A 144179-nucleotide genomic window follows, 5' to 3' on the forward strand; every position below is an offset into this window, starting at 1 on the left:
ATTTTTTATTCAAGTAATGATCTTCAACCCTATCCTTGTAATGATAAATTAATGATTCACTCCAGTAAATATGTATAGTAAATACGTATATACTGGTTATTCAAAGTAATAAGGTACAAGATCACATACTTAAAAGTGTGTTTCTTTAGTGTTCCTTCATGTATTCAAGCTAAAAATCGACAACATAATTTTTAATTTGGTGGTCCATACATGGTGTTGGATATGAATGAATTTTTTATGCCAAAATTTTTAGAAATTCGTGATGAGCTACCTGAAAAGTATACTTTAATGAATTAATAAGATTTAAAAGTATAACACAGTGTAACAGATTAACTAAAATATTATTTTACCAGATTCAGATTTAAAATAAGTCATGTAAGGAGATATTTTTCGTCGACCTAATTTTCGTATCCTCTGTGATAGTATTGGTGTTTCTTCTACAACTTTATTTTTAGGCAGAGCTATGACCTGTCTTTTAGTATTCAATCTTGGGAGCGTTTCATTAGGAATTAAATACTGAGAATTCGTTACATCCTAATTAGACTTGAATTGCTCAACTTCAACTGATTTGGATATGTAAATAGAAGGAACAACTATGACCTAATTGTAATACCCTAAATCTAGTACCCAAAACATTACGCGGTGCTCATGACTCTGAAGGGCCACAAGCTAACCCATGACTAATATCTGTACCTGTATACTGCATACATACTATATAATGCAGAAACATGAACTGAAAGGTCATAAGGTTCAAAAATGTTACATAAGATCTGATAAATCATAACATATGGATGGGGTATGAAATACCCAAAACAAAACTGAAATAAGCTATCTGAAAATACCGTAGTCTGAAAATCCTCTAAACATGACTGTCTGAATAAGGATTTGATGGGACATGTCCCCAACTAACTCCAACTAATAAACTAATTAACAAGCTAATAAAATAATGATCGTGTCCTCGAAAGATATAAACTCACTTCTAACTCTGACTGCTGAGACTGAAATCTACTGATGCTCTGAAACTCGTATCTCTAAAACTATGGTATAGGACACCATAGCAGAAATGCATCAGTACTTTAAAAGTACTGGTATGCATGTAAATTAAGCTGAATGCATGGGGTTCATATACATGAACAAATATAATAACAGACTGACTATCATGAGTGTGAGAGTACATGCATGAGACATAAAAACTGACACTGCTACTATGATAACATGATTACTGAATCTGAATACTGATAACATGACATACTGATAACTGATATAATTGATAACATGAGTGACTGTATCTGACAGTCCTAAATCTGAAGGAACTAGCTGAGTTCCATACTGTATCTGAATTGACTGTATCTGAAAGTCCTAAAATCTAAAAAACTATCTGAGTTCTTGACTGATACTGATACTAAAACTGTAGGAAGTAGTTATCTAACCGACATGCCCCAAATAACGCATTACAGCTGAATTAGGGTCCAATTTGTGCCCTGATTAGAAGGGTATCAATACTGCACCACTGGTAAGGACAACATGTGAGTGACCCTAATATAACAGGTAACTCTAATGAGAACGGTGAAAACCCTCATATAGCAGGTTAAGACACCTTATCTACCCTCATATAGCAGGCTATGATGTCTCAACCTATGCTGGCTACATAGTTCTGGAATGCAAGGATTGTTTCTAAGAATCACACCCTCATTTAACAGGTGAGTTCCTACGCTTGGGTTCGCTCAGTGCTAATTTTTACTCCTATCTGAATAGACACTGAACATGATTTTCTGAAATTGAACATGGACTGAGTTACTGACTTCCGTTGACTGATGAAATACTACTGATATCTGATAACTGACTGAGTTCATGAGATCATAGATATTTCCTAAGTCATAAGACTGTATGAAGTCTAAGGATCATATCTTGACTGAGAGTATACTGAAAACATGACATAGCTCTAGGCACACAGCTAATATTTCGGGTACAAGTACCCCCAGGACTCGATAGAAGAAAACTGACAAAGCATGACTTGGTTGAATACATAATAATCACCATAATACATTTACTGAAGCATTTCATCAAACATGTGATAGGCATAAGCTTATACATACATGGGGATTTCATGACAACATTCTAGTTAGGCACTTTTCCTTCATTTAGGGATTAAATCAAACATATTGTAGGCATAGTACGTGTAAACATCATTATATAACAATTAAACATCATGGTCACATTCTAATTTCATCATCCAAGGGTTTAGTCATAGGTTTGCATGAATCTACATCTATAATAATTAAACCCACATAGAAATTACAACCCAACATGGAGTAAAATTCAATTTCTCATTTATCAACGTGAACAAGAACAATCCAATCATGAAATCATAAAGAAAATCCATAACTTGAAGATGAAAAAGGGATTCTTGGACTTCATGGACAAAAAGAGTCCATGAATGAATACTATGCATACCTGGGTTAAGATTCTTGATGTTCTTGAACTTGAAAAATTGGAAATCCCTTAGTTCTTGAAGAAGATTAAATTTTTGTTCTTGGAGATTAATGTTAGAGAGAAACCCTAATATTGGTTGTGAAGTAATAATGAACCAAAATAGCTGAAATCGGATATAATTAGGTATATATATAAGTAGGTGGTAAATGACCAAAATACTCTTTTAAAAATGGCTTTAATTTGCTGAATCGGTACCTACGATGGATCGTGCAACGGTCCATCGCTAGAGCGATGGTCCATTATTTCGACCGTCATTCATGCACCAGGGAAGAGGCTTACTTCCTAAGTAGCAACGGCCTAGGCGACGGTCCGTCGCAAGTTCGACGATCCGTCGCAAGTTCGACGATCCATCAACCTGCCCATCGCACCTTATCCAGAAGGTGGCCTCACTGTTTTCCTTATGATGGTCATGGGCAACGGTCCGTTGCTAGTCCGAAGGTCCGTCGGCCTCACCATCGCACCTGAGCAGATTTTACTACCTTCTGTATTTTGGCCATAACTTTCTCCTCCGATGTCGGATTTTGATGAAATTAGTATCGTTGGAAAGCTAATTCAAAATCCCACATGAAAAAAAAGTGAAAATCTTAAAAATACCAAATGTAAAAAAGTGGATTCATATTTCAAAGAAAGCTTCTAACATTCTTGATATGATTTCAAGCTAGGAAAAGTACGGGGGATTACAATATCTACCCCTTGAGAACATTCGTCCTCGAATGAGACTGAGTGAGGGGAAAGAATAAACAACGTACATAATGAACATGAATATTGAAACATGATCTCATGACTGACATAACTGATGGCTGAACATATCATACTGAACATGTATATCTGATGCATGTGTAACTAATTCATGAATGCATGACTGGGTGTTCTGATGAACTAAGTTTCTCATAATGAGAATAAATGTTTGATGCATCATTATATAACTGAGCTGATACATGAATACATGACTAAATATGCAATGGTATTTAATACCAAGTTTGTGACGAACACTGAACATGAACCTGGGTAAGCTTAAGGAGAACTATTACCTTGAGCTTGATCTGAGTCAGTAGAGAAGAGGTGAGGATACTTGGTACGCATGTCTGCTGCTGTTTCCTAAGTATCTCCCTTGACGGACTGATTTCACCAAAGAACCTTAACTAGAGGGACTTCTTTATTCCTCAATCTACGAGTCTGATAGTCTAGGATTTTAACTAGAATCTCTTCATAAGGGAGGCTGTTCTGAACATCGATGCTCTGAATAGGGCTTACAACTGCTGGGTCACCTATACATTTCTTGAGCAAAGAGACATGGAAGACTGGATGAACTGAGGCTATATCTGAAGGCAAATCGAACTTATAAGCTACCTTACCAAAGCGACTGAGAATCTTGAAGGAACCGACATATCGGGGACTAAGCTTTCCCTTCTTGTTGAACCTCTCCACTCCATTCATGGGAGAGATATTTAGATATACATAGTCACCAATATTGAAATCGATTTCTTTTCTATGAACATCTACATAAGACTTCTGTCGGCTCTGAGTAGCCCGAAGCCTTTCTCTGATCAACTGGACTTTTTCTAAGGCGTCGAATACCAAGTTAGGCCCTACAACTGAGGCCTCACTAACTTCAAACCAACCAATTGGAGATCTATATCTCCTACCATAGAGACCTTCGAATGAAGCCATATGAATACTGAAATGATAGCTATTATTGTATGCAAATTCAATCAAAGGGAAGTGGTCATCCCAACTACCCTTGACATCAATTGCACACGCCCTTAAAATATCCTTTAAAGTCTGAATGGTTCTTTCTGCTTGACCATCTGTCTGAGGATAAAAGGCTATACTAAGATGAACTTGGGTACCAAGACCTTTTTGGAATGCTTTCTAGAAATACGAGGTAAACTGGGTACCTCTATATGAGATAATAGATAGCAAAATACCGTGTAATCTGACCGACTTCCTGATGTAAAGTTTGGCGTAATCCTTGGATAAATATGAGGTATGGACTCAAAGAAAATGGTCTGATTTGGTCATTCTGTCTATGATGACCTAAACTGAATCATGCTGATGACGAGTTTGAGGCAAACCCGTCACAAAGTCCATGTTCACTTCTTCCCACTTCCAAGTATGAATAATGAACTCCTACATAGGACTACTAGGCTTTTGATGCTCTATTTTAACCTGCTGACATATAGAGTACTTAACCATAAATTCTGCAATGTTTCTCTTTATCCCACTCCACTAATAGACTTCCTGCAAGTTGCGATACATCTTTGTAGCCCTTGGATGAATAGAGTAGCGTGCACTATGCACTTCTGCAAGAATTCGCTGCCTTAAGTCATCTACAGCTGGAACACATAGATGACCCTGACAACACAGAACACCATCTCTTCCTTAGGATAAAACCTCTACTTTCTAATCCTGAACTAACTCTTTTAACGTGACAAGGCTGGGATCTCTATATTGCTTTTCCTTCACCTCAGAAAGTAGAGATGATTCTGAACTACTCTGAACCCATATATCACCCTTCTTTGTATCGACTAAGTGAACACCTAGTCTTGCAAGCTGATGGACTTCATAGGCTAGCTCCTTCTTACTATCCTCGACATGAGCAACACTACCTATAGACAGTCTAGTGATGCATCGACCACTACATTGTCCTTGCCCGAATGATAAAGAATGCTTATATCATAATCTTTCAAGAGCTCTAACCACTTTCTATGATGAAGATTTAGGTATTTCTAAGAAAAGACATACTGAAGGCTCTTATAATTTGTGAACATATCTACATGAACATCGTATATATAATGCCTCAAAATCTTCAAGGCAAATACTATGGCGGCTAACTAAAGATCACGGGTAGGATAATTCTTCTCATGGGGCTTAAGCTGTATGGAGGCGTAGGCTATGACCTTACCATGCTACATGAGGAAAAAACCTAAACCCACTCTGGATGCATCACAATACACTACAAATCCATCTGAACCATTTGGTAATGCTAGAACTGGAGCTGAGGTGAGTCGAGTCTTCAACTCCTGAAAACTCTTCTCGCAAGGATATGACCACTGGAACTTGACTTTCTTAAGAGTCAATCTGGACATAGGGGATAAAATAGAAGAAAATCCCTCAACAAACCACCTATAATAGCTAGCCAAACCCATGAAACTCCTAATATCAGAGGGAGAGATAGGGCGAGGCCAGTTCCTTACTGCTTTGATCTTTTGAGGATCTACTTTAATGCCATCACCATAAATGATATGACCAAGGAATGCTACTGACCTTAGCCAAAACTCGCACTTACTGAATTTGGTGAATAACTGATGATCTCTGAGATTCTGAAGTACTGTTCTGAGATGGTCTGCATAATCTCGCTCACTGCGGGAATTAACTAGAATATCATCTATGAAGACTATAACGAACATGTCCAAGTACTTCTTGAACACACGGTTCATCAAGTCCATGAATGTGGCTGGGTTATTAGTAAGACCAAATGACATAACTAAGAATTCGAAGTGACCAAACCGAGTACGAAAAGGTGTTTTCTAAATGTCACATTCTCTGAGTCTGAGCTGATAATAGCCGGATCTGAGGTCTATCTAAGAGAAATAGCTAGCACCCTAAAGTTGGTCAAATAAGTCATCGATTCTGGGAAGAGGATACTTATTCTTGACTGTTACTTTATTAAGTTGACAGTAATCAATGCACATTCTGAGAGAACCTCTTTCTTGCGCACGAATAAGACTGGTGCGCCCCACATGGAAGCGCTGGGTCTAATAAATCCCTTATCTAAGAGATCCTTCAACTGCTCTTTTAGTTTCTTGAGTTCTGCTGGTACCATTCTATATGGCAGAATAGAGATAGGCTGAGTATCCGGAAAAAGATCAATACCGAAGTCTATTTTCCTTTCGAGAGGAATTCCTGGAAGATCTTTGAGAAAAACATCTGAATATTTATTTACAACTGGAACTAATTCAAGACTAGGAGTCTCTAAACTAGAATCCTTAACATAAACAAAATGATAGGCACATCCTCTAGATATTATTTTTCGTGCCCGAAGGTTGGAAACAAGATGACCCCTAAAAGCGGATACACTACCCTTCCACTCAAGGACGGGTTCATTTGGAAACTAAAACTGGACTATTCTATTTCTACAGTCAACAATGGCATAGAAGGAATGAAGCCAATCCTTGCTGAGAATGACATCAAAATTAGCCATCTCTAATTCGACTAAGTCTGTTGAGGTGACTTTCTGAAATATCATAACCGGGTAGTTCCTGTATACCCGCCGGGCTATGATGGTTTTACCCACTGGGGTAGAGACTGAAAAGGGCTCTGCTATAATTTCAGGACTGACTCCAAAATGGACTGCTATATAAAGAGTGACAAAAGACAAAGAAGCTCCTAGATCTAGCAAAGCGTAAACATGCACATGAAATATCTGTAATGTACTAGTAACTACATCAGGAGAATTCTTTTGATCTTATTAGGACTGAAGAGCATATATATGATTTGGGCGTTGCCCACTAGTAGTACTGGAGGTGGCGCCCTGCTGATTTGGGTGACCGAACTGAGCTGATGAGCAATTCTGTTGACCCTGAGGACCTGGATGAGGACAGTCTCTGACTCTGTGGCCTGGATTGCCACATCCAAAATAAATACAACTGCCAACTTAACAAATACCCTGATGGTGCTTGCCACAAGTCTGGCAAAGAGAAAAGTATGTGTCAGTACTTTGAATATACTGGTATGCTAAGTGAGGTAGGCTATAATGCATGGGTTCTTAGGCATGAACAATACAGACTGAATGACATGAATATAACTAAATGAGAGTACATGCATGGATACATAAATTATAACCGAGATCATGATAACACTGATTACTGAGCCTGAATGCTAATTTACTGATATCTGAATATACTGATACTGAATAACTGATAATGGAATGAATGTACCTAACAGTCTTAATTCTGTGGAACTATACTGAATTTCATACTGAACTGAGTGACTGTATCTAACAGTCCTGAATCTGTAGAATTAAACTGAGTTCTATTTTGAAACTGGAGTTAAAATTGAGACTGTGGGAAGTAATCATCTAACCAATATACCCCTCTCTGAACTGATTAAAGTCCAACCTATAACCTCAACTGGAAGGGTGTCAGAACTATACCACGGGTAAACACAAGCTGTATTACGCTTATTTGGAAGGTGCTCTGAACGAGAATGGTGGTACCCTCAACTGGAAGGTAGATCACCTCATCAACCCTCAACTGGAAGGTTGATGTTTCAACCTACGCTGGCTAGGTAGTTCTAGAACACAAGGACTGCTTCTAAGGATCACACCCTCTACTGGCAGGTGAGTCCCCATCCTTAGGTTCACTCGGTGCTAAATCATACTCTCAACTGAATAGACCCTGGACTGATTTCTAAACTGTTCTAAGCTTGACTGAACTGCTACTGATCATACTGTTTAACTGAACTGAACAGAGTTTACTGAGTTTCGTGGACTGACGGAATACTACTAAATTTTGTTAACTGACTGAGTACTACTGAGTTTTCCAGAGTTCTATAAGTGACTAAATTATACTTATCACGATATAGCTGAATACTATTTTATAACTGACACTGGCTCTAGGCATACAACTAAATTTTTTGGTATTAAATACCCCCAGGGATCAATAGCATGAAAATCAAATCACTGCATGACTTTAGTGGCAGAATGTTAATAGCTTACTAACAATACATTCACTTAGGCATTTCTGTCAAACACTTAATATACATTAGGCATATGCAAGATCAAATTCACATAATAGCATGTTATGCTCGGGCTTGTCAATTCACGTAGGCATTTTGACAAACACTTGATAAGCATGGGCATTTCACCTATCCATACACATGTAGTACTATTATGAATTATACATTCAACTTGAAACTTAAGATTTTAACATGAAGTTCACAAAGTTCAACTCACAATTAACTAGTTTGCATGAAACTTATGACAAATAATGGAGTTAGATCGCCATTAATATCATAATCATGAATACATTCAAGATCCAACAAGAAATCCATGAAATTAATTAACTTAAATTTTAAAAGAGTTTCTTGGACTCCAAGTGTGGAAGGAACCCTTGGATAAACACTTCACATACCTTAGTTTCTGAATTCTGAAAGATTGGTGGTGGTTTCTTGAGTTCTTGATTTGAAATTGATCCCCCTGGGGTTTCTGTTCTTTAGAAATTTTAGAATAATGAATGAATTTAGCCTCTAAAGGGGCTTAATCTCCTGTTTTAGGGGCTAAAGGATGTGGGAAAAGACCCAAATACCCCTAAGAACATGGCTTTTTAATAACTTAAAAATGAACTATCAACGCACAGACTGACACATCACGTCATTGGCATCAACACGATGGACAACGCACCGCATTTAGTCTTCATTGGTTCACTGGAATTTGGCATTAGAGCTAAGGAAAAATATTGATCATCGCGATAGCCGCCGCGCCGTGCTGAGATTATGTCCATGCACTATTTTGGATTGCCAAACATGGTTCAAACGAGGTCCAAAAAATTTGAAACTTATTCGGGAACACCTAGTGACATTCCTGATCATGAATAGATCTAAAGATCGATACTTTAAGGTCATAAGAGTGGTGAAATAGAGTTGCCAACTTACGAAGGCCAAAATAACACTAAGTCTGAATACTTAGCTAGAATTTTCTAAGTCTGAGACCCCTTAGCAAGCTTGAATGGCTGAGTTGAGCTTAGAATTTTGTGGGGTCTTAAAATATATCTTCCTTGGGAACATTCATCCTTGAATGAGACTGATTAAACTAAGAATACTGATAGACTGGATTTAGACACTGGACATGCACAACTGAAGCATGATTTTATGACTGAAATTATTGATATACTGAATTATCATACTGAACATGCATATCTGATGCATGAGTGTATAGTTGAACATGATTCATGAATGCATGATTTAGATTACTAATAAGTTGAGTTTAAATACTGAACATGTTTGTATGATGCATGAGTACATGGCTGAACTAATTCGTGAATACATGACTAAGTATGCGACGTTAATTGATACCATGTTGGTAGTTATATCTGAACATGAGATTGAGTAAATTCAAAGAAAAATTGTTACCTTAGGCTGACTCTGAGTTTGTAGAGAAAAGGTGAGGATATATGGTCTGTATATCTACTTCTGCTTCCCAAGTAGCTCCCTCAAAGGACTGATTTTGCCAAAGAACTTTGACTAGAGAGACTTCTTTGTTCCTCAGTCTGTGAATCTGATAATCAAAAATTTTGATGGGAGTCTCTTTATAAGAGAGGCTGTTCTGAATATCTATGCCCTCTGTAGGGAATATGATTGCTGGTTCACCTATGCATTTCTTAAGAAAGGGTACATGGAACACTGGATGCACTGAAGCTACGTTTGAAGGCAACTCAAGCTCGTTAGCTACCTTTCCAAAACGGCTAAGAATTTGGTAAGGATGACATATTGGGGACTGAGTTTCCCCTTCTTGCCAAACCTCTTTACTCTTTTCATAGGAGAGATTGTCAAATACACAAAATCACCAATCTCGAACTCGAGATCCTTTTTGCGTACTTCTGCGTATGATTTTTGTCGGCTCTGAGCTATCTTAAGCCTTTCCCTGATCAACTGAACTTTCTCTAAGGTATCATATGCCAAGTCAGGCCCTACCACTACGGCCTCACCCACTTCAAACCAAGTAATGGGAGATCTACACCTTTTCCCATAAAGTGCCTGAAATGGAACTATATGAATGCTAGAATGATAGCTGTTGTTATATGCTAATTCAATCAAAGATAAGTGGTCATCCCAACTACCTTTAAAGTCTATCACACGCGCTCGTAACATATCTTCTAAAGTCTGATTGGTCCTTTCTTCTTGACCATCTGTGTGAGGATAAAAGGCTGTACTAAGGTGAAATCGGGTACCAAGTCCCTTTTGGAATGCCTTTCAGAAATGAGAGGTAAATTGGGTACCGTTATCTGAGATAATGGAAAGCGGAACAACATGCAATCTGACCAACTCCTGATATTGAGTTTGGCATAATCCTCGATTAAACAAGAGGTATGGACTGGTAGAAAATGAGCTGATTTGGTTATCCTATCTATAATTACCCAAACTGAATCATGCTGGCGACGAGTACAAGGCAAACTCGTCGCAAAGTCTATGTTCACTTCTTCCCATTTCCAGGTGGGGATACTGAACTCCTGCATGGACCCACTTTACTTTTTATGCTCGATCTTAACCTACTGACATATTGAGCACTTAGCCACAAACTCTGCAATATCTCTCTTTATCCCATTCCATTAACAGATCTCCCGCAAATCGTGGTACATCTTAGTGGCCCCTAGATGAATAGAGTAGCGTACACCTTGTGTTTCTGCAAGAATTCACTGTCTCAAATCATCTACACCTGTCATACATAGCCGACCCTGACAGCGCAACACGCTATCTCCCCCTTGGGAGAAGACCTCTACTTTCTGATCTCTGACTGATTCCTTTAACTTAGATAGACTGGGATCCCTATCCTACTTTTTCTTTATCTCAGAAACTAGGGATGATTCTGAACTACTCTATACCAATACACTCCCTTCTGATGAATTGACTAAGCAAACACTTAGTCGGGTAAGCTGATGAACTTCCTGAGCTAACTTCTTCTTACCATCCTCCGTATGATTAACACTACCCATAGACATCTTACTGAGAGCATCAGCCAAAATATTGGCTTTACTAGGATGATACAGGACACTCATGTTATAGTCTTTCAATAACTCCAACCACCTTCTCTGACGGACGTTTAAATATTTCTGAGAGAACACATACTGTAGGCTCTTATGGTCAGTGAACACATCAATGTGCAACCCATACAAATAGTGCCTCCAAATCTTTAATGCAATAACTACTGCTGCTAAATCAAGATCATGAGTAGGATAGTTCTTTTCATGGGGCTTAAGCTGTTTAGACGTGTAGGCTATGAGCTTACCTTTCTGCATTAAAACACACCCCAAAGCGACTCTGGAGGCATCACAATATACCACAAACCCATCTGAACCATCCAGAAACTAAAGCTGTAGTGAGTCGAGTCTTCAACTCCTAAAAACTCTTCTCACAAAAATCTGACCTTTGGAATTTGACTTTCTTCTGAGTCAATCTGGACATAGGGGATGCAGTAGATGAAAATCCCTCAACAAACCATCGGTAATAGCCAGCTAAGCCTAAGAAACTCCTGATATCTGATGGAGAGATAGTTCTAGGACAGTTTATCACTGCTTTATTCTTTTGGGCATCAACTCTAATGCCATCACCAGAAATGATATGGACAAGGAAAGCTAATGACCTTAGCCAAAATTTGCACTTGCTGAATTTGGATAATAGCCGATGATTTTTGAGAGTCTGCAATACTATTCTGAGATGGTTTGTACGATCATGATCACTGCGGGAGTAGACAAAAATGTCATCTATGAAGACTATTATGAATATATCCAAGTATTGCTTTAACACATGGTTCATCAAGTCCATGAGGGCTGCAGGGGCATTGGTAAGACCAAAGGACATGACTAAGAATTCAAAGTGACCATACCTAGTTCTGAAAGTTGTCTTTGTGATATCACATTCTCTGACTCTGAGCTGATGATAACCTGATTTGAGGTCTATCTTAGAAAAGTAACTAGCACCCTAAAGTTGGTCAAACAAGTCATCGATTCTAGGAAGTGGACACTTGTTCTTGATCGTGACTTTATTTAGCTGATGGTAGTCAATATGCATTTTGAGAGAACCGTATTTCTTACACATGAATAAAACTGGTGCACCCCACGGGGACACACTGGGTTTGATAAATCCCTTATCTAGGAGATATTTTAGCTATTCTTTTAATTCTCTAAGTTTTGCTGGAGCCATTCTGTATGGCAAAATAGATATGAGCTGAGTATCTGGAAGAAAGTCTATTCCGAAGTTATTTTTCTTTTTGGGAGAAGCTCTGGGAAGATCTACAGGAAACACATTTGGGAATTCACATGCTATTGACACTGATTCCAAAGTAGGGGTTTCTGAACTAGAGTCTTAGACTTGAATGAGATGGTAGACATATCCCTTAGATATCATTTTTCTCGCTCGAAGGTAAGAAATAAGCTGACTCCTAAGTGCTGAAGTACTACCGCTCCACTCAAGGTCGGGTTAATTCAAAAACTGAAACTGGACAGTTCTTTTTCTCTAGTCGACTGAGGCATAGTAGGAATGAAGCCAATCCATGTCAAGAATGACATCAAAATTAGTCATCTCTAATTAAACTAAGTTTGTTGAAGTGACTTTTTGAGATATCATAATCAGACAATTCTTGTATACCCGTTGGGCTATGATAGATTTATCCACTGGGGTAGAGATTGAGAAAGGCTTTGCTATAATTTTGGGACTGACTCCGAAATCAATAGCATATATGGGGTAACAAAGGAAAATAAAGCTCTTGGATCTAGCAAAGCATAAATATGTAAATGGAAAACTTGTAACGTATCAGTGACCATATTAGAAGAACTTTCCTAATCCTGTTGGGACTGAAGAGCATAGAGTCTATTTAGGTGCTACCCATTGGTGGCATTGGAAGCGACACCCTACTGATTTGGGCGACGTGACTGTTCTGGTGGACGGTTATATCGACCCTGAGAACTTGATTGGGGGTAATCTCTGACTCTGTGGCCTGGTTTGCCATACCTAAAACACACATCGCTACCCGCTCTATAGATACACTGGTTATTTCTGCCATATTTCTAACAAAGGGGATTGGTTTGGGCACTACTGACACTACCCTGGGGTTTAGGGCCTGGTGCCTTATCTCTGCTGCCGTCTCTAAATTTTGGCACTGGAGCACTAGCTGAGGACGAAGTTGGAACAGAGTATTTTAGGTAAAACTAAGAATGATTCCCACCCCTTGACTTAGGCTGAGCAAAGTTGAAACTACCCATTCTCGCTCTTTTATTCTCCCTCTCTTTCTCCCTATTCATAGCCTCCTCTATCTGCTGAGCATAGACCGTGAGCCTGGATATGTCCATCTCCTTAATCAACATTGTAGACCTACACTCCTTGACCATACTATTAGATATGCCAGACACATACTTACTCATCTTAGATCTGCTATCTGCTACCACATGAGGAGAGTATCTGGCTAATTGAGTAAACTTGAGAGAATACTCTTTCACTGTCATGTTGCCCTACTTTAGATTTATAAACTCCAAAACCTTAGCTTCCTTCAACTCCAATGGGAAAAACCTATCCAGAAAAGCAGTGGCAAACTCTTCCCATTCTATGGGCCCTACATCTGTGGCCTTTTTTACTTTTCACTGTTTGAACCATGAGTGGGACACATCCTGCAACTGATATGCGGCCAACTCAGCACTCTCAATAGTATTCACTCCCATAATATCTATAATTTTCTTCACCTGATAAAGAAAATACTGAGGGTCCTCATCTGACTTAGACCCAGTAAAATATGAAGGGTTCATTCAGGTGAAATCCCGAATCCTGGCTGTAGCAGAATTAGTCACTAGGTTGAACGGAACAGCAGCTGGACGTTCATTCTGGGCTGCCACAAAATGATCTAGGATGGTGAAAGCTGCTCGAAAATTAACGTGGGAGACATGTTCGTCCATAGGATCTGGCTGGATGGGCTGGGGTTTTGACTGGTCTCCCATTTCTCTTCCCTTTGTCCTCTTTGGAGGCATATTGTATAAATAGAAGAGAAAATTGGATTAGAAAAGGAGTTTAACTAGAGCTTATGCTCAGTCGCACAACATGAATACTGAAAGAAGGGAAACTTTTCCTAAAATACCTCGCAACCTCCTGTCCATAAGTGTGGTGCGCTACACACCCATGCACAAGACTCTACTAGATGCGACTTTCAGACATCCTAGGACTCTTTTGAACCTTAGGCTTTGATACCAAGTTTGTAACGCCCTAAGTCTGTACCTCGGATGCTACATGGTGCTTATATTCTCGAAGGACCACAAGCAAACCCATGACTGGTACTTGCTGCAATAACTAAATACTAATACTATAATTATGCGAAAATTAGGTAGAAATATGCCATAATTTTTAATACTACAATAAAACTGAATACGGTATAACAATACCAAAACTGAAAACATCTGTTTGAAAATACTCTAGTCTAAAAAGCCTCTAAACTATCTGAAATACGGAGTTGATGGGAAAAGTCCCCAATGAACTCTGACTACTAAAATAAACTGAAATGCTAAAATAATAATCATGTCCTCGAACTATGAGTACTTACCACTAACTTTGACTACTGAAGTTCTGAACTACTAAGGGTGCTTGAAAGCCCGTGCGTATGAAGCTATGATATAAAAAATCATAGTGTAAGAGAAAAGTATGCATCAATACTTTGAATATAATAGTATGCTAAGTGAGGTAGACTGAAATACATGGGTTCATAGGCATGAACAATACTGACTGAATGACATGAATATAACTGAATGAGAGTACATGCATGGATACGTGAACTATAACTGAGATCGTGATAGCACTGAATACTGAGTTTGAATACTAATCAATTGATATCTAAGTATACTAATACTGAATTACTGATAACTAAATGACTATATCTGATAGTCTTAATTTTGTAGAACTATACTAAGTTTTATACTGAACTAAGTGACTGCACAGTCCAAAATCTGTAGAACTGAATTGAGTTTTATTCTGAGACTGGAACTAAAATTGATACTGTAGGAAGTAATCATCTAACCGACATGTCTATCTCTGAACTGATTAGGGTCTAAACTGTAACCCTAGCTGAAAGGGTGTCAGTATTGTGCCACGGGTAAAGACAAACTGAGTCACCCTCATCTGGCAGGTGCTCTGAACGAGATTGGTGGTACCCTCAACTGGCAGGTAGATCATCTCATCAACCCTTAACTGGCAGGTTGATGTCTCAACCTATACTGACTATGTAGTTATGGAACATAAGGACTGCTTTTATGGATCACACCCTTTACTGGAAGGTGAGTCCCCATCCTCAGGTTTACTCAGTACTGAATCCTACTCCCAACTAAATAGACTCTGAATTGATTTCTAAACTGTTCTAAGATGGACTGAACTATTACCGATCATACTGTTTAATTGAACTGAACTGAGTTCACTAAGTTCCTTAGACTGACAAAATACTACTGAATTCTATTAACTGACTGAGTACTACTGAGTTTTCCTGAGTTTTGTAATTGACTGAATTCTACTGATCGTAACATGGCTGAATACTATTCTATAACTAACACTGGCTCTAGCCATACAACTAAATTGTCAGGTATTAATTACCCCTAGGAATCAATAGCATGAAAAGCAAATTACTGCATGACTTTAGTGGCAGAATGGTACTAGCTTACTAACAATTCATTCACTTAGGCTTTTCTATCAAAGACTTGATATACATTGGGCATGTACAAGATTAAATTCACATAATAGCATGTTATTCTTGGGCTAGTCAATTCACATAGGCATTTTGACAAACACTTGAGAAGCATGGGTATTTTACCTATCCATACACATGTAGTACTATCATGAATTATACATTCAACTTGCGACTAAGAGTTTAACATGAAGTTCATAAATTTCAACTCATAATTAACTAGTTTACATGAAACTTGGGACAAAGCATGGAGTTAGATCACCATTAACATCGTAATCATGAATACATTCAAGATCCACTAAGAAATCCATGAAATCAATTAACTTAAATTTTAAAAGGGTTTTTTGGACTCCAAGAGTGGAGGAACCCTTGGATGAACACTTCACATACCTTAGTGCTTGAATTCTGAAAGATTGGTGGTGGTTTATTGAGTTCTTAATTTGAAATTGATCCCCCTAAGGTTTCTGTTTTTGAGAAATTTGAGAATAATGAATGAATTTAGCCTCTAAAGGGGCTTAATCTCATGTTTTGGGGGCTGAAGGATGTGGCAAAATACCCAAATACTCCTAAGGACGTGGATTTTTAATGACTGAAAACTGAACTATCAATGCACAGACTTACGCACTGCGTCGTTGGCATCGATGCATCGATTCACTTGAATTTGCCACTAGAGCCAAGGAAAAATATTGATCAACATGATAGCCACTGCGCCATGCTGAGATCGCGTCAATGCACTATTTTGGATTCCAAAACATGGTTCAAATAAGGTCCAAAAAATCCAAAACTTATCTAGGAACACCTACTAATATTCTTGATCATGAATCAATCTAAAGATCGATACTTTAAGGTCATAAGAGTTGTGAAATAGAGTTGCCAATTTACGAAGGCGAAAATAACACTAAGTCTGAATACTTCACTAGAATTTTCTAAGTCTGGGACACCTTAACAAGCTGAAAAGACTAAGTTGAGCTTAGAATTTTGACATCAACAATCTGAAGATTGTGTTGTACATCTATATGAGAAAGACCCCCTTTTATACATTCAATCTTAAAGATACATCCACCTAAGCAAACATGAAAATGATGATTTAAAATAAGTTAAAAAATATAGATTAATATAAAATTTATTCATTTAAAGTACATATACTTTGACCGGGACAAATGACAAATCTTTTATTTCAACATCCTCATGAGTCTTTCGTGTGTTTTAAGTCATCAATTAATTTTTCAAACTGAATCCCAGCATTTTGAACATTGATATCTGTTTCTATATTCGAAACCTATATATAACAATTCAATAAATTAACTACCACATAATGCATGAGAAAATAAAAATATGAATTTAGTGCACAAAAAGTCAATAAACTGCTAAATGTGTATGCTTATTAACCATGCTTCATTATGCATATATAATGACTAATATATTGTGCATACTGATATGAATTAAGGATGTCTTAGTGTGCATTTCTAGTTAAGCATGTTTGATGTTGTATGTAGTCGTATGAATACATATTTAATATACATACAGTGATAACAGTTTTACGTATACATAATTTTAACAACATTATATATAGTTATACTTATGTATGTGCATGATTATATATGATTATGCATATATATTCATATGCTCATTCATTTTTGAGAAACAACTATTGAATATGATTATTTCATTTTTCAGAAAGAACTGTTAATATGATTATTAAAGCAACAATTTCACTTTTTATATTATAGCGAAATGGTCTTGTGGACCCTTGTACTTGTTTTTATTTGTAAAGTGGACACTTCTGTTTAGACCTTTGTCATTTGAACCCTTTAACCCATATAAATTTAATATTTTAAACCCTTCTGACCATGTGTGTGACTCACTCTCCTTTAAAAAATTTCATGTCATTTCCACATCATATAAATCAATGACATGTCATAATATTTTTGTTAATTAATTTTTAAAATTGTTAATTAATAATATTAATTAAAAAATAAAATAATATATTAAAAATTAATCTTAAAATAAAATTTATCTCCACCATTATTTTAAAATTAAAAATAATAATTTATATCATATTTATAAAACTTAATCAATTTATAATATAAATCAAAATTTATATATCATAAAATTATGATTCAAAATCATAAAATCTCGTAATGTATATTACAAAATCAAAAACTTCAACAACGAAGATGAGATTTAACTCAATATTTGCTACGCATCATAAATTAAAAACTTCAACAACAAAAAAATTTATCTCTACCATTATTTAAATTTTTTTTATCTCTACCATTAGATAAAAAACAAAATAATAAATTAAAAATTTATGTTTTAAAATAAAATTCATTAAGAATTAATATCATATTTTCTTTTGTGTGTGTATGTGGAGAGTGAGTGGGAGAGAGGGTTCTGTATGTGTAGGGGAAAAGGGACGTTGGCTGGTGTGCTGGTGGTTATACTGCATTAAGGAGGGTGGAAGACGGGGTGGGAAAAGAGAAAATGGTGGTGGGTAAGGAGAGACGGTGGACAGGCTGGGGGGATGGGGAAAGGGTGGTAGATGGGGAAACAGTGGCGAATAGGGTGGAGGGATGGATAAAGGATGGTGGACGGAGTGGGAGGATGGGGAAAGAGTGGTGGACGGGATGGGATAAGGGGTATAGGGTTGTGAATAGAGTGGGGAACGGTGGTGGATGGAGTGGGGGTATAGGAAGGGGGTGGTGGACGGGGGAGGGGGTAAGGGACGGAGAGGGTGCTGGACAGGTTGTGGGGGAGGGGTAGAGTGGGCGGGGAGGGTGCTGAATAGGGTTGGGGGGTAGGGGGATCTTAGTTTTTTTAAATTTACTATTTTTTAATTTTTTAAATATTATAAATGTTTCTTTAGTCACTCGCCCAAAATAACGTGTGTAATCATGCATTTTCTACCTTAGCACTTTAATGTCACATATGCATCAAAATGATTTAGAATATTGGGTTTTATTGAGTTGAGAGGTTCTGATGGAAAAAGTCTAAGTAGAAGTGTCTACTTTAAAAATAGGAACAAGTACAAGGGTCCACGAGACCATTTTACCTTATATCATTACTAATTGATAGTACATCTTTCTTTGCACTACATCACACGATATTGAACTTTTTGACAAAAATTGAACCTATATTGAAACAAATTTTATGCAGTTTATGAATTAAAAATAGCATAAAATCAATTCAATTGCTTAAAAAAATAAAGTTAGAGAATTGTGATTTGTATAAACACCAATAAATCATATGTCAAGATGGTAAGATAGTAGCAAAGGATTAATCTGTAGTTTAGCAAAAAATAACTTATCAAGGTGTTTCTCAAGTTGAAAATTCACGCTCATATTATGCACACACATAAAAAGAACATTTATACATATTGCAGTAACCTTGACATCCATATCACTCTAGTAACTGATGACGTCCAAGAAACACTTCCTTTTAGATGATGATACTGTCGCTGTCAAGATATAGTAACCAAACTAAGGTTGGGGTCAAATCCCAAGGAAACACTTGGCTTTGCAGATCTCAGCAGTTGTAGTCAATGGGCAAAACAGGAAAAGTAAATAGGGGGAGTTTATTTGTAGTAATCTTGAGCAAAAAACAATATTAAATTGGTTAAAATCAGTCGTAAGTGAACACTAGGATTTTGTTCCCCGATGAATTACCAACTCTGTAGGCTTATTATGCATTATTGAACCAATATAATACCTTGCATGTAGAATCGATAAGTTATGTACCTCCTACAGTCTTTTGGACGAGTAAGAGGATTTCACCGTTTATATTTTGAGTGTCAGGGTATCACATTACTAACCCTTATCTTAATCCTACTTAACTATTACCATTTGAGTCTCAAGTTATTAGATGAAACCTAACCATCTTATGTAGATAGAGCCTAGAAGCGTGGATCGACAGTTAAACTCCAAATTACTGTTGTCAGTATCTTTTTCTAGTCACTACTCCTCTTTTGGAGTAAGTAGCAATATCAAGCAGGGATCCTAATGTGTGAACCTATTAAAAAATCAATCATAATGAAGATAAATAAATGCATGCCATTGGATGTGGTTCAGATCAACAATCGCACTTTCCCTACGTCATCAATTCACCAAGGTTTCCTCAACCCTAACTTTGGGTTTTAGCCGCTCATGATTATGAAGAAATCAATAAAATTCATAGTAGAAAGAATAGGTGAAATCACAATGATAAGATGAATAAAAACCCATAATCGTTAACTGAATAATCAATCAAGGTCAATATAAGTAAATATCAAGATCAAAGTTGGATCTTGAAATCAAAATATATTTCTAAGTATCAAAAGTGCGTAAATCCTACTAAAAACTACATAAGGGGTACTTATAGTACATGAGAAAACTCCAAAAGCAAATCCCGAATGAAATAGGAGAAAACTAGGCCGGTGGCTACCTGCTCTCTATACCTACAATCTGGCAGGGCGCAGGTACTACCTACGGTCTCGAACAGGACACAGGTGCAGATTGCAGGTACCAGATGGACAATTTTTTTTCAAGTCAATTCTTGGAATTTTGGGTTTCTGGTACCTTCTTTGTCTACATGCGGTCCATAGGTCTACATGCGGTTCATAGGTTTACTTATAAGTGCTGGGAGTCAGTTTTTGTAGATCTTCTTCGACTTTTGAACATGCATTGATCACGATCAAGCCAAAAAACATACCAAACATCCATAATCGCTCCAAAAGTCGCCAAAAACACTTCTTTTCACCTTTTCATGAACTTATCATCCAAAACATGGTTTCCTGCAAAACATACCTAAAACAGATCATATCTAACAAAAAGACCTCAAAACTTGCGTATTTTTCTTGTTTAAGCATCGAAAGTGCTATATTTCTATAGGCCATCAACACCCTCAACTTAGAATGTTTGCATGTACTCAGGCAAAAAAAAAAACACAACAAAATAAAAACGATAGTTAACTAGAAGAATCAAAGCTATTCAAAGAAGTCAGTCTTCACATTAAGTTTAAATCACAACATCCCTTCCTATCTTAATTTTCAAAACCAACTGTGTATGAACATGAAGCACAATAGTGTGACATAATGGGATCAAGGTATGACAACTACATTAGAAATAAAAAACCATTCATAAGTACAAATTACATTACCAGAACAAGCAAATAGCTAGCAATATGACTCAAGTGCCCTCACAACAAAGATGTCCCACTCAATAATATGAACTATTGCATGTTAATGTAGGGACAGTCAAGAGACACCCATACTTAACAAAGAAGTTCCAATCAATGCATGTCAAATACCATAGGATTGCCCTTATTTTCTTTACCTTAGCATTCAGATAGTCAAGTTAGGATCACTATAGGACTTTTCTCGACTTGTAATGTAAGCTTGGGGGATGGCATGGTACATATAGACATTTAAAGTGACTAGGACTCCTTGTCACTACTCTATTCTTGTGGTCTCACTTATTATCCAGTTTCCTTTTTATTCCACCCTTATTTCTCCCTTTTATTCTTTTATGCACATTTAGGTTGGGTGTGGTCTTTTATTCTTTCTTTTTTGCTTTTTCACAAAATTTTCTTTTCTTTTATCTCTCTCTTTTTCTTCCACACCCATCCCTACTAACTTTTTCTTACTTTGCCCTTCTTCATACCTATTTTACACTATGTACCCCTATGTTAGCCACCCTCAACTTAGGCATTTTACCTGTGTTAAGCTGTACAATGTCTAAGGAGGACCTAGACCAAAATAGGTAAATTGTAATACAAATAGGAAGGTTAATAGTAAAAACAAGAAAAAATAGGCTACAAGGCTCAAAGATGGGGTTAAGGGATATCATTCTCACATAGAAGTTCATTTCGGGTAAAAGTGACTAAAATAAAAAATGGCCTATGATCCTCTCCTAACCAATTATATTTCAACCTAGGCAAGACTAACCAGGAAAGTTCTAAATTTGACACACAAAGGAAACTAGGTAGTATCTCACATACGCATAACATAGAGTCAATATTACCAACTACTACCTATCCAGTTTATACAATTGTCATCAATTGTCCCTAATACTAATGACATAATAAAATCCACAAAGTTCACACATATATAATCAACACAGTTCAAAAACACAAATTTTGGAGGGGTATAAAAAATAAAAAAAAAATGACTACTGTCCTAAATACTCAAATATCTCCTAATAACATAAAACAACACAATATAAAGGAAAAATACAACACAATACATAATTATCCTAGACATACCGATTCTACAACTATACTACGGCTGACAGGAAAAGAGGTGCGACAACGAAAAACCTACGGTGGCATGGTATGCCCAACCCCAACTAAAAAACTGTGCACTATCGTCAATGTACTAAAATAAAGAAAAACCATAGGAAAGTGAGAACAGACTTAGGACGCACTAGGTGACCGAATCAGGAGCATCCCCAGATAGGGGCATATAAGCTGGCGAAGGTGGTGGTAGTGGTGTACTACTAGTGGATGCAACCTCTACTATAGATGCACGCCTCTGCCTATCAACGAATTCAGTATCTAAAGAATCATGCTTGGCCTTTTTAATGGCCTCCTTTTCTGTTATATTAGAATCCTACAAATCGTCTAAGTGACCTCTCTTGGTCCTAACTTCTTGGACCTCTTCATCATCCTTCGCAAAAAAATAAAAGTATCTCGGCATACGAGGATGTGATATCTGGACAATAGAGGGTATAATTGAGGGAGTATCTGCTAGTGTCTCTCTATAAGAGAGCATACCTCTTCCCATAGGATATCAAAATCCTTCCTTAGATGAACTAGATCTGGGGCACCTGTCTCTGTATATTAGGATGTAACCTATCTCTCCAGTTTATTGATCTATTTTTGAAAATAAAAATGCAGCCTAACAGTATGGCTCTCTGAGCAGCCTCCCATCTGGCCTCAACCTACTTCAATATAGTCCTAACCCCTGATCTTATCTGCCCGAAGAGGATAGTCATCTCGGCCTTGACAACCTTCAACTGAGCAGCTGTGGCCCTCTGCCAGTCCACTAAGCTATGCAAAAACTCACTAGATGCAGTAATCATACCTGTCATAGGAGTTGTAGTGGATGGGCGAGTAGGCTCTATAGATGCACGAATCGGCTCTAAGGTCAAATTCGGGGCTGAAGAAGAAGTAGAATGTGTCCCCTTGCCCCATGTACTTGAATCAGAAGAATATTTTTGTTACCCTATCTCTATTTCAATACCAATACTGTATCATCTATGGGCGAGCAGGCTCTATAGATGCACCAATCGGCACTGAGGTTAAAGTCAGGTTTAAAGAAAAAGTAGCCTCTGTCCCCTTGCCTTGTGTACTTGAATTAGTAGAATATTTCTGTTCCCCTATCTCCATGTCAATACTAATACCCGCATCATCTGTATGTGCCTCATCAATCTCTGTGGAAACTGCTTGCCCTTCAGACTGGGCATGTAGTACTGTTGTCCGCCGTCTCGATATCCTAGAAGTACTTGAAGGTGCTAAACCTTCATGGTCCTTATCTGTGCCGTATCGGTCACTGGTACTCTTTCATTAATACCTGGTAACTCAGACACTCCAGCCTCATCACATAGCCTCTAGTTCATGCAAAAAAATGGCAAATTAGTCAGCTCACTAAAGGCTCTATCATGCAACTTATATCTAAGAATAGTAGCAAAATCAACATCATAATCAACCATCAAATAGACAACCAATTTTAATCCCTCCCACGTTAATGTGTTATCCGAAGTAGTAGGTATCAGTCGGTATCTAATCAGCAACCACTAAAACTTGGCCTTAATTGTCAAGAGGCCCTTCTTGATCACAGATTTCCCCACAATCCATAGAGTCACATCACCTAGTGGTGAAATATAGCTGTGTATACACCTATCCATCTTAAACCTCTCTAGATGGTGCTCAAATATGACCCTATGAAAAGTGTCTGTCGATATGTCAACTTCGACCCCTCTAACTAGTGTGTCATCAAGTTGTGCCTGCCTAGAAAATCTGATCAGGCCTGAATGATAGTGCATAGGAAGGACCTAGTCATGACCTAAACTAGGGCCTGGCTGTGACGGTTATCTCAAGTCCCATATGAACTGGAGATCACCTCCTTCACCTACCTTAACCAACATATCAACCACAAGTGTCGGATGAATTCCAAATATATCACAAGATATGCAAAATAAGACTAACAATAACTCATGAAATGACTAAATCATTCACCACCATAGCACACCTAAGTCCACAGTAATCCACAAAGCCTCTACAATCCAAAGTTAATAAAATGTCGGGACATGCCCCTAACAATAGCCAAAATTCAAGTCTAACAAAGTCTATGACATAGAATAAAGACCATAAACTGAATGCCTTCTGAAGTATGGAAGCTTACCACTTCAATATCAACTCACGAACCACTCGAACCCCTGGTCGCTACGTAGGAAAAGAAGAAGAAGCTTTGGTCCCTGTATCGCATGGGGATACAATGTACATAGATGGTTAGCAGTTGGAACGCTAGTATGTAACTTAGGGATAAAGAATAAAATAATGCCGTCATTCAAAACAAAGTCAAATCATCATATGCGATCACATGTAAATACATATATATATTGCGCCGAGAAAGAAAACAAGGCTTAGCATGAACTTTGAAAACATTAACCTAGCTGTGTAGCATAACTATCATAAAATAAGCACCCATAGGCTATATAGGTCCAGCACTCCCCTAGTTGGAAGGGCTCCAGTGCGTGTAGCCGCACGAACTAGAGAATATCCATATCCGTATATGCCATTATAGGGGACACGAATCTCCTGGCATAATCAATTTGACTTATGCACCGATGTATACACTATGAGGGACACGAACCTCTCATTCATATATTCATCTAGGGGACTCGAACCTCTCGATCATATAGACACCCACACCAGCTAGCGTGGTTTCCAGTATTAGTCCTTCAGACTCCACTTTCATGGCCCGACTACACATCCTTCTTTAAATCTCTAATAAAACATCATTTACACATACAAACAACCATTAGTTTGATTACTTACCAAAGGTATCCCATTGGTATCGTCATACCAATCCCACTTGCAAGCGTACAACATGCCATAACTATTACCATTCGACTTTGGGACTCGAGCCCATTGTCTATACAAAGACATTAATTCAATTTAACATTTAGGGACTCAAACCTATTTAGCCATTCAAACAACCAAAGTTATGATTCAAAGCAATTTATGGCCCACAAGGTTATCATGAAACCATTTACCGACCATTTACATTATTAGGCCAATTCTTTAGTTCAAATCACAATCAATTTAATTTGTGGTCATCAAGACCTTTACAAACCATTAACCTTCATTAACATTCTTATGCCAAGCATTAGTTCAAAACATAACTCATCATGTGACAAAATTCTTCTCATAGACATTTTCACAAATAGGTTGAGGGCACACTGTTATGAAACCGTTATTCAAGTCAAAAACCATCTTGTTAGGGTTAACAATGACCTATTTATTAAACCACAATTTCCATGCTCTCACATGTGAAAAACCATCATAAAAAATATGTATAAACAAAAGTGAAATCATGAGAGAGCAATACTCAACAATATGCATTCAAACCTTCAACCATGGATTTCAAAACCACCATTTATGATTCAAGAACAATGTTTAAAGCATATGATTTTTACAAACTAATAATGAACGAAGATTCACCTTCCTGAGTTATAAAGATTCACAGAGAGATTTTGATCCTTAAGCCTCTAGATGACCACCTTGAGGAAACCCTAGCCCAATCTCCTTGAGAGGTTTCTTGAGAGTTTTTGAGAGTGTTTTGATCTTCTAAAGAAAAGAAAAAGGGACCAAATAGTGTTATAAAATGTGGGGTCTTAAGGGTTTGGGGTGGGAAATATCTAAAATATCCTCAGCTTAAAAGCTGTAAAAGACTCACAAGAGGGTACGATTGGACCCCTCCACTCGTACCCACATCATACGAGTGGTACCTTCTACTCGTACCTTGATCAGAATGTTACAAACCATATTCTGTCCAACATATGACTCCATACCCTACATCATTCCCTACCATATGACTAGTACCCTTCAAGTTATACCCTTAGCCAAATGCCAAGTCTAGACATTGAATAATATATGGTTTAGCACTAAACTTCTCGTATTATGTACATACAACTCGTATGATGCCTTCTCATACCAAGAATAGAACTTGTCCTATGTGACACTAACCAATATATGACTAGGTACCTAGACCCGTAACCACACCATACGAGTAGTATGGTGAATCTTATGCTGCACCGAAGGTTTAAGTCTCAGGAAATTTTGCAAGGTCTAAAGTTTGGGGTATTTTAAAATATGGTTGCTCTGTAGGATGCATCAAACTCTTGTACCATAGTCGGGCTATAGTAATTGAATGGTCTAGTCATCCACTCTAGCTGATATCTTTCAAATGCTGCCTGTAGCTGTGGTACTCTCTCTAGCCTCGATAAGTCGATCCAATGCTTCTCACAAATACATCTCATAGGCTTGCTTAAATCCCAAAAATGATTTTTAATATCATAAATCTCCTGCATCCTTTCCACATACCACCTCAGATATTCCTCCTCGATAAATGCATCTGAGGCAGGTACAGGAGCGGGACTCTGCTGTACTGAAGCATCATAGAAAGCCTATTTGATACCTTCATCAGACTGTGGTACCTCTATTTGATGTATGTGATTAGCAATATCCTTCTCAGACTGGGGCACCATAGATAACTACTCCCTGCTCAACCTCATTAGATGAATCTTGGGATCCTTCCTCAGACTGAGGGTCCTGAGCAACAACTTGTGGAGTAGTCTTGGACTCTGTCTCCTCCTCCTTCTCCTCCTCATCAGGTGGAGGAGTGTGTGGGGGTGATATCTGTGCAGACTTCATCCTCGATTGGGATATATCTTATTGAGAAGCCTGGCGAGTCTATTCTTTCCTGACTCTGTGTGTTACCCCAGTAGTAGTATTTGTACGTTGCTGCGTTGAATTCTCCTCCACTGATGTGCTAGGATTGGAAGACTTTGCCCATCTCATCTAAGTACCGACCTTCATCTTGTTTACTACTTTAGGTGCCATATGTACCTGAAAAATCAGATGTTAATTTCCATCAAAAGCGAGGGATAGCAAAAGTCGAAGAAAAAGTCAAAATTCAAAAATTTCAAAATTTTCCTCAATTTTCACATCTCTATAACCTATTTGAAATCTTAAAAACTCCAATGTATACATACTAAATAAGAATCATGAATTTCAAATCAAACAAACATGCTCAACCCATGGCATTACTTGATTTATTCACGTTCAACTTCCGGTTAGGGCCTAAACTTAGAATTTTAGTTCAAAACAAGGCCCTACATTATGATTTTAGGCTCCTTCAAGGCTCCAACATACAAGCATGATATTTTCTATATATTTTGAAGTAGAATAAACATATCAACTTGTTTAAACAATAGATAAACCAATATATAACCATTAGGATCCAAGAAAGTTACCTTTTATATGATGATCCAGAAGAGAATAATGAAGAACTCAAGTAAAAACAAGGTTGAAACTTGTTTTTTAGTATGCTGGGACAAGTTGGTATCTCAAATATGTGACAATTAAGCCTTTACTTAATTATGGGGTTGGTTTGTGTTTTGAGTGGAAAGTTTGAATTCAAAGAGAAAAGTGAAGTTTTAAGGATTAGAATGAGTTAGAATGAAAGTAATAATGTTTTTATATAGGTCATATTTAAATGTCGGTTGACCTAAAATTTCAAATAAAAAGCGGGCCCAAAATTTGACCTACCCGTGGTGCGTACTTGTGCCGTGTAACCGCGGTCGGGCCTTGGGCGTAAGTATCCGGCCAATAATTTTGGCCCACTTTTATGTAACCCAAACTCGATGTTTTGATACTTTTCCAGATACTTATGATCCCGCAACCTAAGGTTTAGGTCCCAAATATAAAATTAAATGCTAGAGTCCATAACTTACCATTTTTTATCCTTAAAATTTCAACTTTTTGACTTATTGCTTAACTTACCGTGTGGAACTTGTGACCATGATGGGCTGATCACATAGTCTCTTTACCTGGAAATTGGTGAATATTGTAATTTTTATCGTATTTCGGGTAAGGTCCAAATGCTAAAAACCTACAAAAAGAAAAAAACAATAAAAATGTGAACACTAAAATATAATGAGTTGCCTCCCACTCAGTGCTTGATTCAACATTGTGGAACTACGTGGCTATGTTGATTACTCAGACTTCACTAACAAGCCCATGGGTCTCCTTCCATGAAATACTTAATTTAATGTTGCGGCTGACAACTGAGAATTCATCAAGATACCTATAGGAATATCATCTAGGGTCATCAATACAATAAATCACCAACACTACCCTCATGTCGGTTGACTGATTCATTGACTTTCAGATGTTAAATGTCGTCTCCTTACTGTTGACTCTGAATTTTAGCTCACCCTCTTGTATGTTAATCATAGCTATGCCTGTGGCCATAAATGGTCTCCCAGTATAATGGGTATCTCAGTGTCAACCTCATAGTCCAAGATGATAAAGTCAACTAGAAAAATAAAGTTATCCACCCTCACGATCACATCAAAGAATATTCCCACAGGCTTTTTCACTGTGCGATCAACCATGAATTGTCATATCAAAGTTGATTTTAGGAGGTTTAAGCCTAATTGCTTGAATAAGGCTAGCAACATCGAATTAATTCTAGCCCTTAAAACACACAAGGCTCGTACAAATTGGGGTGACCTAATGGTGCACAATATAGTGAATGCATCGAGATCACCCTTTTTCTACGCCAAGGACCTAGTCATGATTACACTGCTGTGGTGCACACCTTCAACATCCTTAAAAGTTGATCCTTTCTTCTTTGGAACTAACTGTTTCATAAACCTGGTGTATCCAGGCATTTTCTCTAACACTTCAAGAAGAGGTATGTTCAACCTCAGTTCTCTCAGCATCTTAATAAACCATTTGAACTTACCTTCCTATTTTATTTGCCTTAATTTTTAAGGAAAAGGTGGGTATGGTCTTAAAATCTGTCTAACTTCTGGTACAATAACCGTGCCCTTACCTTTATCTTTAGCAACTATACCTTTATCACGTGTTACCTTCTCAGACTCAGCAGCATGCATTTCCTCATCAACAACTTAAGTAGCAGGTAGTAGGGTATCCATAGTAGTGATACCACTCCTAGAAATAAGAGCAAGTACATGACTGTCGTTTCTCATATTTTGCACCATATTGCTCGAAGGGGTACCTGGATGCCTCTGGTTCAGAGTGGCTGATATCTGCCCAAACTGGTGCTCCAACTGCTTGATAGAAGTGGCATATCACTCGACCTTCTGGGTAAACCTTGAAATTTCAGCCTTAATCTCCTTAAGGCCGGTTTCCTAATTCTCTTGAACCTTCACCAGCTTAGCCAACATCTCTTTAATTTGGATTCTACATCACGTCTACTAGGTGGAATGTACCTATCTCCATTCTTTCTATAGTCATTCTTTTTCCTCTAGTCACCATCTTATCTCTTTTCTATGGTATTTGTATCTGTCATAATAGTTTCAACCTTGGTTCATTTTCCCTTGGTTTTGGAAACCCACCATTTGACAATTAAGATATTTAACTTCCTTTTTCAATTCTGACTTGATCACTTTAGAAAATGACCCTTGTGCTGCTACTACTTCTTTTTCTTAAAATTAACCACTATAAACTGGTTTTTTAGAACCCCTAAATAAATCCTTAGTTATATAATTTCTTGCACTACTGTATCGTCAGCTACTCTCTGGTTACAGGAGGCTCAAATAGTATAAGTACCAGATCCTCTCTCAGCCTATCGAGTTTGCCACCCTCAGTTAGTGAGAGAGATTTGATCTAACATCTTTGAAGTTACCTCCCAACCTAACCTCATAAAAGATCCTCCGGAGATAGTGTCTGCCATGGTTTTAGAACTGATGGTCAAGGATCTGTAGAATATCTCTGATAAGCTCATCCATGACAACTGATGGTTTGGCACCATGATCATCTTCTTCTTAAACCTAAACCAAGCCTCATACATAGACTCTAACTGTAGCTGCTAAAGTTATAGATATCGTCCTTGAGCTATAACATCATTGATGGAGGAAAAAACCTATTTAAGAATTGCCTGCGCAACTCGTTCTGAGTTATGATAGAACCTCTTAGAAATTCCCCTAACTATAAAGATGCTTCTTCTGTAAGTGAGAATTCTTCATAATTCACCCATGGTTTTGTAAATGAACTGCAGATCCTGAGGAAATTAGAAAGGTGCAATTTTGCATTATCTGTAGGCATACCTGCAAACATATTCTTCAAATTTAAAAGTTAGATCATTGCACTCGTAATATCAAACTTTATGCCTGGGGACAAAACAGGAGTAACTATGGATCCAGTCTCTATAGGATCAACATATTCCAAGTCTTCTTCATCATCTATATATGGATGCACATACGTATATGTTGGGATAACTAGAACACGACCAAATCTAGCTGTGTTCTGATTTTCACCGAGTACTACTCGGTGGTTTGCTGTTTGTATCTTCTCAGTAAGATCTGCCTCCCTAACTACACACTGAGCTTTTTTATCTTTCCTCTCCTCTTTCTCTACTTAAGCCATAGGTTGACCGATATGTTAATCAAATAAATCCTGTACTCCTTCGGGAGAAGGTAAGGTAGATCATCATGAACCCCTTCAGGGTTAACATCTCTTTTCTGCTCAGATATCCTACCAGGTGTTTGTAGGATCCTCTTTGGATTCAGATTTACTGGGAGAAAGGGGTCTTCTCTACTCCGTATTCTAGGCATACACCGGCACATTCCCAACTAAGAAAAAGAACAAAAAGAAAGCCCCAAAACTACAACAACTTCAAATTAGCAATAAACACCATGTTCCCAGGCAACGATGCTAATTTCTTGATGATGTTCAAGTAACACCTCCTTTTAGATAATGATATGGTTGTTGTCAAGATATAGTAACCCAAATAAGGTTGGGGTCTAATCCCATAGGAATAATTGTTTTTGTAGATCTCAGCAGTTGTAGTCAATAGGCAAAATAGGAAAAGTAAATAAGGGAAGTTTTTTTGTAGTAATCTTGAGCAAATAAAAGTATTAACTTGGTTGAAATCAGTCGTAAGTGAACACTAGGATTGTTTTCACCGTGGCTTCTCAACTCTATTGACTTATCATGTGTTGTTGAACTAATCCAAGACCTTGCATGCAGAATCGATAAGTTATGTACCTTCTACAGTATTTTGGACGAGTAAGAGGATTTCACCTTTTAACTTTTGAGTCTCAGGGTGTCTCATTACTATCCCTTATCTTGATCCCATTTAACTATTAACTTTTGAGTTTTAAGTTATTAGATGAAACCTAACCATCTTATGTAGATAGAACCTAGAAGCGTTGATCGACAGTTAAACTCTAAATTACTATTGTCTTTATCTTTTCCTAGTCACTACTTCTCTTTTGGAGTATGTAGCAATATCTAGGAGGGATCCTAATATGTGAACCTATTAAGAAATCAATCATAGCGAAGATAAAGCAATGCATGCCATTGGTATTAATTCAGATCAACAATCGTACTTCCCCTACGTTGTCAATTTGCCAGGACTTCCATAACCCTAGCTATGGGTTTTAGCCACTCATGATTGTGAAGAAATCAATAACATTCATAGTAGAAAGCATAGATGAAATCACAATGATAAGATGAATAAAAACCCATAACCGTAAACTGAATAATCAATCAAGAAAATACAAGTAAATTCCAAGATCAAAGATGAATCTTGAAATCAAAATATGTTTCTCAGTATCAAAAGTGCATAACTCCTACTAAAAAGTACATAAGGGGTATTTATTGTACATAAGGAAACCCTAAAAATAAAGCCCAAATGAAATAGTAGAACATTGAGATGGTGGCCACCGGCTCTCTGTATTTGAGGTCCAGTAGGGCACAAGTACTACCTACAATTTGGCACAGGGCACAAGTGCAGACCGCAGTTACCAGATAGACAATTTTCCTACAAGTCGGCTCTCGAGATTTTGGGATTTTGATACTCGCTTTGTCTACATGCGGTCCGTAGGTCTACATACGGTCCGTAGTTTAACTTAGTAGGTGTCGGGAGTCATTTTTCAGCTCTTCTTCGACTCTCGAATGTGCATTGATCTAGATCAAGCAGGAAAATATCCAAAAATCCATACTTTCTCCAAAAGTGGCCTAACATACCTCTTTTCACCCTTTTCACGAACTTATCTTCCAAAACATGGTTTCCTGCAAAACATACCCAAAATAGATCATATCTAACAAAAAGTCCTCAGAAACTTGCATATTTTTGTTGTTTTAAGTGTTGAAAATGCTATATTTCTATAGCACATTAGTAACAAGCAGTATGGGTGATTTAGTAGTTTGTACAATATAAATGTGCTTCAATTTAATATATATAAATAAGCAAGTATTTTAATTATTTATTCTAGAATATACCATTAGACATATTTGCAAATGACTCAATCCAATAGTATAATATATGTTCATATGTATTTCTATATATATGTACATATAAGCATAATACATGTAGACATATGTAGATACAACTATCTACATATAAGAACAATACATGTAGACATATATAGACAACATTTTTTTTATGTATACTAATAAAAATATTCATGTGTGTCTGTGTGCATATATATATTGATGTATGTGTATGTATACATATTTATAATCTTAATACATGAATACATGTGTAAAAAAATATATATGTATAATACATATGAGTCAGTTAAGCAACAGTGTATATAATCACATTATATGCATATATATCAGTAGATGCTTATATGTATAAGTATATTTAATATGTATATGTGTTTACTAACCCAAGGCATATACTCTTTTCTGGCTCAAACTCAATGTATGTTTACAAAGTTGTAATTATACATATATATATATATATATATATATTATTTTACATGAGTGATATGGTATGTGGATGGTAAATAATATGAAATAAATTTTGAAACATTTACTATACGTATGCCACTACATATATATAAATGCATGTAATAACAGTACATAAACAATTACCTTTGAATTCTTGCTACTGCCTGAAGCACATGCACTTTCAAGATAGAAATTTGTAGTTCTTTGTCGACAAACGACTTTTTGATAAAATCCTAATATGTATGACATATCATTTTTTACATTATGTACTACATTATGTATAGTTTGTTCAAAATAATGTTTTTTTACTTCATACCTTCTCATGAACATCTTTACTTTTGATAGCATCTATGAACATCTGATTGTTGTTATTTATCAGATTGCGTAGACTTTGAAATTATTCTTTTACCTACATTTTATATTAAAAGTGTCAGTGATAAATGCATAAAATAATAATTTTTTATAATGAGTAGATGATTAAAATATATTGACATAATTCTCTATCCCATCGACTTTCTAATTGATAAAAGTGACATCATCAGTCAGAATAGTTTTCTTAGCTGCTAACTCAAACAAAGGTGATGGAATATTATACGGTGACTGAATTTACTCTCATACTTTCTTTCTATTTAATGTGGACCTTTTGACTATTTTATTAGTTAAATACGGAGGTGTCTTAGATGTTGCCACGTTTGAAATCACCTTTGTAGGACTCTTGATTGATATTGACGTACTCAATGACATTTGCTTCTACTTTTTTACGGGTGATATCGAAACATCTATGTTTGCCTTTCCTTTATGATAAATTGAGATTTGAGGAAACTCTTGAAAGTTGTCGTCTGAATTAACAACATCATTAATGGGAGATTTCACGACTGTATCATCGACAATAATTTTTGGTGGAAGCTAAAATTTCATAATTTCGCTTGTGGATGCCTTGATGTTTTGAAAAGAAATCTGAAAAACAATTGTGATTTACTAATTTGTTTTGTATTTGTATATATCTATAAATACAAATATTAAACCATAAAATTTGTATTAAAGTAAATAAGGCAACGCCTTTTATCTTTTTGCACAGGACATGTTCCGCATAAGTCATTAATCTCGTGGATGGTCTTTTATGATTTTACACTAAGAAACCTAGGAATTCGATCACCAACTATTATAGCGAGTCTCTTATCAATATTCGAACAACATTTATACATCCATACTTGCATAGCATATGGCATGCCATGAAGTTGGCAGTATTATCCATTGGAGGTCAACTTCCTGATATGGTTTTGAGAAGTTCTTCGAAAGCTTCTTACCCTAACAGTAATTCATGTACCGTTCTTTCTCGACCATGTCAAAATAAAGTCTTGTTCATCGAACGGTATGCATCCCACCGGACATAATAAATCGATGAATGAAATAGAGAATGGAAATCTTCAAAGTATCATCGTCGTTCTGATCCCATTATTTGTCTTCAATATCATGAAATAATATTATCTTGGAAGGTTCTTCTTCACCATCAAAAGACGTCTTAATTAATCTATTCGGTACACTTGTGTCGAATACAAAATTGACTTTAGAAGCAACATAGTTTAGGCCTGATACAATTGTAAATTATTTTAATATAAATTTTAATGTGTATCCATTAAATCGCATCATTAGAGCATCTGTTGAATTGATTTTCAACTCAAGGGACATAGCGCACCAAAATATTGTGACTGAATCCATAAATCTGGAATGGGGACGTATTGACCAACACACGTATGCATGAATCTTCTCAGTTGTTCACTCGATAGCTTCTTCTTTAAAGTATCAAATATCTATCTCTCCATGTAACTAGCCACATGTGGGGGACTTCTTAGGAAGATCAGTGATGGGAAAAATGCTTTACTATTGAACCAAAATAACACAAATAAAAAAAAAAAATTAGATTATATAAAATGCATTATCCCTGAACCAAGTATATACACATACATACTATACCATATAAAATATGTATATTATTTCATAACTATATGTGTGTATATATATAGCTTTAATATATACATATAAACATACATGTATATTATGTCAATTTTGTATATATCTTTACATTGAAATCAAATATACATAGCTATATACAATGAAATGTATATTATTCTGAAGATTGACATACATATATGTAAGTAATTGGTAGTATTCGCTTTAAACATGTACTGTTTTTAGCATTATGACATTATATACAAATATTCAACAAAAAATTGAATTAATAAATATAAAAAGCTACCTTGGAATGATTCTCAACGTCATTTCTCCCCCAATTAGATTGAGAAAACTTGAAATATTTGACCCTTTCATCCTTGCTAGTAGACCCAATATCTTTTTCTTTACTTTTTTTTGTCCAGCTGTACCGACCATCCATATTTTAAAAGTGTCCATTAAATCATATTTTGATTGTAAATCTATCATGCTATTGTGAATATTCACATGGTCATTGCAATTTTTTGTTTGTGACTCTGCTCTTAACTTGTCCTCTACCAACTCCACTAAAAAATCTGCATTGTCACTATCTAATTGATAAATACCCAAATCAAACGATGGAGTACCGCAATTAATCGTATCTTCATGTTCAATGTCTCTTTTCAATCGCTTATAAAGAATTTTTTTATCCATTTGAAAAATAAGTAATTGATTTCTTGAAAACCTAATCGACACCTTTGCTCTGCCCGTGACTGGGTACCTCAAAAATGAAAATTGCATGTATTCACCCGCTCCAAATTCATGATGGAATCCATTGAATGCGTTGATTTGAAAATAGATGAAATTTAAAGAAACTTAGCAGCTCATTTAGAGAATACCTAAAAATAGTCAAAGGATAATAAATCTGTATACTCAAAAAGATTAAAGATTATCGTAATCTCTTCAATGTATATCCCCACAATGTATAACAAGATAGAAAGATCATAAATCAAATACATTAATTGAGGTCTATAAACCTATCCAGCCAATGTAAGCCCAATACCAATACCAATGCCAAGGCTGGCACCAATACCGGCACCGTCCATGCCCAAAGTAGTCACACAAAGCCTCTATCCAAAATCAAACAACATCCGATCAGGACATTCTCCTAAACATAGCCAAAACCAAAGTCCAATAAATAAACAGAAGTATGTAGAGAAGTCCATGACATAAAATGGAGTCTTTCAGAGTTTGGAAGCTCTCCACTTCTGTCCAATATAATGATGTCCCCAAATTCGAGTCACTGAGCAGGTGGAGTAGTATAGATGGTTCTTGAATCGTGTAAGGATACAATATATGAAGATAGGTTAGAGGGTGAATTCTATAATGTACTCATAAATAAGGATAAAATAGTTTTATTGTTCAAAACCAAAGTAAATATTCATCTGCAATCACATACATTCATATATATATACCATGCTGGGGAAAGGAACTGGGTTTAGCCTACATTTAAAACCTTTAACCTTGGTTTGTATATCTTAATCATCCTAGAACACGCCACGGGTTATATGGATTCAGTGTTACCCCCTGAACGAGCCCCAATGTATGTAGCCGCACGAACCAAAGATATCATAGGGTCTGGGATTTCCCATGTACCCTTCGCCCACCATGATACATATATACAAGTATAAACTTAGAGTATTCCCATGTACCCCAAAAGTATATGGTCACCATGACCAACCCTCATGTCGGCAAACATGAGTTTTCAGTGTCCGTCCATCGAACTGACACCTTCACGGTTAGCTATCATAACCCACCATTATTGCCCAATTAAAACCTTTAGCATATAACCAAACCACCAATTCCAGAGGTCAAGTGTCAAGGCATTATGAAGTGGTATCGTTATACCAACTATAGCTTGTAAGAAATGTCACTAGACAACATTTAAGGGGATTCCCATGTACCCCACAAGTTTTCCAATAAAACCCAAGTCATGGACACTAAGGACTTTCCAATACTAAAACTATTTAAATCAATTTAGGTTACCTTTTTATGCAATGCAAGGATTTCAATAATAGTCAAACTATGTGATTGAAGCATCATGTTGAGGGCATATAGTTTCCAAAACCAAAACCTAACACCAATTGACCATTCCTATGAAACCACATGTTCTAACCATAATTATAACATAAAAACCATAAGAAAGACATGGTAAAACATTATCCAACAAAGAACAACCAAAACCCCCAAATGATGGAATATTGTAGTACAAGCACGATTAACCCCTCAAATGTCTCTCCTCTTACCTTTAAGATAGAAAATAGAACACTAAGGGACTTACTTTTTTACCTTTAACAAAGGGTTTAAGAATCAACAAATACCTTGAGGACGAATTTCTAGAATGGGGAATAGGAATGGATATTTGGACTTCATGTCCTCTTTAGCTTCCCATGTAGCCTTTTACACCTTGTGGTTCCTCCATAGAATCTTTATCGAGGCCATAACTTTGGTCCACAATTGATGAACCTGACAATCCAAGATCTTAACCAGGATCTCTTCATAAGATAGTGAAATCAAAATACCAATATCCTTGATAGGAAAAATTTGTAAAGGATCACAAATACACTTCCTCAACATAGAAAAATAGAATACCAGGTGAATGGAGCCTAAACTAGAAGGCAACTCCAATTCATATGCAACATTACCGACCCTTCTCAAAATCATGTAAGGACCCATATATTAGGGACTGATCTTCCCTCTCTCCCCAAACTGCATCACTTTCTTCATGGGAGACATCTTTTTGAATACCCTATCTCCAACCTCAAACTCCAAGTCCCTTTACCTCATGTTTGCATAGGACTTTTGGTGACTTTGGGCAGCCTTAATTATATATCAAATTACCTTCACCTTCTTCATAGCTTGGTGAACCAAATCTGTGCCAAACATATCTGCCTCACCATCCTCAACCCACCCAATTAAAAACCTACACCTCCTACTATACAATGCTTAAAATAGAGCTATCCTAATGCTAGAGTGGTAACTATTGTTGTACGCAAACTCTATAAGAGGTAAGTACTTAAACCAATTACCACCATATTCAATCACCCAATCCTGAATCATATCCTCCAATATTTGAATAGTCTTTTCTATTTACCCATCTGACTGTGGGTGAAAAGCAGTACTCAGACTTACCTTAGTCCCCAACCCTTTCTGAAATGACCTCTAAAAGTAAGATAAAAACTGCATACCATAATCAGAGATGATAGAAACAGGTACCCCATACAATTTCATAATCTCTTAGATATATAACCTAGCATAATCCTTAGCCGAGAAGTTATTCCTCATTGAAAAAGATGAGCCAACTTTGTCATCCTATCCACTATTACCCAAATTGAATCAAATTAATTTTGAGACCCAGGATGATCGGTAATGAAATTCATATTGATTACTTCCCACGTCCATTCAGGCAGCTCAATTTCTTGATATAATCCTCTGGGCATCATGTGTTCAACTTTCACTTGTTGGAAAACCAAGCACTTAGTTACGAAGTTAGCCACATCCTGCTTCATGTTATTTTACCAATACATCTTCCTGAGGTCATGATACTTTTTTATCAAACTAGGATGGACAAAATAGTATGACTCATATGCCTTAGCCAAGATCTTCTCACATAAACCATCTATATCAGGAACACATAATCTCTCTTGGTACCACAAAGTACCATCACCACTAATCTCAAAGGTCATCACCTTATGCCTATCTAGATCACCCTTGATCCTTATCAAGACAAGATATAATATCTGCTTTTCCTTGATTTTATAACTAAGAGATGACCACACCACTTTTTGTATAACCACACCACCATTCTCGAAGTCCAAGAGATGAACTCTGAGGTTAGCCAAATGGTGAATGTCTTTCACCAACTCTCGCTTTCCTTTGTCTACATGAGTTAGACTCCCCATGGATAACCTGATAAGAGCATCAACAACCACTTTAGCTTTACCTAGGCAGTAGTGAAGACTCATTTCATAATCCTTAAGGAGCTTAAGCCATCTCCTTTGCCTGAGGTTAAGCTCTTTCTGAGTAAACACATACTGCAGGCTCCTATGATTAAAAAATATATCCACATGCACTCTATACTAATAGTGATGCTAGATTTTTAATGAAAACACCACCGCTAATAATTGTAAGTTATGAGTTATATAATTTCTCTTATGCGCCTTTTGCTGTCTTTAAGCATAAGCAATTACTAAAACATCTTGGGTTTTGACCCTTAGAAAATTTCCTGGAATTCCATTCTCTAGACCCAATACGACTTATTGGTATAGGATGTATGTTGGGGTATGAGTAGTATTGTCCTGTCATATGCTAACCAGTGTTAGTTGGTGTGATAGGTGTATACCCACGATATGAAGGAACCAACTATTTGACTCTTTCTATATAGTGATTGACTTGGGGGATAACATTTGGATTGAAGTGGTGAGCTTCTATCCCTTCAAAAGGTATTATTTCATGTTATAGATATTGTTAGCTATTTTAAATTTATTCTGGATATTGGTTTTGTTCATGGTTGGGAGCATGTCTCAACTGGATTTATTTGCTCTTTTAGATAGAGGCTTTGTGGTACTTTTGGGGGTTCGTATAGGTGGGATTGGTATAGATGTTGGTCTTAGAATTGGAATTAGTTGGTGGGCCAAAATCATTGGATGATATTGTTAGTTATTCCATCCTATTATATTTTAGGATTAATTATATTATATTTTGATACATATTTGGTTATGGCCTAGTTTATGGGCTATGGTTTGGTCTGTATGGTTGGTCAATTGGTGTGGTATTGTTAAACTTGATTGGGTTGGTCATGGTTGTAACCCTATCCCAAAGTCTTAATGAGAACATTTATTCTATGTTGTTATATATTTGGAATTTAGCCCATCAAAGACTGTGTAAACCATATGGGGTTGGGTAATAGGGGAGGTCCTCGATCTCAGATGGACTTGGGAATTCTATTACGATAAGGAATATGGTCGGGTTATGTTAAGTTGGTATCAGAGCTTAGGTTCATGGTCACTTGGGAGTTCACAAAGCCGCGCCGAGTAGAACTTCTTTTAGGGGTGTGAAATACGTTGCACTCATAAGGGAGAGGCTATAAGGCATTTAGCAATGTTTCACTTTCTTGGTATTCTATCTTCAAGCTTTAGTTCTCAATCCTGGAATCTTCTCTAATCTTTTTTGCTCATCTTTCAGATCATGCCTCCTAGACCTAGAACAAAAGAAAATTTTTTCATCCCATATGGGGATAGCATTGAAAGGGTATGTCCTACGTCTAGAATATATCTTTAATCTTATGGTCCTATTCTTGATAGTGCTGGAGTTCGTCTTATTCCGGCTAATTCTCCTTAGGTCCCTTAGGGCAATGTGACAAATGCAAAATTTCATAAGTCTATTCATGTTATTGCCCAACTAGTTGCTGCTCAGGATGAGTGGGGTGCGGTTGGTGATTTATCTACTGAGGCCACAAGGGTTGGTCAATTTATAAAGATAGGTTCTCTAACTTTTATTGGAGTAAAGATAGAAGAAGATCTATAAGGCTTCTTAGATGAGCTGGAAAAGATCTTTTGAGTGATGCAGGCTACTAATATGGAAGGGGTTAACTTTGCAGCTTATCAGCTCATGGATATTGCTTATTAGTGGTATGAAGTGTGGGACATAGATAGAGGTGATGTGGAAGAGAAAGGGTTATGGGAGGCCTTTTATAACATCTTCTTAGATTGGTTGTTTCCTTAAGAGTTAATACAAGATAAGATGGAAGAGTTTGTGAAGCTCAGGCAGGGGAGGATGCCAGTAAAGGAATATGATTCAAAGTTCCACCAATTATCAAGGTATGCTCCTAAATTAGTGTCTGATATGAGGTCAAGAATGAGGAAGTTTGCTTCTAGATTGAATAAAAATTTGATTCTAGAGAGCAAGACTGCCTTGTTGATTAAAGATATAAATATCTTGAGGTTGACTGTTCATATGCAGCAGGTTGAGGATGAGAAGAGGAGGCATGTAGAGTTTAAGGACAGGTAGAGAAAGAGGAGCAGGTTTTTTAATTAGAGAGGTGCTCAGTTTTAGGGTGGTTGAAATGGTGGCAAGTGGTAGAAAAAGAAGTGAGGGAGTTCTGGCTCATTTTCTGGTAGTGCTCCTTACTAGTTGGGAGACAAGCGTCATTATGGTAGTGATAATTCTCGGGCGAAGGGTGCCCAATCTTAGGTGATCGAAGGTCAGTCAATTTTTTTGTGTCCTCCTTATCAATTTTGTGTTTGTCCTCATCGGGGTTATTGCGATGAAGGAAAGAATAAATGCTTCAAATACGTCTAGGTAGCCTATCGGCTTTAGGATTATTCGGACAATAAGGTTCCTACGGGGGAGAATAAGATTCCTGTGGATTCATCTTCTGCTCTTGCACCTAGTGGTGTGACATCTACTTCTGTTACTTCTCCTGGTTCTAGTGTTGTTAGGATTAGGTTTTATGCTTTCGCATCCCGACAGGAATTTGAGGCATCACCTAATGTCATTATTGATATGTTACAAGTTTTCTCTCGCGACGTATATTATTTACTTGATCTGGGGTCCACTCTTTTTTATGCGACTCCTTATGTGGCTGCATCTTTTGGTTTTGATTTGAAAGTTATTTCGGATCCTTCTTCTATTTCTACCCCAGTAGGTGACTCAATTATTGCTAAAAGAGTCTATATGGGGTGTGTGGTATCTGTTGGTTGCAAGAAGCCTTGGCAAATCTGTTTGAGTTGGATATGATGGATTTTGATATAATTTTGGGTATGGATTGGTTGTATTCTTGTTATACGTCTTTGGATTGTTGGACTCATTAGGTTATCTTTAAGTTCCCTAGTGAACTAGTTATAGAATGGGAAGGTTGTTTCTTAGCTCCTAGGGGATGTTTATTTCTTATCTTAGATCTCAGAGGTTAATCTCCAAAGGTTGTCTTTATTATCTTGTCCGGTTTAAAGATTCTAACTCGGAAGGTCCTTCTTTATTTTTGGTCCCTGTGGTTAATGAGTTTCTAGAGGTCTTTCTGGATGATATTTCTGGTGTTCCTCTGGATAGGGAAATCGAGTTTGGTATTGATTTGCTCCCGGAAACTCATTTAATTTTTTTATCTATATAGAATGGCTCCGGCTGAGTTTATAGAACTCATGGAGCAACTTAAGAATCTTCTAGACAAGGGATTTATTCATCCTAGTGCTTATCCATGGGGTGCACTGGAGTTGTTTTGCGTAAGAAAGATGATTCCCTTTGGATGCACATTGACTACATACAGTTTAACAAGGTGATAGTCAAGAAAAAGTATCCTCTTCCTTGGATAGATGATTTGATTGACCAATTGCTATGGTCAAGTTCTTCTCTAAGATAGATCTTCGGTCTGGGTACCATCAACTTAAGATTAGGGAGGTGGATATCTCTAAGATGACTTTTCATACTTGGTATGGGAATTTTAAGTTCTTGGCGATGTCATTTGGGTTGACTCATGCTCTGACAATATTTATAGACTTGTGAACAGGGTGTTCAGATAGTATTTGCATCTCTTCATCACTGTGTTCATTGATAACATTCTGGTTTACTCGAAGTGTGGTGGATTAAGATAATCAGCTTCGTATGATGTTGTAGACCTTAAATAAACAATAGTTGTTTGCCAAGTTCTTTAAGTGTGAGTTTTGGATTAACGCTGTGACTTTATTGGGTTATACAATTTTTAGTAAAAGGATTATGGTTGATCCACAAAAGTTTGTTGTGGTGAAAAGGTGGCCTAGGTCCACGACCTATCCGATATTCTGAGCTTCTTAGGTTTAGCTGGGTATTATAGGTAGTTTATGGAAAGTATTTCTTCGATAGCTGCTCCTTTGACTAAGTTGACTAAGAAGAAGGTAAAGTTTTCTTGGTTGAATTCTTGTGAAGGGGGTTTTTAAAAGTTAAAGAATGAGTTTACTTCGGCTCTAATCTTGACTTTGCCGGAGGGCAATAATGGGTTTGTGGTTTATTTCTATACATCTCGAGTAGGTCTTGGTTGTGCTTTGATGTAGCATGGGAAGGTAATTACCTATGCTTCTAGCCAGTTAAAGGTGCATGAGAGAAATTACCCTACTTATGATTTGAAGTTCTTAGCGGTTGTGTTAGCTTTGAAAATATGGCGACATTATCTATATGGTATCCACATGGATTTCTTTTCTGATTATAAGAGTCTTTAGTACGTTTTCACTTAGAAAGAGCTTAATCTCAGGCAGAGGAGATGGCTTGAGCTTCTCAAATATTATGATATGAGTCTTCACTACTACCCAGGTAAGGATAATATGGTTACTGATGCTCTTAGCAGGTTATCCATAAGGAGTTTGGCTCATATGGAGGAAGGAAAATTGGAATTGGTGAAGGATATTCACCACTTGGCTAATCTTGGAGTTCGCCTTTTGTACTCTAAGGATGGTGGCGTAATGGTGCAAGAGGTGGTTCGATTATCTTTTGGGGTAGAGATTAAGGAGAAACAAGTGGATCCTATTTTGATAAAAATCAAGAGTGATGTTGGTGGGAAAAAGGTAGTATTGTTTGAGATCAGTGGCAATAGTACTTTGTGGTACCAAAAGAGGTTGTGTGTTCCTGATGATGATGAATTGCGACGGAGGATTTTGGTTGAGGTACACGAGTCACGTAATTTTGTCCATCCCAACTCGACTAAGATATATCATGATCTCAAGAAGATCTATTGGTAGAATGGCATGAAGAGAGATATGGTAGGTTTAATAGCCAAGTGTATGGTATGTTAACATGTTAAGGTTGAGTACATGAGGCCAGAAAGGTTATACCAAGAAAATGATTTGCCCGAATGAAAGTGGGAAGTGATCAATGTGGACGTTGTTACCTGTCTTCCCCGATCTCAGAGTCATTATAATTTGATTTGGGAATTATGGATATGATGACTAAGTTTGCCCACTTTTTTCCAGTACAAACTACGTTTTTGGTGAAGAATTATGTGAAGCTGTATCCTTAGAAGATTGTGAAGCTACATGAGGTGCCTGTTTTGATTATTTTTGATCGTTGTATGCAATTTACGTCTCACTTTTGATAGTTTTTTTATAAAGTGTTGGGGACTAAGGTTAGTTTGAGTACCGCTTTCTATCCACATATGGATAGGAAAGTAGAGAGAACTAATTAGACACTAGAGGTTATGGTTTAGGCCTGTGTGATTAATTATGATAACAGTTGGGTTGAGCATCTACCTTTGGTGTAGTTTACTTACAATAATAGCTATCATTCTAGTATTGGTATGGATCCTTTTGAGGCATTGTATGGTAGGAGGTGTGGATCTCCTATTAGTTGGTTTGAGCTTGGTAAGGCGGACATGTTTGGCCCAGATTTGGTTTATCAAGCGATGGAGAAGGTGAAGGTGAAGGTGATTTGGGATAGTCTTAAGGCTTCCCAAAGTCACCAAAAATACTATGCAGAAATTAGGTATAGAGACTTGGAGTTTGAGGTCAGAGATAAGGTTTTTCTCAAGGTGTCTCCCATAAAAGAAGTGGTGCGGTTTGGCAAAAAGGGGAAACTCAGTCCTCAATTTATTGGCCCTTATGAGATTTTGTGGAGGGTTGGTAATATTGCTTATGAGTTGGAGTTTCCATCTAGCTTATGTTTGGTTTATCCGGTCTTTCATGTTTCTATGTTGAGAAAGTGCATTGGTGATCCTTCATTGGTTGTTCCTTTGGAAGGACTGGGTATTTTAGATTCTTTGTCTTATGAAGAGGTCCCAATTGAGATATTGGATAGGCAAGTTCGTCGGTTGTGGACCAAGGATGTGGCTTTGGTTAAGGTTCTTTGGCAGAACCATAAGGTGGAAGAGGCTACTTGGGAAGCGGAAGAGGACATAAAGTCCAAGTATCCGTATCTGTTTTTTGCTCCTTGGGTTTGTGCGGAAGGTATGTATTTTAACATATTTTTTTTCTGAGTTTGTTAAAGAAAAGATTAACATCTTTGCCTTTTTGTTTTCAAACTTTGTTAATGGGATGCTTGATAATGCAAATGAGTGTGTGTGTGGTTACCCCTATCTTGTTCGTTAGTCAGGGATGAATGTTCCTAGTGGGGGAGACTAAAACATCATGGGTTTTGACCTTTAGAAAATTTCTTGGAATTCTTTTATCCAAACCCAATACAACTCATGGGTACGAGTCATATATTGGGGTACGAGTGGTATGGTCCTATCGTATGCTGACCAATATTAGTTTGTGGGATGGTTTTGGTCACTGGAATAGGTACGAATTAGGGTATGAGTCATAGGGCTTGGTACGGGTCGTATCAGATCGTATGCTGTGGTTATGACTTGGTTTAGTCGTAACTGGACAGTGTCTGACCCAAGGTTGAGGCTTGAATATGAATGATGAAAACCAATCATATAGGAGGGTACGACTCGTATAGGTCAGTCATATCCCTGTGACAGGATTTTTGTGCAACTTTAGTGGGGATATTCTGGACATTTCCCTACTTACCCTAATTAGGACCCATAACTTCTAATATACTTAGGAGGTTATTTACCCTATTATTCTATTTATTAACACATATAAACTATTCCAAAACACTCCATAATTCTCTCAAGAGCTTTTGGGGCAAGAGAGCTAAGGTTTCAACTAAAAGATTGCTTTGGGGCTTGTCTTGGTGATTTTCTTCCATTATCTTCTTAGTTTAAGGCATGATTCTCTTCCCTCATTGTAATTTCAACTAAAGGGATGGTTTATATGATTGATTTCATGGTTTTACTATTTCATGATTATGATTTTTAACTATTATTGGGGGGTTTTGATATTAAATGCTTGTTTATGGTTTCCTATGGTTTTAATTATGCTTTTATATGTATTAATGGTGGTTTTGGACAATCGAATTGCATAGTAATGGTTGAATGATCTTTGGAATTGGTTTATGGTTATATTATGCCTCCAATGTGTTTTATAAAATGCTTATAAAGATATGTTCATTGCATTGACTTCTTTTAATGGAACTCTTTCATGTTTTAAACTTTGTAAAAGAATTATGCATGGTTTAAATAATTTGGAAAGGCTAAAGGCTAAATGGTTATGCTTGTGAGGAACATGAATTCTCTCTAGTGGTTTAATATGGTATATGGAAGGGTACTTGAAAGTCCCCTTAACCTAAATGGTTTGGCTATAGATATTACTTGCATATAAGGGGTGATATGATGATAGCACTAATATTGGCCTTGGTTAATAAAATGGTAAATGGATTTGTTGGTCATTTGGAAATTATTTTAATTGGGCATTAATGGCGGTGTGTGTAGGAAAGCTATGGAAGGTGACGGTCTCGAGGTGACCAAAACTGGAAACTCGTATTTGCAGATATTAGGATTGGCCTTAGTGGACCTTGTGCATGATGTCACATTATTGGGGGATATACTAGTCATCCTATGTGATACTTCCCTGGTTATGAAGCTACCCGCATTGGGGCCTTTTCATCAGGGGGAGCTGAACCCATATATCCCATGGATAGTTTAGGACAACCAAGCTACACAACCCAGGTAAAGGTTTTAAAGGCATGCTAAACCCGGTCCCCTTTCCCGGCATGGTTATAGATATATGCATGGTTGTATACATTGGATGGTTTTACTTGGTTTTATAACTGGAATTAATTTATCCTTATCCTGAGATACATGCTCGAGGTCACTCACTAACCCATCTACTGGCGGTTGTATACTCATGCTATGCAGGAACTAACCGTTCGACTCCTCCTACATAGTGATTGACTTGGGGATACCATTTGGACTAAAGTGTTGAGCTTCCATCCTTTCGGAAGGCATTATTTCATGTTATGGATATTGTTAGATGTTTTAAATTTATTCTGGATATTGGTTTTATCCATGGTTGGGGGCATGTCCTAATTGAATTTATTTACTCTTTTGGATAAAGGCTTTATGGTACTTTAGGGGGTTGGTATGAGAGGGCTCGGTATAGGTGTCAGCCTTGGAATTAGAAAGTCTATCTTAACCTGGTCTGACATCATTGGACTATTTTGTTGGTTGTTCCATCCTATTACATTTTGAGATTAATTATATTATATTTTGATACTTATTTGGTTATTGCCTGGTTTATGGCCAATGGTTTGGTCGGTATAGTTGGGCGGTTGGTGTGGTACAATCGGACTTGGTTGGGTCAGGCATGGTTGTGACCCTATCCCAGAGTCTTAATGAGAACATTTATGCTATCTTTTTATATTTTGGGAATTCAGCCCATCAAAGGCTGTGAAAACCACATGGGGTTGGGTAGCAGAGAGCGGTCCCCGGTCTCTAATGGACTTAGGATGCCCATTACGACAAGGCCTGTGGTCGAGTTGTGTCAATCACCTTTCCATGATGCATTATAATTCAACCAATTCCTACATGGGATGTATCATAGTAGACCACAAACCCATCAGTACCTTCAGGTAAAGTCTAAACCAGAGCCGAAGTTAGTTTATCCTTCAGCTTTTTGATACTTCCATCGCAAGCATCAGACAACAAGAAGTTTACCTTCTTCTAAGTAAACTTGGTCAACGGGATAGCTATAGTAAAAAAACTCTCCACAAACCTCCTATAGTATCTGCTAAACCCAGGAAGCTTTAAATGTAGTTTGGAGTCGTTGGTCTAGGCCATGCCACTTCTTCACTACTGCAAATTTCTGTTGATCCACCATGATCCCTTCACTAGAAATGATATGACCCAGAAAAGTGACAATGCTCAACTAAAACTCATATTTTGAGAATTTGACATACTATTGCTGCTCTTTCAAGGCCTACAACATGATGCGAGGGTGATTTATATGATCCACCTCACTCTTAGAGTACACTAAAATGTCATCTATGAAAACAATGACAAACATATCCAAAAGCTGATGGAAGACCCTATTCATCAAGTACATGAATGCCGCGAGGTAATAGGTCAACCCAAACGACATAATCAAAAACTCAAAGTGGCCATACCGGGCACGAAAGACAGTCTTAGGGATATCTACTACCCTAATCTTAAGCCGATGATACCTGGATAGAAGATCAATTTTGGAGAAAAACTTAGCACCCTACAACTGATTGAGCAAATGATCTATCCTTGGAAGAGGGTACTTGTTCTTTTACCGTCACCTAATTCAATTATCGGTAATTAAAACACGTCCAAAGAGAACCATCTGTTTTATGCACATATAACATCGGTGCACACCACTGGGATACACTAGGATGAATAAAACCCTTATCTAAACGATTCTTGAGTTTCTCCTTAAGCTCCTTCTACTCAGCTGGAGCCATTCTATATGGGAGAATAGAAATCGGACAAGTGTATAGAACAAGATCAATCCCAAAGTCAATCTCCCTATCAGGAGGAACACTATAAAGGTCATCAGGAAAGACCTTAGGAAATTCACTCACCATTGGGATGAAATATAGAGAAGGACCCTCTGAGTTAGAATCTTTAACCCAGATTAGATGATAGATACATTCCTTGGGGATTAATCTTCGAGTTCTAAGATATGAAATAAAATTTCCCTTAGGAGCTAGGGAACCACCCTTCCACTCAATAATTAGTTCATTAGGGAAATTAAAGATGACTTTATGGGTCCAACAGTCTAGAGTTGCATAGCATAAATAAAACCAATCCATCCCTAGTATAACATCAAAATCCACCATATCCAACTTAAAAAACCCACTACCATTTCTTTACGACCAAAAAATACCACACACTTCTATAGATTCTTTTGGCAATCATAGAGTCACCTACCGAGGTACAAATAGAAAAAGGGTCCAAAATACACTTTGGACCAAAACCAAAATGCACAGCCACAAATAGGGTCACATAAGAGAGAGTGGACCCCAGATCAAGCAAATAGTACACATATTGTTAAAAAAGTTTCAACATACCATTACGACATCAAGTGATGTCTCAGACTTCTGTTGGGTAGTAAGAGCATAGAGGCAATTCTGACCAATGCCAAAACTAGATGGTGAACCCTTTGGTGCCGAAGATGATAATGAAGCAGCTGGAACCTTGTTCTCCCCTAAAGTTACCTTACTAATAGGACAGTTTCTAAGTATATGCCCTGGCTGACCATAGTTAAATCATCTGTTCCTCTCCTTATCACAGAAACTCTAATAAGATCTACAATAGTACCTGTAAAGAGGATATGGTGGGTCTGACTGGGCCTCCTAAGTTCATGAAAATGGTGGAAATAGGTATTTTAGTCACTTTTGGAGCAATTATGATTATGTGGGATATTTTCCAGCTTGATCGTGATCAATGCATGTTTGAGAGTCAAAGAAGAGATGAAAAACTGACCCCCGACACCTACTAAGTCAACATGTGGTTGTAAGTTTGACATACGTACTACATGTACACAAAATGGGCACTAGAAAGTCAAAATCCCAAGAGCTGGACATTGCAGGATTTTTCATCCTTCTACCTGTGCCCTTTGCCAGGGCCACAGTAGTACTTGCACCCTGCCAGGCCACAGGTATAGGGAACAGGTAACCACTGACCCTATTTTCTTCTATTTTATTCAGGCTTAGTTTTTAGGGTTTTCTTTTGTACTATAAATACAACTGATGTACTTTTGAGTAGTGGTTACAGGCTTTTAACACTTAGAAATATATCTTAATTTCCAGATCCATCTTTGATCTTAGGATTTCCTTGTATTGACTTTGATTAATTATTCATTTTACGGTTGTGGGTTTTCATTCATCTTATTATTATGATTTTATCTTTGCCATCAAAAATGAACGTCATTGATTTCTTAATAAGTATGAGTGGCTAAAAACCCATAGCTAGGGTTGTGCAAACCCTGGTTGATTGATGAAGTAGGGGAAGTGTGATAGTTTAATTGAACCAATACCCATGGCATGCATTACATTACCATTGTTATAATAGTTGCCTTAGAGGTTACAAATGTTAGTATCCTACCTAGATATTGCTATTTACTCCAAAAGAGGAGTAGTGACTAGGAAAAAATAATGACAACAATAATTTAGGAGTTAATTATCGATCAATTGAAAAACTATGGAATATTTTGAAAGACCGTTAACTTTCATTTAATAATTAGAGTCTCAAAAGGTAATAGTTAACTGGGAGCGAGATAAGGGTTAGTAAAGCAACATCCTAAGATTCAAAAGGTAAAGAGAGAAATCCTTCTACTCGTCCAAAAGAGTATGGAAGGTACATAGCTTATGGATTTTGTATGCAAGGTATTGGGTTGGTTCAACATAGCGTGATTAGACTACATTGTTGAGAAGCTAGGGGGAACACAATCTTAGTGTTCATCTATAACTTATTTCAACCAAAGTTAATATCGTTACTTTTTCAAAACTACTACAAGGAAATCCCCCTATTTACTTTCCAGTATTACCTGTAGACTTCAACTACCGATAACTACAAAGCCATGTGTTCCCTTGGAAATTTGACCCAAACCTTAGTTGGGTTACTATATCTTGATAACAATTGTATCATTATCTAAAAGGTGGTGTTGCTTGGACGCCATCAAGAAATTGGGTCCATTGCTGAGGAACACATGTTGATTTGATAATTAAAGTCATTGCAATTATTGGGTTTTTTCTATTTTATTCTTAGTTGGGCATACGCCGGTTTATGCCTAGCATAAGGAGTAGAGGCAATCACTTGCTCCCACTAATTTCAAAGAAGATCCTAAAATAACATAGTAGGATGTTAGAGCCAAAGAGGGACATTCTCCCTGAAGAAGAAGTTTAGGGTAGTGTTGATAGATAGACAATAGATCAACAAGCAGCACTCGATTGAAATTAAAATAAAAGTTGACCTCAAGTGATCCTAGCATACCAATTTGTTGAGACATATGTTGATGATGAGAAAGATCTGGGATATGATGAGCCGACTAATATCGGAGAGATTATCTTTAATGCCCCGAGATCCCATCTCGAGACATCACACAGTGCTTATGGATCTGAAGGACCACAACCTAACCCTTTACTGATATCTGTACTTGTACACTACATAATATTTGAAATAAATGCAGAAACTGGCCATAAGGTTCAATCCATTTGCACATACTCAAAACTAAAAACTGAATACTAATACATCAATATTCATCTGAAAAGCCTCTAAAATGTCTGAACTGTGGAGTTGATGGGACATGTCCCCAACAAACTTTGTCAACTGAAAATATAAACAAAATCTGATGAAATAATAGTAAACTGAGATTCGTCCTCGAAAGAAGAGGACTCACTGCTACTGCTGCTGACTGGGACTGAACTGATGGGGATACTCTGGATCCTGTGCCTCTGAACCTATGGTGTCAAATAAAACACCATAGCGCAAATGCGTCAGTACAAAAATGTACCGAGTATGTAGACAAGGTAAGGCTAAATGCAAGGCCTTATGCATAAGCATAACTTAATCGAATAATATGCAAGAGCTGGATTAGCATACATAAAGAATCTGTAATTACTGAACATACTAGGCATACTATCATTGAGCATACTCGGAATAACTCTAGTAATTAATACTGAATATACTAAAATTCTAAAATTTCTAGACATACTGAGACTACGAGTATCTGAAGCTTCTGAAACTGATAGCAACCCTAGCTAATAGGTTGTCTCCAAATCTGCTAATAATAAGAATGATTGACTGAAACTGAGATCAACCCTATCTAGCATATAGTCTCTGAATCTGTGGATAATAATACCACTTGATAGCTAATATTAAGATATGATAACTGATTTTGAGATTGGCCTATTTAGCAGCAGATCTTCGAATTTACAGATAATCATACTTAATGGCCTGTATCTAACAGCCTTGTATTCTGTACACTAAACTGAGCTCTTTCTTGAAGTCTAAGACTGATTCTGAAACTAAGACTATGGGAAGTAGTCTTGTAACCGATATACCCTGCCTAGCTAAGTCGGGGTCCAACCTGTGCCCCAGTTGGAAGGGTGTTAGTACCGTGCCACTGGTAAAGATAACTTTATTTGACCCTCATCTATCAGGTACTCAAATGTGAATGGTGGATCCCTCATCTAATAGGTCAAGCTACCTCATCTACCCTCAACTAGCAGGTATGATGTCTCAACCTACACTAGTTATATAGGTTGGGAGTGCAAGGATTGCTTCTAAGAATCACACCCTCTACTAGTAGGTGAGTTCCCATCTTTGAGCTCTCTCAGTGTTGAATCCTACTCCCAACTCAAAGACACTGATCTGATTCTTAACTGAACTTAGACTGAGCTGAATCTGATATTGATCATGTTTCTCAAGAGATCTGATGAGTTATGCTGAGATTACTTAGTTCCGTATCTGAAAAAAAAAGGTATCAAATCATGGTATCTAACTGAAGATACAGAGCTTGAATAGATTACTCAAATCACTTCTAAGATTAGAATTGAATCATTTGAATAATATTAGATCTGAGCTGATTTATAGGACTGGCGCTAGATTACTAGCAATATAGTAATTACAGATATTTCTGAGATTACTGAGTTTTCTTATGCTCGGCACTTGTCTGAGGATACAGAGTTCTGTAGATCACTGATTTCTGAGAATTGTGGCTCGATTGGAATTATCGCAAAACTGACACGAGCTCTAGATAACAGCTTTATTGTTGGGTATAAATACCCCCAGGACTCAATAACATAAAAGTAAAACATAATCATTCTTGTATCATCACGATCATCCATTCATCATCACAATCATTCATTCATCAACATAAGCATTCATTCATCATCATAATCATTCATGCATCATCACAATTATTAAAGCATCTCTCCAAGTAATTAGAAATCATAACACACTCTCCCCTTCAAAATCCTTAAAGCATCGCATCAAACATATAGGAAACATAGACCTCTATTTATCATCACAATCACCAAAGGGTCACTTCCAACATTTAAGGATCATCAATATCGTTTCATCATTATATACTAGCCTAGGGAAAACATGCTATTAGATTATACCCCAATCAACGAGGTCTTACATCAAGTGCTTCATACCTACATCAGTCTTGACATGTATTTGGATATCACACCGCTTAGGAAACTTCATACTATCATGTCATAACTTACTTGCTAATCACTTGGCATGTATTAAAAACTTAGAATATAGCAAAGAGCTCATAATTGGGGAATTTACTACTATCACATCTCCACTTATTCACAAAGGTCCTTCAACAAATACTAGACATGCATAGGTTTACACTTATTTGGGAATTTCCTACTATCATGGAATAATTCATTTACTTAGGCATTTGATGACACTCATAGTTCTCAAATTCTTATACATGGAGGGGAGAGGATATAACAACATTCCATACGTCCATCGACCTAGCTTCACAAATATTTCATCAACAACCATAACACATAACAATATCTTAGAAGTCATTATTTTCATAAGGGTTTAGCATGCATTTGTTATTAGATCACAATTTAACTACAATGCTTGATTTCTAGTCTCTTAGACATTCTATCAAACACCTCATATGTACAACTTAGGCATAGGTATAATAACCCAACTACTCATCATGAACAACCAAATTTACATGTTTCCAACTCATATATTATCATAGATTCATAGAAACCATATAAATATCCCATCTTGGGGATCATTCAACATAAACAACAAGTACATAATCCATTTACCACACAAATACCATAAACTAAGGACAAGACTTGATTCTTGTAGACAAACATGAATCACAACTCTATCATAGCAAGAACATCAATTTCAACTCACAAGAATCATTAAAAATTCATAAACATAAATCTTGGAGATTTAAAAAAGGGTACTTGATCTGCTTGGATGAAAGGAACCCAAGAATCAACATCTACATACCTTGGGGAAGCTTCTTTCTTGAAGGTTCTTGGAGAGATTCTTGATTCTTGACTTCTCTTAGTTTTTATTGATTTTTATTGAAGAAGAAATAAGGGTTTTGATCTTGGAAATAAATCCTAATTTGATATTTTGGATGAGTAAGAAGTTATGAGCTTTGATTTGGGGTGGTTGGGTATTAAATAGGGTGAAAAATGACCCAAAAATCCCTTTAAAATGAGGCTTCAACGCCTTCTCGGACAATTCTGACGATCAGAGTCACAGACCGTCACTCTAGTGACTAACCATCACTTCCACCATCACTTTTGGTCCAGAAAATTTCCTTAATGCTTCAGTTTTGATGGCCAAAGTGGCGGGCCATCACTAACTTGACGGTCCGTCATTCCTGGACAGCTCGGACAACTCTCAGTAAAATGACCTTAACTTCCTACTCTAATATTGTATTTTGGTGAAATTGGTATCGTTGGAAAGATAATTAAACTATCTATATTTTTGTAGGTCATGAGATCAAAAATTCTTTATAGAATGGAAGATATGCTCATTTGAAGTTGACTATGGTGATGTTCTTTTCAATAATTCAATCGGTAAGGGATGTTTTAATTCGCCTAATAGCTAGGACGTATTTAAGGCCTTAATACACATAAAACTTGATCATAAAACTACCAAATAAATAAGATTTATTTCTCATGAGCTTGAATCATGGTTCTACTATCGATTGGGATTCTCAGGGTATTAAATTATCCCTCCAACTTTACCTCCTGAGGTCACATTCAATATCTTGAGATGTAAATATGCACCTAGAAAATTTTATTGGAATATGAACTTTGTATACCATACCAGGGGTAGATCAGGAGGTATTGAGATTGAGGCTATTCCCTTTATCGCTTACTGGAGAAGCATCTTTATGGATTGAGAAGCTGCCAATAGGGTGTATTACTATATAGAAGGAGCTATACAGATAGTTCTTGAATAGGTTCTTCCCCCTTCCAGGGTATTGTAGCATAAGGACAAGATTTATAAATTCAGGCAACTGAAATTAGAGTCTATGTATGAGGCATGGCTCCAGTTTAAGAAGAGGCTTAGCATGGTACCTAACCACCACATATCAGGGACAAGCTTATCAAAAATATTCTATAGAGCCCTGTCTACCAGTTCCATAGCAATGGCAGACAATATTTTCAAAGGAGCATTTATAAGATTATGGTGGGAGATAGCTGTTCGTATCATGGATTAGATATCGTGAACTAATTGAGGGTGGAAAACTCAGAAGGTTAATAGAGGTTCTAATATTTATGACATTTGAGTTTCTAGTCCACAAAGAGTATATGAGGACATTATAGCTTAGGAGATTTCATCATTACGGATAGAAATTGGTGAATTGGTCAAATAATTTGCAGCTATAAATTCTTCTAAAGTACAAAAGTTTGTGATATCTAATGAGGCAACATGTGTGTATCATAAATTGGCAGATTTACAAGCCCAAGGGTGAGGGAATCATGGTTGAAACTATTATAATGAGAGTACAAGAGATAGTTGGATCATAAGACTTTCTCTCACATCCCACTCCCTTCCATGAGCCATTTTTGCTTTATTTGCAGAATTTCACTATTGGGTAGCTAAAATCTTTGGTAATAAGTACATTTCTCCTGGAAGATTCAAGACAAATTCTACAATAGAAAAGATGTTGACCAGGCTGATAAAGGAAAAAAAAAACAAGTGGATTTCTGAAGTGATCTTAAAGATGAAATTTCAGGATTAGTCCAGAAAGTTGAGTCACATAAAATTGCTATTAAGCAGTTGGAGCAGCAGTATGGGAAAATCTCTATTACTTTGGTGAAGAAGCGACCAGAGGTATTACCTGATAATAATATGCCAAATCTTCCATCACTTTTTCACTTCATGGATATTGATACTTGGGATGAGTCTTCACCTAACTATTACTATTTGCATATGATTGATAATCCTAAAAAGAAAAATAATGCTGTTGAAGAACCTCCTGAGGTAGAGTGTGAGAAACTGACATATACTAATGATGATTTCGATAGCAAAGGTGATAATGACTGGATTAGAGAAGAGCTTCAAAACATCATTAATGAATTTAGCAAAGGTGACCATTCTGTGCTCTATTGTGTTGTATGAGGTTAATCAAGATCTATGTGATTCTAGAGCGGAAATAAATATCATGCCACTACAAATATACAAGGTGCTAGGGTTAGGAGATTCAAGCCTACCTCTGCAAGGCTTACGGTAGATAATTTATCTATCAAAGAGTCGATGGGAATTATTCATGATGTGGAGATAAAAGTAGCATAATTCATATATCCGACATATTTTATGATCCTAGATTGTGAAGTGGATACCAAATATATTGGGTAGACCCTTCTTATCTACTGGCAGAGTGTTGATTGACATGGACTTGGAAGAGATTACTTTCAAGTGGAACAATAAACAAATTGTATTGAATATATGCATGATAGTTTAGTAGCTGGATGCCATGAGAGCTGTGGTAGTGATAGATGAGTTAGAAGATGATATGATTACAGATGATGTGCCTATGGAAGAGTGATTCAGGGTAGAAATATTGTCCACGATAATCATGAACTTTGAGAGTGATGGAATAGTGTAATATGATGAGATGGTTAGTGCTCTACATGGCACAAGCTTTTATAAGTATGCCCTAAAAAAGCTCGATCTTGACTTAAAGAACATAGTCACACTGCCTACAAGACCATAGATTAAAGAGCCACTAGTATTGGAATTAAAGGTCTTTCCCCCACACTCGTAGTATGTATACTTAGGGACCAATAATACCTTACCGGTAATTCTTGCAGTATATTTGGTAGGATCCTAGGTGGATGATTTGATATTTGTATTATGAAAGCAAAAGAGAGCTATTACATGGACCATTGTAGACATTGTGGGGATCCTATCGGGTATATGCACACATAAAATACAAATTGAGTTGGACAGCAACCCATTATCAAGCATCAAAGATGAATGAATCCTCCTATACAGTAGGTAGTGAAAAAGGAGATCATAAAGTGGTTAGAGGCTAGGGTAGCTTTTCCCATTAAAGATAACAAGTGGGTTAGCCCAGTGCAATATGTGCCAAAAAAAGAGGAATCACAGTGGTTCCAAATAAAAAAATAAGTTTGTACCAATGAGGCCAGTGATCGAATGGAGAGTGTGCATGGGCTATAGAAGGCTAAATAAATAGACACAAAAATACCATTCCCAATTCCATTCATGATCAGATATTGGATAGACTTACCGACAGGGGTTGGTATTGTTTTCTTTATGGTTACTTGGGATACAATCAAATCATGATTGGTCTTGAAGACCGATAAAAGACTATATTTACATTCCCCTATGGGACCTTCGCATTCAAGAGGATGCTATTTAGACTTTATAATGAACCTACCACTTTTTAGAGATGTATGATATCTATATTCTTTGATATAGTGGAGGAGATGATTAATGTATTCATGGATGACTTTTCATTGGTCGGAGATTCTTTTGATAATTATATAGGCCATCTATCCAGTGCACTACAGAGATGTGAAAAGTGCAATTTGGTGTTAATTTGGGAAAAATGACACTTATGGTAAGCGAAGGTATAGTTCTAGGGCACAAGATCTCCAAGTATGGCATTGAGGTGGAAAAATCAAAGATAGAGGTGATCAAAAAATTAACATCCCTTATATCAGGTGGAGGTATATGAAGGTCCTTAGGTCATGAAGGTTTCTATAGAAGTTTCATCAAGGACTTATCTAAAATTGTAGACCCCTTATGTAGATTTTTAGAGAAGGAGGTGAAGTTTGTGTTTGATGATGAGTGTCTTAAGGCTTTCAAATGCCTAAAGGAGCTATTGATTTCGGTGCCTATTATTATGTCACCAGATTGGTATGCTTCTTTTGAGGTGATGTACAATGCAAGTGGTGTGGCCTTGGGTGTTGTCCTAGGCCAAGAAAGAGAAAAGATCTTCCATCCCATCTATTATTCCAGTAAAGCTCTAAATCCCACATAGAAAAAATATACTATTATAGAGAAGGAGCTACTTGTAGTGGTTTTTGCTTTTGAGAAGTTTTGGTCCTACTTAATTGGGACCAAAGTGATAGTTTATACTAACCATGCAAAATTGTGGTACTTAATGACGAATAAAGATGCCAAACCTCAACTGATTCATTGGGTACTGTTGCTGTAAGAGTTTGACTTCATGGTCAAGAACCACAAAGGAAAGGAGAATAAAGTCGTGAACCACCTATATAGGCTTGAGAAAAAGACAATTTAGAAATTAGGAGATGATCATGAGATAGATGATTATTTTCCAGATGAACATGTTCTAACTGTGTCTTATGATTTGATCCCCTGGTTTGCTAATTTTTTCAACTACTTGGAAAGTGACCTCATTCCTAAAGATTTATCCTTCCAGCAACAACGAAAGTTTATACATGAGGTAAGGAAATTCTTTTGGGATGAGCCATATCTATTCAGGGTTTATACCGACGAAGTAATTCAAAGATGTATACACAGATGGAGATGATGAACATTCTAGAGGCTTGTCATTCATCACTATTTTGGGGTCATCATAGTGGTATTTTGACATCCTATAAGATTCTACAATGTGGGTTTTGGGGTCATCATAGTGGTATTTAGACATCCTATAAGATTCTACAATGTGGGTTTTACTAGCCTAAATTTATAAGGATGCTCATGATTTTGCATAGGCCTGTGACCAATGTCAGTGTCAAGGCAATATTTCTCGGTGACATGAACTCCCCATGACACCTATCTTGGAGTTGGAGCTATTTGATGTGTGGGGAATAAATTTCATGGGTTCGTTCGTGAGATCCTATGTTATGAGGCATATTCTGGTAACTATCTAATATGTATCTAAATTGGTGGAGGCAGTCACACTTCCAAATAACAAAGGGAAAAGTGTCACTATTTTTCTAAAGAGAAACATTTTTTCTAGATTTAGTACTCCACTTGCAATCATTAGTAATGGTGGTTCTCACCTCTGTAATAAATTGTTTAAGTCCCTATTTGATAGATATGGTGTAATACATAAGGTGGAAATACCTTACCATCCACCGACTAGCGGGCAGGTAAAAGTATCCAATAAAGAGATAAAGTCCATCTTGGCGAAGACTGTAAATGCCAAGAAGACTGACTGACCAAAAAACTTGATAATGCATTGTGGGCCTACCGGACATCTTATATGACTCCTATAGGTTCACCTCTATATCATATTGTATATGGAAAAGCATGATATTTACCGATTGAGCTGGAGCACAGGACACTTTAGGCATTGAAAATGCTGAATTTTCATTGGCATGATGCAACAAACTTGAGGATGAGCAAGGTAAATGAGTTGGAAGAATTTTGACTCCGTGGTTATGAAATCTCAAAAATATACAAAAAAATAATGAAGTTGTACCGCAATAATAAGATTGAGAAGAGGATGTTCAAACCTGGTATTTTGGTTTGGCTATACAATTCGAGACTATGCTTGTTTCCTGGCAAGGTAAAGTCAATATGGGCCTACAAATTCATTGTGTTTAAGGTGTTCCCATATGGTTCTATTGAGGTAAAGCGTGATGGTGATGTTGTATTTAAGGTGAACGGAAAACGTGTGAAACACTACATGGGAAACCTGGAAAAAGTTAGAGTATGTACAGAGATGGACCTTGGTGAAATCTGAGTAGCCAAAGGAGCTGATTTGTTTTGTGATAGTAAATCAAGTGCTTCTTGGGAGGCAACCCAAGGTATTTTGTTGTTTGTCTTCATATTGCGTGTTTGACATTGGATCTTTGCACCTATAGTGCCACAAGTATATTCCTAACCCTCTCATTTTGGTTTGATCTATTGGGGATAATGTAAATTTTTCATTTGGGGGTGGGCTACTTGTGGGTCTTGATGTCCTTTTGGGGTTTTTATTGCCATGCCTCTTTTTCCTGGAGTCTTGCTCCTAGAAGAGCTGCATATTTAGGCATATTATGTTTTGTTTCGTGATGTTTTGAGAAATTAGGAGATTTTGACTATTTAGGGCAGTAGTCATATTTTAACTAACTTTTGATACCCTTCCAAAATTTTGAGTTCTTAGAACAGTGTAGATGTATATATGTGTGAACTTTGTGGATCTTGTTATGGCATTAGTATTAGGGACATGATAACCATTTGCTGATAATTGCATGAATTGGATAGGTAGTAGTTAGTAAAATTCACTCTGTGCTATATGCGTGTGAGATACTACCTAGTTTCCTTTGTATGTCTAATTCAGAACTTGCTTGGTTAGTCTTGCCTAGATTGATGGATAGTTAGGAAAGGATTATAGGCCATTTTTGAGTTTTGTCCACTTTTAGCCAAAATGATCTTCCATGTGCAAATTGTGTCCCTTGATCCCTATTTTGAGCCTTAAAGCCTAATTTTTTTTTGTTTTTACCATTCACCTTCCCATTTATATTACAATTTACGTATTTTGGCCCTGTTCCTCCTTAGACAGTATGCACCATAAAATAGGCAAAATGCCTAAGTTATGGGTGGCTATCATAGAGTTGTGTAGTGTAAAATGGGTATGCAGAAGGGTAAAGTAAGAAAAAGTTAGTAGGGCTGGGTATGGTATCATTCAAAAAAATAAAAATAAAATAATAAAACACCACACCCAACATGAATGTGTAATAAAAGGATAAAAGTGAGAAATAAGGGAGAAATAAAAAGAATTGGCTAGTAAGTGAAACCCTAAAGTTAGTGTAGTGCCAAGGAGGCTTAGTCACTTTAAATGTCCATATATATCATACCAGCCCCTCAAGTCTACATTATAAGCCGAGAAAAGACCTATAGTGATCCTAACTTGACTATTTGAATTCTAAGGTAAAGAAAATAAGAAAAGCCTATGGTATTTGACATGCATTGATTGGAACTTCTTTGTTGAGCGTGAGTGTCTCTTGATCATCCCTGCATTGACATGCTTGATTTCATATATGAGTAAGGGGTACATCCTTGTTGTGAGGGCACTTGAGTCATGTTGCTAGCTATTTCCTTATTCTGGATAGTGTGATTTGTACATATGAGTGGTTATCTGTTACTAATGGAATTGTCATATATTGATCCTATTGTATTACGCTGATGTACTTCATGTTCATAAACATTTGGTTTTTAAAAGAAGTGTAGGAGGAGGTGTTATGATTTGAACTTAATATGATGATTGACTGCCTTGAATAACTTAGTTCTCCTAGTTAAGCATCGTTATGGTTTTGTTTTGTTTTTGTTGCCTGAGGACATGTAAACATTATAAGTTGAGGGTGTTGATGTGCTATAGAAATATAACACTTTCGACACTTAAAACAAGGAAAAAATACAAGTTTTTGAGGCCTTTTTGTTATATTTGATCTGTTTTGGGTATGTTTTGAAGAAAACCAAGTTTTGGATGATAAGTTAATGAAAATGATGAAAAAGGTGTTTTTGGTCACTTTTGGAGTGATTATGATTTTGTGGGATGTTTCTAGCTTAATCGTGATCAATGCAAGTTCGAGGGTCGAAGAAGAGCTGAAAAAATGACTCCCAGTACCTCCCAAGTCAACACGTGGTCGCAAGTTGTACCTACACACCGCATGTACACAAAGTGGGTGCCAGAAAGTCAAAATCTTGAGAGCTGGACATTGTAGGATTTTTTATCCTGCTACTTGCGCCTTATGCTTGGGCCAAAGGTAGTACCTGCACCCTGCCAGATCCAGGGGCAGGGAGCAGGTGGCCACCGACCTTGTTTTCTCCTATTTTGTTCGGGCTTAGTTTTCAGGGTTTTCTCATGTACTATAAATACCACCTATGTACTTTTGAGTAAATTTTACACACTTTTAACAATTAGAAACATATCTTGATTTCAAGATCCATCTTTGATGTTGGGATTTCCTTGTATTGACTTTGATTGATTATTCAGTTTACAGTTGTGGGTTTTTATTCATCTTATTATTGTGATTTCATCTTTGCTGTCAAATATGAATGTTATTGATTTCTTTACATGTATGAGAGGCTTAAAACCCATAGCTAGGGTTATGCATACCCTGGCTGATTGATGAGGTAGGGGAAGTGTGATTGTTGAATTGAACAAATATCCATGGCATGCATTGCATTAAACGACATCCTGAGACTCAAAAGGTAAAGGATGAAATCCTTATACTCATCTAAAAGATTGTAGAAGGTATATAACTTATCGATTCTGCATGCAAGGTATTGGTTTGTTTAAACATAGCATGATAAGCCTACAGAGTTGAGAAGCCAAGGAGAAAACAATCTTAGTGTTCACCTATAACTGATTTCAACCAAAGTTAATATTGTTACTTGCTAGAAACTACTACAAACAAATTCCCCTATTTATTTTCTAGTACTGCCCGTAGACTATAACTGCTGATAATTGCAAAGCCATTTGCTCCCTTGGGATTCAACCCCAACCTTAGTTGGATTACTATATCTTGACAATGACCATATCATCATCTAAAAGGAGCTATTTCTTGGAATTCATCAATACCTTATGCTAGAAACATCTTTGGAGCATACCGAGATAACTAGGGAAACTTCAAGGCATACTCCTTGGCTGACATCTTTCCGTGTCTTAGATTAACAAACTCCGCAGCCTTTGCTTTCATCAACTCATAAAGAAATAAGCGGTCTAGGAAAGCATTAGAGAAATCCTCCCTAGAGCTAACTTATCATCGTAACCCTTTGATTGATCCCATTCCTCATAGCACTAGTATGCCACATCTTTCAGTTGGTAACCAGCAGACTCCACGCCTTCTATATTTGTGTCATGCATAATTCAAAAAATCTACTCCATTTCATCTAGAAAACCCCAAGGATCTTTGTAACGCCCCAAAAAATGGGTCCCGAAGCGTCACACGGTGCTTGAGGCAATGAGTAGCCCCAAGCTAACCCTTCGAGCCATTTTTATTAAGTTCAACACAAATCAATAGGGTTTCCATAAATAACCCTCAAATATCAACAGAGTAATCATCATCCAAGAATAAAAGAATTTCAGAAAGATTACAAAATACGACTTATTAGTCAACTCCCAACATCTATACTAGTTTGACAAGCCTCTAAGAAAATCAATAAAACCAACGAGCCATTGAGACATGCACCAACTAACTCGTACTCAGTTATAAACTGTAAACGATTTCGTGAAACCAACATCAGACATCACGTCCTCAGAACATGATGACTCACCACAACAGAGGATGTAGAATAGCATGCCCGAAGAATCACTGTCGAACCTGGAACTGAGCACCTGAACCTACATTCTGAGAAAATGCAGCTCACATCCGAAGATGTGGGTTAGTACCATGGAAAGGAACTGAGTATATGGGGGTGTATGCAGTTGTATAAATATCATCATCATAAATATTTATAAGAAATATGCAAGATGTATGAAAGACTCACATAGCCCGAAGAAAATCATCATAATCATGAGAGGATGAAATAAGTACAATAACACATGTGAGTCATCATATAATTTGTCAATCACTTTCAGTTCATCAAGAATATCAATTCTCATAATGTAAATATCATTTAAATCTTTCAAAAGAATAACTTTAATAATTCCACATTCACATCACTTCAGCATTCACCATAGACACAAGGAAACACACACATACTGGGAGATCCTATAACCGACATAAACCATGTGAGCTATATGGAGTCCAACTTACAACCCACGTTGGGGAGAGCCGTCCTATCCTTTCCATCGGAGTAGGACTATCAATATCAAATCCACACAAAACTAGTGATCACTATATAAATTAACCTTAGGCTCACTCCTACGGGGGCACGTAGTTCTAGGGAAGTAAGGTCGCTTTATACCTCCCACTCGGTGCTAAAGATTTCTCCCGAACTTAGCTTAGATCATTTCAAAGACAATCCATAACAAAATAATTTTAGTAATATATAAATATACATCGGGAGCCATCATGCTTTCCATCTATCAAAATTAACCACGTTGTGGATTTCTTTCACACTCGAGTTCAAAACAACTCCATTAAGACCAAAAGGTTAAATCATTCAAAATGTCTCAAATATTCAACATCAACATGCTTATAACACACACTTTCTAAAAAAACACAATTTTCAATGGGAATTCACGACCCGAATATCAAAATCATGATAAATATCATTCAAGATTCATGCTTTATATATCCACACATGTAAATTCATCTTTCAAAATCATAAACATCAAGATTTCATAATAATCATCATAAGATATGGGTTCATGCTTCAAATTCGTAAAAATCAAATAAAAATCATGCCTTTGTAAAGAAAATTACTTTTGGGCACAAGAACGAAAGAGAGTTCTTGTTGAAAAACCCCACATACCTTGAATGATGAACTTTAGATCGATACTCATTTTTGAGATGTTAATCGTGCCTTTGAATGATGGTTCTTGGAGTTCTTAAACTAGGAACTTGGAATCTTGAATAAATTTTCAGAATTAATGGTGAACTTTGGAGGTTCTTGAAGTTCTTGAACTAGGAACTTAAAATCTTGAATAAATTTGCAGAATTAATGGTGAACTTTGGAGGTTCTTGAAGTTGGATGTAGGAGCTTAGGGTTTTCCTTTTAAGGGAATTTGATGAAATATAACATATAATGCTTCTAATAGGCTTTAATATAGAGTTTGGATGGATTTTAGGTGGGGAAATGACCAAAACGCCCCTAAAAATCAAATAATTCTCGAATCTGTCCTTTGGTGGACTGTTTTGATAGTCTGAAGTAGATCAACCATAACGTTTTACTCCGATATCCAAATTAGATGAAAATAATTTCATTAGAAAGAGGACTATCATATATTTCCGTTGATATATAGTATCTCATCCAGATCATTGTGTACAAGGAGTTATGATCGTTTGAAGTTGACCCAAAAATTTGGTTTGGTAGGCTGAAGTAGATTGACCATAACTTTTTGGTCCGATAGACAAATTGGATGAAACCAATTTTATTGGAAAGAGGACTCGTAGAGATTTCCGTTGATATATAGTAGATCACCTAGAGCATTATGTACAAGGATTTATGATCGTTTAAAGTTTGAGAAAAAATACGCCAGGCCTCAGTACTTTTTCCTGCACATTTTACTGTTCACTACTATTCACGATTCGATCAAAATGTTCATAACTCGTCGGTCGGGTGTCCGTTTTGGATGATCCACATATCGTTGGAAATATTATTTGATACTCTACGCAATGGTAGGTCATAATATAAGACATTCTGTATGAAAAATTTATAATTCATTCTAGAAGATAGAACCCAACACGTTTACGCACAAAATTTCAACGACAAATTTCTCGGGGTATACCCCCATCCACAACTTCCCTATACCCTATGTCAGATGAATTTCAAACATATAAAAAGATAGAACAATCATAAATTAAATACATTAATCAAAGTTTATAAACCTATCCAACCTATGTCAGGCCAATGCCAATACCAATGTCAAGGCTGACACCAATATCGACACTGCCCATGCCCAAAGTAGTCACACAAAGCCTCTATCCAAAATCAAAACAATATCCGATCGAGAAATGCTCCCGACCATAGCTAAAACCAAAGTCCAAGAAATAAAAAAAAGTATGTAGAGAAGTCCATAACATAAATAGAGTCTTTCAAAGTATGGAAGATCAATACTTCAATCCAATACAAAGCTATCCCTAAATCTGAGTCACTGAGCAGGAGGAGTAGTATGGCCGGTTCCTGCATCGTGTGGGGATTCAACGTCCGAAGATGGGTTAGAGGTGAAGGCTAGCATGTACTCAGGAATACGGATAAAATAATGCCATTGTTCAAATAAAAGTAAATAGTCATATGCAATTACATACATACATATAAATATACCATGTCAGGGAAGGAAATCGGATTTAACATCCATTTAAAAACTTTAACCTAGGTTTGTGTAGCTTAACCATCCTAGAACCACCCATGGGCTATATGTGTTCAGTGTTATCCCCTGAACGAGCCCCAGTGTGTGTAGCCACACGAATCGGAATTATAATAGGGGCCGGGGATTCCCGTGTACCCTTCGACCTCCATGATATATATATACAAGTATAAACTTAGGGGATTCTCGTGTACCCCACAAATATATGGTCACCATGACCAACCCTCATATCGGTAAACATGAGTTTTCAGTGTCTGTCCATCAGACTCACACCTTCACAGTTAGCTATCACATCCCGCCATTATTGCCCAATTAAAACATTTAGCACATAACCAAACCATCAATTCTAGAGGTTAAGTGCCAAGGCATTATGAAGTAGTATCATCATACCGACTATAGCTTGCAAGTAATGTTACTAGCCAACACTTAAGGGGATTCCCATGTACCCCACAAGTTTTTCAATTAAACCAAAGCCATGGACACCAAGGCCTTTCCAATCCATTTAAAACCATTCAAACTAATTTAGGTTCCGTTACCTTTTTATACAATGCAAGGATTACAATAATAGTCAAACTATGTGATAGAAGCATTCTCATTGGCATTTTAATAAACATGTTGAGTGCATATAGTTTCCGAAACAAAAACCAAGCACCAATTGACCATTACCTGCAACATTATGTTAAACCATAATTATAACATAAAAACCATAAGAAAGACATGAGAAAACATTATCCAACCAAGAACAACCAAACCCCCCAACATATATTTCAAAACACAAAACAATATCTCAATCATGCCTTGAAAACCATTCATTAAATCATTATTTTAGTTGAACTAACAATGAGGGAGGAGTAACATGCCTTAGATACCAAATAAGAAAGAGAGAAACCACCTTTGAGAGCCTTAATTAACCACCTTGAGGAAACCTTAGCCTCTTTTTAAACCAAGAGTTTGAGAGAGATTTAAGAGTGTTTTGATCTTCTTACGTGAGTAATGAGAGGCCAAAATATATTATACGACATGGGGTCTTAAGGGTTTGGGGTGGCAAATGTATATAATACTTTCAGCTTAAAAGCTATAAAAATAACGTAGGTGGGTATGGTTTGTACCCCTTACTCGTATCCAATCATACGAGTAGTACCCCTAACTCGTACCCTAGGCAAAAAGTTGGACTACAATTCTGTCCATCATACGAATTCATGTCCTAGCTCATATCAACATCATATGATTGGTACCCTATAGTCGTACCCTAAGCAGTACATGATAAAGATTGCACACTGTTTAACCTACGATTGGCCCTACTCTCTTGTACCATCTCCATATGACTTGTATGGTGTCTTGTCATACCTTGGATAGAAAATGACCTAAAACACACTGTTTATCATACAACTTGGACTCCTAATTAATTATCATAACATACACTAGTATTCTTGAGTCGTATGGTTCCCAGAGAATTCAGAACTCAAGAAATTTCTAAGGGTCAAAACTTAGGGTGTTTTAGTTTTATAACTAACAAGTAACTATGTAGGACAATTTTATAAAACCTAAACCATATCATGTAATTAATTAATTATTTTATCTATGGTGTGTTCTATTTTTATTTAAAAAATAATAAGTCCATTAAACATTCAAGGTCCATTTCAGGAAATAACATAAGATGAACCTCATAGTGAGTTGTCACAACCTGAGCTGAGGCCCTGTACGCGACAGGCATCCCAAACCACAATGGCCTAAGAGACCCCTTAGCATACTATCATAAGAATAATCCATATGAAACAAAAGTGAGGAAGATAAACTGAAAACATGGAAATACCATAATCAAATTTACTACTTCGTGACTATCTGAGGAAAATCTTCGGCTGAGCTAGCCTACTAGACTGTACCTCAAAACCTGTAGTGTAAGAGGTCAGTACTTTAAAAGTAATGGTATGCATAACAATCCAAAATAATATATAATTCATGCAAAATAATTGAGAGCATTTCAAAATTAATTTAGCATAATATAAGTAAAAACTCATGGGCATAATTAAAAAAGCTTCTATTCATGCTTGTGAATCATGGAATCAACTCTTTTCTTTAATTATGAGCTAGATGGTTCACCTTATATTTTCTATAACCCCATGGGATATATGTAATACACCGTTGAATCGGTGCCCACACCCCCAATTCAAGTTTGCTGCAAGGATTGGAGTATTAGTAAGGGGAACACATAAGATCACAAAGAAGGATGCAATAATCCCCAATCAAGTCAACGTCATGGTAGTTCACAAGATCACAAAGAAGGGCTCCTAACCATAGTCCCAAATTGGGATGACATGAATCAAAAGTACTCAAGATCACAAAGCGGTTTACCATATCCCGCGTCAGCAAATCATGATTTCCAAAGATGAGTCTTTCAACTCGTGCTTTCTTTGGGTAACCATCTAACTCTCTTTAAGCCCATTTTAACCTTATTAAAATCATACTTCATGTTTATGAAAGAGTTCATTTATTATTTTGTTAAGGGCATACTGTAACAGGGTATCATCATACCCAGACTTACAAGTCAATCATATTAATCAATCTCATATCATACCATATCGTATTCATAGACCTTCTCATTCAAAAATATGTTAGAGGCCACCAAAAGATTTGCATAACAAATAAGAGATTTCAAAAGCATATGAGAACTTTGGTAAAACACTATCTTTTCAAGACTTACACATGGTGGCCCATTATTTTATTCCACACATGCATTTCATTCATTAACACATGAAAAATTTATAAAATTAGAAAAATGCTCTCGTTGGATCACAAAATAATGTTAATCCATAAATAATGGTAAAACACTTAAACCCAATATTTAATCACACAATAGAACAACCCATAACATGTTAAAACCAAATATTTCATAACGGGAGAGGAAAATTTTATAAATCGCGCTCATAAATCACTTTTCAAAATTCATATCATATATGCACGTGATTATAAATCAAACTTATGGAAAAACATTATGATAATTACATACTTTCATCAAAATGGGCTCATGTGCATTCTCTTCAAACGATTTCTAAAATCCTTTACATATACGTAATTTTATATCTTTAAAACTTATTAAAATGGAAAATTACACCCATGAGTTTTAGGATAGTCCCACATACCTTGATAACGACTAAAACATAGAGAAATTTGACCCTTGGAGCTTAAAATTCCCAACCCTAAGTAGTTTCTCTTCTCTTGATTAAGAAAAGATGATCTGGGGATTTTGAGAAGTGAGTAACATATTTTAAGACCTTAATTTTGTCCATATAGGATTAGGAATGGTTTTGGAGATAGGTTGAAATGACCTTAATGACCTTAAATTAAATCAAAATAGAGTAACTTTTGATACTTAGCTTTGGCTTTGCAGCACAAGACCAAAGCAAACCTCAGGGTTTACGGTGTAAGTCCAAAGCCAACCCATTCTAGTGGTGTTTTGCAATCCCTCCGCAGCGTAGAGCCTTTGCATAAGGTCCCTTTTGCAATGCTAATCCATTTTTAATGCCTAAAAGCACCCCCAATGTAACCCACAACAACTAAACATGATCTACCATTGATATAGGACTAATATGACTCATTTTGAATGCATTATTTAAGTGTTACAAGTACAAGGTGTTACATTATCCCCCTTGGGATTGTTTGTCCCTAAATGAAGATTCAAACTACGTAAATCATGATTTCAAGTGTTACATAGGATGAAAAGAGTAAGATTAAGATTAATACCTTCAATATCATCATCCGTGGATTCAAAGAGTGTTGGATATCTTGCACGAATATCATTCTCTGACTCTCAACTATCTTTCTCAACTTTATGATTCTTCCACAACACTTTAACCAAAGTTATCTATTTACTCCTCAACTTCTAAACATTACGATCTAAAATAGCCATGGGTTCTTCTTCATAAGATAATGAATTCTTCACACCAATCTCCTTAACAGGCAACATAAGTAAATGATAGCTAATATATTTATTAAGCATTGATACATGAAATACCGAATGGACAGAAGCTAAACTATAATGCTTCAATTTTCTGAACCGAAATGCTACACGGTGCCCATGAACTCGAAGGACCACAAGCTAACCCATGAATGATATCTGTACCTGAACACTAAATAACCATACTGTAAAATATATGGAAACATGACACTGTAAGGCCATAAGGTTCAAATCTGAATAAATATCTGATAAAATAATGTCTGAAAATAGTATAAAAATACCAACATAAATCTGAAATAACTGTCTGATATGATGTAGTCTGAAAGCCTCTAACTATACTGAATAAGGATTTGAAGGAACATGTCTCCAACTAACTCCATCAACTAAAAACTAAACTAAAATAATAAATAAAGTAATAATCATATCATTCTCGAATGAAGAGGACTCACTGCTGACACTGACTGCTAAAATTTGTAATGCTACTGCAGCTCTGAAACTCGTGCCTCTGAACTTATGGTGTAACATTAAAAGAAAACATCATAGCATAAATGCATCAGTACGACTGAATGTACTGAGTATACGAGTGAGGTAGGCTATATGCAAAGGGTTTATATGCATGAACAATGTTGACTGATATGAACATAAGAATACATACATGGATAGCTAACTATAACTGAACTCGTAGCGATACTGACTACTGAGTCTGAATGCTGACACATGAGTTTCTGATACTGAGATACTGAATGATTGAGTTTATTGATATTGATATCTGGGTCACTAATAAGTGAAGAACTGATACTATATTATGAAATACTGAGAGACTGATATTATATTCCTGATAAGTGAATGATTGTTTCTGACAGTTTTGATTATGAAGAACTGGTCTGATTGACTGTATCTGATAGTCCTGAGACTGAATACTAATAACATGGTTTATTGATATCTAACATAACTGATAAGTGAGTTTTGATAACTGATATAACTGATAACATAAATGACTATATTTGACAGTCCTGAATCTAATAGAACTATCTAAGTTTCGTAGTGTATCTGAGTTGACTGTATCTTACAGTCCTAATTCTATAACTGAAACTATAGGAGAATTCATCTAACTGGCATGCCTCGAATATGCTTCAATAACTAAATCGGGGTCCAATCTGTACCCTGATTGGAAGGGTGCCAATACCGTGCCACAAGTAAAGACAAGCTGTGAGTGACCCTCAAATCTGGCAGTGTCCCCATAAAAAAATGATGGGTATCTGCCTCATCAACTCTAAAGTTAGTAGTGTTGATGTCTCAACCTATGTTGGCTACACAGTTCTAGAACGCAAAGATTGCTTCTAGGAATCTCACTGTCAATCTGGCAGTGTGGATTCCCATCCTTAGGTTCACTCAGTGCTGAATCCTACTCCCATCTGAATAGACACTGAACATGAATACTGAGCTGAGTTGCTGAGTTTCATTGACTGATAGAATACTACTTACGACTGACTGAGTTCATGAGATTTCTTAGAATACTAAGTTACTGCATTTTTCCTGAGTCACATGACTGACTGAGTTCTATGAAACATGGCTTGACTGTGGATATCGTGAAAACAAGACATGGCTCTATGCACACAGCTATATTTTTTGGGTACAAGTACCCTCAAGACTCGAAAGAAGGAAACTTACACTTCTTGACAATCTTGATGACATAATCAATATTAACCATTCATAATAAAATAAGTTGGGGAAAATTTCATAAAGTGCATGGATATCATAAACTTGCACATGGTAGGAATGCATATAATCAAGATCATGATTTCATACTCTAACATCATGGCATTCCAACAATATATTCATTGTACAACAATAGCATGGAAACCATTCAAGCATAAGGTTAATGGCATGAATTCATCTTTTAGACCATAATAATACATAATAAATGTTTCTTGTTTCTCTTAAACATTTAATCAAACACCTTACATGCACAATTTAGGCATAGGTAAATTCATAAAATTTTTTATCATGAACAACGAAGTTTACATGTTTCCAACTCATATAATATCATAGATTCATAGAAATACATAAAGATTCCAACTTGGGAATCATTCATCATCAACAACTTGATTATCAACATCCAACAATATAGACATCATAAGCAACTAAGTTCATAGATTTCAACTTACATACTAACATAGCTTCATGAAAATACATAAAGATCCCAACTTGAAACCATACAACAACCATCAATATGAACATAATCATACCACAACAAAGTATTCATAATACATGATTTAAAACTTGATTCTTGAGCTCCATGGATGAAAGGGATCCATGGATGAATACTACGCATACCTTAGATTAAGACTCCGTGAAAATTGCGGTGAAATTAGCTTGAATCTTGAAACCCCCAATGGAACCCTTACTTGTTCTTGATAATCTTGGAGAAAAATTGAGGAAAAGGAGTATATTCTGTTCTCAAATGTCATTAATCCCGTGTTATGGAGTATATATAGGGGTGGAAGATGACCAAAATGCCTCTAAAGAAAGAGAGAAAGATGCAGCTATCACTCTGTTGACTGTCTGATAGGCTGAAGTAAATTGATCATAACCTTTTAATCCAATATTCAAATTATATGAAACCAATTGCATTGGAAAGAAAATTCAAAGGTCTTTCCATTGATATATAGCGTCTCTCACAGTTAATTATATATAGAAAGTTATGATCATTTGAACCTGACTGATATTTTGATCTAAAATGCGCCCAAAATATGTCCAATGCATACTAAGGGCTTTCCCCATCATAGCGCAACTTGAAAATCCAAAAATGGAGGTCAAGAAGGTCGTAAAATAAATTTCTGAAGTTAAGAGGTCTAAAATGAGATTAAGTGTTGAACTTGAACACTTAGCAAAATTTTTATAAGTGTTGGACTCTTTCATGGAGATGAATTTGACATGCAATTTTTATGGGGTCTTACAATATCTCCCCCTTGGGAACATTCATCCTCAAATGAGACTGACTGAGAGGGGAAATAATAAGCTGAACATGAGCTAAAAATGAATGAATAAAACATGATTTCATGACTGACATGACTGATAAGCTGAATTTATATCATACTGGACATGCATATCTGATGCATAATTATACAACTGATCCGTTACATAAATGCATAACTGAATAGGCAATGGTACTTAGTACCAAGCTTGTAATGGAAACATGAGCATGAATTTGGATACCATGTTTGGTATTGAAATTTGAACATGAAACTAAATGAGTTCAAGGAAGACTGTTACCATGAACTGAACATACTGATGAGTTTGAGATTTATTGCCAATTATGCCTAAGTGAAAATATGAGAACGTAACTGAGTCTGGAATATGATGCATGAACTGAATATCATGATCTGAACCGAGTCTGTAACATGTGACATAGACTGAGTATCGTGAACTAAACTGAGCCATTGAGTACATGGCGTACGGCTGAGATTTTGGAGCTAGAGAGTCAACTTATGAGTAACCCTTCCTCTAAACTGGACTCACTAAGAGAAAGAGAGCAGCATGTTTATGTCATGAAGGTTCAGGGAATTAGAGCGTATCTCCTCATTGGGACACTATGTCCCTTGAAGAAGCTGGACTGACTTTGCTGAAAAGTATTGAGGAAAACTGAGGCAATGCACAAGGCACCTAGGAACTGAATCATGACTGACTATCTGGGTTCTGAAACTGAGGCATGTTATATGAATTGAGATGAGCTTACATCTACCTAGCTGGTTTATCTCACAATGATTACACTCTTTTATGAGATTTCGGCTAGTGCAAAAAGATGAAGAGATGGGAAAACTAAACTCTATGAACTTGCCTGTATAAGATAGCTAAGTACTAAAATCATATCCTAATTAGAATTCAATAAGATGAGTTGAGGCCTATGAACATCTTCTACGATGAAGTGACTAATCCTCATGCACTGTATCTGGGACTACTAAAAATATTCATGTAGGTGTTGAGCACAAGGGCACAAATACACAAACTTATCTGATTAGCTGAATAACTGGTAGCTGAATACAGGGCATATAAGGCTGAACTAAACTTGGCCTGAATAGTTGGATTGAATTTATAGAGTATTAGTATTATGCATAGAAAGTAATGACAACTTAGTAACATGAGGTGACTGAGCATGGATTCCTGAAGTCTGTATTATTTGTGAATGTGAGACCCAACCTAATGTGTGAAATGGTTTTGAAATAGTTTGTAAATTAGAGTATTGAAATACTGATAACTGAGTAACTGATAATTATATGATATGGTCAAGCAAACCTGAAGTTGAACTGAGTTTCTGATCTGGTTACTGAATTGAAGCTGACATTATAACTCAGACTGTAGTTGGTACAGAAATACTGAATTCTGAGGCTAAGTAACTGGTAACTGAAGCCATAGTTCTGTAGGACTATCTGAGTCCTTTACTGAATATTAATTCTGAACTATCGCTGTAACTGAGGTTTAGACTGATGCTGAAGTACTGAATTTAAGGACTGAACACTGATCACTAAGTACTGGATACTAAAACTATAATTGAGATGGCAACTGAGTTTTTAATAGTTGAACAATGAAGACTAGCATAAGTCAGGGATCTAAAAGTACATTTACACTCTAAACTTTCCCCACTTCTAAATACAACCTCTTGCTAGATGTTTACTTGTATACTAACATGACATTCAAGCCTATCTTCATAACTACACCCTCATATAAAATAAGCATGAAACAACCTTCTCTTAAAATGAAACATTTACTCTCACTCATCTAAGAAATTTCTCATCGCTATACTATTCCACAAGGAGAACTTATTGAAGGATTAAATCCGGAGGACCTGAAGCATGAATGGATACTGGTGGAATTTGACACATGACTAAAACTTTGAGGAATAAAATATCAATAGTATGGATTTACCAATAAGGTCTGAACTGAGGATATACATAATGTAGTCTAAATGTATCTGATCTGTAGGGGCATATCATGAGTCATGGAAGCTGAGTATGCTATAAAGCGTGACATGTGTACATTAGTCATGAGTTGCATGACCTGAGTTTGGCGTTTCAATGTTCATGAGGCATGATTCGTAACACTGAGTGAACTATAAACGCACACGATTCTATGGAAAACATGCAAATATAAGCTGTGTTCATGAAACTAAGATGTGAAGCATGCATAGGCATCATGGTAACTAAGGTATGAAACTTTATGTTGAGATAAGGATGGGTCGGGAATTTTCTTCCCTAACTGCTTTTCTGTGCATACTAGCACTACTACTGGAATTTTAGGGCCTGACTTGGTCACTTGATCTACTATATGTCTGTGAACACTATACTAAACTCTAAACTGGAATGTAATCATAATCATATACCTACACCTTGAGCGACACATGCTTGACTTCCCAAACACATCATCTTCTTCTATTTCCTCACATACTACTAATATCGCATGCATACATTAATGCCTAATTTCAAGTTAATAAAATAAAATTTCTATTTTTTACTATTCAAACCTGCTAATTCATTATGGCACTAGTATCCCCATGAATACATACTCTGATCAGTCTAGATAAAATTATCCCAATTCTATTACTGTTAAACCCTTGGGTTCAAGAGTGAGTTCTCATAATCATGAATGGGATGCTGTTCGAGTATGTGGAAAATCCCATAACTGACTGTAGGTACTGTCTTAGAAAGCCCTATCTTTAGGACTTGAGCTTCACCATTTATATTACTTTAAAAGTAAGGTAAAGTTGACATGAGGGAAGCATGAGTTGAATCTACATGAGTTTCTTAGGAAACCTTTCTATAGCACGATTTAAAACATAAAAGAAGGGAAACTGTTCCTGAAACATCTCATAGCCTTTTGTACATTAGTGTGGTGCACAACACACCGATATACAAGACTCTACTAGATGTGGCTTTCAGACTTCCTAGGATACTGTTGAACCTTAGGCTCTGATACCAAGTTTGTAACGCCCCAATCTTCTAAACCAAAATGCTACATGGTGCCCATGACCCCGAAGGACAACAATCTAACCCATGACTGATATCTGTACCTGAACACTGAATAACTATATTGTAAAATATGCAGAAATATAATACAGTAAGTCCATAAGGTTCAAATCTAAATAAACATCTGATAAAATAATGTCTAAAAATAGTATAATAATACCAACACAAATCTGAAATAATTGTCTGACATACTGAGTCTGAAAGCCTCTAACTATACTGAATAAGGAGTTGAAGAAACATGTCTCCAACTAACTCCATCAAGTGAAAACTAAACTAAAATGATAAATAAAGTAATAATCATATCATCCTCGAATAAAGAGGACTCGCTGCTGACACTGACTGCTAAAATCTTCAATGCTACTGCAGCTTTAAAACTCGTGCCTCTGAACCTATGATGAAACATTAAAGGAAAACACCATAGCACAAATGTGTCAGTATGACTAAATGTAATGAGTATACGAGTAAGGTAGGCTACATGCAAAGGGTTTTAATGCATGAACAATATTGACTGATATGAACGTGAGAATACATACATGCACAGATAACTGTAATTGAACTCGTAGTAATATTGACTACTGAGTCTGAATGCTGACACATGAGTTTACTGATACTGAGATACTGAATGATTGAGTTTATTGATATTGATAGCTAGGTCACTAATAAGTGAGGAACTGATACTGTATTATGGAATACTGAGAGATAGATATTATATTATTGATAAGTGAATGATTGTTTCTAACAGTTCTAATTATGAAGAACTAGTCTGATTGACTGTATCTGATAGTCCTAAACTGAATACTAATAACATGGTTTACCGATATCTAACATGACTGATAAGTGAGTTTTGATTACTGATATAGCTGATAACATAAATGAATGTATCTGACAGTCCTGAATCTGATGGAACTATCTGAGTTTTGTACTGTATCTGAGTTGACTGTATCTGACAGTCCTGATTCTGTCACTAAAACTGTGGGAGAATTTATCTAACTGACATGCCCCGAATGTGCTTCAATAGCTAAATTGGGGTCCAATCAATACCCTGATTAGAAGGGTACCAATACCGTGCTACGGGTAAAGACAAGCTGTGAGTGACCCTCAAATCTGGCAGTATCCCCATAAGAGAACGGCAGGTATCCGCCTCACCAACTCTAACGTTAATAGTGTTGATGTCTCAACCTATGCTGGCTACATAGTTCTGGAATGGAAGGATTGATTCGAGGAATCTCACCCTCAATCTGGAAGTATGGATTCCCATCCTTGGGTTTTCTCGGTGCTGAATCCTACTCCCATTTGAATAGACACTGAACACGAACACTGAGATAAGTTGCTGAGTTCCGTTGACTGATGAAATACTACTTACGGTTGACTGAGTTCATGAGATTTCTAAGAATACTGAGTTACTGCATTTTTCCCGAGTCACATGACTGACTGAGTTCCATAAACATGGCTTGACTGTGGATATCGTGAAAACATGACATGGCTCTAGGCACACAACTATATTTTTCGGGTACAAGTATCCCCAAGACTCGATAGAAGGAAACTGACACTTCTTGACAATCTTGGATACATGATCAATATCAACCATTCATAATAAAATAAGTTGGGGGAAATTTCATGAAGTGCATGGATATCATAAACTTGCACATGGTAGGAATGCATATAATCAAGATCATGATTTCATACTCTAACATCATGGCATTCCAACAACATATTCATTGTATAACAATAGCATGGAAACCATTCAAGCATAAGGTTAATGACATGAATTCATCTTTTAGACCATAATAATACATAATACATGTTTCTTGTTTCTCTGAAACATTTAATCAAACACATTACATGCACAATTTAGGCAGAGGTGAAGTCATAAAATTTTACATCATGAACAACCAAGTTTACATGTTTCCAACTCATATAATATCATAGTTTCATAGAAACACATAAAGATTCCAACTTGGGAATCATTCATCATCAATAACTTGATTATCAACATGCAACAATATAGATATCATAAGCAACTAAGTTCATAGATTTCAACTTACATACTAACAAAGCTTCATGAAAATACATAAAGATCCCAACTTGAAATCATACAACAACCATCAACATGAACATAATCATACCACAATGAAGTATTCATCATACATGATTTAAAACTTGATTCTTGAGCTCCGTGGATGAAAGGGATCCATGGATGAATACTACGCTTACCTTAGATTAAGACTCCATGAAAATTTACAGTGAAATTGGCTTGAATCTTGAAACCCCCAATTGAACCCTTACTTGTTCTTGATAATCTTGAAAAGAAATTAAGCAAAAGGAGTATATTTTGATCTCAAATGTCACAATTCTATGTTATGGAGTATATATAGGGGTGGAAGATGACCAAAATGCCTCTAAAGAAAGAGAGAAAGATGCAGCTGTCCCTCTGTTGACTATCTAAAAGGATGAAGTAAATTGATCATAACCTTTTACTACGATGTTAAAATTGGATGAAACCAATTGCATTAGAAATAAGACTCAAAGACCTTTCCATTGATATATAGCAGCTCTTACAATTAATTATATACAAGAAGTTATGATCGTTTGAATTTGACTAAAATTTTGACCTGAAATTTGCTCGGAATGTGTTCAATGTGTGCTAGAGGTTTTCCCCATCGCAACGCAACTTGAAAATCCAAAAATAGAGGTCGAGAAGGTCATCAAATAAATTCTGAAGTTAAGAGGTCTAAAATAAGATTAAGTGTTTAACTTGAACACTTTGCAAAATTTTTATAAGTGTTGGAATCTCTCATAGAGCTTTACGAGCTGAATTTGACATGCGATTTTTACGGGGTCTTACATAAACTTTTGGGAAAACTAATTCATAAGCAACTCCACTAATTCTCCTCATAATCTGATACGGACCTATATTCGGAATGAGTTTTCCTTTCTTTTCGAATCTCATGACTTCCTTCATAGGGGATACCTTTAAAAATACCCAATCATCAACGTCAAATTCTAACTCCCCTCTTCTAACATCGGTGTAGGACTTTTGGCGACTTTGGTCTGTCTTAAGTCACTCTCTAATGACTTTTACTTTATCCATCGCTTGATGGACAAGGTCAGATCCAAACTAATGGGTTTTACCTACCTCATACCAACTAATTAGTGACCTATACCTTCTCCTATATGGAGCCTCAAAAGGAGCCATCTAGATACTAGAGCGGTAGCTATTGCTATAGGCAAATTCTCTCAATGGCAAGTGATCCACCCAACTACCCTTAAAGTTAATCATGCAATCCCTCAATATATATTCTAAGGAAAGCTCCATTTTTCCATCCATTTGAGGTTGGAAGGTGGTGGTAAGGTTTACTTAGGTACCTAATCCTCTTTGAAAGGATCGTCAAAACTGAGAAGATAGCTGCGTACTTCTGTCGGATATAATGGATACTGGAGCCTCATGTAATTAAACTATTTCCTGAATATACAACCTCACAAAATCATCTCCCGAGTAATTAGTCATCACAGGCAAAAAGTGAGAAGACTCGGTCATCCTGTCCACAATCACCCAAATAGAGTCGTAGGGACCTCAAAAGTCCAATAATAAAGTCCATATTAATTATCTACCATTCCCATAAAGGAAAAACTATGTCCTAGGAGGTACCACCTGGCCTCAAATACTCTATCTTAACTTGTTGACAATTCAAACACTTAGCGTAAAAGTTAGCAACATCTTTTTTCATGTTATTCCACCAATAAATCTCCGTAAGATTATGATACATTTTTGTTGAGCCAGGGTGAACAACATACCTGGAGGTATGAGCTTCGTCAAAAATCCCCTTAAGAAACCCATCCATATTTGGCACACACAACCTACCTTGGTATCTCAAAATACCATATCCTTAAATTTCAAAGGACATTACTTTTTGCTGACCAACATCCTCCTTGATCTGTATTAAAATGGGGTCTTTGGTCTATTTTTCCTTAACCTCTGTGCATAGCGATGATTTAGCTTCTCCTGTACGAACACTTCTCTATCCTTGGAATCTAGGAGTTAAACTCCTAAATTAGCAAGACAATGAATATCCTTCACCATATTCCTCTTTCCTTAATCCACATGAGAATGGCTATCTGGGAGTTGAACTCCCAAATTAGCAAGACGATGAATATCCTTCACCATATTCCTCTTTCCTTCATCCATATGAGAATGACTGCCCATGGATAACCTGCTAAGGGCGTCAGCCACTACATTAGCCTTACCTCAATAATAATGTAGGCTCATGTCATAATCCTTTAATAATTCTTACCACCATCTCTGCCTGAGATTTAACTCTTTATGAGTGAATATCTACTACAAACTTTTATGATTAGTAAAGATGTCAAAATGCACCCTATAAAGATAATGATGCCAAATTTTGAGTGCAAACCACAACAGCTAGTTCTAAATCATTGGTGGGATAGTTCTTCTTATGCACCTTTAACTTTCTAGATACATAAGCCACTACCTTACCACACAGCATAAATACACACCCAAGTCCTACCCAGGATGCATCACAGCACAACAAAACCCTCTGTACCCATCGAAAGGGTCAAAATATATGCAATAGTCAACTTATCCTTTAATTTCTTAAAACTATTCTCATAAAAGTCAGACCACAAGAATTTCACCTTCTTCTGAGTCATTTTGGTAAGTGGAGCATCTATGGATGACAAACTCTTTACAAATCTCCTATAATACCCTACCCAGCCCACTAAGCTTTAGATATTGATTGGAGTCGTAGGTCGGGGATATTTTCTCACTACCTCAACCTTTGGGGTGTTAACCTTAATTCTCTTACTAGAAATAATATGCCCCTGAAAAGCTATTGCACTAAGCTAGAACTCACAGTTGGAAAACTTTGCATACAGTGCATGGTCTTTAAGAGTCTAAAAGATGATTTGAAGGTAATTTATTGGTCTTCCTTACTCTTAGAATAAATTAAGATGTCATCAATGAAAACTCTTACAAATAGGTCCAAGAACTGACGGAACACCCCATTCATGAGGTCCATAAATACTGTAGGGCCAGTAGTCAATCCAAAGGACATAGCCATGAATTCATATTAACCATATCAAGTTTGGAAAGCTATTTTGCGAATGTCAACCTCCCTAATCTTCAACTGATGATAACCTGAACGAATGTATATTTTGGAGAAATATTTAGCACCTTGGAGTTAGTCAAAGAGATCATCAATTCTGGGGAGAGGGTACTTATTTTTAATAGTGACTTTGTTCAACTGATAGTAATCTATGCACATATAGGGTGAGCCATCATTCTTACATATGAAGAGTATCAGAGCACCCTAGGGAGAGATACTAGGATGAATAAAGCCTTTTTCAAGAAGGTCTTTTAACTGATCTTTCAACTTTTTCAATTTAGCAGGATTCATTCTGTATGGAGGAATAGAAATAGGTCGGGTGTCTGGAAACAAATCAATGCCAAAATCTATCTCCATATTTAGAGGTATCCTAGGAGATTGTTAAGACATACTTCTGGGAATTCTGTAACTATAAAACCGACTGAAGGGAAGGTCTCTCAGTGCTAGAATCTTTGACCTAAATAAGATAAAACAAAAAACCCTTGGATATGAGCTTACAGGCCCTAAGATAAGATATGAACCTACCTTTAGGTGAAAAAGAATATCTCTCCCATTCTGTATCTGTCTCATTAGGAAAACAAAATGTGAACTTTCTGGTTCTACAATCTAAGGAAGCATAATATGAATGAAGCCAATCCATCCCCAATATAGCATCAAAATCGACCATGTCAAGTTCTATGAGGTCAACCATTGTATCCCAATGAAAAACATATACCACACAATATTTATAAACTCTTCTAGCAATAATATAGTCACCAACAAGAGTAGAAATAGAGAAGGGTTCAAAAAGGTTTTCGAGATCAAACCCAAAACTGACTACCATATAAGGGGTCACATAAGACAAAGTAGGCCCGAGATCAAGTAACACATACACATTATGGGAGAAAATCTATAGCATACTTATAATAATATTTGGTGAAGCCTTTGAGTCCCGACGAGTAGCTAGGGCATACAAGCGGTTACGACCACCTCTGGTAGCAGAAGAAGTACCCTTAGGTGGTATAGTTGTTGATACAGATTGGCACTTAACGACCCTAATATTTTCTTTAGCTAAAGGACTATCTCTCTAAATATGGCCTGCCTATCTGCAAGAGTAACATGTCCTCCCCAATAATAGCACCTACCAAGATGATTTATTCCACAAGTATTACAACATCGATGATACCTAAAAGACTGAGCTATACTTTCCTGCGACTGAGTGCCTTGAATTTATGGCTCGCTACCAGGATGGGATCTCTGTTCAAAGAAACTTATGGGAGTGGATACACTAGATGAAGATTGAGCTTTGCTCTAAAATTTCTTCTTAGACTATTTTATCCCATTTACCACCTTACTGCTGACTTATATTTTGATCAGTAGACTTAGCCCTTTTCATTTGCCTTTTTTTTCCTCTACCTTAGTCGACCTCTTCTACCTGCTGCATATACACTGTTAGCCTAGAGATATCTATGTCTTTGTTCGGCATTGTCCCATTACATTCTAATAACAAATCATCCAAGAGACCAGATGCGAACTTCCTCATGTGAGTCCTCTTTTTGTAAACTAATTCTGGAGCATAATGGGACAGTTGGATGAATTTCAATGCATATTCTTTGACACTTATTTTTCCTTATTTCAGATTGAGGAATCCCCCGGCCTTTTTCTCCCTCAATTCCTGAGAAAAGAAGTGATCCAGGAAAGCCTCTGAAAAATTCTCCTATATAGCAGGTACAATACCCTTACCTCTCAACTCTGTCCATTCCTCATACCACTAGTTCGCTATGTCCTTCATCTGATAGGTCGCCAATTCTACCCCCTCAGTAACACTAGCATGCATGACTCTAAATATTTTATCCATTTTATCTATGAAACCTTAGGGGTCCTTATCAACCTTGGTACCTATAATTGTGGGTGGGTTTAGCCTTATGACTTGGAAAACCTGAGTGATTTTAGAAGAACTTAGGTACAAAACTCATATCTCCATATCGATAGGATTAAGAAGCCACAAGCCGAGCAATCATATGGATGGATTGATGGAACTCAACATTTGAGACTTCTATCTAAGGAGACTGAGTACGGTCAACACCAAACCAAGGAGCTCGAGGAAGGCTAGTTTGGACTGGATGAACCCTTGGAGGAGTAGTGAACTTTGGGGTACGCACTCTGTAATGGGTCATAAAACACCTTAGATTTTGGACCTTAGAAATATTATTGAGCTTTGAGCTCACTATCCTGGTAACAACTCATCATACAAGTCGTATGGTATGGTATGAGTCAGGTGACCCTAGTCATTAGGTGTCCAATGGGTGATGGTTGGGTTTTTTATCTTGGTAAAAAATTGGTGGTATGATTCATTAGGTGTGGTAATGAGTCTTTAGGACAATCCTTAATCAAATCAGTAACTTAGTGACTTAACTTGGTTTTGAGTATGAGTGGCTCATTAAGAGTTATGAGGATAGGTTACGAATGGTAGGGTTGAGTCATATGTTGTCCAGTGTCCAATCCCTTAGGTTTTGTCTTGGATACGACTAAACCATATGAGTCATATGGTCCTATCATGATTGGGGTCATGGAGTCATATGGTGAACACAATTGGTGATGACTCAAGGCTGCGAGTCGTATGTTATTGTCACGAGTCAAGGGGTCGACTCATAACCACCTGTGATCTTTTTACAACTTTTAGCTAGGGGCACTTTAGACAGTTTTGACTTAAAACCCTTAATACCCCACGTACCTATAACACTTTTTGGTATTCCATTTCATACTTTACAAGATTAAACATCCTTCTTATTCTTTTAAAATCCTCTCAAGCAAAATTGGCTAGGGTTTTTCCAAAGTGGTCATATAAGGACTTAAGGATTAATTTCTCTCAGTGAATCTTTGTAATTCAGCATGTGACACATACCTCATTGTTAGTTTTCTAAAATAATATATTTAAGGCATTATTCATGAAACATTAATGTTTTTTTTAAGCCAAGGTTATGGGGTTTGAATGCATATCATTGAATATTGTTTTCTATGGTTTAAATTGTGATTATGCGTGATTTATTTTGGTTTTTCACATATGAGTGAAAGGGAATGGTGATTTAATTGAGGGGTCATGGTTGAACCCCAAAATTTGATGAGTTTGGCTTTGATAATGGCATGCCCTCAACCTGTTTGTAAAATTGTCAATGAGAATGATATTGTCACAAGTTTGAATTTAGTTTTAAACTAAGGCTTGGCATAAAAAATTTAATGGTTGATGAATGACTTTAAAAGGACCTTGATGGCCATAAATTGAAATGAAAACCTTGTGGGGTACATGAGAATCCCCTAAGTGATTTTAATAGTGGAGTCGGTCAGGTACATAGGAATCCCTTAGGTGTTGGCTAATGTGTCATTGCTTGCAAGCTATAGTCAGTATAAAGATATCACTTTATAATGCCTTATTAATTGACTACTAGAATTTGTGGTTTGAGTATGTGCTAAAGGTTTTAATTGGGAAATAATGAGGGTTGTGATAGCTAGTAGTGAAGGTGTAAGTCCAAAGGACGAACACTGGAAACTCATGTTTGACGACATGAGAGTTGGTTTTAGTGGCCTTATACTTGAGGGGTACATGGGACTCCCCCAAGTTTATACTTGTATATATGTATCATGGAGGACAAAGAGTACAAGGGACTCCCCGACATTATGTGATATCTCTGGTTCGTGCGGCTACACGTACTGGGACATGTTCAGGGGGTTACACTGGACCCATATAGCCCATGGGTGGATTTATGATGGTTATGCTACACAATCAAGGTTAATATTTTAAATGCATGCTAAACCTTGTTCCCTATCCTGACATGATATATATATATATATATAAATATGTATGTATGTGTGTGTGTGTATAAATATGATTACATATGGTTATTTGATTTGGTTTTGAATGATGACATTATCTTATTTTTACCCCTGAGTTACATACTAGCATTCACCCTGCTAACCATCTTTGGGAACTGTATCCCCACGCGATGCAGGAACAATCATACTACCATTCCTCTTGCTCAGTGATTTAGATTTGAGGTCAACTTTGAGTCAGATTGAAGTGGTGATCTTTCATACTCTGGAAAGTTCCATTTTATACTATGGGCTTCTTTTCATTATTTTTATTTCTTTGGTTTTGGTTTTTGCTATGGTCGGTGCCATGTCCCAACTGAATTTTCTTTAATTTTGGTTAAAGACTTTATCAGACTACTATGGGCATAGGCGGTGTTAGTATTAGTGTTAGAATTGGTATCGGTATTGGCATTGAAATTAGTATTGGTTGGATATTTGTTGGGGTTGTTTGGTTATGGTTATAGACTTACTTTGTTTTCTTTAGACTATTATTATTTTATCTTGTTATATATTTAGAATTCATCCAACATGGGGTGTAGGGTGGTTAACGGTGGGGTATTAGGGGTGGTCTTAGGTTCTGGTTGGACTTGAGATACCCAACACGAATTGGCCCTGGTTTGGGTCGTGTCAGGTCTACATCCCATGAGTAGGACAAACATCATCAGCATTGATATCAACAGGGATGAAGGCCCTGACAGATTTGTTCTGCTCATCAGATCTATGGGGAGACATGATGTGAAACTTAGAAAGCTAGGAGTCAGGAAACATTTAGAATCTATATCACAAACTAGAACATGAACAAAAGAGAAACATTCCTAAATGCCTCGTAGCTTCCCCCTTATAAGTGTGGCGCACTACTCACACATAAAATGGAATCTACTCGATAAGGCTTTGTAGACACCCTAGGGCGCTAAATCGTGCTCTGATACCAAGTTTGTCATGACCCGAGCCTAGGCCCTGGCTGTGAAAGGCATAAAAAACCACAAAGGCCTAAGAGATCTCTTAGCATACTATCATAAGATTAATTCATATGAAACAATAGTGCGGAAGACAAAATTAAAACATGAAAATCCCATAATCAAATTTACTACTTTGTGACAACAATCCATAAAAAAAAACCCCAATCCAGTCTACGAAGCCTCTACTAAACTTAAAAAACTAGTCTATCTAAACTAGGACAAGGTCCCGATTGTACCATAAAACAACCAAAACTAACATATAGATAGGATTCCTTCCGAAGCAAGGGAGGCTTACCAACTGTTACTATCTGAGGAAAGTCTACTACTGAACTGGGCTATGGGACTGTACCTCAGAACCTGTAGGGTAAGGGGTCAAGACTTGGCAAGTACTCGTATGCAGAATAATCCAAAATAACGTATAATTCATGTAAAACAACTGAGAGCATTTTGAAGTCAATTTCGCATGATATAAGTAAAAACACATGGGCATAATTTAAAAATCTATAATTAATGCATGTGAACCATGGACTCAATGCTTTTCTTTAATTTTGAGCTAGATGGTACACCCTATATTTTCTATAATCCCACGGGCTATATGGAATCCACCCTTGACTCGACGACCAAGCTTCCAATCCAAGTTTGCCACAAAGATTGGAGTATTAATAAGAGGAATACACACGATCACAAAGCAGGGTGCCATAGTTCCCAATCAAGTCAACATGTCATGGTAGTGCACAATATCATAAATTAGGGATCCTAACCATAGTTCCAAATTGGGACGACATGAATCAACAGTACTCAAGATAACAAAGTAGGGTACCATATCCCGCGTTTATAAATCACGATTTTCAGCAAGTCATTCAACTCATAATTTTTTCAGATAACCATCTAACTCTCTTTATGACCATTTTTAACCTTACTAAAATAATACTTCATGCTTATGAAAGAGTTCATTTCTTTCTTTGTTAAGGGCATATCATAATTGGGTATCGTCATACCCAGACTTGCAAGTCAATCATGTTAATCCATCTCATATCATACCATATCATGTTCATAGCTCTTCTCATTCAAAAACATATTAGATACCACCAAACAATTTACATAACACATGAGACTTCTTATTTCAAAAGCATAAGAAAACATAGGAAAAACATTTTCTTTTCAAGACTTACACATAGTGGCCCATTCTTTCATTAAACACATGCATTTCTTTCACTTAACATATGGAACACTCATAAAATCAGAAAACATGCTCTCATTGGATCATAAAACAATGTCAATCCATAAAATATGATAAAACACTTAAACCCAATAGTTAATCACGTAATAAAATATCTCATAACATGTTAAAACCATAGATTTCATCACGGGAGAGGAAAATTTCATAAATCACTTTTTAAAATTTATATCATATATGCACACGATTATAAATCAAGATTATGCAAAAACCTCATGATAATTACATACTTTCATCAAAATAGGTTCATGATACATGCTCTTCAAATAATTTGCAAAACTTATACGTAATTTTATATCCTTAAGACTTGTTAAAATTGAAAAATTACACTCATGAGATTTAGGATAGTCCCACATACCTTGATAACAATGAAAACGTTGAGAAATTTGATCCTTGAAGCTTAAAATTCCCAGCCCTAGGTAGTTTCCTTCTCTTTCTTCAAGAAAGATGATTTGGGGATTTTGAGAAGTGAGTAATGTGTTTTAAGACCTTAATTTCATCCATATAGGATTAAGAACGGTTTGAGAGGGTGAAAAGACCTTAATGTCCTTAAATTAAATCAAAATAGAGTAACTTTTGATGCTTGGCTTTGGCTTTGCTGAGCAAGGCCAAAGCAAACCTATTCTAGTGCCGTTTTATGATCCCTCCATAGTGGAGAGCATTTACGGAGGGTCCTCTTTGCAGCTCCAACCCATTTTTAATGCCTAAAAGCACCCCCAATGCAACCCCAACAGCTAAACACGATCTACCATTGATATAGGGGTCCTAAGGCTCATTTTGAATGCATATTTGAGTGTTACAAGTACGGGGTGTTACATGGGTGTGTTTATATTTTTACCCCCATACAAAAATCCTTAAAGACTAGCCATACTTTCATTTTATGTATGGAACAAATATATTTTTGCTACTCTACACCTTAAATGATTTTACCCTTTTCATGCACATTTGTCTCTCAATTTCTATTTTTCTTTCTTATTTTTTATTTTTCTTTCCTTTTTTTTCTTATTTTAATTCATTTGTCTCAGCATTTATTTTTATTTTTTTCATTTTTCTCAAACATTATTATTTTTTATTTCTCTTTTTTTTTTTAAAAAAAAAATTTATTTGTTTTTTATTTTACTTTATTTTTTTTTTTTTCTTCTCATTTTTGTCAGTCTTTTTTTTTTTGAATCTTAGTTTTTTCTTTATTTTTTCTCAATCATTTTTTCTCTTTTTTTTTTCTCAACTTCTATTATATTTTGCTAATGAACAAAAAATTGGATAATCTGCAACAAAGATCTTTTTTTTTGACATCGAAGTTAATTTAAGTATTTTACTTATTATTTGGAAGTCCTTTGAGATAAGTATTGCCTCTAAGACAAGAGTTATAGAACATCTCATAAATCAAAATGCAATGTGATAGTGTTATGTCTTACCCATGGGGAGTAACTTATTATTTGAAAGTCCTTGAACTAACTCTTGCTTCTAATACATGATTATAGAACATCTCATAAATCAAAATGCAGTCTGGTAGTGTCAACTTTTGTCCATTGGGTGTAACTTGTTGTTTGAAAATCCTTGAGCTAACTCTTGCCTCTAAGGTAAGAATTATAGAACATCTTATAAATTAAGACACAATGTAGTAGTGTTAACTCTTACTCATAGGGCGTAACTTGTTGTTTAAAATTTCTTGGGCTGAGTGTTACCTCTAAGACAAGAGTTATATAACATCTAATAAATCAAGGCAGAATGTATTACGGTCAACTCTTGCTTATGAGACGTAACTTGTTTTTTGAAAGTCCTTGATTTATAGAATATCTCATAACTTAGGATACAATATGCTAGTGTCAACTCTTGTCCATGAGGTGTAACTTTTTGTTTAAAAGTCCTTGGGCTAAGCCTTGCCTCTAAAACAAAATTTATAGAGCATCTCAAAAATTAAAACACAATGTGGTGGTATTAGTTTTTGACCATGGAGCGTAACTTATTATTTGAAAGCCCTTGGTCTATGTCCTAAACATCTCATAAGTCAATACATAATATGGTAGTGCCAACTCTTACCCATGATACATAACTTGATGTTTAATGGTCCTTGGAATAAATCTTGCCTCTAAGGCAAGAGTTATATAGAAACTCATAAATCAAAACACAATGTGGTGGTATCAACTCTTACCCATGGGACGTAACTTGTTATTTGAAAGTCTTTAGACTAAATTCTATCTCTAAGGCAAGATTTACAGAATATCTCATAAATCAAGATGCAATGTGGTAGTGTCAATTTTTCTCATGGGGTATAACTTATTCATTGAAATTGAAGAAAATAAAAAGAAGAAAAGTAATAAAAGTTGAGAAAAAAAATGAAGAAAAAATACTTTTAGAAAAAGAAAAGGAAAAAAATCAAAGAAAAAAGAAAACAAATAAAAGTAAAGAGGAGAAAAAGGAAAAAGCTAAAGAAGAAAAGGTTGAGACAAAAAATAAAAGAAAATATTTTTTCAGATTTTTTATATAGTATTAAATACATATAATCATTAAGCGAACATAAAAGAAAAAAATGTTTAAAACATAATTTTTTTAGATTGTTTATATAGTATTAAATAGGTATAATCATTATCCGAACATAATTTTTTTATCTGATTTACATGCTGTAATGTTACATGTACACATGGTGTGCAAGACATATATTTTTACTTGCTTACGGAATATTGAATTCGAAAATTCTATAGTATGAAGTTGGTTCTTTGAGCAGTTCAATGAAGCTCATGGAATACAATCAACTATGTGCATTGTGTCCAACAGGAATGAGGGCATTATAAAAGTTGTGTCAATGATATATGATGGTGATCCACAGTATGCTTGCATCTAGTATCTGTGGAAAAAATGTTATAACCAATTTTAGGAAGTCGCATGTTAAAGTTATCATATGTTTTTTATTCAATGTCAAAAGCATATATCATTTCTGAATTCAATAGCCTAATGAAGAAGGTTGAACAGTAGTTGGCTGATTTTGACAAGTAGATTAGGATATCTGCAACTATAAATCAAAAATTTATGCTTACATAAAACATCGTAGAGAACATAAACAAGCATCTTAAGGAAGTGAGAGAATTTTCAATATATGATTCTTAGAAGAAGTTAGAAAGATGTTTTATAGATGGAATCACAACAATCGGCAGATTGAGACATTTACATGCATACCTATTTGCGAAAGATATAATGACTTGCTCCAGAAAAACGAGATAAAAAATATGTGAATAAGGGTAAGTATATTTGAATGGACTCGACTAATTTTTTAAATACGTACATTTGAATAGATTCTGTTGTTTTCTTGTGTTATATTTGAATATATATATATATATATATAATAACTGTATATGCATCATAGATTGTACCGACAAAAACTATGTTTATGTTGTACTACATACAAATAGGTGTTTTATTATTTTCTTAGAGAAGAAGACATCTTCATGCCATAGATTTCATATTGATGAAATTTCGTGTGTTCATGCTTATACAGTCTTAAAGATCAAACATTTTGATGCTGATGATTATTGATCTGATTTTTATATGTTAGTATCGATGTTGAATACGTATGAGATTCCGATATCCCATGCCTGACAACTCTATATGGGAGATACCAGAATACATATTAAGCAAAATTGTGCTGCCATCAAAATACAAATGCCCACATAAAAGGTCAAAAAAAGTAAAAGAGAAAAGTCCGCTGGAGAATTTTATGGAATTAAGTGCACAAATTCATGCAGTGCTTGTGATATTATTGGACACAATAGGCGTTCTTATAGGAGAAAATAAAATCAAATTGAATAATTATATAAAATTTAAGTTATTTATATTTTCGGTTGTTTAATTATGTCCAGCTCTAGAAGTAAACTATCAGTTATGACTTATGATTGAAGTTAGTTCAAATTTCTCATGATTAAAATGTGTTAATTTGTCAAATACATTGCATTTTTTATAAATATATTTTTATTTTTAATATCTCATATGTACTTTCTTTTAATAGAGAATATATCTGCATATCTGTATATAATTATTTATATATTGTCTGTATATATAAAAATAATTACTTCAAATATTTATGCTTTTATATAGAGATAATGCATCAAAACCCCCCTAAACTTGTTTCCCTAACTTTGGCACTTAAACTAAGTTTTTATTTATTTACCTCCTTAAAATCTTTAAACTGAATTAATTTTTCCCCTTACTATCTAACACCCCACTCTCATGAGGGAGAGTGCATCACACTCGCTACCACATCAGCGTCATATCACAACCGCGTAATAGCCATGTAAATAAAATATTTTTTTAATATTTATATATAAAAACATAAATATATATATATATATATATTATATACATATTTTAAAATATATAAAATATTTTAAATTAAAAAAATACCCCACCCCCCATTTTTCATCTTCTTCATAACCACCTATCCCTCCTTCCCTTCCCCCCTCCCATCCACCCCTAACTTGCACACACACTCCGTCCACCCCTTACATTGCCACACCTGCACACATACCCATCCACCTCTGTCCACTCCACACAACAACATCTGCACACATACATTAAATTTTTTAGTAAATTTTCGCCGAAAAAAGCCATTATCGGCCACCATTGAAAAATGCAGTACCAATTTTATTTTACCAAATTATCCTAAAAAAGACACAATCAAAGATGACTATCAATGGGATTTTTTTTACACGTGTGTTGAATCTACAACAATTATAAATCAAGAAATTACAAATCAAGAAATTAACAATTACTTTAGAACTTAAGAAATTTTGTTGTAGATTCAAAAATAAATCAAGAAATCTTATTTTTTGTTGTCAAATTCATGAAATGAGTGGTGGTAGATGGGGGCAGTTGAAGGGAGGAATGGAGTGGGGGTGTTGGCGGGTGGGATGGGTGAAGAAGGAGGGAGTATTTTTTTCTATTATATATATACATATATATATATATATATAATATTAGTAGGATTTAAAAAAAAAATTCACATTTTTTTTTAAAATTCCACGTCAGCATTAGGGGTGAATTTAATTCACTCTAAAGATGTTAAGGGGAGTCAATAAATGCGTGTTAAGTTTAAGTGTTAAAGTAAGTCGGAGTGACAAGTTTAGGGGGATTTTAATGTATTATCTCTTTTATATACCATAAAGAATAGTTATTTAGATATTATCATATGTATTTATATCTGTATTTTTATACGTAAGTATAATACATGATTATTTAAGCATATATTATTATGCATATACATATTTTAGCAGTTTTTTTATAATATATATATATATATATATATGGGTACTGTATGTTTGTAAGTAAATATTCATTACGTATGTACATATATCAGTATTTGCTTCAATTAAGTAGCACTGTGTATGCGTAATTGTGTTATTGCTTCTAACAGTATATAAGTATTTATATAAACATTTTTACTTTATATAAGTATTCATAATATTCATATGTATATAAAAATCTAAGCTTTTGCTTCAAATAAGCATATAAGTATTTATGCATTTACTTCAATTAAGCATACACTATATCTGACAATATATAATTATATAAGTATTTATATAAATACCTGTATTGTACATAACTATGCATAATATTTATATGCATATATGTATATACATATTGTTTGTATGAACTCATGGTTATAGTATTAATATAAGTGTACACAAACGACAACTACTCAAATACATGTCAATAGCAATGGCAATTAAACTATATATACACATTATATGTCTTATCTGCGAAACATATTCAACTATTTAATATTTACAGATTGTTATTTTTATAAGTAGTTCATCAGATAATAAACTTATAATACAATTAGGATCATGATCCAAAAAATAAAAACACCGCACCGTCCAAAGAATCAGATCCAAAAAAAGATTCTAACATTAGATTCAAAATCACTGTGTAGTTTCAACTAAATCAACAAAACAAAGTATTCATTGTATTGTCTATGAAATAATTATTATCTTACTAGTATCACATTAAAATTCTGGCCTCATTGTCTTATTTAGACTCTCATCACTACTGGCTATATCATCCTTATTCTTTTGTGTCCCATGGTGCCATAAAAGTGAAACATAACAGATACGCAAAGCTTTAACATCAAACTCTTTAGGCGGTATATCTTTTTTATTGCTAAAATAATCCGGGTATGCAACAGTGAATACTCCACAATTCCTACGTAAATATTTTTTTTGATAATAAATAATAAAAATTAAATTGTAAATTACTTAGTTGTATTGAGAGTAACTAATAAAATAAAAGGATGTGAAATATCAACTTACAAGCTTTCGAAGTTTATTATAATAAATTATTCATGTATACCACATCTAGAAAAGCTTCTTCTTCATGATCAATGTACTTGGGATGAGCGGAGAAATCAATACCTTTTTTTCGTAGAAATTAAAATTTGTTAGATACATCGGTACCAATTCTGATAGCTTTCTCATTGCAAGAACAATAAATGTATCATGACAAGAAGACCTATAAGAGTCATACACATATAGACATCTATCATTGAATTACAAAGAAATCAACACTCAATATATTCTGTCCACATTGACTGGGATAAAAATGCAATCCACATTATGCCAAGGTACGGAAGCATGGAGTCTAAATTCATTGATGTATTTAACTATTGTCAATTCTTAATTTGTGAGTTTATAATACCTTGTACTATCGGCATACTTGTCAAGAATATTCAATATTATGACTTTGAATAAATAATTTACTATACCATATTCATATTGACTAGTTTGTACTTGACTTTCTTACGCAAGCTGTACAGAATTGTAACGCCCCGAGACTGCACCTTAGGCGTCACACAATGCTTATGACCCTGAAGGACTACAAACTAACCCATGCCTGGTACCTGCTATGAGCAATATATATAATACTGAAATATATAAGCGGAAGAAATCTAAAAATGCCATAAGGTTCTCAAAATACTAAAATAAAATTGAGTATTACAAATAATAACAACTGAAAATTGAATAACTAACTATGCTAGTCTGAAAGTCTCTAACTGTCTGAATATTGAGTTGATAGGATAAACCCTCAACTAACTATGAATGAAATAACCACTGAACCTCTGAAATACTGAAATAAATAAACTCAATCCTCGAAATATGAGGACTAACCACTATAACTGCTGCTGATAGCCTGATCTGCTAAGTACGATTAGGAACTTAAGCATCTGAACATATGATATAAGACATCATAGCATAAAGAAAGAGTATGTGTCAGTACTTAGAATATATTGGTATGCTAAGTGAGGTAAGGAATATATACATAGGTTCATATACATGAGCTGATAACTGACTGAATAAACATCATGAAGTAATTAGATGAGAGTACATAAAAAATTGTAACTACTGAACATACTGAACATGCTATACTGTGCATATAGATATATATTATGTATTTGAGATTATACTAAAACTGAGTGTTGAATTTTGATGGATGAGTAACTGATAATTGATAGCCATGGTTTTGTAGAACTATTTGAGTTCTTTACTAAATACTGAAACCAAAATTGTAACTTTGGAATATTCATCTAACCGATATACTCCGATATAGACTGATTGGGGTCCAATCTATGACCCTATTTGGAAGGGTTTTAGCACCATGCCACGGGATATAAATAATGCTGGGTCAACCCTAATTTGGCAGGAAGACTCATCAAATATATATATATATATATATATATATATATATATATAATTACATCAACCCTAGTCTGGCAGGAGGAGTACTTACCCTACACCGGCTATGTAGTTCTGTAACTCAGGAATTGCTACTAACGGTCAAACCATCTGCTTGCAGGTATGCCCTATCCCTAGGTTCGCTCAGTGCTGAATCCTACTCCCAACTGAATATACACTGTATCGATTACTAAACTACACTAGGCTTGGCTGAACTGACACTGATCGTGTTAACTGACTGTACTAGACTGAGTTCACTGAGTTCTATTAACTTACTGAGTACTATGGTTCTTAACCTTTACTAGGAATATTCTATAACTACTGCAACTAATTAAAAAACTAGATTTTGGGTAAGAAATACCTTGATAGCATCAATAATAAAACATAGCAAATCTTAAAAGTATAGCAATAGTCAATTGTTCATAATTCAATCACTGATACATTTTGTCAAACACTTGGAGGTCATGAACTTGTACATGAATGAGAAAATATGCTAACATGTCATGATTACACTATTCAATTAACGTGGACATTCTATCAAACACTTGGGGAGCATAATTAATGCACATAATAATGAACAAAATATAAGCATCATGACTACAACTTAAACATAAAATTTCAAGGGTTTTGACATGGAAATTACATCAATCAACATACATACTATCTTATGTTCATGAAACTTATAATTAAATCTTGAATTGAAACCCATACAACAACACAAACATGAATACAACCCAATTTGCCTATGTAAATCATGAAACTAAAAACTTATAGTTTTAAAAAGAATTCTTAAACTCCAAGTGTGGAAGGAAACCCAAGGACGAACACCTAACATACATTGATTATTGATTTCTTGAAATTGTGGTGAATTCTTGGGACTTGGATTTGAACTTGATGAAACTAGGTCTTTGTTCTTGAGAGTGTTAATGAGAAAATGAGTAAATTTTTCCCTTTGGAGGGTTTAATTTCGTATTTTGGCCGAATTGGGTGAGGGGAAAGGACCTAATTGCCCTTAGAAATTTGGAGTTTAATGAGAAAAATATGCCCAGTGAAGTGGAAGGCGACATGTAGTGTCGATGGTGTTGACGTAATGGCCGACACATTGTATCGATGCTGTCGACGCGATAGCCAATGTGATGCATTGAGATCACGTTGGCTTGATATTTTGGTTATCCAAACACGACTCAAACGCTGTTCGAAAATTCTAAAACTCACCCAAAATGACCTATTCACATCTCTAATCATGAATCAATTTAAAAATTGATAAACTAAGGCCTAAAAGACCGTAAATGATGCCATTGAAATATCGAGGCCAAAAATAAGACTAAGTATCAATACTCAGCTGAAATTTTCTAAGTCTAGAACCACTTTTGGCATGCTATATGGGATTGAAATGACTAGGAATTTGCGGGGTCTTATAGTATCTCCCCATTAGGATATTCATCCTCAAATGAGACTGACTGAACTAAGAGGAACTGAGGAACTAAACTTACACTGACATGAATAACTGAAGCATGATTGAATTCTGGAGACATGACACATGACTAAAATATTTCGTGAATGCATGAATGATATGAGAATGTTATGATGCTCTAACTGAGTATGGAATATAGTAAATATAAGAAAGGATGTTACCTTAGGTTGAGTCTAAGTTTGCAGAGAAGAGGTAAGGATACTTGGTTTACATGTCTTCCTCTACTTCCCATGTAGCTCCCTCAACGGATTGATTCCGCCAAAGAACTTTAACCAAAGGAACTTTTTTGTTCCTTAGTCTACGAATCTGACGATCAAGGATTTTGTCTAGGGCTTTCTTATAAGAGAGACTGTCCTGAACATCTACACTCTCTATGGGGAATACAACTGCTGGGTCACCTATACACTTCTTTAGCAAGTAGACATGGAATAGTGGATGCACTGATGTTAACTCTGCAGGCAACTCAAGCTCATAAGCTACCTTATTGAAATGACTCAGAATCCTATAAGGACCAACATATCAGGGACTAAGCTTCCCATTCTTACCAAACCTCTTCACCTCTTTCATGGGAGAGATTTTTAAATACACATAATTACCAACCTTAAATTCAAGATCTTTCCTTCTGATATCTACATAAGATTTCTGTCGGCTTTGGGCTGTCTTAAGACTCTCCCTGATCAATTGTACCTTTTCTAAGGCATCAAACACCAAGTCAAACCCCATTACTGTGGACTCACCTACCTCAAACTAAAAAATGGGAGATCTACATCTTCTCCCATAAAGATCCTCAAATAAAGCCATCTAAATACTGGAATGATAGCTACTATTATATGCAAACTCAATCAAATGTAAGTAGTCATCCCAACTATCCTTAAAGTCAACAACACACGCTCTCAGCATATCTTCTAAATTCTGAATGGTCCTTTCTGCTTGAACATCTGTCTAAGGGTGAAAGGTTGTACTGAGGTAGACTTAAGTACTAAGACCCTTTTAGAAGGCTTTCCAAAAGTTAAAGGTGAACTACTTACATCTATATGAAATGATAGACAACGGGACATTGTGTAGCCCAACTAACTCTCTGATATAGAGACTAGCATAGTCCTCGGCTAAATAAGAAGAATGAATTTGAAAAAAATAGGCTGATTTAGTCATCCTATCCACAAAGACCAAATCGAATCATGCTGATGATAAGTATGAGGTAAACCCATCATGAAATCCATGTTCACTTCCTTCCACTTCCAAGTGGGAATACTAAACTCTTGTATAGACCCACTATGCTTCTGATGTTTAATTTTAACCTACTGATATGTTGAGAACTTAGCTACAAACTCTGGAATCTCTCTTTTCATCCCACTCTACTAATAGGCTTCCCACAAGTCGTGATACATCTTAGTGGTTCCTGGATGAATGGAGTAACGTGCACCATTCGCTTTATCAAGAATTTGTTGTCTTACGCCATCCACACATGGCAAACATAGCCTTCCCTGGCAACACAATACACCATCTGCCCTTAGGAGAAAACCTCTACTTTCTAGTCTCTGACTGACTCTTTTAGCTTAACTAAATTGGGATCCCTGTCCTACCTTTCTTTCACCTTGAACAGTAATAAAGACTTTGAACTATTCTATACCCATACACTACCCTCAGCTAAATTAACCAAATGGACACCTAGTCTGATAAGCTGGTGAACTTCCTAAAATAAATTCTTAATACCATCCTCAACGTGAGCAATATTACCCATGGACAACCTACTGAGGGCATCTTCCACTACATTGGCCTTTCCCAGATGATATTGGACACTTATGTCATAGTCTTTCAACAACTCTAACCTCCTTATTTTACAAAAGTTTAGGTTTTTCTGTGAAAACACATACTGCAGGCTTTTATGGTCTGTGAATACATCAACATGCACCCCATACAAATAGTACCTCTAAATCTATAAGGCAAACACAACAACTGCTAATTCAAGATCATGGGTGGGATAATTTTTTTCATGGGACTTAAGCTGTCTCGAGGCATAGGCCACAACCTTACCCCTCTGCATTAAAACATACCCCAAGCCAACTCTGGAAGCATCACAATAAAACAAATCCATCTGAACTATCGAGTAAAGTCAAAATTAGGGCTGTAGTGAGTCGAGTCTTCAACTCCTGAAAGCTCTTCTCACAAGAATCTGACCACTGAAACTTAACTTTCTTCTGAGTCAATCTATACATGGGGAATGCAATAGACAAAAATCCTTCAACAAACCATCGGTAATAGCTAGCCGAACCCAAGAAACTCCTGATATTTGCTAGAGGGATGGGTCTAGGCCAGTTTCTCACTGCTTCGGTGTTTTGAATATCAACTCTAATTCTATCACCCGAAATAATATGACTAAGAAAAACTGCTGACCTTAGCTAAAATTTGCATTTACTGAATTTAGAGAACAACTGATGGGCTCTGAGACTCTGTAACACTATTATGAATGGTCTGTATGGTCATTTTTACTGTAGGAGTGGTCATTTTCATTGCAGAAGGAGACAAGAATATCATTGATGAAGGCTATGATAAACATGTCCAAGTACTTCTTGAACACACAGTTCATCAAGTCCATGAAAGCTTTTGGGGCATTGGTAAAACCAAATGACATAACTAGAAACTTGAAGTGACTATAACAGGTCCTGAAAGTTGTTTTTAGAATGTCACATTCTCTGACTCTAAGCTGATGATAGCCGGATCTGAGGTCTATCTTAGAAAAGTAACTAACACCCTGAAGTTGGTCAAATAAGTCATCGATTCTAGAAAATGGGTACTTATTCTTGATGGTGACATTGCTAACAGACGATAGTCTATACACATTCTAAGAGAACCGTCTTTCTTTCGCACGAATAGAATTGATGCACCCCAAGGGGATATGTTGAGCCTGATGAACCCTTTGTCTAAGAGGTCTTTCAACTACTCTTTTAATTCTTTAAGTTCAGCTGAAGACATTTTGTATGGTGGAATAGAGATAGGCTAAGTATAAGGATCCAAAGTCAATTTCCCTTTCAGGAGGAACTTTGAGGAGATCTTTGGGAAACACATAGAAATTCACTTGTGACTGGAATTGACTCAAGATAAGGAGCCTCAAAACTAGAGTATTTGACTCATACCAAATTATAGACACACCCCTTGGATATCATTTTTCTCGCTCTAAGGTATAAAATAAGTTGACCCTTAAGCGCTATGGTACTACCCCTCCATTCCAGGATAGTTTCTTTTGAGAACTGAAAATAGACAACTCTATTTCTGCAATCAACTGAGGTATAGCATGAATAGAGCCAATCCATGTCGAGAATGACGTCAAAATCCATCATCTCTAACTCTACTAAGTCTGCTGAAGTAACTTTCTGAGATACCATAGCTAAACAGTTCCTGTATAATCACCGGGATATGATAGACTTACCCACTGGGGTAGAGACTGAGAAAGGATCTGTTAGGATTTCGACACTGACTCTGAAGTTGACGGCTATATAAGGAGTTACGAAAAATAAAAAAGCTCCTGGATCTAACAAAGTATAAAGATGTAAATGGTAAACTTATAACATACCAGTGAACACATCAGGAGAACTTTCCTAATATTATCAGGACTGGAGTACATAAAGCTTATTTTCGTATTGCCCACTGGTGGCACTAGAACCGACACCCTGCTGAGACGGATGACTGGACTGAGCTGAGGGACGATTATGCTAACTTTGTGAACCTACCTAATGATATTCTCTAATTCTATGACCTGGTTTGCCAGACCCAAAACACACATCATTACCAGCCCCACAGACACCCTGATTATTCACCATATTTCTAGCAGAAAGGATTTGTTCGAGCACTGCTAACACTACCCTAAGATTTAGAGCCTGGCACCCTATCCTTATTACCATTTCTGAATTCCGGAATTGGATAAGTGGCTGAGGGCAAAGCTGGGACTAAAGATTTTGGGTGGAACTGAGGACAATTACCACTCTCTAACTTAGGCTGAGTAAAGTTGAAGCTACCTATTCTAGCCCTCTTGTACTCTCTCTCTTTTTCCTTAGTCTTCTGCTTCTAAATCTATTGAGCATAGACCATCAACCTAGCCAAATCCATCTTCTTAATTAGCATTGTGATCCTACACTTCTTGACCATACTTTCGGACACACCAAAAATGAATTTGCTCATCTCAGACCTGTTATTAGCTACCACATGAGGAGCATACCTGGATAACTGAGTAAACTTGAGGAAATACTCTTTTACACTCATGTTTACCTACTTCAAATTGATAAATTCTAACACCTTAGCTTACTTTAACTCCAACAGGAAGAAACTATCTAGAAAGGCAGTAATGAACTCCTCCTATTCTATAGACCCTGCATCTGTACCCTTATCTACCTTCCACTGCTTAAACTATGTATGAGCCACATCTTACAACTGATAGGAATCTAACTCAACACTCTCACTAGCGGTTACCCTCATAATGTCAGTGACCTTCTCCACCATGTCAAGGAATACCTGTGGGTTCTCTTTAGACTTAGACCCTAAAAATAAAGGAAAGTTCATTCGAGTAAAGTCCCGAATTCTAGCTATAGCAGTATTGACCACTGGGTTGGCCTGAACAGCACCTAGGCATTCATTTTGGGCTACTATAGAATAAGCTAGAGTGGTGAAAGATGCTTTGAATACTGTATGAGAAACGTGCTTATTCAGGAAATCTTCCTGAATGAGCGGAGGTGCTAGCTGGTTCCCAGTTCTTCCTCTATTGGTCTTTTTGGAAGGAATGTTCTATAAGTAGAAGGAAAAGTTGGATTAGTGTAATGCCCCAAATCTGATACCCGGAATGCTACACGGTGCTCATGACCCCGAAGGACCATAAGCTAACCCATGACTAATATCTGTACCTGTATACTGCATAAAATACTTTATAATGCAAAAACATGAATTGCAAGGCCATAATGTTCAATACTGAACATGATCTGAATGATATAACATCTGTGTGGGGTAGTAGAATACCCAAAAAAACTGAACATACTGAAGTTTGAAACATAATAGTCTAGAAAGCCTCTAACTGACTGAACAGTCTGAGCAAGGATTTGATGGGATATGTTCCCAACTAAATCCAACTAATAAACTTATTACTGAGATAACAGGGAAATAATCATGTCCTCAAAAGATGAGGACTCACTTCTAACTCTGTCTGCGGATATCTGGAATCTACTGTTGCCCTAAAGCTCGTGTCTCTAAACCTATGGTATAAGACACCATAACGTAAATATGTCAGTACTTTGAATGTACTAGTATGCATGTGAGGTAGGCTGAATGCATAGGGTTCATATGCATGAACAATTATAATAACTAACTAACTACCATGAGCATAAGAATACATGCATGAGACATAACAACTGACACTAATACTGTGATAACATGATTAATGAATCTGAATATAACTTATAACATGAGTGATTGTATCTGACAGTCCTGAATCTGATGGAACTATCTGAGTTTCATACTGTATCTGAGTTGACTGTATTTGACAATCCTAAAATCTGAAGAACTATCTGAGTTCTATTACAGAGACTGATTGACTATATCTGATAGTCCTGATTCTGTAAAATGAAACTGTGGGAAGTAGTATCTAACCGACATGCCCCTGGTACTCTATTATGGCTGAGTTGGGGTCCAATCTGTAACCCCAATTGGAAGGGTATCAATACCATACCACCGGTAAAGACAAGCTATGGGCAACCATCATCCGATAGTGTCCCCTATACGAGAATGGTGGGGCCCTTATTTGACAGTGCTAATCCACCTTATAAACCCTCATCGAATAGTGTTGATGTCTTAACCTATGCTGGCTACATAGTTTTGGAATGCAAGGATAACTTCAAAGAATCACACCCTCATCTGATAGTGTGTGTTCCCATCCTTGGGTTCACTCGGTGGTAATTCCTACTCCCATCTGAATAGACTCTGAACATGATTTACTTAACTAAACATGAGCTGAGTTACTGAATTCTGTTGACTGACAAAATACTATTAATATTTGAGAACTGACTGAGTTCATGAGATAATGGAGATTTCCTAAGTCATAAGACTGTCTGAAGTCTAAGAATCATAGCTTGACTGAGAGTATCATAAAAACATAACATGGCTCTAGGCAGACAACTAATGTTTCGGGTACAAGTAACCCCCAGGACTCGATGGAAGGAAGCTGACCAAGCATAACTTACTTGAAAATATAACTAACATCATGATCCATAATACATTTATAGAAGCATTTCATCAAAACATGTGATAGGTATAACTTGTAAATACATGGGGATTTCATGGTATCATGCCAGTTAGGCATTTTTCCTTCATTTAGGCATTTAATCAAACATATTGTAGGCATGGTACATGTGAACATCATTGTACAATAATTAAACATCATGGTTCAATTCTAATCTCATCATTCAAGGGTTTAGTCCTAGGTTTGCATGAGTCTATATCTATAATACTTTAAACCATATAGAATTTATCACCCAACATGGAGTAGAATTCAATTTCTCATTATCCACATGAACAAGAGCATCCCAATCATGAAATTCATAAGAAAATCCATAAACTTGAATTTAGAAAAGGGATTCTTGGGCTTCATGGATAAAAAGAGTCCATGAATAAACACTATACATACCTTAGTTCGTGATTTCATGAGGATTGACGGAGGAAATCTTCTTGAATTCGAATCCCCAATAGAAACCCTAGCTTGTTCTTGAGAGAGACTTGAGAGAAACTAGTATATTTTGGGTGAAAAATGGCTGAATCACGTGTTAAAGTGCTTAAATAAGGGTGGGAAATTGACCCTTTTAACCCTGAACAGGTCATTTAATTTCAGTGAAAATTTCTTGAATTGGACCCTTGGCGCAATGCAGCGCTATCGCGCCGTGTCACTGGATTTTGACAATTGAGAAATTAAGGGATGGCGCGATGCAGGGCCATCGCTTTGCCACTTCCTTTGTGACCTGGAACTTTGGCGTGATGCGGGGGAAATTGAGCTGAGATACTGGAAAATATACAATTCTGAATTTGGGCCCTGGCGCGATGCGCCATAACCGCAGACCCCTACTGGAATTTTCCAAATGCCATTTCATCTTGTGGTGCGGTGCGCCACTGACTAATATGGTATTGTTTTACGATGGGAACTTGAAATAGTCGTAACTTCTTACCCGATTATCGAATTTGGGAGAATCTTATATCGATGGAAAGCTTATTGAATTTCGACATGACAAAAAGTAAAAATCTAGAAAATTCCTCATGGAATAATCATCATTTAATTTAGAAGATAATACTAGACATTCTTGAGATGAAATTAACTAGGAAAAAGTATGGGGTATTACAATTAGAAAGAGAGTTTAACTTGAGCGCGTGCTCACTCACGTGATATGAACACTGAAAGAAGGGAACTTTTTCCAAAATGCCTCATAGCCTCTTGTCCATAAGTGTGGAGTGCTACACACCTATGCACAAGACTCTACTTGACGCGACTTTCAGACTTTCTAGGACTCTTTTGAACCTTAGGCTCTGATACCAAATTTGTAAGGCCCCAAGACTGCACCCTGGGTGTCACATGGTGCTTACGACCCCAAAGGTCCATAAGCTAACCCATGATTGGTACTTACTATGAGCACAGAGTATAATACTAAAATATATAAGCAAAAGAAATCTGAAAAAACCATAAGGTTCTTAAAATACCGAAATAATACTGAGCATAATTGATAATAACATTTGAAAATTGAATAACTGACTATGCTAGTCTGAAAGCCTCTAACTATCTAACTATGGAGTTGATGGGACAAAACCCCAACTAACTCCAACTGAAATAACTACTAGACTTCTGAAATACTGAAATAAATAAAATTAATCCTTGATATATAAAGACTCACCACTATAACTACTGCTGATAGCCCAAGATGCTAAGTACAGTCAGGAACCTGAGCATTCAAACTTACGATATCAGACATCATAGCTCAAATAAAGAGTATGCGTCAGTACTTGGAATGTAATACCCCGAACTTTCTTTAAGTCAAATCAAGTCTCCAAAAGAGTTAGATTTCCAACGAAACCAATTTTGTCCAAATCCAGCATCGGAGTAAAAAAGTAATGGATATTTTATAGAGAACTATCGAAACTTCCTAAAAGCGATGGCCAGGATGGACCATCGCTCAAGCCATCAAAGATGAGGCAGTGAACCTGGCTTCTGGTCAAGTGCGATGGCCAGGACAAATGAAACATTAGGCTAGTGATGGACTGTCACCCAAACAGTCGTAGATGAGGTAGAAAGTGCAGGTTCTAGCCAAGTGCGACAATCAGGAACGACGGACCATCGCCATTTCCGATTAGTGATTTTAAGCCATTTTTAAAAGGGTATTTGGATTTTTTTCACCAGTTTTGACCCCTAATTGTACCGGAATAGAGCTCATAATTTTATCATTTATCCACAACACCAAATTAGGGTTTCTGTCAAAGATTAATTCACAAGAAAAAGAAGCCCTAGATGTTTAATTCCAAGTCAAGAAGTCAAAGCTTTCCTTCACCAATCTTTAAGAAATCATCCACCCAGGTATGTTAAGTGTTGATACATGGGTTTCTTTCACCCATGAAGCTCAAGAAACCCTATATGAAATATAATCTTTTGATTCCATAGTATGAATTGAATTATATCCATGCTTATGTTGTTGTTTGATTTCCAAGTTGAAGTCTTTAATGACTATCATGAAAATATGTTAGCATGTGGTTGAAGTTCTTGCATTGAAAGTGCAAAATATTGCCATGATGTATTATTTCAATATTCATGCCTAAGCCTAAAGATAAGCATGCAAGGTGTTTGATAAAATGTCTAAGAGAATATGAATTATGCCTTATGACTCATTTGTAACTGAAATTGATGAATCCATATTTCTCCCTTATATTCGATATGGCTCCCACATTATTGTTATAATTTGTAATGGATTGACGTAATGCTCATGAGATTAGGCTTATGAAATTATGATATGTTTACATGCATTCCTATTTATCTATAAGCTTATAGCATGTGAATACTTCATAAAAATCCCCAATGATTGTACTATAAATTGTTGACTACGGTCATGTGTCAAGAAGTGTCATGTCTTACCATTTTCATACTATCGAGTCATGTAGGTAATTGTACTTGATAATTTAGCTGTGTGCCTAGAGCTACTACCATGTTTTCCAGATACTCTCAGTCAAGCTATGATTTATAGAACTCAGTCAGTCATGTGACTCAGGAAAACTTAGTAATCTCAGTCAGTTATTAGATCTCAGTAATATTCCGCCAGTCAACAAAACTCAGTGAACTCAGTTCAGTCAGTTCAGTATAATTAATTTAGTGTCTAATTAGATGGAAGTAGGATTCAACACCGAGTGAGCCCAAGAATAGGAACTCACCTGTTATTAGAGGGTATGATTCTTAGAAGCAATTCTTGCACTCTAGAACTATGTAGCAAGCGTAGGTAAAGACATCAAACCTGCTAGTTGAGGGTAAATGAGGTGGATTAACTTATTATATAAGGGTCCTACTGTTCTCCTTAGAGTACCTGTTAGATGAGGGATTACTCCTAGCTTATCCTTACTAGTGGCGTGGTATTTACACCCTTCTAATTAGGGTTAAAAATTAGACACCAACTCAATTATATTATCTTACTTATGGTATGTTGGTTAGATGACTACTTCCCACAGTTATAGTCTCAGTCTTAGTCTCAGTAATAGAACTCAGATAGTTCTACAGAATTCAGGACTGTCAGATACAGTCACCCAACTCAATATGGAGCCTAGTTAGTTCTATCAGAAATAGGACTAGCAAACACAGTCATTCAGATAATAGTATATCAGTTATATGAAAACTTATGTTATCAGTATTCAGATTCAGGGATGTCATGATCTCAGTTATAGTTTATGTATTCATGCATATGTCTTGCATTCATGTTATTTAGTTAGTTAGTATTGTTCATGAATATAAACCCCTTGCATTCAGCCTACCTCACTTGCATACCATTACATTCAATCGTACTGACACATTTACGCTATGGTGTTTTATATCATAGGTTTAGAATTACGAGCTCTAGAGCATCCTTAGTAGATCAGATGTTTAGCTGCCAGACAAGAAGTAAGTCCTCATTATTCGAGGATAGCATGATTATTTTATTACTTTATTATTTCAGTATTTCAGAGTTAGGTTGGGACATGTCCCATTATCTCCACATTTTTTAGAAGTTTAGAGGCTTCCAAATTATAGCATGTTCAGACAATTATTTCAGTTTTGTTTTGGTATTGATGGACCATATTTCCAGATGTTATGTTTTATTAGATATTTGAAACTTATGGCCTTTCATCCTTTTTCCATATTTATACAATATATTATGTAGTGTCCAGTTACAAATATCAGTCATGGGTTAGCTTGTGGTCCTTCGGGGTCATTAGCACCGTGTAGCATTTTGGGTACCAGATTCAGGGTATTACAACATTGGTATCAAAGCCAGGTTCAATAGTGTCCTAGGAAGTCTGAAAGACACATCTAGTAGAGTCTTGTGCATGGGTGTGTTGCATGCCATATTTATGTACAGGAGGCTATAAGATGCGTTAGGAACAGTTTCCCTTCTTTTAGTATTCATGTCATGCCTCTAAGCATGATCTCAAATTTAACTCTCAGTCTAATTCATTTCTCCCTTTCTTCTACAGAACATGCCTCCCAAGAGAAGAAACGTAAATCAATTAGCCCCTCAGTCTGTCAGAGTAGATCCCTTGGATGAGTATGTTTCTCATGCAGAGTTTAGAGCTATATTCACTTCTCTTTCTAATTTAGTTGCTGCCTAAAATTAATGACCGGTTATCGTTCCATCCAACCCAGTGGCCAATTCAGCTACAGCCAGGATTCAGGACTTCACCTGAATAAATCCTCAATCCTTTTTTGGGTCTAAGTCAGATGAGGAACCTCAGGAATTCTTTGATCAGGTTCAAAAGGTTACCAATATCATAGGGGTGTCAGCTGTTGAGAGTGCTGAGCTAGCTGCATAGTATTTACAGGATGTGCCTCACATATAGTTTAAATAGTAAAAAATAGAGAGGGGTACAGATATAGGACCCATAGAATGGGAGAAGTTTGCCACTGCTTTTCTTGATAGATTCTTTCCCCTTGAGCTGAGAGAAGCTAAGGTGTTAGAATTTATCAACCTCAGGCAGGGAAACATAATAGTGAAAGAGTATTCTTTTAAGTTTACTCAACTACGTAGATATGTTCCTTATGTAGTGGAAGATGAGTAAGTTTGTTTCTAGAGTGAATGATAGTGTGGAAGTCGTTCTCAATTTTACCTAAAGTCATCCGTTCCAGCTCCTTCCCTAGCCAGCACTCTAGTGTCAAAATTCAGAGACGGTAAGAGATAGGGCGCCAGGCTTTAAGTCTCAGGGCAGTGTTAGCAGTGCCCAAACCTATCCTCTTTGTCAGACACGTGGCAAGCACCATTAGGGTACTTGCATATCCAGTCATATGTTCATGTATCTTGTTAGTCACGTATTCATGTATCAGATATGCATTCTCATCCCAAGAAACTTAGTTTCATAGTAATTTCAGTCATGCATTCATGAAGACTATCTTTCACATATCCGTACATCAGACATGCATATTCAGTATGAGATTTTAGTATATCAGAAGTTCCAGTCACATAGACATGCTCAAATGTTCACGTCCATTAAGTAAGATCAGTCTATCAGCCTTTTCAGTCTAGTCAGTCCTATTTGAGGACGAATGTTCCCAAAAGGGATATATTGTAATACCCCAAACTTTATTTAAGTCAAATCTAGTCTCTATAAGAGTTAGTGATGACTTTCTAAATGATTAATGTTTACAGAGAACTATCAAAACTGCATAGAAGTGACGGTAAGGCTGACTGACCATCGAGCTAGTGATGGATCATCTCCTAAGTCGTCGTAGATGAGGTAGTGAACCCGACTTTTGGTCAAGTGTGATAGCCAGGACCAATGGATCGTTGAGCTAGTGATGGACCATCACCCAAACTATCATAGATAAGGCAAAAAGTTTAGGTTCTGGCCAAGTGCGACGGTCAGGACTGACGGACTGTCGAGCCAGCGACGGACCATCGCCCAAATAGTAGCCACTTTTGATAATATTCCATCAGTTAATGAAATTCAGTGAACTCAGTCCAGTATAATTAATTTAGTATCTAATCATATGGGAGTAGGATTCAGCACCGAGTGAGCCCAAGGATGGGAACTCACCTATTATTAGAGGCTGTGATTCTTAGAAGCAATTTTTACGCTCCAGAACTACGTAGCCAGCGTAGGTTGAGACATCAAACCGGCTAGTTAAGGGTAGATAAGGTTGCTTAACCTATTATATAAGGGTCCCACCGTTCTCCTTAGAGTGCCTGTTAGATGAGGGATTACTCGCAGTTTTCCTTATCAGTGGCGTGGTATTGACACCCTTCTAATTGGGGTTACAGATTGGACCCTAACTTAATTATATTATCTTACTTGGGTAATTTTGGTTAGATGACTACTTCCCACAATTACAGTCTTAGTCTCAGTCTCATTAATAGACCTTAGATTTCTACAGAATTAAAGATTATCAAATACTGTCACCCAGCTCAGTACAAAACCTAGTTAGTTCCATAAGAAATAGGACTGTCAGACACAGTCATTTAGATAATAGTATATTATTTATACAAAAACTTATGTTATCAGTATTTAGATTCATTGATGTCATGATCTCAGTTACAGTTCACGTATTCATGCATGTGTTCTCACGTTCATGTTATTCAGTCAGTTAGTATTATTCATGCATATAAACCACTTGCATTCATCCTACCTCACTTGCATACCAGTATATTTAATTGTACTGACGCATTTATATTATGGTGTTTTATACCATAGGTTCTGAAGTACGAGCTCCAGAGCATCCTTGTAAATCAGATGTTCTGCAGCCAGACTAGCAGTGAGATCTCATCATTCGAGGATACCATAATTATTTTATTACTTTATTATTTCAGTAGTCCAGAGTTAGTTGGGGACATGTCCCATCAACTCCACAGTTTTTAGACAATTTAGAGGTTTCCAGGCTATAGCATGTTCAAAAAGTTATTTCAATTTTATTTTGGTATTAATATACTATATTTCTAGATGTTATATTTTATCAGATATTTGAACCTTATGACTTTTTAGCCTTTTTTCGCATTTATATAGTATATTATGTAGTATCTAGTTACAGATATCAGTCATGGGTTAGCTTGTGGTCCTTCGGGATCATGAGCACCATGTAGCATTCTGAGTACCAGATTTGGGGCGTTACATGAAATATACTGGTATGCTAAGTGAGGTAAGGCTGATATACATGAATTCATATGTATGAGCTGACAATTGACTGAATGAACATCATGAAGTAATTAGATGAGAGTACATGCAAAACTGAAACTATTGAACATACTGAACATACTACACTACACATATAGATATACATTATGTATCCGAGATTATACTGAAATTAAGTGCTAAATTCTGATGGCAGAGTAACTACTAACTTATAGCCATGGTTCTGTAGAACTGTCTGAGTTCTTTATTGAATACTGAGACTAAAACTGTAACTGTGGGAGTGTTCATCTAACTGACGTACCCCGATATAGACTGATTTGGGGTACAACCTGTGACCCAATTGGAAGGGTGTTAGCACTTTGCCATAGGATACTAACAATCTGGGTCAACCCTAATCTAGCAAAAAGACTAATGAAATACATATATGATTGTGCCAACCCTAGTCTGGCAGGAGGACGACTTACCCTATGCTGGCTACGTAGTTCTATAACTCAGGGATTTCTACAAAAGGTCAAATCTTTTGCTGGCAGGAATTCCCCCATCCCTGAGTTCGCTCGGTGCTGAATCCTACTCCCAACTGAATCGACACTGAATTGGTTACTAGACTGTACTAGGCTTGACTGACTGACACTGATCGTGTTGACTGACTGTACTGGACTGAGTTCACTGAGCTCTATTAACTGACTAAGTATTATGGTTCTTAACCTTTATTGGGAATACTCTATAACTATTGAAACTAAGTAAACAACTAAATTTTGGATAATAAATACCCCCAGGACTCGATTGCATCAATAATAAAAAATAGAAAATCTTAAAAGCATAGCAATAGTCAATTTTTCACAATTCAATTGCTGAGATATTTTGTCAAACACTTGGAGGTCATGAACTTGTACATGAATGAGAACACATGATAACATGTCATGATTACACTATTTAATTCACATGGACACTCCATCAAACACTTGGGGAGCATAATTAATGCACATGATAATGAACAATCCATAAGCATCATGCTACTACCTTTTTCACATGCCCCTGCCTTTCTTGGAGGAGGTTTGTTAGGTTATATCATCTATGATAACACCCATTACTACTTGCATCATGGTAAGCCATTCAAAGGATTATCTCATTCTCTTAAGTGGTATCATATGAACCATCATTTCAAAGTTCAAGATAAAGGACATGAATCACTTCAGACTTTTGGGACAAGATCTTTGGGAAACTACCTCCAAAACCTAGTAAGAAAATTGGATGAGCTACTCCCTCCATTAAAAAAGAATGACCTTCTTTCCTTTTTAGTCCGTTTCAAAAAGAACGATCCCTTTCCTTTTTTGGCAATACTTTAATTTTAACTTTTCACGTGGCATGTTTAGGACCACAAGATTAAAGGACATTTTGGTACATTTGACATAACTTTAATTTAAGGTCACAAGATTCAAAAGTCTTCTTTATTTTCTTAAACTTTATGCCAAGTCAAAGTAGGTCATTCTTTTTTAAACGGAGAGAGTATAAAATGTACAAGTTCCTCATGGGTTGCATGTAAACTTTTCAAAAAAGGGAAAAAACAAATATTATTGATTATATAAAAATATTAAAAAAAACATTCCGTTAATATGATTAATCCTCCTAAAAAGTATATGTTTGGATCTCAATTTTTTTGTTCATTCCATCTATAGTTAATGTTGACTGTTTGTTTTTGAGTCTTTAGGATATCTTTCTCGTGATGAAAATTCATTAGGGTGACACTTAATGTTGTTCACATTGTAAATTAGTGATTCAAAAAAATAACTAGATATAATATGTTTAGCATATCATCTTATATTGAATGCCAATTATGTCTTTTTTTGCGATTAAATTTTTACTTGCATGCATAAGAATAATTCAAGTCTTTTTTGACAATAATTAATACGTCACATGCATGATAGTATAGTTTCTTCTCATCTCTAGACTCTATTGATGTTAAAAAAGTTGTTTCCTATAGCTGGGTTTGGAATAAGATGTATGATGTTCTAGTCATTAGGTCTTGCTAGAAAATCATTAATAAAATAAAAAATTAGACAAAATTGGATTAATTTGTTTTTTCAACACAAAATATAGCCACTTTTTGTTAAAACACTCAGGGTTTGAAAGCCTTAGAAAATTTTCTGGATTTCTGATCTCTGGACAGGATACGATGGGGGATGACTTGTACATGAGTATATGAGTGGTATGGGTCAGTCGTATGCTGACCCGTGTTGGTTGGTGGGTTGGATTGGTTTTTGAAATGGGTACAACTTGGATTGGTACGAGTCATATGGTTGGATTCGGGTCGTTTGGTTTGGATTTTTCTTTCACTTAATCTTAGACTAGGTAGTTTAACTTGGATCTGAGTACGAGTGACTCACCATGAGCCATAAGACAGAATACAAGTCCTACCATGTACTTGTATGGTGGGTAGTGTTCAATCCTCTTTAGATTCTATTCTTCCAGGGTTACGGATCATGGGTACTAGTTGTATACTTGGATACGACATGATTGGGATAAGTCGTACTTTGGACAGTGTTGGGTCTTAGTGATATGACCTTGGGTACAAGTACTGGGTACTACTCATATTGGAGGGTACGACTGGTATGGAAAGTCGTATCCACTTGATGGGATTTTTGGAAGTTTAAGTGAGGGCAATATAGATATTTCCACACTTAAACAAATAAGGACCCACCACTTATATTCCTATTGGAAGGTTATTTGTCCCCATTATTCTATTCATTAATACTTAGAAAATACTTTCAAATTCTCTCTAAGGCTTTTGGGGCAAGGGAAGCTAGGGTTTTATCTTAAGGATTAATTTTGGGCTTGTGTTAGTGATTTTCCTCTATAATGTTCTTGGTTTAAGGCATGTTCTCTTCCCTCATTGTTAGTTCAACCTAAAGGCATGGTTTAGTACAATATTTTCATGGTTTGATTATTGTATGGTTTTGGGTTTTGAAATATAATTTGGGGGGTTTTGGTTATAAATGCTCGGTTATGATTTTCCCATATTTTAATTATGATTTTATATGCTTTAATGGTTGGTTTAGATAAGTTTGCATGGGAATGATTATTTGGTAATGGATTTTGGTTTTGGTAATACTATGCCCCCAATGTGTTTGATAAAATGTCTATTAGAATGTTTTCACTACATTATTGGATTCTTATAGAACTACTGCATGGTTTAAACATGGTAATGGAACCCTAAATGGTATAACTAGTTTAAATGGAATGGTTTGGTGGTCATGGTTATGGTTAATTGAACTCCTTGTGGGGTACAATAGAATCCCCTAAGTAAACATGGTAAAAATTAACTTGTGGGGTACATGGGACTCCCACAAGCAACTTATAATGGAACGCTTGTTGGGTATATGGGACTCCCCCAATATAACTTGGTAAATGGGTACACGGGAATCCCTTTACCTTATAAGGTTTAGCTAAGGACAATACTTGTAAATTATAGTCGGTATGATGATACCATTATTAATAGACTTGGTAAATAATAAATAGAATATGGACTGGTTGGTTGGAAATATTTTTAATTGGGCAATAATGGTGGGATGTTATAGAGATCCGTGAAGGTGCGAGTCCAGTGGACGGACACCAAAAACTCATGTTTGCGGACATGAGAGTTAGGGCATGGCGACCCTTTTATGATATTACATGGTACATGCGAATCCTCTGAGTACACTGTACATATGTATCATGGAGGGTAAGGGTACTTGGGATTCCTTACTCTTATGGTATCTCCAATTTGTGCTGCTACACGCATTGGGGTCCATTTAGGGGGTTACACTTGACTCATATAGCCCGTAGGTGGTTAAGGATGATAAGCTATACATACCCAGGTTAATGGTGTTAAATGTATGCTAAACGTGGTTCCCTTATATGTATGTTTTGTATGCATATGGTTGGTTTACTTGGTTTTATTACTTGGCATTATTTTATCCTTATCCTAAGTTCATTCTAGCGTTCACAGCTAACCCGTCCTCAGACAGTTGTATCCCTACGCGATGCAGGAACCAACCATTCTACTTCTCTTACTTAGTACTTGGATTCTAAGGATCAACTTTTGGGACTGGAGTGGTAAGCTTTCATTCTTTTGGAAGGATCCCTTTCATGTTACGGACATTTTCATATACTTTGGATACTTTATGGAGATTGATTTTGGCTATGGTTGGGGGCAGGTCCCAATCAGATATTACTTTTCTTTTAGTTAGAGGCTTGTGTGGAACTTCTATGGGTTGGCATGGGTGGGATTGGTATTGGTGTTACCCTTAGTATTGGTGTTGGTATTGGGGCTGATACCCTTGTATGATATTGTTAGTTGTTCCATCCTTTTATATTATATTATAGAACTCGATTTGGTTATTATATTGGTTTTGGTTACGGTTATCAGTTGGTTTAGGATGGGTGGACTTGGTTGGGTCAGTCATGCTTATAGACCTATCCAAGAGTCTAAATTTGGATAATTACATGATATATTATTATATGTTCAGAATTTATCTGACTCAGGGTATGCGTTGAACGGTTGGGTTGGGTATTAGGGGTGGTCCACAGTCTTGGTTGGACTTGGGATGCCCATTACGACAAGTCCTCTGATTGGATTGAGTCAAGTTGGTATCAAATCTTTAGGTTCATGGTCAATTGGGAGTCCTCAAAGCCGCGTATTCCAGAGTCTCTTTTAGGGCTGTGTATGGCGCCACACTCATAAAGGGAGGCTACAAGACATTTGGAAATATTTCACTTTCTTTGTATTTTGTTTTAAGCTACAAGGTCTAAAGTTCTCTCTAATCCTGGTTTGTTCACTTTTTAGATCATACCTCGATAATATAGAACACAATAAAACTCTTTCATCCCATCTGGAGACAGCGTGGATGAGACATAGGGGATTCATAATTGATCTAGGGGTCCTATTTCTGATAATCTTAGAGTTCCTTTAGTTTTTACAAGTCCTTCTTTACTAATGCAGAATTTTGGCAGTCGATTTATACTATTGCTCAGTTGGTTGCTACTCAGGTTGAGCTGGATGCATCTGGTGTTCTATCTGCTAAGGCCACAAGGGTTGGCCAATTTATGAAAACTCATCCTCCTACTTTTACTAGGGTGAAGGTAGAGGAGGATCTATAGGGTTTCTTGGATGAAATGGAGAAAATCTTTAGGGTACTGCAGGCCATAAATGTGGAAGGGGTGAATTTTATAGCTTATCAGCTCAAAGATATTGCATACCAATGGTATGAGGAATGAGATAGGGATAGAGGTGATGTTGAGGAGTTGTCTTTTTGGGAGACTTTCTCGAATACTTTTTTGGATTGCTTCTTCCCTCAGGAGCTGAGGGAAACGAAGATGAGGAATTTGTCAATCTAAAACAAGGAAAAATATCAGTTGAGGAATATGCCATGAAATTTTATCGATTATCAAGGTATGCTAAGGAATTGGTGTCTTATATGAGGGCGAGGATTAGAAATTTTGCTTCTGGACTGTCTTGAGATTTGATTCTTAAAAGCAACACTGCTTTTCTTATCAAGAATATGGATATGTATAGATTGGTGGTTCATATGCAACAGGTGGAGGACAAAAAGAAAAAATATGTTGAGTTTGGGGAAAGGCATGGGAAGAAGTTCAGGTCTTCTAAACAAGGTGGTGGACAACAACAAGGTAGTTAGGATAGCGGTAAGTTGCCAAAGAAGAAGTAAGAGAGTTCTAGTTTCTTCTCTTCTGCTAATGCTTCTTACTCAAAGCCTTTAGGTAATAGGCGTTAGGGTGGTAATATCTTTAGGGAATAAGGTGCCCAATCTCAGGTGAGTGAGGCCCAATCGGCTTCTTCGTATCCCCCTTATCAATTCTGTGGTGGTCTTCATCGGGGTTTTGTGATGAAGAAAGGGACATATGTTTCAAATATGGTTAGCTTCATCATATACTCAGGAATTGTCCGATTGGTAAGGGTGATTCGAGAGCAAGTAAGGTTTCAGTTGCTTCATCTTCTGCTCCTGCACCAAAGGTGCTGCTTTGGCTTTTGTTTTTGCTTCTGGTACTGGCGCTGGTCGAATAGGTTGTATATTTATGCTACTCAGCAGGAATTTAAGGGATCACCAGATATCGTGATGGGTATGTTACAACTCTTTTCTCATGACGTATATTGATTTCTTGATCTGGGGTCCACTATTTTTATATAACCCCATATGTGGCTGAGTTTTAGTTTTGATCCTGAAGTTATTTTGGATCCTTTTTCTATTTCTACCCTGGTAGGGGACTCTGTTATTGCTAAAAGGGTCTATAGGGGGGTGTGGTATCTATTGGTAGTGGCAGAATTTGCTAGATTTATTTGAACTGGATATAGTGGATTTTGATGTTATTTTGGGGATGGATTGGTTACATTCTTGTTATGCATCCTTTGATTGTTGGACTTGTAATGTTGTCTTTAGGTTCCCTGGTAAACCAGTTATTGAATAGGAGAGTGGTTCTCTTGCTCCTTGGGGGAGGTTTATTTCTTATCTTAGAGCTTGAAGATTGATCTCTAAAGGTTGTTTGTATCACTTGGTTTGAGTTAAAGATTCTAACTTAAAAGGTCCTTCTTTTTACTCGATTCTAGTAGTGAATGAGTTTCCTAAGGTCTTTCCGAAAAATCTTCCTGGTGTTGCTCTAGATAGGGATATTGAGTTTGGTATTGATTTGGTTTTGGACACACATCCAATATCTATTCCTCCTTATAGAATAGCTCCAGCTAAGTTAAAGAAACTCAAGGAGCAACTTAACGATCTTTTGGAAAAGGAGTTTATTCATCCTAGTGTATCACCGTGGGGTGCATTGGTTTTGCTCATGTGCAAGAAGGATGGTTATCTTCGGATGTGCATTGACTACTGACAATTGAATAAGGTAACGGTTAAGAACAAGTAACCTCTTCTAAGGATAGATGAATTGTTTGATTAGTTGTAAGGTGCCAAGTTCTTTTCTAAGATAGACCTTCGGTCTGGGTATCATCAACTTAAGATTAGGGAAATGGATATCCTTAAGATAACTTTCCAAACTCGCTATAGGAACTTTGAGTTCTTGGTTATGCCATTTCAGTTGACTAATTCCCCGACGATATTCATTGATTTGATGAGCAGATTTTTCAGGCAGTTCTTTTATCTATTGGTCATTATATTCATTGATGACATCCTGGTGTATTCTAAAAGTGAGGTAGATCATGCTAATCACCTCTGTGTGGTGTTGCGAACCTTGAAGGAGCAACTGTTGTATGTCAACTTCTCTAAGTGTAAGTTTTGGTTGAATGATATGATTTTTCTCTGTCATATTATTTCTAGTGAGGGGATCATGGTGGATCCATAAAAGGTTGAAGTTGTTAAAAGGTGGCCTACACCCACGACTCTAACCAATAATCGAAGTTTCTTAGGTTTGGCTGGGTATTATAGGCGGTTTGTGAAAGGGTTTTCTTCTATAGCTGCTCCATTAACTAGGTTGATGTAACGCCCCAAGATCCCATCCCAAGACGTCAAACGGTGCTTAAGGCCATACGCGGCCTCAAGCTAACCCTCTGAGCCTGTCATCACTTCTATAACTCACTATGACAATAACCAAGCTATAATAAGGAAGAATAGTCATGTCATAAACATACTGGAATACGAAGAGATACTCTCCTGTACAATCAAAATACTGAAGTTCTGTACATACTGGTACTCTAGTTTGACAAAGCCTCTACTATATAAGACTGAGGAGCCATTGGGACAGATCCCTAATTGACTCGTACTGAACTGGGAATAAATAACCCTCTACTATCAAGACAAAAATCAGGGACATAGGTCCTCAAACCATGAGGACTCACCAACTGTATGAATATAGATGGAGTTACTCAAAGATCACTGTCGCTACTAAGACTGAGCACCTGAACCTATATCACGAGAAAATGTAGAACACAGAAGAGTATGGGAATCAGTACTTGGGAATGTACTGAGTATGTGGGGGTGGATGAAACATTTTAAATAATATCATAAATGTATAAGAAAATCATGCCTGCTGACAATAATACCTCTCTTCGCTTGAATTATCTGAAACATTATTCCTATAAGTCATCAGTAATAACACATGCTTCATAAATCTCATTTAACTCAACTCAAACTCTTTGACTCATGACTTAGAGTGACTCGGTAACTCAAGGTACTTAGATCATTATGGCTGTGGGAGTTTCTTATAACCGACATAACTACACCATGTGAGCCGTATGGAGTCCAACGTTTTGCCCTCCTAAGGAGAGAACCCCACATTGGAGGGGATTTCATACTCTTACTAAGGAGTACAACCTTAATTTCTCAATCACAATCCCATACTCGGCCTATGGCCCACAATCATCAATATCAATCCTACGGTGGCACATAGTTTTGGGGAAATACCATATTTTCCGCTCGGTGCTAAATACTCCTCCCAGACTTAGCTCAGAACGCGTTAGAAAATCCACCTTAATCAATATCAACTCATGGGTCTATTATAAAGACCAAAACATAAATATATATCTCTTCTGTAAATCATAAACATCTTGTGGATTCCTAACTCGACTCAACTCAACACAATCTTTCTCAACATCAAGTACATTTGCTTATCAAATTATCTCAAATATCAAAAGTTTCAAGGAAACATCATAGGACTCATTCTTGACTCTCAACTTCAATATCAATATGTATTCAATAATCAACTTCTCATGGAAGGCTTATATCATGACACTTATCTCAACTCATCAATTCATAATAAGAATATTCAACTCATAGCATAAATCCTCAATTCAAGAAATATGACAGTAAATATATCATAATATCAAACTTAATCAACTCAAATCTCATAAATTATTAATAGAGAATTTTGGGTGTAATCCCACTTTGTAAATTCATGTAAATCAATAATACAAATTAAATCTTTAGGCACAAGAACGAAAGGAGTGTTCCTATTCAAACCCCACATACCTTGATTATGGATTTGAATGAAGAAACTAGTTATAGGTTCCTTTTCCACTTCTTGAGTTAGGGTTCTTGATGTTTTTGACTTGGGTACCTTTAATCTTGAACCAATTTGTGAAATTTATGGTTGGATTCTAGATGTTCTTGGAAGATTTGGATTGGATTTTGAGAGAGAAACCCTAGTATTTTTGAGGAAATGGAAGAAGAATAAGGTTTTATTCTTTACTTGGATATACATAGAGGGTCAAAATGGGTGGAAAAGACCAAAATAACCTTTTGAAAACACCCCTTAATTTCTGAAAAAAATGGCTGACGACATCCATGACAAGCCGTCAGACCCGTGATAGGCCATCACGAAATATCGTCACAAAAGGGTAGAATTTTTGAGTTTCTTCCTAAGGCTGATGACGTCATCAGAAAGTGACGATGTCGTCAGAAATGGTGTAAAAAACGTGACAGCCCGTCAGAAATGTCATCAGCCTTTTCCAGATTGATATGCTGGAGTAAAATGGGTATAACTCTTTGCTCCGATATCGAATTTTGGCAAAATTTGTATAGTTGGAAATATAATTAAATTATATATCTTTTGATAGGTATGACCTCAAAAACTCCAAGTATAATGAGAGATATGATCATTTGAAGTTGACTATACCAATATCCTTCCCAAGAATTCAATCGGTAAGGAATGTTTTGATTCACCCAATTATTAGGGCATCTTTAAGGCCTTAATACACACCATTCTTGATCAGAAAAAAACTCAAAATATTATAATTTATTTCTCATGAGCTTGATTCATGGTTTCACTATTGGTTAGAGTCTCGGGGTATTACAGTTGACTCAGAAGAAGATAATGTTTTCTTAGTCGGCAACTTCTGAAGGTAGTTTCGAGAAGCTTAATAATAAGCTAGCTTCAGCTCTGATTTTTACATTGTCTGATAGTAATGAGGGTTTGTGGTTTATTGTTATGTGTACCGGGTACTTGGTTGTGTTTTGATGCAACATGGAAAGGTTATTACCTATGTTTCTAGGCAGTTGAAGGTGCATGAGAGGAATTTTCCTACTCATGATTTGGAGTTGTTTGCGATGTTTTTTCCTTTATAAATTTAGCGGCATAATTTATATAGAGTGCATGTAGACATCTTTTCTGATCATAAGATTCTATAGTATGTGTTCACTCAGAAGGAGCTAAATATTAGACAAACGAGATAGTTGGAGCTTTTCAAGGACTATGGTATAAATCTTCTAGTTGGAGCTTTTCAAGGACTATGGTATAAATCTTCACTATCATCCAGGTAAAGCTAACGTGGTAGCTGATGTTCTTAGTAGGTTAACCATAGGGAATTTGGCTCATGTGGAAAAGGAGAAATGGGAATTGGTGAAGGATATTTATCGATTTGCTAATCTTGGAGTCCATCTTCTAGACTCTGAGGATGGTGGTGTATGGTTCAGGAAGTGGCTCGGTTGTCTCTCGGTGTAGAGATAAAAGAGAATAAATTGCTAGATCCTAGCTTGATAAAAATTAAGGGTGATGTAGGTTGGCAAACGGTAATGGTATCTGAGATTAGTGGTGATGGTACCTTGAGGTATCAAGAGAGGTTATATGTTTTTGATGTGGATAATTTATGTGAAAGGGTATTGGCTGAGGCGCATGAGTCACGCTATGTTGTTCATCCCGATTCGGCTAAAATGTATTATGCACTCAAAAAGATGTATTGGTGGAATGTTATGAAGAGGGACGTGGCTAACTTTGTAGCCAAGTATATGATGTGCCAACAAGTAAAAGTTGAGTACATAAGGCCTTGTGGGTTGTATCAAGAAATGGAATTGCCGAACTCAAAATGGGTGGTAATCAATATGGATTTCGTTACTGGTCTTTCTCGATCTTAAAATCAATTTGATTCAATTTGGTTCATCGTGGATAGGATGATGAAGTCTTCTCACTTCTTGCTGGTGCGGACTAACTTTTTGTTGGAGGATTATGCGAGGTTGTACCTTCATAAGATTATGAAGCTACATGGGGTACTTGTTTTGATTATCTCTGATCATGGAATGGTTTAAATGGAATGGTTTGGTAGTCATGATCATGGTTAGTTGAACTCCTTGTGGGGTATAATAGAATCCCCTAAGTAAACATGGCAAATAATAAATTGTGGGGTACATGTGATTCCCCCAAGCATCTTATAATGGAACACTTGTGGGGTACATGATAGTCCCCCAATCTAACTTGGTAAATGGGTACACGAGAATCCCTTTACCTCATAAGGTTTGACTAAGGACAATACTTCCAAGTTATAGTCAGTATGACAATACCACTATTAATAGCTTTGGTAAATAATAAATAGAATAACAGATTGTTTGGTTGAAAATGGTTTTAATTATGCAATAATAGCGGGGTGTGATAGCGATTCGTGAAGGTACGAGTACAATAGATGGACACTGGAAACTCATGTTTTCTGATATGAAGGGTAGGGCATGGTGACCCTTTTATGATACTACAAGGTACACGACAATCCTTTAAGTACACTATACATATGTATCATGGAGGGTAAGGGTACTTGGGAATCCATAACTCTTATGGTATCTTTGGTTTGTGTGGTTAAACGCATCGGGGCCTATTCAGGGTGTTACACTGGACCCATATAGCCCGTGGATAGTTAAGGATAGTAAGCTACACATGCCCAAGTTAATAATTTTAAATGCATGCTAAACCTGGTTCCATTTCTTGGCATGGTTATATATATGTATGTGTGTGTATGTATGGTTTGTATGCATATGGTTGGTTAACTTGGTTTTATTACTTTGAATTATTTTATCCTTATCCTGAGTTCATGCTAGCGTTCACCCGCTAACCCATCCTCGGGTGACTATATCCCCATATATATGTGTGTGTGTGTGTATATGTATGGTTGGTATGCATATGGGTGGTTTACTTGGTTTTATTAGTTTGCATTATTTTGTCCTTATCTTGAGTTCATGCTAGCGTTCACCCGCTAACCCATCCTTGGGTGACTGTATTACCACGTGGTGCAGGAACCGACCATTCTACTCCTCCTACTTAGCGCTCAGATTCTCGAGATCTGGTTTTGGGACTGAAGTGGTGAGCTTCCATCTTTCTGGAAGGCTTCATTTCATGTTATGGACATTTTCACATACTTTGGATACTTTATGGATATTGATTTTGGCTATGGTTGGGGACATGTTCCAATCAGATATTATTTTTCTTTTGGTTAGAGGCTGGTGTGGAACTTCTATGGGTTGGCATGAGCGACATTAGTTTTGGTGTCAGCCTTAGTATTTGAATTGTTATTGGGGCTGACACCCTTGGACGGTATTTATTGGTTGTTCCATCCTTTTATATTATGTTATGGAACTCGATTTAGTTATTATATTGGTTTTGGTTTATGGTTTGGTTACGATTATCGGTTGGTTTGGGATGAGTGGATTCGGTTGGCTCGATCACGGTTATAGACCTATCCAAGAGTCTGGATTTGGGTAATTACATGCTGTCTTGTTATATGCTTGGAATTCATTCAACTCAGGGTATGCTTTGAACGGTTGGGTTGGGTATTGGGGGTGGTCCTCGGTCCTGATTGGACTTGGGATGCCCATTACGACAAGGCCCCCGGTCGGGTCGTGTCATATGGCAACTCCAGAAAGAGTCGAGCTAGCCAATTTACTGGAAGTTCGACAATACTTTCAAGGAATCCTGTCTATCTACTTGTCAACACCTGCAGGCATATACGTAATACCCCTAGGCTCCAGGTGTCAGCACGAAATAAGATACTTAACATGCAAGGTGGATAATAACTAAGTAGGTATCATAAAATACTAAAGATAAATGTAGATAGGAGGCCAAAGATAATTTAAATGTACTCATCATCTCCTTAATCAAAGAACTAACTGAATTGATATCATAAAGTACTATATATATTCAGATAGAGAGTTAGAGGTTAGCTTGAATTTACTTTCTACTTCATGGATTAACCTTTGAAACCATAACTAAATCAAAAATCAATATAATTGAACCAAGATAATCTAATATCCTTGTTTACCAAATGTACTCGACAAGTTGTCACGACCCTAAAAATGGGTGATGATGGTACTTATCATAGCCCAACTTTGATAAGTAAGTCAATTACCCAAAATGATAAAAAAAAACACGAATATGTAATAACATACACAAAGGTGAGGCTTCTAGAATGAAGTCAATCCCTAAAATATAAGTAATTGCAAAAATCCAAAAAAATCTCATCCATCCCCCAAATCTGGTGTCATAGTGTAAAAACCTCTAATACAATCTTTGAAAATTAAAATACCTATCTATCTCTAAATACGAAAAATAAAGACAAATTGGGATATATATGAAGTCCGAATCAGCCCCGAACTCTGAAGTGAGTCTGTACTTTGGGTTCTGGGAACTCTGAACAAAGTCAACTACCACAAAAAGTGATCATAATAGGATCTACACCAAAAGGATAAAGTAGGAGTGAGTACGATCCAGTTGTACTTAGTAGGTATCTTAGGCCAACCGAGCAAAGTGAAAAATAAGATAAGTAAAATATACTATGAGCACGTCACTTGAAAGCAGAAAAGATCAAAATGGTAGCTCACACCGTCTATATATATATATATATATATAGAAATACACACAACAAGAGCATAAACAACACTAATTATATATACAAAAATACACTAAAACTAAGCACAAGTCAACTAAACTAGAGAAATCAAATAAGATATGTATGTTGATGCAATGCAATGGAGATAACATGGATGAGGAAAGCCATCACATGACTTTCTATATATACCCACCGAGCTCGCAATATCCACATAGGATCCATGGGGGTGCAATCTATATACTATATCTCATATCTCAATCTCAACTTATCTTTCTGGCTTGTGTTCACTGAGAGGATTTTCATAAAAGTATCTCATTTACTTTCAAAAATAGTGTTTTTTAATGATATCAGTGTCTCATGAATGTATATATATGGTATGAAGATGTAACGCTCATAATCAACTCATTATGATGATATCCAATCCATTCAACACACACACAGAGATATTATATATATATATATATACATATATATATATATATATACATACATATATATATAATATATATGAAGTGAGCCTAAAAATCAACTCATTGTGTCCATAATTCATGATCACCAACTCTATTTGGATACCATTAGAATAACTATGTATGTTAGACATTAGTAATATTATATCAATCCCTAACTCAGATATATTTATCATGAAAAAGGTAGTCAATGCTCAAATAAGGTCTATACTAGCAAAATAAGCACCTACAAGGGCATCATAGCGAGAATAAAGACATTTAAAAGCACAGATAAGACCTATGATGTAAAATAAAGCCTCCACACTGGAAACACACAATTTAAAATATCACAAACCATCCCCAACAGAATATAAACACAACAATAACATTAATCTCAAATATAAACCAGACAATTATTTACCCCAACCCAAAACATGTGTTACTTAGTATTAACTACCTATCTTAATCTAAAAGAAGTTAAGTCATAACCTACCTCAAAATATTGAAATACCAGTCTACAGTTCTTCAACCCAGATCCTTCCCATCACAAATAGACTAAATATCAACTAAAACATTAGAATATAACATCTATGCAATAAAAGAAAGCTAATGATGCCCATATAGCCTATATTCGGACTGAATTCAAAACGAATTTAAAAAATGAGTTAAAAAATAAAAGAGGTAAAACATATTTCCAAGATTATAGGAGTCTATAGGACAGAACCCATTTGAAAATGGATTTAAAAAGAGCTCCAAATTGAAGAAAAACCCTTTTGACACTTTACCAGTAAAAAATTTCAATTTTCCATTTTGAAATTATGATTTAAAGTTGTTTAATAATTAAATTTTCATCATTCAAACGTGTAAGGGCAACTTTCACTAAAAAACACTTGAAAACACCACTTATAATCAAATTCATAAGAGTTTCATGGATATAATTCATTTAAAACATGGAAAAACTCATAATTTTACATTATAAAGGATTCTTGGACTCCATGGGTGAAAAGGGCTCATGGATGAACATCGCACATACTTTAAAGTTTAAATCTTGAAAGACAATCAACTTTTCTTGAACGTTCTTGGATTATGAAACATAATTTCTTGATTATCTTGAAGAGAATGTAATGGAGTCTTGATGTTCTTGGGAGATGACCTTAAAAAAAACCCTAATCTTGTTCTTGGGAATAAAGAGGTTTAATGGCTTTTAAAATTGATTGATAATGGTTAAGTATGTTTATTTCATAATTTATGTTGTGGGAGGTGGGGTTTGAGGTGAGTAAAAGACCAAAATACCCCTACGAAGCTAAATAAGAGTTGCTGAAATTTTTAGCTGATGACTTGAGTTGGTAACTTATCAACTAGTTGATGGCTTATCAACTCATGTCATCATTTTTGTAGTTGAGATGGTTATAGGTGAAGACTTGGTTGAAAATTCATCACTTAGTTGATAACTTATCACCTCAAGTCATCCTTTGAAGATAAATTTGATGAATTTCTAGTTTGGGCTGATGACTTGGCTGATAAGTCATTACTTAGTTGACGGCTTATCAACTCAAGTCGTCACTTTATTGACAGACGGACATGCTGCGGTAAAAAGATTATAAATTTCCACTCCAATATCGGATTAAGGTGAAACTAAATGAGTTGGAAGAAGACTCAAAAACCTTTCATTTGATATAAATTAGGACATCTAAATTGATATATACTTGGAGATACACTCATTTAAAATTGACCCTAGGTAGAGCATTTTTCAAAACTCTATCAATAGAAAAGTCGTCGACTAGTCTTTGAGTTACGAGTGTATTATGACCTCAATCAATATACAAAGATATTCCCACATCATGTATTTTCTAATCACACATGTATATACATTGAATAATTGGGTTCAAGTCTGTACCTTAGGAACAACGATTTAAATTCTAGCCCAAAAATATGGGGTGTTACAGAGCATCACCAAGAATTTGACATGTTCCACTGGTGCTATTCTTTTAACTTTTGTCTCCTGGAAAATCAACATATGAATAACTAATTAAATCAAAGTGAGTGGAGCTGGGATACCATACACCAAGGTCTTGAGTTCCTATTAGATATCATATAACTCGTTTGAAGGGCAGTGAGATGAGATTACTTAAGAGTCGACTGGAATCTGGAATATTTACACACACTAAACATAATGTCTAGTCAACTTGCTGTTAAGTAGAGTAGAGATCCGATCATCCCCCGGTACATATTTTCATTAACGTTCTTTCTATCCAAGTCTGAATCAATGCTTATGGATGTGCTCATGGGTGTTCTATAGGCCTTTCCCTTTTCCATGCCAACCTTTTTGATGAGTTCTTTCATGTATTTGGCTTGACTGATAAAGGTTCCCTTTGGATTTTGTTTGATTTGTAATTCCAAACAGAATGTGAGCTCTCCCATAAGACTCATTTTGAATTCTGTTTTCATCTAATTAGCAAAATTTTCACACATAGAGATGTTAGAACTACAAAAGATTATATCATCAATGTAAATTTGCACAATGAGGATATTTGAATCAAGCTTTTGAATGAACAGAGTTGTGTCAATTTTACCGCTTTGAAAATTATTGTTTAGTAGAAAAGTACTCAATCACTCATACAAAGCCTTTGGAGCTTGTTTGAGGATGTAGAGTGCTTTTGATAACTTGAAAACATGATTTGGAAATGAAGGATTTTCAAATCCAGGGGGTTGTTTTACAAAAACTTCCTCATGAATAAAGCCATTTAAGAAAGCACTTTTATGTCCATCTAATATAACTTAAAATATTTGAATGCGGAAAAAACTAATAAACTTTGTATTGACTCTAACCTTGCCATGGGGGCAAAGGTCTCATCATAATCAGTATCTTTCTGCTGAGAGTATCCTTGAGCTACGAGCCTGGCTCTATTTTTGATAACTTTACCTTTTTTAGTTACCTTATTTCTATAGGCCCATCTAGTTCTAATTACTGAGCAATTTTTTGGTCTTTCAACTAGAGTCTAAACTTGATTTCATTCAAATTGGTATTGCTCTTCTTTCATAGCTTCAACCCATGATTCATCGTTGAGAGCTTTATCAGTTTTCTCTGGTTCAATTTGGGACATAAGAGCAAGGATTGCTTGTCTTCTTAATGACTCTCTGGTTTGCATTCTATCTTCTGGATTTATGATGATGAGTTTATTTGGATGGATAGTATCATGTTCCATTTTTTAAAAATATTTGGCTTCACTATTTTTGCAGTAGGAGTCGACTCTATTGGGGGTGTAGTCAAGTTGTCTTGTGAGGGTTTCAGAGTTATGCTGTGATTTTCTCCAGTATGTATATTACTCACCTATTCTTCATCAATACTTATACTCGTAGGAAGGTGGTAAGATTCATCAAAAACAATGCGCATATATTCCTCAACATACAAAGTTCTTTTATTAAAAGCCCTGTAAGCATGACTAGTGGGAGAGTAACCAAGGAAAATACCTTCTTCACTTTGTGGATTGAAATTCCCTAGGGTATTCTTACCATTGTTGTTAATAAAGTATTTGCAGCCGAAAGGATGGAAGTAGCCAATGTTGGGCTTCTTTCCTCTCCAGATTTCATAAGGTGTTTTCTTCAAAATAGGTCTGATCAGACACCTGTTGATGATATGACATGATGTACTAACTTTTTCTACCCAAAAGTGATTTGGGAGATTACGTTCTAATAGTATCTTCTTGGCACTTTCCTGGAGGGACCGATTCTTCCATTCTACTATACCATTTTTTTATGAAGATCGCATTGAAGATAAGTTTTGAGAGTATATATTCTGAGCACAATACTCCTCAAACGCCCTATTTTCAAATTCTACTCGATGATCACTATGAGCGTAAATGGTGAGGTGCCCAGCTTCTCTTTGTATTTTTCTACAAATAATCTCAAAGTTTGTGAAAGATTCATGTTTATATAAAAGAAACATAACCAAAGTAAATCGTGAGTAAATAGATCTATGTGGATTGTTTGGAGAGGCCTGGTAGTATAGACATGTATTTGTCTTTGAAAGATGTTCTAGTTTGTTTACTCAATTGGCAGGCATCACAGGTTTGATCCTTTTCAAACTTAAGTTTTGGCAGACCTTTCACCAAATCAAGTATAGACAATTCTCAATAATTGCATACTAGAATGCCCCAGCTTCCTGTGCCACAACCAAGTATCATTGTCTTGCGTAGTGAGGTAGGTTAAGGTGGCAAAGTCAGGACTATTTAAAACAAAAATATTATCAATATATTCATCGATAATAGAGATATTTCTTTTGTCGTATTTAATAGAGCAGCTTTCATCTTTGAAGAGGACTCTAAATCCAGTGTCACATAGTTGACTAATGTTGAGAATATTGTGTTTGAGACCGTCTACTAGGTATACTTTGGTGAATTCGTATGATGAGCTAAGTCTCACTGAGACGACTCTAATAATGTCCCCTAACTACTTTCTTTAGGGAGGAGAAGTTTTCCTTTTTTTGGTCATATGTCTGGAACATCCACTGTCATTGACCCATATTCCTTTTCTATAGGTCTTGCAAATCTGTTCCTCGCTAGATTCACCTATTTTTGTGAAGCACATATTTGCAGTCTCTATTACTTCTTTAGTTTCTTCTTTATCACTCCAGGATCCAAAGTTTTGGTTCTTGTGGATGTTCTTGTATTTAATTCTAGGCAATTTTTTTGAAGTAGCCAGGCTTTCCATAGTAATAGCAGTATTTGTTATTTCTGAATGAATCTTTATTTTTGCCTCCATGGGATCTTTGTTGTGTCAGTCTCATAATCTGCCTTAACCCACTATTGATGATGGCAATTCATTTGCTATTAGTATTTTCCAGAATGTACTCCTTTCCAATTAGAGTAGCATTAAAGGCTACTATTTGCTTTTTTTTCATTTTTATAAGACCTGTTGATATAATTTTTCTTATATGCAATAATTTTACCTCGCAGTTCATCATATGTCATGTTATGAAGATCTCCTTCTTCTAGAATGGCAGCCTTGGTTTCCCAAGTTTTTGGGAGAGTTTGGACAAGCTTCTGCACTTACAGGCTATAAGGATAGATCCCAGTGATTTTAGTTTGCACACAATTTTACTGAATCTGGCAAATATTTTTTCAATATCCTCATTTTCCTCCATTTTGAATAACTCGTATTCATTGACAAGAGCAGTAATTTTTGAATTATTGACTTTGTTAGTTCCCTCATAGGTTACCTCCATTTTTTCCCACATTTCTTTTGCAGTTTGACATATTGAAATCTTGTTGTATTCTTCTACACTAACTGCACAAAAAAGTAAACTTATATCATGTGCATTAGTTTGAATTACCTCTTGTTGTTCTTTGGTGACCTCAAAGATTTAAAGGTCCTCTATGTTAGAACTGCTAGGTTCTTTATCTTTATCCTTTGTCTCTCCTTGAGTCTTGGAATTGGCTTTAGGCCTTTCTTTATGACAAGCCAAGCTTAGAAGTCATTTGATTGGATAAATATACTAACCTATTCTTCCAGTAAGTGTAATGTTGTCCATAAAAATATGGTGGTCTTATGTAGGAGTGACCATCCTAAAGGGGAGCATGGAGAATCTGATAACTGGCTATTTGATCTTTGCTCACTTGAGGTTAAGCAAAGCTTTCTATGAGACCTGCTCTACTACCAATTGAAATTCAATGGGGGGAGGGGGTGAATTGAAATTTTATTTTATGAGTTGATTACTGACTCCTCACAATCGACTCATCTGTAGATCAGAACACTTCACAAATAGATTAAACTTAGAATAGTTAAGTAAGTAAATAACAAAACTTAATGTAATAACACAGAGATTTATCCTGGTTAGGCACACCAATGAAGTGCCTACGTCCAATCCCTTTGGGTGTCAAAGTTTTTGAGATCATTGAAAGTTTGGCTCGAGTATAATGATAGAAAATAAGTTCTGAAGACTTATTTTTCTCTTCAGATCTTGTGACATAGCTTCAGTTGATGTTACAAAGTTGACTCGATCCTCTCTTTATATAACAATTGTAAACTAAAGTTACAGAACTTTGTAAGACTAATAATAAGACACTTTGAATTTTCTCCTTGAAGTTGCGTAAAAAGTGTTTGTCTTCGGTCTTCATCTCTTATTATCTCTGGCTGCTACTTTTCATAAGGAACCCAAGAGATTTCTTCTCAATCAAGGATGTAAATTGATTCCTTGATTGAGGAATATAGCCGTATGATATGTCCAAATCAAATATGTCCATATATGGATTTTGATCACATCCATATTAGATATGTCTGTGACCTTTTTTTTTTTTGGTTTTGTAGAGATTGATTTCTTTCTAAATATGCTCGTGATCTTTTCTTCCTGATGATGTGTTCTACCTTGATTTTTGGGATAGTGATTCTTCTTTTATTTCTGTGATATTTGATTAATCTGCTTACCATATTCTTGAATTATTTTTCATTCCATTTGCCATGACGTGATCTTTCATATTTACCAATATTTTGAAATGATTTTTCGTGACATTTGGAGCTAAGATTCTTCTTCCATTTGTTCTTGTTGTGATTGATTTTCCTGGGATAATGTGGACGTCCTTCCATTCTTGATATCCTTCTATTTCTAGAGCCGGCTTCCTTTGTCTTTCAAATATTAGCAGCTACAAAGATACACTTGTTAGTTTGTATTTATTAAAACATAAACTTAGGAGGCTAACATCCAAAACACTCTCCGAAACTTCTCTAACAAGATTTGGGCCAGGGTTCATCAAAGAGGCCATCTAGAAGCTTGAAGACCAAGAATCTCTCCGTAAATCCTCTTATAGAAGGCATCTAACTCTTCCCTCATTATTATTTTGCAAATATCATATGATTTAAACATTTTTTTTGAATTATTAATGGTGGTTTTGAAATCCAATATTGTGGATTTTCGGTGCATATTGATGAGTATTGTTTACCCTTGGTTTAACTTATGTTTATAAATATTTTTGATAATGGTTTGCATATATGAGTGCTTATTGATTGTGGTATAATGAATGGGTCATGAGTAACCCTAGTATTGATGGGTTTTTACTTTGGTTTTGGGTCATGAAAAAGGTATGCCCTCAAGGTGTTTGTGAAAATTCCAAGAGAAATAACTAGTCACATATTAATGGAGTTTGAACAAAAAAAGTGTCTTAATGAGCATGAATGGTTAGTAAATTATTTTATAAAGGATGTATTGTCCATGTAATTAGTTAATTGGTAACCTTGGTGGTTTGACTTGGTTAAAAAGGGAGTTTGAGTCCCTAAACATGAAATCGAACTGTGTTTTGAACTAGAGTTTGGTATGGGAATTCTTATGAAAGATGAATGTTGTAAAGGTCTTGATGAAAATAAATTGACTTGAATGGTGGTTTTAATTAAGATATTGGCCTATGTAATACCCCATAGTTTTTCCTAGTTCAATTCAGCTCATAGTGTATGCATAAGAGGCTTAGAATTTGAAAATTTCACTAAAAGTTGGGGTCTTAGTCTTATTTTAGGCCTCTTTACTTCGAGGATTTTTTAACTAGCCTTCCCAACCCCAATACATAAGTTTTTTGAGTAAATTCATGTTCAGGAGTGAAAGGAGCATGTCTTGGGGAAGTTTTAAATTTTTTCGACGAGAATTAAGGCACGTTTGGATTTCAATTTCAGAACCTCATTGCGATAGTAGTGTGTCGTGGTGGGTATAGTAATGAGAAAATCACCACATCGTGTTGCCCCTCTAAACAATATTCCAATTACAAATTTAATCCCTGAGGGCCAATCATGTATTTTCCCCATCGACCCAATTCATAAAAACACAGGATTAAACTTTAGTTAGGGCATTATTTACCATAATTCTCCAAATTACTCTCAAATACAAACCCTCTCCTTCCCCAAGTTCATCAAATTCAATCCCCTTCCTTCTAAGAAAACCAAGAATTTGTGTTTCCCAATCCAACAACATTCAAGAAATCTTTCAAGATTGTGTTTTCCTTTTAAGTTTAAGGGTCTAAGGTATGTGAGATGTTTATCCATGGGCCCTTTCCACTCATGAAGTTCAAAAATCTATCTTTATGTTTTAAATTATGAAATTACATATTTATGATGAATTATCTCTATGAAGTTTTATGAATTTTGGTTTTACATTTTGTTTGCAAGTGTTTTTCGAGGGAATTATCCCTTACACATTGGAATGATGATATTTTCATGTTGAATCCTTGATTCAAGGTTTTTAGTATTAAAGCTATGTTATTATTACATGTTTTAAACCATTCCTGTACTTTAATTCATGACCCTCATGTGTTTGATGAAACACCTAAGTGTTGAATTTGGAATAATGATCCCCTTCTATGGTTTCAAAGATTCATGTGTTTCTGTTATGATCCTATTGAGTTTTGGAGGTTTATGAACACCCGTTACTTAGTTGTTTATATAGTTTTTAGTATTTTCAGAATGGTTTCAGATAAACCATGAGCCTTGTCATCCAGTTAGCATCATGTTCAGTTGTTGGCTTAATTAAGCTCAGTTTAGTCCAGTAGTCAATGTCATTCAATTAAGAGTAAGATTCAGCATCGAGCGAATCCTGGGATTGGGGCATTCCAACTAGGTTAGGGTTTGACCCTTAGTAGCAATCCCTGAGTTACCGAGCTACATAGCCAGAACAGGTTGAGATGTCTTCCTGCCAGTTTAGGGTTGACACATATCTCATGAGTACTCCGGCCAGATTAGGGTGGCTCTTTAGTCCTTCGGGACACCAGTTTAGTAGATCCACATAGCCATCGTTAGTACCTGTGGCATGATACTGACACCCTTCTAATTGGGGTTACAGGTTGGACACCGATTAGCTTAGATTGGGGAATATCGGTTAGATGATACCTCCCACAGTCTCTGTTAAGTATTCAGTAAAGAATTCAGTTTTAGGTTTGCTTGACCATAGCATACAGTTATCTGTTATTCAGTTATTAGATTTCAGTATTTTAATTTACAGAATATTTATAAATCATGATATATGCTTGGTCATGCATTCTTAGATTTTACAGCTTTCACATATTTATATTTAGTAATCTCATGCTATTCAGCAAGTCTTTTTACTTCCTGCACACAACCCCTGCATTTCATCCTAACCTCATCTCTTATTTTGGTACATTCAAAGTACTAATTGTATACTCGTTTCTTGTGCTATGATGTTTAATATCATAGGTTCGGATGCTCAATTTCCTGATCGTACTTAGACAGTTTAGCTTATCCGCAGAAGCATCAGTGGTGAGTCCTCATGTTTTGAGGACCTATTATGATCCTTTTGGTAATTCAATATTTCTTTTTAGTTAGACAATCAAAGTTTGTTGGGGTATTGTCCCATCAACTACTCCATCAATAGAGGCTTTCAGACATTTTAGATAGTTAGTTTGTTTATCAGTCATATCAGTTAGATTTTAGTATTCTCACATATGTTTCAAACTAATGAATTCAGATGTATTGTTTTTAGTATTCAAACCTTATGGCGTATTCAGTTGATTTGCACACATGTCTTTTATTATTAGTATTACTCAGTGCTCACAGTAGGTACACACTCATGGGTTAGCTTGTGGTCACTTATGACTATAAGCACCATTGTCATGACTAGAGGGTAGCCTCAGGTCGTGAAAAAACTTGGTATCAGAGCCTAAGGTTTTACAATGTCCTAAGAAGTCTGAAAGTGCATTGAGTAGAGTCTTATGCACAGGTGTGAAGTGTACCACACTTATGGACAAGAGGCTACAAGACGTTTTAGGAAAAGTTTCCCTTTATTCAGTATTCATGTAGTGCGAAAGAGCATGATCTTTATTTAAACTCTCTTTCTAATTCATTCATTCTTCCCTTTAAAAAATGCCTCCCAAAAAGAACAACAGAAGAAGAAACGGGTATCAGCCTAAACCTCTACCCGTTCAGGAGGATCCCATGATCAAGCATGTCTCTCACACCTAGTTCAGAGCTGGCTTCACTACTTTAGCTCACTCAGTAGAAGCTCAGAACAACTAGCAGGCTACTATCCCAGCCAATCCACTGGCTAATATAGCTACAGCTAGGATTCAAGACTTCAACCGAATGAACCCTTCTCAGTTTTTAGGATCCAAGTCTGATAAGGATCCATATGAGTTCCTTGATATGGTTCAGAAGGTGATTGATATTATGGGTTTCACGTATAGTAAGATTTCAGAGTCGGCTTCTTATAAGTTATAGGATGTATCTTACACATGGCATAAGTAGTGGAAGAGGGATAGAGGCATAGATGTAGGGCCTATAGAATGGGAGGAATTTGCCATGACTTTATTAGCTAGGTTCTTTCCTTTGAAGTTTAAGGAATCTAAGGTGCATGAGTTTATAAATTAAAAATAGGGTAGTATGAGCGTGAAGAAGTATTTGCTTAAGTTTACTTAGTTGGCCAGGTATGCTCCTAATGTAGTGTCTAATAATAGGTCTAGAATGAGTAAGATTATCTCTGGTGTAGCTGATAGTATGTTCAAGGAGTGTAGGACTACTATGTTTATTAGAAAGATGGACTTGTCTAGGCTTATGCTTCATTCTCAACAGGCTGAAGATGAGAAGGTTATGGAAAAAAAGAAAGAGAGAACAAAAAAGCTAGGATAGGTAGCTTTAATTTTTCACAGCCAAGGTCAGAGGGTAGTAACCATCCTCAATTCCATCAAAAATCTTTAGCCCCAACTCTATCCTCATCTAGTGCACCAGTGCCAAAGTTCAGAAATAATAATTGGGGTAAAGAGCCAGGCTCAAAGTCCCAGGGCAGTGTAAACAGTGGTTGTACTAATCCACTTTGCTAGAAATATGGTAGAAACCATCTTGGTATGTGTAGGGCTGGAAGTGATGTGTGTTTTGGGTATGGCAAGCCAGGCCACAGAATAAGAGAATGTCCTAAAGTTGGTCAATTAAGTCATCACAGTCATCCTTCAGCTTCAGCAGGTCATTCGACTCGGCAGGGCGCTATATCTAGTGCCACCAATGGATAGTGCTAGAATAGTCTATATGTACTCCAGTCCTGACAAGATCAAGAAAGTTCTCCTGATATGGTTACGAGTATGTTGTTGGTCTTTCATATTCATGTTTATGCTTTGTAAGACCCCAAAGCTTCACTTTTTTTTTGTAACCCCCTATATAGCTGTTAATTTTGCTAACAGTCCCAAAACTTTAGTAGAGCCACTTAGTGTCTAACCTAGTGGGTAAATGTATCATAGCCAAGCGGGTATACTAAAATTGCCCGGTTACAGTATCCTAAAATATTACTTTAGTAGACCTTATGGAGTTAGAAATGATTGATTTTGATGACATTCTCGGCATGGATTGGCTCCACTCATATTATGCTTTGGTTGATTGTAGAAATAAAGTCGTTCAGTTAAGTTTTCAAATAAACTAGTTCTTGAATGGAGGGATAGTTCTTAACACTTAGGGGACAAATTATTTCATAACTTATAGCGAGAAAAATAATATTCAAGGGGTGTATTTACCATCTCGTTTGAGTCAAAAACTCTAATTTTGAGACTCCAAGTCTCGAGTCAGTTTTAGTAGAGAGGGAATTTCCATATGTGTTCCCTAAAAATCTTCTCAGAGTTTCTCTCGAAATGAAAATTGACTTTGAAATAAACCTTCTTCCAGATACCTAGTCTATCTCTATTTTTCCCTACAGAATGGCTCCAGCTGAGCTTAGAGAGTTAAAACTATAGTTAAAAGATCACCTAGATAAGGGATTTATCAAGCCCAGTGTCTCCCCATGGGGCGCTCCTATCCTTTTCATGCGTAAAAAAGATGGTTCCCTTATAATGTGCATCGATTACCATCAGTTGAACAAAGTCACAATCAATAATAAGTACCCACTTACCAGAATTGATAACTTGTTCGACCAACTTCAAGGTGACAGTTATTCTTTTAGATAGACCTCAAATCCTGCTATCATCAGCTCAGAGTAAGAGAATGTGACATTTTAAAAATAGCTTTCAGAACCCGGTATGGTCATTTTAAATTTATAGTTATGTCTTTTAGACTAACGAATACCCCAACAACCTTTATGGACTTGATGAACTGAGTGTTTAAGCAGTACTTGGGCATGTTTGTCATAATCTTTATTGATGATTTTTTTGTTTATTCCCATAATGAAAATGATCATTCAGACCACCTCAGAATTGTATTACAGACTCTTAGAGCCCATCAGTTGTTAGCCAAATTTAGTAAGTGCGATTTTGGGCTAAGATCAGTAGCTTTCCTTGTCCATATTATTTGTGGTGATGGAATTAGAGTTGACCCTCAAAAGATCAAAGTAGTGAGAAACTATCCCAGACTTATCTCTCTGTCAGATATTAGGAGTTTTTTGGGTTTGGCTGGCTATTACAGATGGTTTGATAGAGGTTTCTCATCTATTACATCCCCCATTTCTTGATTGATAAGTTTTAGTGGTCAAATTTATGTGAGTAGAGTTTTTAGGAGTTGAAGACTTAACTTACCTCCGCCCAAATCTTGACATTGCCAGATGATTTAGATGGGTTTGTTGTTTAATGTAATGTTTCCAGGGTCAGTTTGGATTGTATGTTGATTCAGAGAGGTAATGTCATAGCCTATGCCTCTAGAAATCTTAAACCCTATGCAAAGAATTATCCTAACTATTAGCTTGAGTTAATAGTTATTGTTTTTTCCTTGAAAATTTGGAGGCATTATCTTTATGGAGTTCATGTTGATGTGTTCACTTATCACAAAAGTTTACAGTATGTATTCTCGTAGAAAGATTTATATCTCTGTCAGAAAAGGTGGTTAGAGTTGTTGAAATATTATGATATGAGTATGTTGTATCATTTGAGTTACTAGATTCAACTAAGGGTAGTGTATGGGTTCAGAATAGATAGGAATCTTGTTTTGTTGCCAAAGTAAAGAAAAGTAAGATAAGGATTCCAGTTTTGTTAAGTTGAAGGAGTCAGTCAGAGATCAGAAAGTAGAGGTTTTTGATGGTGTATTGCGATGTTAGGGTAGACTCTATCTGTCGTATGTCGATGGTTTAATACAACAAATCCTTGCAAAAATTCATGGTGCACATTATTCTATTCACCCAGAATCCACTAAGATGTACCATGATTTATAGGAAATCTATTGGTGGAGTGATATGAAGAGAGATATTGCAGACTTCGTGCTAAGTGCTTTAATTGTCAACAGGTTAAGGTTGAGCACCAGAGGCATAGTGGCACTTTGCAGGAGTTCACCATTCCCACTTAGAAGTGGGAAGAGGTGAACATGGATTTTGTGATAGGGTTGTGTCATTCGCGTCATCAGCATGACTCAATATGGGTCATTGTAGATAGAATGACTAAATCAACCCTTTTCTTGCCAATTCATACTTCCTATTCAATCGAGGATTACACCAAGATCTATATTAGAGATTTAGTTAGGTTGCATGGGTCCCATTGTATATCATTTTAGATAGAGGTACTCAGTTTACCTCTCATTTTTGAAAAACTTTTTTGAAGGGTCTTGGTACCCAAGTTCATCTCAATACAGCTTTTCATCCTCAGACAGATGGTCAGGCAGAAAGGACCATTCAGGCCCTAGAGGGCATGTTGAGAGCTTATGTTGTTGACTTCAAGGGTAGTTGGGATGATCATCTAAAAGTGATTTAGTTTGTCTACAATTACAATTATCACTCTTGTATTCAGATGGCTCCATTTGAGGCTCTCTATAGAAGGAGATGTAGATCTCCTAAATGTTAGTTTGAGGTAGGAAAGGCTACTTTGGTAGGGTTAAATTTAGTGTTTAATGTGATAAACAAGGTTCAGATTATTAGGGAAAGACTTAAGACAACCTAAAGCCATCAGAAATCCTATGCAGATATGAGAAGAAGAGATCTTGAGTTTGAAGTTGGAGATTTGGTGTATTTGAAAATCTCACCCACAAAGGGAGTGGAGAGATATGGCAAGAAGAGTAAGCTTAGTCCCTGATATGTTGGACCTTATAAAATTTTGAGTAATTTTTGTAAGGTAGCTTATGAGCTTGAGTTGCCTGCAGACTTGACATCAGTGCATCTAGTGTTCCATGTTTCTTGATTAAAGAAATGTATTGGTGACCCAGCTGCTGTAATTCCTTTAGAAAGCGCAAATGTTCAAGATATCCTTTCTTGTGAAGAAATCCCTATTGAGATCCTTGATAGTTAGATTCATATACTAAGGAACAAAGAAGTTGCCTTGGTCAAAGTTCTTTGGCAGAATTAGTCCGTCGAGAGAGCTACTTGGGAAGCAGAAGAAGCTATGCATACCAAGTTCCCTTATCTTTCTCCACAAACTCAGACTCAGCTTAAGGCAACAATTTTTGTTAGATTATCTCTTTTCCATTCTCATTTCTAGCCAAATAATCATCTTTATGTCATTGTATGTATTCACAAATCAGTTTAGCTGTACATCATATTTCGGACTCAGTCATGTAATCATGTTTTCAGTTATGCATGTTCAGTATGTAATCTCATTGCCTTAGTATTCTCAGCTTAATCAGTCATATTCGAGGACTAATGTTCCCAAGGGTAAGATATTGTAATACTCCATACTTTTTCTTCGTTCAACTTAGCTCATAGTGGATGCATAAGAGGCTTAGAACCTGAAAATTTCACTAACTGTTGGGGACTTAGTTTTATTTTTGGCCTCTTAACTTCAAGGATTTTTAAACCGACCTTCCCAACCTCGAGTCATAAGTTTTTGAGTTAATTCATGTTTAGTGGTGAAAGGATCATGTGTCGAGAAAGTTTTCGATTTTTTGAACAAGAATTAAGGCATATTTGGATTTGGATTCCAGAACCTCACCACGACAGTGGTGCAACGCAGTGGGCATAGCAAGGATCAAATAACCATATCGTGATTCTCCTCTAAACAACATTCCAATCACGAATTTAATCCCTGAGGGGCAATTATGTCTTTTCCCCACCGACCCAATCCATAAAAACACGGGATTAAACTTCAGTTAGGGCATTATTTGCCCTAATTCTCCAAATTACTCTCAAATACTAAGCCTCTCCTTCCCCAAGTTCATCAAATTCAACCCTTTTCCTTCCAAGAAAATAAGGAATTTATGTTTTCCAATCCAAGAAAATTCTAGAAAGCTTTCAAGATTATGTTTTCCTTTTAAGTTTCAGGGTCTAAGGTATGTGAGATGTTCATCCATGGGCCCTTTCCACCCATGGAGTTCAAGAGTCTATCTTTATGTTTTAAATTGGGAAATTACATGTTTATGATGAATTATTTCCATGAGTTTTATGAATTTTAGTTATGCATTATGTTTATAATTGTTTTTTGAGGGAATTAGCACTTACATATTGGAATGTTCATATTTTTATGTTAAATCCTTGATTCATGGTTTTAGTATTGAAGCTATGTTATTATTACATGTTTTAAACCATTCCCATGCTTTAATTCATGACCCTCATATGTTTGATAAAATGCTTAAGTGTTGAATTTGGAACTATGATTCCCTTTTATGGTTTCAAAGATTTCATATGTTCCAATTGTTATACCATTGAGTTCTGGAGGATTATGAACACTCGTTACTTAGCTGTTTACATAGTTTTTAGTATTTTCAGAATGGTTTCAGATAGACCATGAGCCTTGTCATTCAGTTAGTATCATGTTTAGTAGTTGGCTCAGTTTAGTCCCGTTGTCAATGTCATTTAGTTGGGAGTAGGATTCAGCATCGAGCGAACCCAGGGATAGGGGTATTCCTTCCAGGTTAGGGTTTGACCCTTTGTAGCAATCCCTGAGTTACAGAACTATATAGCCAGCATAGGTTGAGATATCTTCCTGCTAATTTAGGGTTGACACATATCTCATGAGTACTCCTACCAGATTAGGGTGATTCTTTAGTCCTTCGAGACACCAGTTTAGTAGATCCACATGGCTATCATTAGTACTCGTGGTACGATACTGACACCCTTCCAAATAAGGTTTCAGGTTTGACCTCGATTAACTCAAATTGGAGCATGTTGGTTGGATGATACCTCTGACAGTCTCATTTGAGTATATAGTACAAAATTCAGTTTCAAGTTTGCTTGATTGTAGCATATAATTAATAGTTATTCAATTATCAGATTTCACTATTTTAGTTTATAGACTATTTCAGAATCATGTTATATGCTTGATCATGCATTCTCATATTTTGCAGCTTTCACATATTTATTTTTTGTAATCTCATGCTATTCAGTAAGTCTTTACTTCATGCACATATCCCCTATATTTCAGCCTAACCCAATCTCTTATACTACTACATTTAAAATACTGATCGTATACTCGTTTCTAGTGCTATGATGTTTAATATCATAGGTTCAGATTCTTAGTTTCCTGACCGCGCTTAGACAGTTTAGCTTATCAGTAGAATCAGAAGTAGTGTGTCCTCATGTTTTGAGGTCCTATTATATTGCTTTTGGTATTTCAGTATTTCTTTTTAGTTAGCCAGTCAAAGTTAATTGGCGGCTTGTCCCATTAACTCTTCAGTCAGTAAAGGTTCTCAGACAGTTAGTTAGTTTATCAGTTATATTTTAATATTTTTGTATATGTTTCAAACTTATGGATTCAGATGTATTGGTTTTCAGTATTTAAACTTTATGACATATTCAGTTGATTTTTGCACATGTCTTTTATTATTAATTTTACTCAGTGCTCAAAGTAGGTACCAACTCATGGGTTAGCTTGTGGTCACTTGTGATCGTAAGCACCATTGTCGCGACTAGCGGTAGCCTCGGGTCGTGACATCCTATTAAAGTAAATGATTGATGCACGGTTTCATGAGCTTGAGGTTAGAGTCCAATTGCTTAATACAAGTGGGAGGTTAGATTCCTTCACTCCAAGTTTTATAAACTTGAGCTTAGAGTCCACTTGCTTAAATATGAGCTTGAGTTGAGAGTCCACTTGCTAGTATATGAGTTTGAGGTTAGATTACACTTGCTTAAATATAGGTAGAAGGTTAGAGCCCCTTATTTCATGCTTCATGATTGAGTATTTCTTAATGTATAGTAAGCTTGGTCCTCTTTCCTGACATTATATATGTATATAAACGTGTCGTTGCATATAATGTTTTAACTTGGTCGAATGATGGAACTATTTTATCCTTATTTTTGAGTTACACGCTAGCGTTCCAACTACTAACCATTTCCAAGCACTGTATCCCTACGTGATACAAGGGCCAAAGATTTTTTTCTCTTCCCATGCAGTGACTAAGTGTTCGAGTGGTTCGTTTGTTGACTTTGAAGTGGTGAGCTTCCATACTTTGGAAGGTATACACTTCATAGTCTTTCTATCTTATGTCATAAACTTATTTTAGGCTTAGTTTTGGCTATTGTCGGGGGTATGTCCCGATATTTTATTGATTATAGATTTATAGAGGCTTTGTGGATGACTATGGACTTTGGTAGGTTGGATTTAGTATGCTTACATTAATGGATTGATTAGACATCTCTTAAGTTATGATTATTAGTCTTGTTTCTGCTATCTTGTTATTCATTTAAAGTTCATCCGACACTTGTGTTTTGATGTGATGGTTAGGTTAGGCTAATGGGGCGATCTCCAGTCTTTGTTGGGCTCGAGATGCATATTATAGTAAGGCCCCAGTTTGGGTCGTGTCAAGTTAGTATCAGAGCCTAGGTTTATGGTCAGTTTGGGGTCCACATAGACGTTCAAGTAGAGTCTCTTTTATGGGTGTGTAGCATGCCACACTTATTTGAGAAAGGCTATGAGACATTTAGGAATATTCTACTTTATTGTTGACTTTTTTCAGCTATAGAGTCTAAGGTCTTGGATTCTTCTAATTTTTGTTTGCTCGTTATACAAATCATGCCTCCTCGATGATCCAAAGCTAAAGGAATCTCTTCTGTCCCAACAGGGGACGATGTTGATGGGACCATCTCTACCTAAGGGATACATACTCGATCTCATGGTTTAGTTCCTGATAAGTATGGGAGTTCTACTGGTTCTCTTTAGTCATCCTCCAATTCCTCAGGCTAATGTGACAAATGCTGAGTTTCACCAGTCGATTCATATGATTTTTCAGTTGGTGGCTTCTTTGGATGAGCGTAGTGCATCTACTACTCCATCTTCTGAGGCTACAAGGGTTGGCCAGTTTATGAGGTTAAGTCCTCCGATCTATACTGTGTTAAGGTGGAGAAATATCCTCAGGGTTTTTTTGGATGAGATGGAAAAGATTTTCAAAGTTATGTATGACACTAATGTGGAAGGGGTAGAGTTTGCTGCCTACCAGCTGATAGATGTGTCGTAACAATAGTACGAGGAGTGGGAACAAACAAGGGGTGATGTTGATGAGTCATTCTTGTGGAAGGATTTTACTAATACCTTTCTGGACTGCTTTTTTCCTCTAGAGTTGAGGAAGCAAAGGCGGAGGAGTTTGTTAATCTGAGGCAAGGAAAAATGTCAGTCAAAGAGTATGCCTTGAAGTTTCACCAGTTATCTAGTTATGCTACAGAGATGGTGTCTGAAATGAGGGATCAGATGAGAAAGTTCGCCTAGAAGTATCTCATGAGATGATTATTGAAAGTAAGGCTACCTTACTAATCAAGGATACAGATATCTCTAGGTTGGTTATGTTTATTCAACAAGTAGAAGAAGAGAAAAGAAAGCAGGAAAAGTTTGGTGAGAGACAAAGTAAGAGGTATCAATTTTGTAAATAAAGTGGGGGCCAATAGTTCAGTGGTAAGTGGTCTAAGAAGAAGTGTTAGGGAAGTCCTAACTTTTATTCTATGGCTAGTGCTTCCTACCTGAAGCCTTTGGGAGATAGGCATTTCCACAGTGGTGATGCTTCTGGGGTACGAGGTGCCCAGTCTCAGGCTAGTGAGGCCTAATCAGTGCCAACCTACCTTCCATGTAGGTTCTGTAGTCAGTATTATTATGGTCAGTATGAGAGAAAAAGGAACAAATAATTTAGATGTGGTCAGATTGGGTACATACAGTGAGAGTGCCTCTCTCTAGTGGCTTCTGGGGCCAATAGGGTCCCTTTTGCTACTTTGTCTACTCCTGCACCAAAAGGTGTTATTTCAGCTTCTACTTTTGTTTCTGGTACCAGAACTGGCCAAAATTGCTTGTATGCACTTGCCATTCATCGAGAGTCTGAGGCATCTCTAGATGTTTTTATGGTTATATTGAAACTCTTCTCCCATGATGTGTATTACTTGATTGATCTAGGGTTCTCTCTCTCTTATATGACCCCATTTGTGGTTGTGCATTTTGTCTTTGGTCCTGAGTGTCTGTCTATTCCTTTTTCTATTTCTACCCTGGTAGAAGACTATGGTTGTTAGAAGAGTCTATAGGGGTTTGTGGTAGCTGTTAATAGTAAAGAAACTATGGTAGATTTGACAGAGTTGGATATGGTTGATTTTCATATTATTCTTGGGATGGATGGATTGTATTCGAGCTATGCTTCCTTAGATTGTTGGACCTATAAGGTCATATTTAAATTCCTTAATGAGCCATAATTGTCTGGGAAGGGGGTTCCTTGGTGCGTACGGGGAAGTTCATCTCATATCTTAGAGCCCGGAGATTGATCTCTAAAGGGTATTTGTATCATGTGGTCCGAGTTAAGAATTCTAACTCGGAGGGTCCATCCTTAGAATCCATCCCTATGGTTAATGAGTTTCCTGAGGTTTTCCCCAATGATCTTCCTGGAGTTCCTTCCGATAAGGAAATTGATTTTGGGATTGATCTTATTTTGAACAATCATACTATCTCCATCCCTCTTTATAGAAGGGCCTTAGCTGAGTTGAAGGAGCTTTAGGATCAATTAAAGGATCTCATAAAAGGTTTCATCCATCCTATTATATCTCTTTGAGGTCTCATTTTTTTGTGCGTAAGAAGGATGGTTCCCATCAAATGTGCATTAATTATCGTCATTTTAACAAAGTGACCATACCCATCGAATGTGCATTGATTATCGTCAGTTTAACAAGGCGACCATAAACAATAAGTATACTTTTCCTAGGATCGATGATTTGTTTGATCCACTTCAATATGCAAAGTATTTCTCTAAGATTGATCTTAGGTTGGGTTATCATTAGCTTAAGATTAGGGAAGTGGATATCCCTAAGACTGCCTTTAGGACCCGATATGGTTACTAAGAGTTCCTAATTGTCTTTTGGGTTGACCAATGCCCCAGCAACATTCATGGACATAATAAATAGGGTCTTTTATCCATTTTTGGATTTGTTTGTCATTGTCTTTATTGATGACATCTTGGTCTACTCTAAGAGTAAGGCGGGTTATATCAATCACCTTCGTGTTATGTTGCAAACCTTGAAGGATTATTATTTGTACGCTATATTCTATAAGTGTGAGTTTTGGTTGAAGGTTGTGACTTTTCCTGGTCATGTTATCTTTAGTGAAGGGATTATAGTAGATCCACAAAAGGTTGTCGTGGTTAAGAAGTGGCCTAGACCTGCGGCTTTAATCGATATTTAGAGCTTCTTGGGTTTTCCCAGTTACTATAGGAGATTTATGGAGGGTTTTTCAATGATAGCTACCCCATTGACTAAGTTAACCTAGAAGAAGGTCAAGTTCTTGTGGTCGGATGCGTGTAAGGGTAGTTTTAAGAAATTAAAGGATAAGTTAACTTTGACTCCAATTTTGACCTTGCCCTAGGGTAATAATGCTTTGCCATATATTATAATACTTCCCGTGTTTGTCTTGGTTGTGTGTTGATGTAACATGGTAGGGTAGTGGCCTATGCTTATAAGCAGTTGAAAGATCAGGAGAAGAACTACCCTACTCATGACTTAGAGTTGTTAGCGGTGGTATTTGCATTAAAGGTTTGGCATCACTATTTCTATGGATTTCATGTTGATATATTTTCAGACCATAAGATCCT

Source organism: Capsicum annuum, chromosome 2, assembly GCF_002878395.1.
Source record: "Capsicum annuum cultivar UCD-10X-F1 chromosome 2, UCD10Xv1.1, whole genome shotgun sequence".
Taxonomy (NCBI): Eukaryota; Viridiplantae; Streptophyta; class Magnoliopsida; order Solanales; family Solanaceae; genus Capsicum; species Capsicum annuum.